General features: G+C 47.4%; 3 protein-coding genes across 4 annotated transcripts; 2 read left to right on the top strand and 1 right to left on the bottom strand.

The window, feature by feature from the left end:
- Positions 1 to 14980: 14980 nt before the first annotated feature.
- LOC142469325 (uncharacterized) lies at positions 14981 to 17159 on the bottom strand. The gene is made up of 2 exons (XM_075576253.1): positions 16323 to 17159; positions 14981 to 15076 (listed from the first exon to the last, which is right to left on the bottom strand). Exons 1-2 carry the CDS (start codon positions 17157 to 17159, stop codon positions 14981 to 14983), a joined length of 933 nt encoding a protein of 310 aa, XP_075432368.1.
- A 43758-nt stretch (positions 17160 to 60917) lies between these two features.
- Positions 60918 to 62439, top strand: LOC142469324 (uncharacterized). The gene is made up of 2 exons (XM_075576252.1): positions 60918 to 61721; positions 62377 to 62439. The coding sequence occupies exons 1-2, from the start codon at positions 60918 to 60920 to the stop codon at positions 62437 to 62439; spliced, it is 867 nt and encodes a 288-aa protein (XP_075432367.1).
- A 5640-nt stretch (positions 62440 to 68079) lies between these two features.
- ARNT2 (aryl hydrocarbon receptor nuclear translocator 2) lies at positions 68080 to 133943 on the top strand. 2 transcript variants are annotated; one of them, XM_075575146.1, is made up of 20 exons: positions 68080 to 68310; positions 71926 to 71982; positions 79757 to 79868; positions 84700 to 84747; positions 87642 to 87855; positions 88376 to 88589; positions 98332 to 98434; positions 99910 to 99975; positions 100505 to 100590; positions 115933 to 116009; positions 116758 to 116892; positions 119386 to 119460; positions 119708 to 119859; positions 123783 to 123855; positions 123952 to 124078; positions 125030 to 125126; positions 125246 to 125381; positions 125511 to 125676; positions 126198 to 126334; positions 132778 to 133942. In XM_075575146.1, the coding sequence occupies exons 2-20, from the start codon at positions 71952 to 71954 to the stop codon at positions 132874 to 132876; spliced, it is 2148 nt and encodes a 715-aa protein (XP_075431261.1). In that variant the 5' UTR covers positions 68080 to 68310; positions 71926 to 71951; the 3' UTR covers positions 132877 to 133942. The 2 variants fall into 2 exon arrangements, with proteins under 2 accessions (XP_075431261.1, XP_075431262.1); XM_075575147.1 differs by lacking the exons at positions 68080 to 68310; positions 71926 to 71982 and adding an exon at positions 77509 to 77637 and having other exon boundaries at positions 132778 to 133943.
- The last annotated feature ends 10236 nt before the right edge of the window (positions 133944 to 144179 follow it).

Raw genomic sequence — 144179 nt, 5'->3', positions numbered from 1 at the left:
AAAGATTCAAAATAATAGTACATTGTATCTCAGATATAAATAGATGTATTTATTTATAAAATGTTTTACCAGGAAGTAATACATTGAGAGTTACCTCTCGTTTTCAAGTATGTCCTGGGCATAGAGTTAAGACAAATAGTACATGGTTACAAATACAGTTACATAAATGAACAGGGTATACATTATATACAAGACATTGCATGCACAGTTAGAAAGATAATATATATTATGGGCGTATGTAACAGTTACAGACCAGATTAAAATGTGAGACAGCTTTAGTTTTGAAAGAACTTAGACTTGTGGCGGCTGTGAGAGTCTCCGGTAGGTTGTTCCAGTTTTGGGGTGCACAGTAAGAGAAGGAGGAGCGACCGGATACTTGACTGAACCTTGGGACCATGAGCAGTCTTTTGGAGTCTGATCTCAGGTGATAAGTGCTGCATGTGGCAGGGGTGAGGAGCTTGTTCAGGTAGCTGGGTAGCTTGCCCAGAAAGTATTTGAAGGCAAGACAGGAAAGGTGAACTTTGCTCCTAGACTCAAGTGATGACCCATCTAGTTCTTTGAGAATTTCGCAGTTATGTGTGTTATAGTTGCATTGGGGAACTAAGGGCTCTATGCAGTAAGCGCCGAAAAAGTCCTCTCACCAAGGGTTCCTTATCGGCATGATTGTGCCGATTTTCCCTTGCCGTATGCAATAAGTGCCGAATCCCTTCCGAATCAACCCGAAAACATTTGCTCCCACTCTGCCGATGATTTGCCGATCACTCACAGGTGTATCAGTGTGCATGGCGAGGTGGTGTTAGGTTCCCCAATGAAACTTCTTGCTGAATCTGCCGAAGCAAGCATGTTTTGGGTTGAGCGGCCCATTTAAAGGCAGCGTGTATTTTTATTCATTCTCTGTGTTGTTGGGAGAGAGAGAGAGAGACAGACACACAGGGCTGGCCAATTTACATATTTCATATTGACAGAGAGAGTTGTTGTGTATTGTGAGAGGTTTGTCCTGTGTTGTTTTGTTAACATCTTTGTCTTGTTTTCACTTTGTAAGTGTTCAGTGCGATTGTCTTTAAATTTCTTTTCTGTTCTTAGTGAGTGCTAGAGGTATGGCCGCAAGGCGTGGGAAGAGTGATGCTGGTGTGAGTGGTACTGGTAATTGTGTGAGTACGCGTCTGAGTGAACGTAGGATTCAGGGGAGTGCTGTTGCTGCGAGTGCGACTGGTGTTGCTGGGAGTGCGAGTGGTGTTGCTGTGAGTGTGAGTGCTGCTGGTGGCTCTGGTGCTGGTGCTGGTGGGGTGTCTGTTGCTGGTGCTGGTGGGGTGTCTGTTGCTGGTGCTGCTGGTGGCTCTGTTGCTGCTGCTGCTGGGGTGTCTGTTGCTGGTGCTGCTGGGGTGTCTGTTGCTGGTGCTGCTGGGGTGTCTGTTGCTGGTGCTGCTGGTGGCTCTGTTGCTGGTGCTGCTGGGGTGTCTGTTGCTGGTGCTGCTGGGGTGTCTGTTGCTGGTGCTGCTGGGGTGTCTGTTGCTGGTGCTGGTGGGGTGTCTGTTGCTGGTGCTGCTGGGGTGTCTGTTGCTGGTGCTGCTTGGGTGTCTGTTGCTGGTGCTGCTGGAGTGTCTGTTGCTGGTGCTGCTGGGGTGTCTGTTGCTGGTGCTGCTGGGGTGTCTGTTGCTGGTGCTGCTGGTGGCTCTGTTGCTGGTGCTGCTGGGGTGTCTGTTGCTGGTGCTGCTGGGGTGTCTGTTGCTGGTGCTGCTGGGGTGTCTGTTGCTGGTGCTGCTGGTGGCTCTGTTGCTGGTGCTGCTGGGGTGTCTGTTGCTGGTGCTGCTGGGGTGTCTGTTGCTGGTGCTGCTGGGGTGTCTGTTGCTGGTGCTGGTGGGGTGTCTGTTGCTGGTGCTGCTGGGGTGTCTGTTGCTGGTGCTGCTTGGGTGTCTGTTGCTGGTGCTGCTGGGGTGTCTGTTGCTGGTGCTGCTGGGGTGTCTGTTGCTGGTGCTGCTGGGGTGTCTGTTGCTGGTGCTGCTTGGGTGTCTGTTGCTGGTGCTGCTGGGGTGTCTGTTGCTGGTGCTGCTGGGGTGTCTGTTGCTGGTGTTGCTGGGGTGTCTGTTGCTGGTGCTGCTTGGGTGTCTGTTGCTGGTGCTGCTGAGGTGTGTGTTGCTGGTGCTGCTGGGGTGTCTGTTGCTGGTGCTGCTGGGGTGTCTGTTGCTGGTGCTGCTGGGGTGTCTGTTGCTGGTGCTGGTGGGGTGTCTATTGCTGGTGCTGGTGGGGTGTTTGGTGCTGGTGCTGGTGGGGTGTCTGTTGCTGGTGCTGCTGGGGTGTCTGTTGCTGGTGGTGCTGGGGTGTCTGGTGGTGGGGTGGTTGGTGGTGGGCCGCTTTTGGAGTCTCTTCCATTGGAAGAAGGAGAGTCCAGTCAGCAGCAGCCAAGCTCTGGGGCTGCACGTGGTCGGAAGAAACGTGTGGAGCGGCCACGTAATCCTCGTTTCAATGATGAGGAAAACAGAGTTCTTGTCACAGGGATTTTGGAGCACTATGACTCTCTGTATGGGCATTTACTAGGTAAGTCTATCTTTGCATTGATTGTTCAAAGACATTTTATCCTATCTCATGTGACATGTGTTAATATCAAACTATTAATCTCTAATATCTATCAATTAAAGTTAATTGTTACACACATAATCCTTCATGCTTTATAACGACCATAACAATCAGTCAAAAAAGTTTGCTAAAGTTCATACAATAATCATGCAAGCTTCCTTAGATTTGTATGTTTCCACGTAAATGCTCATGTGCTACACATATTCAACCTAAACCAGCATGTTTGGTATCTCTTGGAACAGTGGATGGAAAGAACCTCCTGTGGCGCTGAGCTAAGGATATGGATATGGATGTGGTCGTGGATAAAGTTCCTTTCTTAGACAGTTACCTCAAGATAAAAGACAAAACATACAAAAAAACACTGCAATAGTGCATTACCCTGGGACAAAATAGATAAATATAATGGAGCAAATTTAATAAAACAATAAACACATAAAACAATTAAGCAATTACACAAAACATGCTATAATAATATGACAAACATATATCAATGGATGCCAATGTAAAATTTCTGTGCATCTGCACTATGAGGAATGAACTTGCTCCGCCTTGATAAACCCTAACCCCGCCTTGATAAAATTGAAATCCTACTCACCAAAGGTGACTAGAACATGCACATTTGTTTTAAGGTCTTTCTCGCCAGGTAAACCGCTCGCCGTGGGGTGAAATAAGCCAGACGCTGATGGAAAATCGCCTTCAATACTCGGAGTCCACTGCTGCCAGAGTCTGGTCAATCGGCTCCTCCGCTGATGTCACCTCCTGTATCTCACTGCTACGGTGTCCCTGCGATGCCAAAAAACCTCCAACGCGTTTCGAAACTCCTAATCGTGGGGTTCTTCATCAGGGAGAGATGCTGCATCGGTTTGTTCTTCTATTTATACCCCAGATTGTCCAATTAAAACGATTGACAACATTTGATTACACTTAAATACCTCAGTGGACACCCAATATAGTTAGAATCCCCTGATAGAACATAAATATTAGCAATAGCAAATGGAAACTAATTAAAACTACAATTGCAATGAAGGCTGAATCAGAAATGCCCAAGACACGGTTCATTTAATCAGAGGGAATAAAATCCCTGTTAGTAAACCTTATTAAATGGAATATAAAGCAAAATATAAAGCAAAATGTAAAGCAAAATGTAAAGCAACCGTTCTTGAGCATCCAAGGCAGCATTATAAAGCAATTTGCTTCCACATATACAACAAAATCAATTAAATCAATTAGAAGCTGAACATACAGAGAGAACAACATTATATATTATAGTTTCAACCTTATTACAAACAAATTGTTACTAATTACCTTACAGACATTGGAGAGACATCATGTTAGGCATGGAACCTTAGGAGAGAGGTTACAATATAATACTGTGTACACAGGGGTTACATACATAACACTGATAGTGTACACAGGGGTTACATACATAACACTGATAGTGTACATAGGGGTTACATACATAACACTGATAGTGTACACAGGGGTTACATACATAACACTGATAGTGTACACAGGGGTTACATACATAACACTGATAGTGTACACAGGGGTTACATACATAACACTGATAGTGTACACAGGTGTTACATACATAACACTGATAGTGTACACAGGAGTTACATACATAACACTGATAGTGTACACAGGGGTTACATACATAACACTGATAGTGTACACAGGAGTTACATACATAACACTGATAGTGTACACAGGGGTTACATACATAACACTTACAGTGTAACAGGGGTTACATACATAACACTGATAGTGTACACAGGGGTTACATACATAACACTGATAGTGTACACAGGGGTTACATACATAACACTTACAGTGTACACAGGAGTTACATACATAACACTGATAGTGTACACAGGGGTTACATACATAACACTGATAGTGTACACGGGTTACATACATAACACTGATAGTGTACACAGGGGTTACATACATAACACTGATAGTGTACACGGGTTACATACATAACACTGATAGTGTACACAGGGGTTACATACATAACACTGATAGTGTACACAGGGGTTACATACATAACACTGATAGTGTACACAGGAGTTACATACATAACACTGATAGTGTACACAGGGGTTACATACATAACACTGATAGTGTACACAGGGGTTACATACATAACACTGATAGTGTACACAGGAGTTACATACATAACACTGATAGTGTACACAGGGGTTACATACATAACACTGATAGTGTACACAGGGGTACATACATAACACTGATAGTGTACACAGGGGTTACATACATAACACTGATAGTGTACACAGGGGTTACATACATAACACTGATAGTGTACACAGGGGTTACATACATAACACTGATAGTGTACACAGGGGTTACATACATAACACTGATAGTGTACACAGGGGTTACATACATAACACTGATAGTGTACACAGGGGTTACATACATAACACTGATAGTGTACACAGGGGTTACATACATAACACTGATAGTGTACACAGGAGTTACATACATAACACTGATAGTGCACACAGGGGTTACATACATAACACTGATAGTGTACACAGGGGTTACATACATAACACTTACAGTGTAACAGGGGTTACATACATAACACTGATAGTGTACACAGGGGTTACATACATAACACTGATAGTGTACACAGGGGTTACATACATAACACTGATAGTGTACACAGGGGTTACATACATAACACTGATAGTGTACACAGGAGTTACATACATAACACTGATAGTGTACACAGGAGTTACATACATAACACTGATAGTGTACACAGGGGTTACATACATAACACTGATAGTGTACACAGGGGTTACATACATAACACTGATAGTGTACACAGCGGTTACATACATAACACTGATAGTGCACACAGCGGTTACATACATAACACTGATAGTGCACACAGGGGTTACATACATAACACTGATAGTGTACACAGGGGTTACATACATAACACTTACAGTGTAACAGGGGTTACATACATAACACTGATAGTGTACACAGGGGTTACATACATAACACTGATAGTGTACACAGGGGTTACATACATAACACTGATAGTGTACACAGGGGTTACATACATAACACTGATAGTGTACACAGGAGTTACATACATAACACTGATAGTGTACACAGGAGTTACATACATAACACTGATAGTGTACACAGGGGTTACATACATAACACTGATAGTGTACACAGGGGTTACATACATAACACTGATAGTGTACACAGGGGTTACATACATAACACTGATAGTGTACACAGGGGTTACATACATAACACTGATAGTGTACACAGGGGTTACATACACAACACTGATAGTGTACACAGGAGTTACATACATAACACTGATAGTGTACACAGGGGTTACATACATAACACTGATAGTGTACACAGGGGTTACATACATAACACTGATAGTGTACACAGGGGTTACATACATAACACTGATAGTGTACACAGGGGTTACATACATAACACTGATAGTGTACACAGGGGTTACATACATAACACTGATAGTGTACACAGGGGTTACATACATAACACTGATAGTGTACACAGGGGTTACATACATAACACTGATAGTGTACACAGGGGTTACATACATAACACTGATAGTGTACACAGGGGTTACATACATAACACTGATAGTGCACACAGGGGTTACATACATAACACTGATAGTGTACACAGGGGTTACATACATAACACTGATAGTGTACACAGGGGTTACATACATAACACTGATAGTGTACACAGGGGTTACATACATAACACTGATAGTGTACACAGGGGTTACATACATAACACTGATAGTGTACACAGGGGTTACATACATAACACTGATAGTGTACACAGGGGTTACATACATAACACTGATAGTGTACACAGGGGTTACATACATAACACTGATAGTGTACACAGGGGTTACATACATAACACTGATAGTGCACACAGGGGTTACATACATAACACTGATAGTGCACACAGGGGTTACATACATAACACTGATAGTGTACACAGGAGTTACATACATAACACTGATAGTGTACACAGGAGTTACATACATAACACTGATAGTGTACACAGGGGTTACATACATAACACTGATAGTGTACACATGGGTTACATACATAACACTGATAGTGCACACAGGGGTTACATACATAACACTGATAGTGCACACAGGGGTTACATACATAACACTGATAGTGTACACAGGGGTTACATACATAACACTTACAGTGTACACAGGAGTTACATACATAACACTGATAGTGTACACAGGGGTTACATACATAACACTGATAGTGTACACAGGGGTTACATACATAACACTGATAGTGTACACAGGGGTTACATACATAACACTGATAGTGTACATAGGGGTTACATACATAACACTGATAGTGTACACAGGAGTTACATACATAACACTGATAGTGTACACAGGGGTTACATACATAACACTTACAGTGTAACAGGGGTTACATACATAACACTGATAGTGTACACAGGGGTTACATACATAACACTGATAGTGTACACAAGGGTTACATACATAACACTGATAGTGCACACAGGGGTTACATACATAACACTGATAGTGTACACAGGGGTTACATACATAACACTGATAGTGTACACAAGGGTTACATACATAACACTGATAGTGTACACAGGGGTTACATACATAACACTGATAGTGCACACAGGGGTTACATACATAACACTGATAGTGTACACAGGAGTTACATACATAACACTGATAGTGCACACAGGGGTTACATACATAACACTGATAGTGCACACAGGAGTTACATACATAACACTGATAGTGTACACAAGGGTTACATACATAACACTTACAGTGTAACAGGGGTTACATACATAACACTGATAGTGTACACAGGGGTTACATACATAACACTGATAGTGTACACAGGGGTTACATACATAACACTGATAGTGTACACAGGGGTTACATACATAACACTGATAGTGTACACAGGGGTTACATACATAATACTGATAGTGTACACAGGGGTTACATACATAACACTGATAGTGTACACAGGGGTTACATACATAACACTGACAGTGTACACAGGGGTTACATACATAACACTGATAGTGTACACAGGGGTTACATACATAACACTGATAGTGCACACAGGGGTTACATACATAACACTGATAGTGCACACAGGGGTTACATACATAACACTGATAGTGTACACAGGGTTTACATACATAACACTGACAGTGTACACAGGAGTTACATACATAACACTGATAGTGTACACAGGGGTTACATACATAACACTGATAGTGTACACAGGGGTTACATACATAACACTGATAGTGCACACAGGGGTTACATACATAACACTGATAGTGTACACAGGGTTTACATACATAACACTGACAGTGTACACAGGAGTTACATACATAACACTGATAGCGTACACAGAGGTTACATACATAACACTGATAGTGTACACAGGGGTTACATACATAACACTGATAGTGTACACAGGGTTACATACATAACACTGATAGTGTACACAGGGGTTACATACATAACACTGATAGTGTACACAGGGGTTACATACATAACACTGATAGTGCACACAGGGGTTACATACATAACACTGATAGTGCACACAGGGGTTACATACATAACACTGATAGTGTACACAGGGGTTACATACATAACACTGATAGTGTACACAGGGGTTACATACATAACACTGATAGTGCACACAGGGGTTACATACATAACACTGATAGTGTACACAGGGGTTACATACATAACACTGACAGTGTACACAGGAGTTACATACATAACACTGATAGTGTACACAGGGGTTACATACATAACACTGATAGTGTACACAGGGGTTACATACATAACACTGATAGTGTACACAGGGGTTACATACATAACACTGATAGTGCACACAGGGGTTACATACATAACACTGATAGTGTACACAGGGGTTACATACATAACACTGATAGTGTACACAGGGGTTACATACATAACACTGATAGTGCACACAGCGTTGCACATGGGGTTACATTATACGCGTAACAATACGCGGGGAAAATTTGTTTCGAAGTTGAACTCGGGCCGCCCAAAAAATGTCCAACTTCATATGTGGAAACCGCGAACCTGCCCATCCCTACTATACAGTATTCTCATCCCTAATATACAGTATCCTCGTCCCTACTATACAGTATTCTCATCCCTAATATACAGTATTCTCATCCCTAATTACAGTATCCCCATCCCTAATTACAGTATCCCCATCCCTAATATACAGTATTCCCATCCCTAATATACAGTATTCCCATCCCTAATATACAGTATTCTCATCCCTACTATACAGTATTCTCATCCCTAATATACAGTATCCCCATCCCTAATATACAGTATTCTCATCCCTAATATACAGTATTCTCATTACTAATATACAGTATTCTCATCCCTAATATACAGTATCCCCATCCCTAATATACAGTATCCTCGTCCCTAATTACAGTATTCTCGTCCCTAATATACAGTATTTCCATTCCTAATATACAGTATTCTCATCCCTAATATACAGTATTCCCATCCCTAATATACAGTATCCCCATCCCTAATATACAGTATTCTCATCCCTAATATACAGTATTCTCATCCCTAATATACAGTATTCTCATCCCTACTATACAGTATTCTCATCCCTAATATACAGTATCCCCATCCCTAATATACAGTATCCTCGTCCCTAATTACAGTATTCTCATCCCTAATATACAGTATTCCCATTCCTAATATACAGTATTCCCATCCCTAATATACAGTATCCTCATCCCTAATTACAGTATTCTCATCCCTAATAAATGGTATTCTCATCCCTAATATACAGTATTCCCATTCCTAATATACAGTATTCTCATCCCTAATATACAGTATCCTCGTCCCTAATTACAATATTATCATCCCTAATATACAGTATCCTCGTCCCTACTATACAGTATTCTCATCCCTAATATACAGTCTTCTCATCCCTACTATACAGTCTTCTCATCCCTACTATACAGTATTCTCATCCCTAATATACAGTATCCCCATCCCTACTATACAGTATTCTCATCCCTAATATACAGTATTCCCATCCCTAATATACAGTATTCCCATCCCTAATATACAGTATTGACATCCCTAATATACAGTATCCTCGTCCCTAATTACAGTATGCTCGTCCCTAATATACAGTATTCTCATCCCTAATATACAGTATTCTCATCCCTAATATACAGTATTCCCATTCCTAATATACAGTATTCCCATCCCTAATATACAGTATCCTCGTCCCTAATTACAGTATGCTCGTCCCTAATATACAGTATTCTCATCCCTAATATACAGTATTCCCATCCCTATACAGTATCCCCGTCCCTACTATACAGCATTCCCATCCCTAATATACAGTATTCCCATCCCTAATATACAGTATTCACATCCCTAATATACAGTATTCCCATCCCTAATATACAGTATTCTCATCCCTAATATACAGTATTCTCATCCCTAATATACAGTATTCCCATCCCTACTATACAGTATTCTCATCCCTAATATACAGTATCCTCGTCCCTAATTACAGTATCCTCGTCCCTACTATACAGTATCCTCATCCCTACTATACAGTATCCCCATTCCTAATATACAGTATTCCCATCCCTAATATACAGTATTCCCATCCCTAATATACAGTATTCTTATCCCTAATATACAGTATTCCCATTCCTAATATACAGTATCCCCATCCCTAATATACAGTATCCCCATCCCTAATATACAGTATCCCCATCCCTAATATACAGTATTCCCATCCCTAATATACAGTATCCCCATCCCTAATATACAGTATTCTCATCCCTAATATACAGTATCCCCATCCCTAATATACAGTATTCTCATCCCTAATATACAGTATTCCCATCCCTAATATACAGTATCCCCATCCCTAATATACAATATCCCCATCCCTAATATACAGTATTCCCATCCCTAATATACAGTATTCTCATCCCTAATATACAGTATTCCCATCCCTAATATACAGTATTCCCATCCCTAATATACAGTATTCCCATACCTAATACACAGTATCCCCATCCCTAATATACAGTATTCCCATCCCTAATTACAGTATCCCCATCCCTAATATACAGTATCCTCATCCCTAATATACAGTATTCCCATCCCTAATATACAGTATCCCCATCCCTAATATACAGTATTCTCATCCCTAATATACAGTATTCCCATCCCTAATTACAGTATCCCCATCCCTAATATACAGTATTCCCATCCCTAATATACAGTATCCCCATCCCTAATATACAATATCCCCATCCCTAATATACAGTATTCCCATCCCTAATATACAGTATTCTCATCCCTAATATACAGTATTCTCATCCCTAATATACAGTATTCCCATCCCTAATATACAATATCCCCATCCCTAATATACAGTATTCCCATCCCTAATATACAGTATCCCCATCCCTAATATACAATATCCCCATCCCTAATATACAGTATTCCCATCCCTAATATACAGTATTCTCATCCCTAATATACAGTATTCTCATCCCTAATATACAGTATTCCCATCCCTAATATACAGTATTCCCATCCCTAATATACAGTATTCCCATACCTAATACACAGTATTCCCATTGCTAATATACAGTATTCCCATACGTGTGCTCATTTGCATGTCATTTCCCAGAATCCCTATCTGCAGTGGAAGCGCTGTGTGCTAGGAGATAATGGGGAAGGGCGGGGCTGCAGTGGCAGCGCTGTATGCTAGGAGATAATGGGGAAGGGCGGGGCTGCAGTGGCAGCGCTGTATGCTAGGAGATAATGGGGAAGGGCGGGGCTGCAGTGGCAGCGCTGTATGCTAGGAGATAATGGGGAAGGGCGGGGCTGCAGTGGCAGCGCTGTATGCTAGGAGATAATGGGGAAGGGCGGGGCTGCAGTGGAAGCGCTGTATGCTCGGAGATAATGGGGAAGGGCGGGGCTGCAGTGGCAGCGCTGTATGCTAGGAGATAATGGGGAAGGGCGGGGCTGCAGTGGAAGCACTGTATGCTAGGAGATAATGGGGAAGGGCGGGGCTGCAGTGGAAGCGCTGTATGCTAGGAGATAATGGGGAAGGGCGGGGCTGCAGTGGATGCATTGTATGCTAGGAGATAATGGGGAAGGGCAGGGTTGCAGTGGAAGCACTGTATGCTAGGAGATAATGGGGAAGGGCGGGGCTGCAGTGGCAGCGCTGTATGCTAGGAGATAATGGGGAAGGGCAGGGTTGCAGTGGCAGCACTGTATGCTAGGAGATAATGGGGAAGGGCGGGGTTGCAGTGGAAGCGCTGTATGCTAGGAGATAATGGGGAAGGGCGGGGCTGCAGTGGATGCATTGTATGCTAGGAGATAATGGGGAAGGGCGGGGCTGCAGTGGCAGCGCTGTATGCTAGGAGATAATGGGGAAGGGCGGGGCTGCAGTGGCAGCGCTGTATGCTAGGAGATAATGGGGAAGGGCGGGGCTGCAGTGGCAGCGCTGTATGCTAGGAGATAATGGGGAAGGGCGGGGCTGCAGTGGCAGCGCTGTATGCTAGGAGATAATGGGGAAGGGCGGGGCTGCAGACCTGTCTGGGACATGTGACTGCGCTCACACGCGGTATTTTTATTCGCTGGTACGTTCCTGGATTTGTCTGTTCATCGTGGCCCAGACAGGATTCGCTGATGGGAAAGGGAGTAACAAAGGCGTTTGGTTTATTATTCACGCAAATCATTGATATTCTATTTCTTGCCACTTGCATCAATGGGCCTCACAAGGCGCACACTCAGAGTTGTCTCGTTTAGGGCTCTTTGTTTTGGTTTGTGTTTCATCACAAATTTTAACCCTGTTTTCTAACTTTTTATTCAAATCACATGTAACACAAACAGTACACTAATCATTAAAAATGAGGATTTATTGATAGAAAGAGTCCATAACAAATATCTCAATTAACCACAAAATGCAATAGAGAATTGACAGATATCATTCCTAGCCCCTGGAATTATAGAATAGTTTTAAATAAATAAATACATAGTTCAGCCAACTGCTGTGATCTTTCTGCCATTGGATAGCATTGCACCTTTGACTAAAACGATAGTACCCTGGCAGAACTGTTAATCTTTGATCCTACTGTAAGCCCAAATCCAAGGGGGTCAGAACTTTAAAATGAAGTATGTATTTTCCACTAACAATGTAAAAAGCGATAACACAAATCAGATGTGCTTTAAATGCTAATGTATAGGAATAAATATGTTTACTTTATTATGTACAATCTAAATGTAATGTATGTGTAGCCTGGAGCTCCCGCAGCTCCTTGAGACCCCCCTCCCCTTGGGCAGCTCGATCGCGGGTGCCGAAAGACCCGACGGCTGCTTCCAAGGGTGGGGGCTGGAGCAGGGAGCAGCGCGGCTTCCCCTGCCTGCGGCCGGTTGCCGGGGACGCGATCGGGCCGTTGCTAAGGCCGCGATCGCGTCTCTAAGGTCCCGGCGGCCGCAGAGCAGGGCGCCGCCATTAAGGACCGTCTCGCACATGCGCAGTGGACGCGTAGGCGCAGGGAAAGCCCCAGAGCTAGGGATAGCTCGCGCGAGCATAGGGACAGCTCAGGGAGAAGAGAGAAAGCCCGGGAAAGCTTGCGCAAGCGCAGTGCAGGGTAGGAAAAGCCCGCGAACCCCTAGCCTACCAGGGAAGGCTCTGAGCTGGGACTACATATCCCATGAGCCTCTGTATGCCCCATGTGACACCAGGGAGCCAATAGGGCTTAGGAAGGCCAGGCAGGCAAAGTGGATACATTGTTTGGGCTTGAGCACGTTTGTCAGTTGGAGCTGGGGAGCTGTGAAGGAAGGAAGGGTGCAGAGAGCATATGCAGCTCCTGCATCGAGTAAGGTCCCCACATCCCAAGTAAGGCCCCAACTCCCCACCAGGTTAGTGGGTAAGTGCTGAGGGACGGCCCAGATAGGGACGCTGCCCTTAGTGCGTGTGTGTGTGCTGTCTTGTCAGGATCACGGCTGGCAGTGCTGTGAGGCCTGACAAGAAGGCATAGTGCTAGTGTGCAGCAAGTTGCTGTACGCGTTCCAGAAGTTTGCAGTGCGTAGCTGTTAGTGTTAGTGTTAGGGTTCCAGGTTGCTCTGTGGAGTGTTGCATGTGACGCTGCCTGTACTGAGTGCAGTGTGTGTGCAGCGTGTGTTACTGTCTGCCGGCTGACTGAGAGCTGTGTGTCGGCTGCAGGCGCGTTAGGATAAGTGAGTTAGGAGCTAGTTGTTCAGTGTGTGTATATCACCAGTGCCAGTTGCACGTGGTGAGCTGCCAGAGTCTGGGATCCGACAGAAGTTACAGGGAGAGTTATTCTGCATGCAGGGACTAGGGTAGAGGTATACCCCAGGGCCCAGTTAGTCCCCTATGACACCAGAGGAAGCTATATGATATAGGGTTGGCCTTAGGACAGGGACTCCTTCACCATATTTAGAGCAGCAAGAGGGATGCTGTCTGACGGCCTCTGACTGTCTGACAGCGTGTTCAGAGACTGTGTTAAAGGAGCATCCCGGCTGGAGATTCCTTTCCTGTGGATGCAGCGTGTGCATCCATTCCTGCAGAGAGCAGTGCAGCACGCCGTGGGATCACTTTGCGGTGCTGCTGAGTTCCAAGGATTTTCCTGACCAGGACTGGTCAGGGAGGTAGTATATATTAAGTGCACCACCGGGCCCCAACACAGGGAAGCGCTATCCCTCACACTCACACTGGTCTTTATTGTTGGGGACACTCAAGAGACTGCGGGGAATGTGATGATGGACATGTGGGTGGGGGGAATGGTATGCAATCAGAGTGATGCACTGTTATTGATATATTGTTTTGATGTTATGCAAAGAGGTGTTATTGGAGTTACAGGTTATGCTCAGTAAATACTGTTTATTCACACGGTGTGTATTTACTGTATGGTTGTTCTGGTGAGGGCACACTCTCACCCCGTTGAGATCCCTCATCAGTGGAGGCGCTGCACCGAGTGTAAGTACATACCCCAGGTTCCCCGTGGCGGAAGCTCAGCTCTCCTGGTTGCCAAACAGGTATAGCACCACACTGATAAGTAGTCAGACACACCTACCCACCTCAATCTCACTTAAGGGGGGGGAAAGAGGGCTACATATGTATAAATGTTTCAGTTTTCAGTGGTTACATATTTTTATTTACACATGTACAGAATAAACAAAGATTAAATATAAGTGTATGTAGATACATATATAGATATAGATATATAGATATAGCTTTCGCTAACAGAATTCATGCGGCTGGACTAGCTCATGTTGCTGAAATGATGTCCAGAGCTGTTTCTCTTGCAGCTCATCCCACATGTCATCTATGAAATTCTGAAAGACAAAACGGTGTTCAGTACGTATTACAAACCATGTTTTACTGACCACACATCTCTATCTTTATGTTAAACCTGTCACTTGAAAGCCATTTAACCACTGAATGACCGTGTTAGTTTAAGCCCTGAGCAGGCAGAATGGTCAGCAATGCAAAGATAAAGACCCAAATATACTAAGTGGCGCTTGGATGTCTCTTGGTGCATAGTAGGGTATTAGCACAGCTTAATAAATATGACCCACAATATCCTTTATAACAACAAGTATGTCCCCATGCTTCTAGAGAAACCCACTGATTGGAATCCCATGTACTTGTATGTATGTATATCTTTATTTCTATAGTGCCCACAGTGTACTCAAAGCTTTACAGAGATAATACAGTATAGGGAATTATAATACAATAAGCGCAACAAAGTCAGACAATAGAAAATTAAATCTCTGCCCCGGAGAGCTTACAATCTGCTTGTCTTAATATTATAATTCAGTTACTTAGGTAACAGGGTCTTATGCTGTAACTGGTATCTGTGAAGACCCCATGTTATCCAACATATAATTATACTTATTGTTCTCTGCTTTTTACAAATCAAGCACAAAAACTTTATCTGCAACAAATGGGTTATTTGTCAAGGTTCCTACTGATAGCATTTACTATATTTTTAGTTTGCCACTATTATAAGATATATATTACTTTTTATACTTAATTGTTACTTTTAATACTTTTATACTAATTTTTTTTTGCTATATTACTGCCTTGCGTCACTTTATTAATGGTTAGAAAAGGTGCCTGGGCGCTATCTGTATATGGCGTGTATGGAATATAGAAAGAAATGTAATACAGCCTGGAAGAAATGTTCTCAAGTTGTCCTCCTGTGACTCAGAACCCCCGCAGGATCTATCCAGGACCCTTATTAATAAAGTGACACAAAAAGAGGATGGGGGAGCGCAGTTTTAGGAAAAAGGTAGTTAGTGGTATGTCCGATATGGACTGGTGATCAATGTAGTGGAAGACACCTCTGTTTGAGGCGGCAGTCTATATAGCGGACTCCATATATTGTACACCTCCAATATATGGAGTCCGCCATATAGACTGCCGCCTCAAACACATTGATCACCAGTCCATATCGGACATACCACTAACTACCTTTTTCCTAAAACTGTGCTCCCCCATCCTCTTTTTGTGTCACTTTATTAATGCATATAAGTGATCTGCTTATTTTTAGAGGAAATATAAGAGTCTTTAACATACCTGACAAAACCCAAGATCTGGAGACATAGGTGCAGTGAATTCCTCTTTTGTGCCTGGCATGGCAGCTTCATGAACTGGTGGAGTCTTCAGTGTACAAGGGGACAGTGTATTTACCTCTGCGCCCAAGAATGAAGAGTTGAATTCAGTAGTCTGTGGATTTGCCAAATGGAACTCTGGATCCATGATTCCATGGTTGTTCTGCTCTGGAAATAGTCTTGCAGCAGAGACATTGAATGGTGTCAGAGTCTCTGGAGTTTGAGTGCTAAGTTGGGAAGGAAGTCCATGCATTCTGTCCTGGCAGCAGCTCAGACCAGCTGGGCACATGTTACACTTTCGGGTCTCTGCTTCCCCTCTCTTGATCAGGGTCTCCTCATCGAGGCCCAGAACCTCAGACAGATGTGAAATGTAGCGAATGGTTAGTCGCAGTGTTTCGATTTTTGTCAAGTTTTTACCAACTGGTGCCACTCCGGGAGGAAGATATCTTCTCAGATTCTGGAGAGCTTTGGACAGACTTCTCATTCTCATCTTCTCCCTCTCACTGGCACTCTGTCTCTGGTTACAAACCCTCGTACTCATGTGGCTCTGCTTTGCTGATAATAGTTTGGGTCCACTTTTCAGCATTTCTGTCTGGGACCGAGCTCTGTGGAAACTGCTGTAGGTCTCCTCAGAAAGGGAACAGGGTTGGTATGGGGGTGAGAAGCCATAGGAATCAGTGGAGGAGGCAGGAGAAAGACTGCTGTAGCCTTCAGAATCAGGATAGCCCCACTGCTGCAGTGGCTTACACTCTTGTGGGGTCATATTCTTCTCTAAGTGTAGCTGTGTTGGAGAAGGATTCATGGATGCAGGCCTCTCTGCGTGTCTGGAAGTGTCTGGTGAAATGCTGGAAAGCACTCAGCAGACTTGGCTTTATCCATATTCTAGAGGTGTGAAGTGTCACCTTCACTGGCACCATCAACACATCAAAGCATCATAGAGCAGAGCAGGGGGTCCCTGGGAAGGCATTCCCAGAGCGGAGGTGTGCATTTTCACTCTCACGAAAATGAACTAAAAAAGAAGGAATGTGGAGGTCCCTTATTCTAGGAATCAGACCTATATGGTAAAGTGATTTGATTCTTTTATTGGAGAAAATCCAGCAAACCATCTAAATAAAGAATAACAGAAAAAGAGAACACAAAGAAACATAACTAACTGTAAGGATAATATGTCTTTAGAATTTAGTGATATCATTTCACCAGTTAGTACATACAATGATGTGCTATTGTTTGATAAACCTGACAAATATTCTGCTACTAAAATATCTACTATCTAAAGAAATTACATTTTGAATTTAATCAGATATTTAGACTGTTTATTCTTTGATTCACCTATACAACAATTAATACCGTTTGTAACTAAATTTAAACTCATTCTAAGATGAATTTCTTTGTTAGTTATATTATTATGTCACGTGTATTACTGCAGTGAAGCGCTATGTACATTAATGGCGACACACACACACACAAACACAAACATTGCCTGTTATTCCTTGTAGAGTGTAAGCTCTCAGGATCAGGGCCTCATTTCCTTCTGTATCTGCTTGCGCTTGTTTGGCCTTATTGGGTATGTCATTCTGCGCGTGTAATATACATAACTCTGTACCCCCATTGTTCTGCGCTGTGGAATATGTTGTCTCTTTCCAAATAGAGGATACTAATAAGCATGTTCCTAAGCAAAGGAGCTTGGAATCATGTGGAAAGTTGGGACCTTGAGTTTGTCACCAGTCACACACACACACACACACACACACACACACACACACACACACACACACACACACACACACCCAACAGTCACACACACACCCAACAGTCACACACACACACACACACACACACCCAACAGTCACACACACACACCCAAAAGTCACACACACACCCAACAGTCACACACACACCCAACAGTCACACACACCCCACAGTCACACACACCCAACAGTAACACACACACACCCAACAGTCACATACACACCCAAAAGTCACACACACACACACACACACACACACACACACACACACACACACACACACACACACACACACACACACACACACACACACACACACACACACACACACCCAACAGTCACACACACACCCAACAGTCACACACACACACACACACACCCAACAGTCACACACACACACCCAAAAGTCACACACACACCCAACAGTCACACACACACCCAACAGTCACACACACCCCACAGTCACACACACCCAACAGTAACACACACACACCCAACAGTCACATACACACCCAAAAGTCACACACACACCCAACAGTCACACACCCAACAGTCACACACACACCCAACAGTCACACACACACCAGTCACACACACACCAGTCACACACCAGTGATACACCAGTCACACACCAGTCACACACCAGTCACACACACCAGTCATACACCAGTCATACACCAGTCACACACACCAGTCACACACACACCAGACACACACCAGACACACACACACCAGACACACACACCAGTCACACACACCAGTCACACACACCAGTCAAACACCAGTCACACACAAGTGATACACCAGTGATACACCCGACACACACCAGTCACACACCAGTCACACACACACAAATAATACACACCAGTCATACACACACCAGTCTCACACACCAGTCACACACACCAGTCAAACACCAGACACACACACCAGTCACACACCAGTGATACACTAGTGATACACCAGACACACACCAGTCACACACACCAGTCACACACACCAGTCATACACACCAGTCATACACACCAGTCACACACACCAGTGATACACCAGTCACACACACCAGTCACACACAACAGTCCCACACACCAGTCACACACACCAGTTACACATACCAGTCATACACACCAGTGATACACCAGTCATACACACCAGTCATACACACCAGTCACACATTCCAGTGATACACTAGTCACACACACCAGTCACACACCAGTCACACACATCAGTGATACACCAGTCACACACACCAGTCATACACACCAGTCACACACCAGACACACACAAGTCCACATCGGCATCTTTATGTATATTAGTGCCGGCCCCTATTCAATATCCAGTGAAGCTGCTTCTCTGTGTGGAAAGGCTCTTAGCTCAATGTAAGTGAATAGCGTCACAGCATTGAACAGGGGCTTATGTCAGCGTGTAGTTGCTGTGTCTGGATGTAGCTATGTTGATAATACAGATACTATTATAGTGGCTGCATTTTTTCATAAAATCAAATTGCCTTTTAAAAATAAGAATATTTTTTCTTTCTTTATTCTGTCTATATATGTACCCCCCATATCGGTCATATTATCATTTATACAATTATTCGGGGGCACTACGTTCTAATTTCAAAAGCAGATGTCCTCATTTTATTTGAGTTATTTATTTATTTTTGGTTGCTACCGACATTTAGTGCAAGATAGTTCTTCACAGATGTAAGGGATACAGTCCAGAGCTTATTTAACCTTGCAGGTCGGATAAGGGGTCTCTGCACTGTGCTCAGGAGCATCTCATTATGCTTTCACTGGTATTTGGTTCACCATCTGACTCATGTGAGCCCCTGAACCTTGTCAGCTGTGGTGCATAATTATACAGTACGGCTGCAATGTGTTGTCTTTAAGGTTGAAACATTTTTAACAATTAGAATTGAAAGAAAGTATGCAAAAATTCAGTTTATGAATAATATATAATCTAAAGTTTCTTTACCAATGGTTTCCAAAACTCTAGCATTGTCCTGATACGGATCAGCAAATAATCATTATTTTTATTTCGTTGTAAAGCCTTATAACATATCAGATGAACAATTTTATATACATGATAACTATAAAAGACTGAAAACGTTGCAACACGATAAGCCCAAAATCTACAGGATATTCAAATAACTTTCTTTTATACTTTTATGAGTGCTACAGTATAACTATTTTAATACTTTAATACAGCAGTGTTCTTGAAAATGTTATCAGCTGTCCCTCCCCTGCTAAATGTATTTGCTCAGTCCCTGAGGCTCGTAGCATTTGCATACGAAGTGTGCCAAAAGGTGACAAATGTGACTTCCTGTGGAGAAGGTCCCTGTGGATGCACAGTCTCTGCTTAATGAGTCAAGACACTTTATTTACTTTTTATGGGTAAAATATTTAAAGCACCAGTTTCCCATGTTGCATTTTCGTTTCATAAAAGATAACACTGCATTTATTGCAATTCTCTGTGTCTTTTTGTGAAAACTGCACTATAACATCTGTTTGCACGTCTGAACTCTTGTGATGTTACTAATAGTGACCTGAAGGCTTTATTTTCCATTTCGATTTTAAATGCTTGGAGACTGAAAAGGCTCAGTAGTGAAATTGTTTTATTTTTCTCATTTGAAGAAGTAGATTCAATCACCGAAAATGTTAATATTATGTTGGCCTATGTATATGTATGTATATATATATATATATATATCTATATATATATACACAGAAAGATGACTGCGCTCTATATATATTTAAAATTTAAGTTACAGTTGGTGAAAAGCACTGTATGCTGGGTGATAATGGTGAAAGGCAGGGTTGCAGACCTGTCTTGGACAAGTTATATGATATATATATATATATATATATATATATATATATATATATATATATATATATATATATATATATATATATATATAAACCATAATACTGAGTTAAGTTATGGTGAGTAAAAAAAGTTACAAAAACCCTCCACAGGAAAGCAAATATGCAAATACAACTGTATGAGTATACAGTTGTATTTGCACATATATATATATATATACTTTTTCAATAGACCAGGTACACAGCCCAAAGGAAGTGTGTAAATAGCGCTAATGCTCTAATAACTAATTAGTGTGACTAATACACTATAGTGAATAGAAAGAAAAACTTATACATATAAGCCAGGCTACCTGGAAAAAACTGACTGATACACGCCAGACACAACAACATACAGTATAACAAATTAATTCCAGTGCCTGAAATCAGAACGGTTCTGCTCCGGAGACCCCCTGCACATGTACACTAATATTAAAATGTATATTTAACATTTTTGATTGCTGGCGAGATTTGCGCAGGGAGAGGCGGCTCTCTCTGCAGCTGAGAGAAATCGCCGGGGAAGCCCTTTTCAGAGAGGGGATCATCACGGCGCCGGTTACTCGCCCGTTTTGTTAATTTTGTTATCACAGGTAATCGTGGCTTTCTGATACCGTGATAGCAACGCTAAAAAACAGGCGATTTAAAAGGCCCAGTGATTTTTTTTATGACGACTTACAGCGTAGGCCCCATAGTGGGAGATTAAAGCGGAGATATGAGGGCAGAAGTAATATCACTGCGGATTATCACATAATGCGGTTATCTATGGGGGGCAGAAAACAGTGAAACGTTTATGGAGATATCAGGTAAGAATATCCGTGACACAAGGCTGTGCCATAAGAGGAGAAGTAAGCCCTGTCCTGAAGAACCTGCCTCTGAAGTAGAAGATCTCTCTCTGAGAACTAGAGGCTTGGTGTGTCAGTTTGGGAAATTGTTTCATCTCACATTGCTTCAGGCACTAAAATTACAGCATAAACTCATTTTGTCTGGAGTTTGCTGTGCGGTAATGTTCTAACGCAGCAGAACGGTATAACACTAAGTATTCGGAGGAACCCTTTCTGTTCTCAACAATACACTCCAGACTTATGTATCAATGAAACAAGTGTTAAACATCTAATAAACCTAATATATCTTACAATTTGACAACTAAGGAAGACATTGTAAGTCACTTTCATCTTTCTTACATTAGTGTTAGTTACATTTATACCCAGAATCTCAGATAGACAGAATCCCTTTAACTGAATCTATCTAAGTAGGACATTCACATGGGACAGAAATGGCCAAGAGGCTGCTGGACAAGAAAGACCCATCATTCACACGCACCAGCAAGTCCAGGCGGAGATGTTAGCATCTGACACATGGCAGGTCTGTAAATGAGTAGAACTCAAGCTATTTGCAACTCATTTCACAGATAATTGTGGCTAATTCGCCTCTATCACCCTCCATCTCTTCACTTTCTTTCCAGGACCTGCATTATATGTCACAATGCGTGGGAATATTCCAAAGTAAAAGACCCACCGACGCTTCTCCTACATACTGGGGGATGTCTTGGCCATGAAGTTATTGATCACAATACACAATTTCAAATGACACATTCCTTCTGGTGATTTTTTTTAACTCTATGTGAAAGCATTGCAATGGGAGGATCGATGCGCTATCCAAATAAACAGCCGGAATCCCAAAAGCATATATAGGAATATAGTAACAGGGTCCTAGTTGTAATATAGAAAGACTTTTTGTAGACTAATGTCATTGGACCTTCAAAAACATAACTACACATGTTGCTTTGCATCAACCTTTTTAAAAGACCTGATGAGGGGATCGCTAAGCTTATAAACAGCATGGATACATGTTTTCAAGCTGATTGAACACATACATATCCGATAAATACACATATCACATCTTGCAAACAAATCACGATTTTCTGCGATCGAAAAGGTTCTAACTGTTTATTACTATGATATGTTCATGTCTGATGATGAAGATACTTTGTGTATATTTATCTTACTAATGATGAAATTGCTATGCTTCATCAATGTGATTTAAAAAACACATGTTAATTTGAAGCTATTTCCCTGTATTTTCCTTGGACTACCAGTTCACTGACTCTCAAATAAAAAGTGTGATCCCTTCACACCTTGCTATCCCTGTGTTTATGCAAGTGGCAAAGTCCATCCATGACATATGCACCCACCCAACTCAGGAGTAAGGTGTCAACTTGGGAATCAGAGGTCAGCCACTCTACCCTAACCCCAGCATCTATACCAGGATTCCGTGATTATACGAGAAAACAATGCCAGGGTTCCACACAAGTAGTGGCTGCCTAACTGCAATTAAAGTATCACTGTCAAGTACAATGGAATTTAATGACATTATATACTTACAAAATATAACACTCATTTTAATTAGAACGCAATCCTTAAGTATTGTGTATTTGATATTATTTTCCTCCTTATTATAATTATTGGAGTCTATACAGAACTATACATAGGCTTTTGAAGGCACAAGTTCCTATCCCAAAGAGCTTACAATTTAATGTTATTGTCAGTCATAGGGAGATAAAGTGACTAAACTTCATACTACCCATCTGACTGCAAGAATACATGTAGGTGCATTCCAAGTTTCCTTTTGATATGTTCGTTTCAGTGCACTTTAAGCCTCTCCAGCACTTAGATGGTTAATGACTCACTTTCCTGGACAACTTAATTAGTGTAGGTAAAGGATGTGTTAAAATCTCACCTGGTTTTTTTCTCCTCTTGAAGAGTTGGAATCAACACCCACACTGGGATATAGAAGGCTATGAACACTTACTAATAATTGTTTGTTCTTGTATAGCGCTGCTAGTTTTACGTAGCATTTTGCAGGCACAGGTCCCTGCCCCGTGGAGCTTACAATCTATGTTTTTGGTGACTGGGGCACAGGGAGATAAAGTGACTTGCCCAAGGTCACAAGGAGCCAACACCGGGAATTGAACCAGGTTCCCCTGCTTCAAACTCAGTGTCGGTCAGTGTCTGTACTCACTGAGCCGCTCCTACTCCCTACTCTTTGCAAAATCTCATAACCCTTGGAAATAAGGTACGGGGAGGGGTGTGATGATATGTTAACCCATTCACACAGGCTTTTAACCTATTAGCTGCCAGAGAGCTCTGCATTATGTTGGAGGCCCTTCTGGCAGCAAAGGGGGTTATTCAAATAAGGGCACATTTGAATTCTGTGATTGTCCTGTGTCTGCTCTGTGTGTGACCCGTTATAGCATCGTATGAATACATTCCTCTGTGAATATGTTACAGTTCAGTCTTCTTAATACAAAACATGAGATCTGACTGCCTCCATACAGCCACATAGGCGTAACCAAACGCTTGCATTGTGGAAGAGTATTATGACCAGTATTGTGCCTTCCTTTTGGATATGCCAGCTGGCGAGACACGACTGACGTTATGGAATTAAAGACTACGCGCACGCGGACGCACTGGAATAGACCTGGAATCTCAGGAGGACCTTCACCAAAGGACCAATACAGACTAATCAGTATGGCGGTGTCTAAACCGGCTGCGCACGCAGACTGGCAGATCAAAGACTAACAGGATGAAATTGTGCGGTGCCGTACAGACCGTGGGGAAACATGTAAGAAGAAGGATCTCGCTACAGCGACGGGAAAAGCCGTTGGTTGTGCACAGTTCTGGAAAAACATCTAGTCTGTGACAAACATACCAGAACAACATGAAGAATATCTGCAGACGTGTTCCCAATAGAATGGGACAGTGCAAACACTATTACATGCAGCAAAGCAGCACGATGCTCAAGCTTAGAGATGGTGCTTGAAGCCTGGTTTAAATTGTAGGTGTTAACAGGTGCTGTACACAGCCAGCCTGCAGGCAGGCACATTCTGAGGCCTATTCACAAATGTATTTGGAAATAAATGGGTGGAAACTGAGTCAATTTGAACACGCACCTTTCTTGTCAGTTTATTAAAGTCTTTTGTACCTATATTACCCTGCGTTTTACGGCTCTCAATTTGGTGAGTGCCAATAGGCAGTGTTATGGAGGAGTTGAGCTTCAGATAAATAGGAGGTATCAGATATGACTTCTCTTGGACTATTTTCCCCTTTTCTTTACACCACACAACTCGACACATCTGTTTTTCGCGAAAAATATGACAAACTTAAGAAACACAATCAAGATGGCTGCTATTAATGGCAACGAAGTTCTATGAGTGTTTCTAAGATGCACATATCATGTACTTGATAAAGAATTCTTAAACTGGTATTCACTTTCCATCCACTTTCTTCACTCATTCCATGAGAACTTCCTGGAACAATACTTCCATTCTCTTGGAAGTCTCTTGGACTGTTCTCTTATGATGCCGGTGCAAAACCGGTTGAAATCCTTTTTTCGTTCTGTAAGAAACAAAAGTAATTCTGATTACAATCACAAATTATATTTTTGTGTATAGTTTTGCTCCCCTCTTTGGGAAGGATAGCAGGCTTCTTATTAGCTACCCTTGGAAGAACCTTCACATAGAGTAGCATAGATGGCACTGTTAATGTTTGTTCCCCAGTCAATCATTTATTTTTACCTCCAAGGGAATTTAATTTGCCCCCCAGCATTGGTGGTGAGTCAAAGTAGACAGCACCGTGTACAATAAAGAGCAGGGCAGCACCGTGTACAATAGAGAGATAAAGAGCAGGGCAGCTAAGTGTACAGTTGGGTAGATCTCCATATTCTTATGAATAATTAACAATTCCAATATCGTGCTTCGGCAATTGTGTTTCATCCGATGAACTGTTTATGTCTTGTTCAAAATTTCAACTGTTATCTGACTCCCTCTAGTGGGGAAAGTAGAAAATGACTGATGCATGCCGGGCTGAGCTGGGCCGCTTTCCTCTACTGCTCACGGTACAGAAGAGAGCACTGACATTCTGGGCTCACCTAAACACCAGCCATCCACAGTCTTACTGCTACAGAGCAATGCAAAGTCAGGACCTCCTCACTAAACCCTGTGCCATCAAACAACTTATCCTCTCACTCCAAGAACAAAACCCCACACAGATCAACAACCTGCCGAAAAAACAAATCAACTCAATCGCCAACGAAAGGAAGAAGCAGTATGTGACAAGATGGGAAAATGATATCCAGCACTCAAAGAAGCTGGAGACCTACCACAGTCTACAGAGAGACTACACTCTGGCACCCTACCTACTGAAGGTAAATAACCCAACGCAGAGACAGACCTCGGGCCAGTACAGAATGAGCACCCACAGCCTGGAAATAGAGACAGGGTAGATGCGAGAAGAGTAGAGCACCATCAAAAACTGGAGTTAGGAGGGGATCCAAATAATCAAAAAAAAATCTTTATTGGAGTAAAATAAGCGCAGGAAAACCCCTCCTACGCGTTTCGAACAGTAGTTCTTTGTCAAGGAGTGAATAACTACTGCAGATACACTCCTTTAAATACCCAGCTGATCCACCTCCGCTTCGCGCCAGATCGCGTCGTGACATCATCACGTAACCTCCCGGCGCATGTGCATCATAAAGAGGTATACCGAGAGTCTCTTAGAGTCCCTGGGTGAAGCAGCTACGGAGGATCGCTATAAGGGACACAGACCTAGCCGGTTACAGACAGAATACCAAAACACCCCATCTGCATAAATGCATTTCTGTCTGTAAGCGGCTAGGTCTGTGACTCACTTACTCTACTCTCATTCAACTGTGATCGTGCTGATCGGGGCACATTGATATCAATTGGAGTTTCAGTGCGATAGTGCCCCGATCGGCACTATTTTAATGAATAACCACTGTGGTCTCTGCTGCTCATTTTTAACCCAAGAACTACTTAACATGAAAATTATGCTAAATCCACCCAATCCACGCAAATGTATTGCGACTCTTTCTGTTGGTCTCCTCACATGCTATTAGATTGTAAGCTCTTCGGGCAGGGATCCTTCCAATGTTACATCTGTCTTGGTGCTCTTATTTCGTCCGTAGTATTATATTCCCTGTATAGTATTTGTATTGTAATATTTGTAACAATTGTAACGCTCTGATGCTATAATAATAAAATAATACACACACATTGCATTAAAAACAAATATAATGACGAGGTTTGCATAGCAAGCAAAGAGGGACGTTTTATTCATTAATAGTTCACCTTTTCTGTAGGGGTCACTGCCTCCATGAAGTGTGACAATTTCACACCTTGTTCTGACTTGTGTTTGCACAAGTGCCCGCGTCTCCCCCCCTCTGTGCTGCTCCTAGGATGAAGTGTCAGCTTGTGAATCTCTGCTCTGAGCCCCTCTCTGTGTATATAACCCTCCCGTGCCCTGCACAAGCGTTCTGACCCAGTATCCCGACAAACTCTCAGAGATTTGGGCCAGTACCGGACCCTTCAAATACCTCCAATACATAATATGATATGTATTAGATTATCTACTACATAAAGTATATAAGAAAAAAAAACAATATCAGCGCAAATAAATATACACTTAATTAATAAGTTTACTCACATGTATGAGCCTAGGTATATAACCACATGCAATACTGTATCAGTGCAAACGTGAAAACCGTGACGTCATTAAACATAAACTTACAATTTAGATGCTATAAATCATATGTAGCAAAAACTTAGTGTATAGACCTTAAATAGTCCCATTAAGTGAAATATATATATATGACAAGTATCACCAGGATTTTCACATGGAAAATGGATAATCACATGACTCAAAGCAACTTCTTAAGGGATCAACTAGATCCCAAAAAAATGTTTATAAAAAGAACAAAAAAGTACATGCTCCATAGATAATGCACATATTTAATGCAGCAAAAATATATATACCGCTTATTAATTTATAAACACACACTCATATACAGAGCTAGCAACAAAGTCACTTAAACCCAAGATACCAATCACTGAATTAAGAGATGGATTGTATCAATTTGAGTAGGAATCATTTTGGTTTTGATTCCAAGGAACAAACAGGGTCCACTGTGACTTCTCTCTACCAAGAGGCCAGAGAGGTCTTATCGCAGTTAGGGGTCGCAGTCTGTAAGCCGCTGGCGCAAGACCCCAATGTAACAAGTGAATAATCCGCTGGCGCAGGTCCCCAATGTAACAAGTGAATAATCCGCTGGCGCAGGTCTCCAATGTAACAAGTGAATAAGACGCTGGCGCAGGTCTCCAATGTAACAAGTGAATAAGACGCTGGCGCAGGTCTCCAATGTAACAAGTGAATAAGACGCTGGCGCAGGTCTCCAATGTAACAAGTGAATAATCCGCTGGCGCAGGTCTCCAATGTAACAAGTGAATAATCCGCTGGCGCAGGTCTCCAATGTAACAAGTGAATAATCCGCTGGCGCAGGTCTCCAATGTAACAAGTGAATAATCCGCTGGCGCAGGTCTCCAATGTAACAAGTGAATAATCCGCTGGCGCAGGTCTCCAATGTAACAAGTGAATAATCCGCTGGCGCAGGTCTCCAATGTAACAAGTGAATAAGACGCTGGCGCAGGTCTCCAATGTAACAAGTGAATAATCCGCTGGCGCAGGTCTCCAATGTAACAAGTGAATAAGCCGCTGGCGCAGGTCTCCAATGTAACAAGTGAATAAGCAGCTGGCGCAAGACCCCAATGTAACAAGTGAATAATCCGCTGGCGCAGGTCTCCAATGTAACAAGTGAATAATCCGCAGGCGCAGGTCTCCAATGTAACAAGTGAATAATCCGCTGGCGCAGGTCTCCAATGTAACAAGTGAATAAGACGCTGGCGCAGGTCTCCAATGTAACAAGTGAATAATCCGCTGGCGCAGGTCTCCAATGTAACAAGTGAATAATCCGCTGGCGCAGGTCTCCAATGTAACAAGTGAATAATCCGCTGGCGCAGGTCTCCAATGTAACAAGTGAATAATCCGCTGGCGCAGGTCTCCAATGTAACAAGTGAATAAGCCGCTGGCGCAGGTCTCCAATGTAACAAGTGAATAAGCCGCTGGCGCAGGTCTCCAATGTAACAAGTGAATAATCCGCTGGCGCAGGTCTCCAATGTAACAAGTGAATAAGCCGCTGGTGCAGGTCTCCAATGTAACAAGTGAATAATCCGCTGGCGCAGGTCTCCAATGTAACAAGTGAATAATCCGCTGGCGCAGGTCTCCAATGTAACAAGTGAATAATCCGCTGGCGCAGGTCTCCAATGTAACAAGTGAATAAGCCGCTGGCGCAGGTCTCCAATGTAACAAGTGAATAAGCCGCTGGCGCAGGTCTCCAATGTAACAAGTGAATAATCCGCTGGCGCAGGTCTCCAATGTAACAAGTGAATAAGCCGCTGGCGCAGGTCTCCAATGTAACAAGTGAATAATCCGCTGGCGCAGGTCTCCAATGTAACAAGTGAATAATCCGCTGGCGCAGGTCTCCAATGTAACAAGTGAATAATCCGCTGGCGCAAGACCCCAATGTAACAAGTGAATAATCCGCTGGCGCAGGTCTCCAATGTAACAAGTGAATAATCCGCTGGCGCAGGTCTCAAATGTAACAAGTGAATAATCCGCTGGCGCAGGTCTCCAATGTAACAAGTGAATAATCCGCTGGCGCAGGTCTCCAATGTAACATCGTGAATAATCCGCTGGCGCAGGTCTCCAATGTAACAAGCGAATAATCCGCTGGCGCAGGTCTCCAATGTAACAAGTGAATAATCCGCTGGCGCAGGTCTCCAATGTAACAAGTGAATAAGCCGCTGGCGCAGGTCTCCAATGTAACAAGTGAATAATCCGCTGGCGCAGGTCTCCAATGTAACAAGTGAATAAACCGCTGGCGCAGGTCTCCAATGTAACAAGTGAATAAACCGCTGGCGCAGGTCTCCAATGTAACAAGTGAATAAACCGCTGGCGCAGGTCTCCAATGTAACAAGTGAATAAGCCGCTGGCGCAGGTCTCAAATGTAACAAGTGAATAATCCGCTGGCGCAGGTCTCCAATGTAACAAGTGAATAATCCGCTGGCGCAGGTCTCAAATGTAACAAGTGAATAATCCGCTGGCGCAGGTCTCCAATGTAACAAGTGAATAATCCGCTGGCGCAGGTCTCCAATGTAACACGTGAATAATCCGCTGGCGCAGGTCTCCAATGTAACAAGTGAATAAGCCGCTGGCGCAGGTCTCAAATGTAACAAGTGAATAATCCGCTGGCGCAGGTCTCCAATGTAACAAGTGAATAATCCGCTGGCGCAGGTCTCCAATGTAACAAGTGAATAATCCGCTGGCGCAGGTCTCCAATGTAACAAGTGAATAAGCCGCTGGCGCAGGTCTCCAATGTAACAAGTGAATAATCCGCTGGCGCAGGTCTCCAATGTAACAAGTGAATAATCCGCTGGCGCAGGTCTCCAATGTAACAAGTGAATAATCCGCTGGCGCAGGTCTCCAATGTAACAAGTGAATAATCCGCTGGCGCAGGTCTCCAATGTAACAAGTGAATAAGACGCTGGCGCAGGTCTCCAATGTAACAAGTGAATAATCCGCTGGCGCAGGTCTCCAATGTAACAAGTGAATAATCCGCTGGCGCAGGTCTCCAATGTAACAAGTGAATAATCCGCTGGCGCAGGTCTCCAATGTAACAAGTGAATAATCCGCTGGCGCAGGTCTCCAATGTAACAAGTGAATAAGCCGCTGGCGCAGGTCTCCAATGTAACAAGTGAATAAGCCGCTGGCGCAGGTCTCCAATGTAACAAGTGAATAATCCGCTGGCGCAGGTCTCCAATGTAACAAGTGAATAAGCCGCTGGTGCAGGTCTCCAATGTAACAAGTGAATAATCCGCTGGCGCAGGTCTCCAATGTAACAAGTGAATAATCCGCTGGCGCAGGTCTCCAATGTAACAAGTGAATAATCCGCTGGCGCAGGTCTCCAATGTAACAAGTGAATAAGCCGCTGGCGCAGGTCTCCAATGTAACAAGTGAATAAGTCGCTGGCGCAGGTCTCCAATGTAACAAGTGAATAATCCGCTGGCGCAGGTCTCCAATGTAACAAGTGAATAAGCCGCTGGCGCAGGTCTCCAATGTAACAAGTGAATAATCCGCTGGCGCAGGTCTCCAATGTAACAAGTGAATAATCCGCTGGCGCAGGTCTCCAATGTAACAAGTGAATAAGCCGCTGGCGCAGGTCTCCAATGTAACAAGTGAATAAGCCGCTGGCGCAGGTCTCCAATGTAACAAGTGAATAAGCCGCTGGCGCAGGTCTCCAATGTAACAAGTGAATAATCCGCTGGCGCAGGTCTCCAATGTAACAAGTGAATAATCCGCTGGCGCAGGTCTCCAATGTAACAAGTGAATAATCCGCTGGCGCAGGTCCCCAATGTAACAAGTGAATAATCCGCTGGCGCAGGACTCCAATGTAACAAGTGAATAAGCCGCTGGCGCAGGTCTCCAATGTAACAAGTGAATAATCCGCTGGCGCAGGTCTCCAATGTAACAAGTGAATAATCCGCTGGCGCAGGTCTCCAATGTAACAAGTGAATAATCCGCTGGCGCAGGTCTCCAATGTAACAAGTGAATAAGCCGCTGGCGCAGGTCTCCAATGTAACAAGTGAATAATCCGCTGGCGCAGGTCTCCAATGTAACAAGTGAATAATCCGCTGGCGCAGGACTCCAATGTAACAAGTGAATAAGCCGCTGGCGCAGGTCTCCAATGTAACAAGTGAATAAGCCGCTGGCGCAGGTCTCCAATGTAACAAGTGAATAAGCCGCTGGCGCAGGTCTCCAATGTAACAAGTGAATAATCCGCTGGCGCAGGTCTCCAATGTAACAAGTGAATAATCCGCTGGCGCAGGTCTCCAATGTAACAAGTGAATAAGCCGCTGGCGCAGGTCCCCAATGTAACAAGTGAATAAGCCGCTGGCGCAGGTCCCCAATGTAACAAGTGAATAAGCCGCTGGCGCAGGACTCCAATGTAACAAGTGAATAATCCGCTGGCGCAGGTCTCCAATGTAACAAGTGAATAATCCGCTGGCGCAGGTCTCCAATGTAACAAGTGAATAAGCCGCTGGCGCAGGTCTCCAATGTAACAAGTGAATAATCCGCTGGCGCAGGTCTCCAATGTAACAAGTGAATAATCCGCTGGCGCAGGTCTCCAATGTAACAAGTGAATAATCCGCTGGCGCAGGTCTCCAATGTAACAAGTGAATAAACCGCTGGCGCAGGTCTCCAATGTAACAAGTGAATAATCCGCTGGCGCAGGTCTCCAATGTAACAAGTGAATAATCCGCTGGCGCAGGTCTCCAATGTAACAAGTGAATAATCCGCTGGCGCAGGTCTCCAATGTAACAAGTGAATAATCCGCTGGCGCAGGTCTCCAATGTAACAAGTGAATAATCCGCTGGCACAGGTCTCCAATGTAACAAGTGAATAAGCCGCTGGCGCAGGTCTCCAATGTAACAAGTGAATAATCCGCTGGCGCAGGTCTCCAATGTAACAAGTGAATAATCCGCTGGCGCAGGTCTCCAATGTAACAAGTGAATAAGCCGCTGGCGCAGGACTCCAATGTAACAAGTGAATAAGCCGCTGGCGCAGGTCTCCAATGTAACAAGTGAATAATCCGCTGGCGCAGGACTCCAATGTAACAAGTGAATAAGCCGCTGGCGCAGGTCTCCAATGTAACAAGTGAATAATCCGCTGGCGCAGGTCTCCAATGTAACACGTGAATAAGCCGCTGGCGCAGGTCTCCAATGTAACACGTGAATAATCCGCTGGCGCAGGTCTCCAATGTAACAAGTGAATAAGCCGCTGGCGCAGGTCTCCAATGTAACAAGTGAATAATCCGCTGGCGCAGGTCTCCAATGTAACAAGTGAATAATCCGCTGGCGCAGGTCTCCAATGTAACAAGTGAATAAGCCGCTGGCGCAGGACTCCAATGTAACAAGTGAATAATCCGCTGGCGCAGGTCTCCAATGTAACAAGTGAATAATCCGATGGCGCAGGACTCCAATGTAACAAGTGAATAATCCGCTGGCGCAGGTCTCCAATGTAACAAGTGAATAATCCGCTGGCGCAGGTCTCCAATGTAACAAGTGAATAATCCGCTGGCGCAGGACTCCAATGTAACAAGTGAATAATCCGCTGGCGCAGGTCTCCAATGTAACAAGTGAATAAGCCGCTGGCGCAGGACTCCAATGTAACAAGTGAATAATCCGCTGGCGCAGGACTCCAATGTAAAAAGTGAATAATCCGCTGGCGCAGGTCTCCAATGTAACAAGTGAATAATCCGCTGGCGCAGGACTCCAATGTAACAAGTGAATAATCCGCTGGCGCAGGTCTCCAATGTAACAAGTGAATAATCCGCTGGCGCAGGACCCCAATGTAACAAGTGAATAATCCGCTGGCGCAGGACTCCAATGTAACAAGTGAATAATCCGCTGGCGCAGGTCTCCAATGTAACAAGTGAATAATCCGCTGGCGCAGGACCCCAATGTAACAAGTGAATAATCCGCTGGCGCAGGACTCCAATGTAACAAGTGAATAATCCGCTGGCGCAAGACCCCAATGTAACAAGTGAATAATCCACTGGCGCAGGTCTCCAATGTAACAAGTGAATAATCCGCTGGCGCAGGACTCCAATGTAGCGTTTACTCGCAGAATCTATGCAATGTCTCTTTTCTAATTAAACTACTTTGTGTCCCAAATAAAGATTTCAACCCCAGTTGTTAGGTTGTAGCGAAAAGTTTGATATCGTGACGTGTAAGTGGGCTGCAAACCTACGTTTGGAATTTTATTTAAGTGACTTTGTTGCTAGCTCTGTATATGAGTGTGTTTCTTTAAATTAATAAGCTGTATATATATTTTTGCTGCATTACATATGTGCATTATCTATGAAGCATGCGCTTCTTGGTTCTTTATATATATGAAACAAAAATAAAGGACAGCTGTGGACGGACGTTCACAGAGGTACACAATTAGGAGGCTTTATAATGTGAAATTATAATAGGCTTTATTGTGCCTGTTCCTTTTTATCAGGAAAATTATCCAAACACAGGGGGGGGAACAAAGCTTCCATTCACTTTGGAGTAATTCTAGTGAAAACACTATGCAACCAATTCACATCTCCCTAGTCAAGCATTTCTCCCCAGCCCCAAGCATAGCATGAAAATAAGCAGATATAAGCAGTCTCTTAATAATGAAAGTCTTATCTGTTTATCAGCTGTAGAGTAAGCTTCTCTGCTCTCCTGGAACCGCACGGAGCGTGCACAGAAAATCAGCATCCAGGTTTAGAAGTCTTATTTGGGCCTTGTGTCTTGAAAGCAGCTCTGCTAACTTTGGCAGAGCTCAAAACAAGTGTGTCTCCAAGTTCAGCTCAGGTGTCAGCTAAAGAGTTCTCACTTCCTGTTTCAAAAGACAGGCTTTCTAAGCCATCTAATTCAGGCAGGTGGTGTTTAGTAATTAACTACAAGAGGTTAACCACCACACTGCTGGATTAAAGACACATTACTGAACAGGGATAAGTCCCCTGTTACATACCTCCCCTGTTTGTGGGAAGCTCGGGCTTACCACGGCCAAAGCCCATCCTTCCACTCTCATTCGAGATCTTTCTGTGACTTGAATGAGAGTGGATGGAGGAAGAGAACCTTCTGTGCCGCTGGGATTGGAGCCCTTTCTCCAGTTTATTTTTGTCTCCTCCCGAAGGTGCTTGAGATCAGCACTCCTCAGTCGCTCGAGGAGGACTTTTTCCACGTAAAGTCTTCTTATTGCGGTCTTGAGATTTCTGTTGCGTCGGGCACTCCTCTATTTGTAGATAAAGTGTATGGCAACAGTTGTAGAGCAGTTAGGACTAGCCCTTGGAGTTTTCTGCTCTTGAAGCGGTCTTTCTGCAGCTTCTCAACACCACGGAGTCACCAGTTCAGCTTCTTCAGCTAAGGATTCTGCACTCCTACCTCTGTTTGTTGCCTGTTGGGCAGCTGTAGGTTTGGCTAGTGCTTTCTTTGGTGGCTCAGTGCAACGTCTGCATCAGGCTGAGGAAGGTCGCTCAGTGCAATGTCTGCATCAGGCTGAGGAAGGTCGCTCAGTGCAACGTCTGCATCAGGCTGAGGAAGGTCGCTCAGCTGCAACGTCTGCATCAGGCTGAGGAAGGTCGCTCAGTGCAACGTCTGCATCAGGCTGAGGAAGGTCGCTCAGTGCAACGTCTGCATCAGGCTGAGGAAGGTCGCTCAGTGCAATGTCTGCATCAGGCTGAGGAAGATTGCTCAGCTGCAACGTCTGCATCAGGCTGAGGAAGGTCGCTCAGTGCAGCGTCTGCATCAGGCTGAGGAAGGTCGCTCAGTGCAGCGTCTGCATCAGGCTGAGGAAGGTCGCTCAGTGCAATGTCTGCATCAGGCTGAGGAAGGTCGCTCAGTGCAACGTCTGCATCAGGCTGAGGAAGGTCGCTCAGTGCAACGTCTGCATCAGGCTGAGGAAGGTCGCTCAGTGCAACGTCTGCATCAGGCTGAGGAAGGTCGCTCAGTGCAGCGTCTGCATCAGGCTGAGGAAGGTCGCTCAGTGCAGCGTCTGCATCAGGCTGAGGAAGGTCGCTCAGTGCAACGTCTGCATCAGGCTGAGGAAGGTCGCTCAGTGCAGCGTCTGCATCAGGCTGAGGAAGGTCGCTCAGTGCAACGTCTGCATCAGGCTGAGGAAGGTCGCTCAGTGCAATGTCTGCATCAGGCTGAGGAAGGTCGCTCAGTGCAACGTCTGCATCAGGCTGAGGAAGGTCGCTCAGTGCAACGTCTGCATCAGGCTGAGGAAGGTCGCTCAGCTGCAACGTCTGCATCAGGCTGAGGAAGGTCGCTCAGTGCAACGTCTGCATCAGGCTGAGGAAGGTCGCTCAGTGCAACGTCTGCATCAGGCTGAGGAAGGTCGCTCAGTGCAATGTCTGCATCAGGCTGAGGAAGATTGCTCAGCTGCAACGTCTGCATCAGGCTGAGGAAGGTCGCTCAGTGCAACGTCTGCATCAGGCTGAGGAAGGTCGCTCAGCTGCAACGTCTGCATCAGGCTGAGGAAGGTCGCTCAGTGCAATGTCTGCATCAGGCTGAGGAAGGTCGCTCAGTGCAACGTCTGCATCAGGCTGAGGAAGGTCGCTCAGTGCAGCGTCTGCATCAGGCTGAGGAAGGTCGCTCAGTGCAGCGTCTGCATCAGGCTGAGGAAGGTCGCTCAGTGCAACGTCTGCATCAGGCTGAGGAAGGTCGCTCAGTGCAGCGTCTGCATCAGGCTGAGGAAGGTCGCTCAGTGCAACGTCTGCATCAGGCTGAGGAAGGTCACTCAGTGCAACGTCTGCATCAGGCTGAGGAAGGTCGCTCAGTGCAGCGTCTGCATCAGGCTGAGGAAGGTCGCTCAGTGCAGCGTCTGCATCAGGCTGAGGAAGGTCGCTCAGTGCAATGTCTGCATCAGGCTGAGGAAGGTCGCTCAGTGCAACGTCTGCATCAGGCTGAGGAAGGTCGCTCAGTGCAACGTCTGCATCAGGCTGAGGAAGGTCGCTCAGTGCAACGTCTGCATCAGGCTGAGGAAGGTCGCTCAGTGCAGCGTCTGCATCAGGCTGAGGAAGGTCGCTCAGTGCAGCGTCTGCATCAGGCTGAGGAAGGTCGCTCAGTGCAACGTCTGCATCAGGCTGAGGAAGGTCGCTCAGTGCAACGTCTGCATCAGGCTGAGGAAGGTCGCTCAGTGCAATGTCTGCATCAGGCTGAGGAAGGTCGCTCAGTGCAACGTCTGCATCAGGCTGAGGAAGGTCGCTCAGTGCAATGTCTGCATCAGGCTGAGGAAGGTCGCTCAGTGCAACGTCTGCATCAGGCTGAGGAAGGTCGCTCAGTGCAACGTCTGCATCAGGCTGAGGAAGGTTGCTCAGTGCAGCGTCTGCATCAGGCTGAGGAAGGTCGCTCAGTGCAACGTCTGCATCAGGCTGAGGAAGGTTGCTCAGTGCAATGTCTGCATCAGGCTGAGGAAGATTGCTCAGTGCAATGTCTGCATCAGGCTGAGGAAGGTCGCTCAGTGCAGCGTCTGCATCAGGCTGAGGAAGGTCGCTCAGTACAACGTCTGCATCAGGCTGAGGAAGGTCGCTCAGTGCAATGTCTGCATCAGGCTGAGGAAGGTCGCTCAGTGCAACGTCTGCATCAGGCTGAGGAAGGTCGCTCAGCTGCAACGTCTGCATCAGGCTGAGGAAGGTCGCTCAGTGCAACGTCTGCATCAGGCTGAGGAAGGTCGCTCAGTGCAATGTCTGCATCAGGCTGAGGAAGGTCGCTCAGTGCAACGTCTGCATCAGGCTGAGGAAGGTCGCTCAGTGCAGCGTCTGCATCAGGCTGAGGAAGGTCGCTCAGTGCAACGTCTGCATCAGGCTGAGGAAGGTCGCTCAGTGCAACGTCTGCATCAGGCTGAGGAAGGTCGCTCAGTGCAACGTCTGCATCAGGCTGAGGAAGGTCGCTCAGTGCAACGTCTGCATCAGGCTGAGGAAGGTCGCTCAGTGCAACATCTGCATCAGGCTGAGGAAGGTCGCTCAGTGCAGCGTCTGCATCAGGCTGAGGAAGGTCGCTCAGTGCAACGTCTGCATCAGGCTGAGGAAGGTCGCTCAGTGCAATGTCTGCATCAGGCTGAGGAAGGTCGCTCAGCTGCAACGTCTGCATCAGGCTGAGGAAGGTCGCTCGGTGCAACGTCTGCATCAGGCTGAGGAAGGTCGCTCAGTGCAGCGTCTGCATCAGGCTGAGGAAGGTCGCTCAGTGCAACGTCTGCATCAGGCTGAGGAAGGTCGCTCAGTGCAACGTCTGCATCAGGCTGAGGAAGGTCGCTCAGCTGCAACGTCTGCATCAGGCTGAGGAAGGTCGCTCAGTGCAACGTCTGCATCAGGCTGAGGAAGGTCGCTCAGCTGCAACGTCTGCATCAGGCTGAGGAAGGTCGCTCAGTGCAACGTCTGCATCAGGCTGAGGAAGGTCGCTCAGTGCAACGTCTGCATCAGGCTGAGGAAGGTCGCTCAGCTGCAACGTCTGCATCAGGCTGAGGAAGGTCGCTCAGCTGCAACGTCTGCATCAGGCTGAGGAAGGTCGCTCAGTGCAATGTCTGCATCAGGCTGAGGAAGGTCGCTCAGTGCAATGTCTGCATCAGGCTGAGGAAGGTCGCTCAGTGCAGCGTCTGCATCAGGCTGAGGAAGGTCGCTCAGTGCAACGTCTGCATCAGGCTGAGGAAGGTCGCTCAGTGCAACGTCTGCATCAGGCTGAGGAAGGTCGCTCAGTGCAACGTCTGCATCAGGCTGAGGAAGGTCGCTCAGTGCAATGTCTGCATCAGGCTGAGGAAGGTCGCTCAGTGCAATGTCTGCATCAGGCTGAGGAAGGTCGCTCAGTGCAATGTCTGCATCAGGCTGAGGAAGGTCGCTCAGTGCAGCGTCTGCATCAGGCTGAGGAAGGTCGCTCAGTGCAATGTCTGCATCAGGCTGAGGAAGGTCGCTCAGTGCAATGTCTGCATCAGGCTGAGGAAGGTCGCTCAGTGCAACGTCTGCATCAGGCTGAGGAAGGTCGCTCAGTGCAACGTCTGCATCAGGCTGAGGAAGGTCGCTCAGTGCAACGTCTGCATCAGGCTGAGGAAGGTCGCTCAGTGCAACATCTGCATCAGGCTGAGGAAGGTCGCTCAGTGCAACGTCTGCATCAGGCTGAGGAAGGTTGCTCAGTGCAGCGTCTGCATCAGGCTGAGGAAGGTCGCTCAGCTGCAACGTCTGCATCAGGCTGAGGAAGGTCGCTCAGCTGCAACGTCTGCATCAGGCTGAGGAAGGTCGCTCAGTGCAACGTCTGCATCAGGCTGAGGAAGGTCGCTCAGTGCAACGTCTGCATCAGGCTGAGGAAGGTCGCTCAGTGCAACGTCTGCATCAGGCTGAGGAAGGTCGCTCAGTGCAACATCTGCATCAGGCTGAGGAAGGTCGCTCAGTGCAACGTCTGCATCAGGCTGAGGAAGGTTGCTCAGTGCAACGTCTGCATCAGGCTGAGGAAGGTCGCTCAGTGCAACGTCTGCATCAGGCTGAGGAAGGTCGCTCAGTGCAACGTCTGCATCAGGCTGAGGAAGGTCGCTCAGTGCAACGTCTGCATCAGGCTGAGGAAGGTCGCTCAGTGCAACGTCTGCATCAGGCTGAGGAAGGTCGCTCAGTGCAACGTCTGCATCAGGCTGAGGAAGGTCGCTTAGCTGCAACGTTGATTTCAGTTACTGGACTACAATACCTTTATCTTTAGTTCAGCCAGTGTGCTCTCTTCTTCTGTCCAGGTTTGGTGTCGGGTGATGTACTATATATACCTATATGATATATTGTGGTTGCACTAATTGCTTATTATTCTTATTAATAATATGTAGAATTTCCTATTTGATACATAATATTTTTTGCGTTAAGCCTTTGATTCTAGTGGTTGGAAAAGCAACAACTTTGCTTTAAGAAAATACATCATGATAGCTGCCATCTTTAATGTGATCCAACAACAAAACAATGCATATTTTACGCCTTATTTCAAGTTAGTTCAGAACTTTAGTTGTCCCTTCTCTGCCAAGTGGGTCTGCAATACTGCACGGCAATACCTCGCTTGTCTACTTCACTTCATGCATTGGAACTGCAGTATTTTCACCCTAACCCTGAGGGGGCTCATTGTGGGCAGCAAATCTCAGGGGTCCCGCTGGCCAATACCAAGGCCTAAAATCATCCGCTGCGACTTCCTATTGGACAGCCATGTAAATGCCTTGGATAAACACCGGTAACTACATTGGTGAGTAACCCTGGAACCATGTGCTCCTGGAAATAACCAGGTTCAGCACAGGAGTGCAGGAAATGTACCAAACTGTCCAACAGGCGTTTGAGATAATTTAAGCATTTCCCCCTCAAAATTAAATTCTGTGCAAAACGTTGCAGCAAGCCTGAGAGGTGAATAATGTCGCCAGATGGGAGCGAAACACGGCGTGTTATTTACGTGCCCTATTTATACTCTCAGCATTAAGCGAATGTTGCGATTTTAGAGCATTTAGCAAATGAGCAATTACATTTAAATCCACGTTGAGTTAATGCTCGGCGAATGGTCCGCGAACCCTGACTGAGCCGCAGCTTTTGTCGCGACTAAAAAATGGCCAATTTTGCATGGTTGGTGACCTCAGGCGAAAGGTTCGCACATCTCTACAGAACGATTCTCTGGTTCCAATCTGGTAACTAACAATTGGATTTTGGTGGGACCGCTGCTTTAATATTTTAAATCTGTATCAGAGAAACATGGCAATGATTGTGAAATACCTTTTAATTGGGAATTAACTTGTAAACGAACCATCAACAGATGAGGATATTTTGTGGTACAGCAGCTGGAATATTTATAGGGGCCCAGACTTTAAGTCTGGACTGGAAGATATAGAGCCCCTAATACACACACTGAGCCCGAATTATCCAGCAGGGAAGTTAGGATTTGCCTGCTAATGTCTCATGATTACACGCTAATTAAATCTTTAAAATGCAAAGGCAGAAGTTCAAAGCTGCTATCTACTCTCCAATGGAGCTGGGGGAAAAAGTGTTTGCTTTCTGCACTTAAGCGGGAGTGTTGCTTTGATACAGCTAGTTGTAGAAATATCCGAAAAAGTCTGTGTGGCTCCTTTTAAACCCCGAGGTGCCTCTTTAATCACAAGTGATGATTGAGTTAGATCTAAGATTTGTAATCTTGTGTAAGTGAGAGATTCTTATTATTTCTATTTTAAGAAAAAAACAAGTTTACTATGACACCCTTTATTAGAAAGATAAGATTATATTGTTATACTAGTGAGAATATGGACATAAAATTATAAGTACATATATATATGTATAAAGTCAAGAAAAAACCATCGGGTTATCTGTAAAAGATACGCAGCTTAATCCAATTGCTGTTGCTTTTTTTGACTGGGGCTTTAAACTAATTTTCACATTTAACAGATAAATTCTATATACTCTGAACATACAATTTACCCCTAAATCTTTTATTTTGAAATCTATACTTTACTCACAATACTTTGATGTTTTAAAGTGCTGTAATGTCATGTATCCCGCCATTTATTTAGGAGATACTGCTTAAGCAGATGTATCAAAATGAGTGAATGTTTTCTTGAATAAACCTCACTTACATAAGGCTGCGTCCATGGTTACTGATTGCGTGCTGAGGCGCGCGGAGGCTGAGGGAAAGCGGGTGCTTTCCCTGGCCTTAGACCGCTCGCCGTTCGGGGGCGTGTCGGGGGGGCGGGCCAGTGACGTAACAGAGCTGGTTCGCCCTCATTGGGCGAACCGCTCACGTGACCGGCCCTGCACTCCGGCAAGCGCGAAAATTAAAAATTTTGCTAAAACTTACGCTTCCGCGCACCTGCGGAAGCGTAAGCGAGCCCCTACTAAAGCCGCTCTCATTGCGGCTGCAGGGGCTAAGTGCCGAGCGTAAGCGCGCCTCAGCACGGGTCAGCGCATAAGCGCTGACCATGTCCGAGGCCTTAGACAGAGAAAGGTAACAACTCACTGCAGTATAAAGGGGGCAGTATAACAGGGGCAGTATAAAGGGGGGCAGTATAAAGGGGGCAGTATAACAGGGGGGCAGTATAACAGGGGCAGTATAACAGGGGCAGTATAAAGGGGGCAGTATAACAGGGACAGATACAATAGATGCAATATCTTTAAGAAAAAGTGACAAAACCTAAGCACAGCATTCATCCCCGTGAATCTGCAGTCAGGAAGCTTTTTTTCCTATTGTGAGACATATTTGGAAAGTGTTTCTCTGTGTTTTAGTTACCTCCCCTCTGGATCAATAGAACTATACATGAAGAGTGAGTATCTTTCCCAATTACAATGTAACAAAGGTTGAACTCAGTGTTTTTTCTGCCTAATTATTATTTTACTGTTACTAAGAAAATATACAGCAAAGACAAAGAAATTCTTGCTTCATGTAACTGCTCCCATATTTCTTGTTAAAAATAATTTAAAAATATATATATTTCTTGTTGATGCAAATAATATATTTGCAAACAGAATATAGAAAGTTTATACATGATTATTAATTATTGTTGCAGGAGTGATGTGCAAACTAACACAGAAGAAAAATGCACACAATGCGCACCAGGGATTCAAATGATGCAAAATATTTATTAATAAAACAAAAAATAACTGAAGGGATCCAACCCCACCTCAGTACACATAAGCTATAGATCTGGGTTTAAGTTACAATAAACAGAAACCACATCAATGGTGTATCTAATTAGCCTAAATCTATAAACAACATAACAAATGAAAAAAAATATAAAAAGACAATGTTCAAAGAAACGGGATGCTTGTACCCAGAATTAAAATAGTAAAATGGCAGCTGAACACGTGCCTGAGGCTGAAAGGGGGAGACGGAGACTTACACTGACGCCCCAAGCGGGTTCCGCGGTGAACGTATGAGGGTCCGGATCACGCCACCGAAGAGATGTTGCCACCGCCAGAGCTCCCTGCAAACGCCGTCTCAGCCTATCAGCATACGCGCAGAGTGACCTGTCGTGACCTCTACGCGTTTTCGCACAACGTTATCTTTTGTTTTATTAATAAATATTTGACATCATTTTAATCCCTGGTGCGCAGTGTGGGCATTTTTCTTCTTTTCATCTCAAGGTGTCCCCCATCTTGGGGGTCACCTTGCTCTAGGAGCTCATTGGGGAGACGCTCTACCCAATGTTGCAAGGGGATTAATGCTTCCAGCAAACTATATACCTGCAGCACGAGCGCGTACGTGTGGGCCTGTGTGTGTGTGTGTGTGTGTGTGTGTGTCTGTCTGTCTGTGTCTGTGTGTGTGTGTGTGTGTGTGTGTACGTGTGTCTGTCTGTCTGTCTGTGTGTGTGTGTGTGTGTACGTGTGTGTGTGTGTACGTGTGTGTGTGTGTACGTGTGTGTACGTGTGTGTGTGTGTACGTGTGTGTGTGTGTGAACGTGTGTGTGTGTGTGTACGTGTGTGTGTGTGTGTGTGTGTGTGTGTGTGTGTGTGTGTGTGTGTGTGTGTGTGTGTGTGTATGAGCTCCCTCATAAATTCAAAGCAAACCCACACACAAATGTTATAGCAAAAATATGGTTATTATGTTTAACATTTTAATTGTTACATTCTGTTGCTCTGCTAAATTGATGAAATTAAGTTTTAAAATAGGGAGATTGAGTATAAAAAAGAAGTAATTTTCTGTGGATATATGCAAAGATGGTGTTTAGTTGATAGGATATCTATGCATAAAATGAGGGAGTCAAAGGCATGAGTTTAAATTAAAACAAGACCTTCATCCAATTTTGTTCATATTTGTATCGATCTTTGCACTGCTCCAATAATCCAGTTGGTATCTTAATTTGCATTGATTATGACCCAGATATTTATTTCGTACAGAACATGCTTTTTATTCTTTAAAATAAACATAGTCATTAAAGCCAAAAACTCATGCATAAAAAGAAGCCTAACATTGTCACCAGGTTTGCTTTGATAAAACTTTACATATATTTTATAATATACAATAGTTGTTAAATATTTTTTTTTAAATACACTTAAATAATATATTACATTATCAATTACCAAAGAAACAAACATATGTACATAAATATTTGTTAGGAATATATTTTTTTACATTTTAACTATTGACACTAAAATGCAGAACTGTTTAGCAACCATTTTGCTTTATTCCACTCATAAAAGACCATTCACAAATGACTTAATATGTTACATATACATCATCATGTGCATGTAAGGTCCCTTTTGGTATATATATTGAAGATGTCTGGTTTAAGTCTAAAATAATATATGCAATGACTTATATACACATGCACACACACACAAGCACACACATTAACCGACTTAGCAACGGAACAAAAATCAACACAATGTGTTAAAGTATTTTGTGTTCAAAAGACAAAATTCCCCTAGTTAAAATGAACATGTTCTGCTGATACAGTGCTTACTTAAGATGCTGTTAAGTCTTCTTTCTTAGGAAGATTTAAGCTTTAATCATTTGAATTTGGGGCCTATATCTTTATTCATCATAGACCTTTAAAAACTCCTCTTACATTGTTAGACAACAATTTCCTGAGACAATATTTCAATACCTTGATATTTAGAAGAGGAGAGCTCAACATAAAATGAACTAATTACAATATTACCTTCTGACCCAGATCCTAACCCCCAAAACACTATTTAAACTTCTTCAAAATGTTCCAATATAATCCATGGACCGTTTTGCCTGGGCTGAGGAGCTGGTGGTTTTCCAGAAGTGACACCGCAGCATACTATAAAACACCCATTGATTAGTCAGGTCATTTTACCAATACTAAATGCACTGAATTAGTGCAGTGACCGTTGCGGTTCTTTCCAAGTTAATGAAGACATTTTTATGTAATTTTATACTTTTTATAAGAAAATGTAATAGTTAAAAACAAAGTGATGTGATAAAACATTATAGGATTAAGCAGACCGTAAATTATTCCCTTACAGCTTTAAGTTTGGTGTCTTGTTAACATTCTCAATATGTTATAAAATATATATATTATATCTGTCTACTTAGACAAAAAAGCTGAAAGGTTGCATTGGCTCAACGAGGCCTCTCAGACTGCACCCCGCTGATGCAGCTCTGCACCCCGCTGATGCAGCTCTGCAGAGGATCTGTGATGCGCAGGTTTGAGTCGCTCTCTTTAAGTGATGGAGAATGTAAATCAGAGGAGGCGTCTGCAACCTGCACAAAGAAAACAATGAGAAATAACAATGAAGTATATATGTGTGTGTGGATTCAGTCCATATTGTAATGTTTAGGTACCATTTATTGGGATAATTTACACGGGTTACGAGGTCACAAAGTTGAGCCATGACAACATCTAAGAATAATTTTTACATTGGCCCAATAATATCAGATCTTGCAAAGAGTATTTACCAGAACCTTTGTACTAAAGGATGTTGCTTACTAAATAAGGACATTTTAATCAAAGTCTCCTGGTAGAAAAACTTGAGCGATGTGCTGCAAAAAACAGTTTTTAAAAATAAATAAATCTTATTGTGTATTTTGCACCAGTTTTACAGCCAGGAGATATAGATAAACAGCCCCTCTCTTCAATTCCTATTATTATTAATTATAAATCAGGAAAATCTCTGGAAAAAGAGGCTCAGTTTGCATAGAGTGCCATGTTTTACAAAAATGAATTTTACTCTTTTGATGTTTGACTTATTGTTTTGACAATCCCACTATGAATATAGATGTAAATCTTGAAAAAAATAATACAGAATTACTGGAAAAAATTAACTTTACCGGTTTCACAATAAAAAAGATGTATCAACCATGGACTGTGTAGCCATTAAAATAGCTAAAGATGAAGTATTGGGATAAGTTACATAGTGCCTATATCTCTTGGCAATTATAACATAGTTTAATTCTTATAGCCGTTTGAGTCCTAGAAAAGTGTAAAGTTGTTGTAAGATGTGAAAGTTTAGAAACCAAAATAATAGTACATTGACTAAAATATAGTATTAAGATTGTTTGAAACCTTAAAGATCTCCTCTTCATGTGTTTACACATTACCAAGTGTTGAAGCTCTAACACTATTTAGTTATATGAATAAACCCCTGTCATACACTAGGCCTGAAACACATAATACATGCCCAATCTATTAATTTACTAAAATGGTTAATGACTACATGAATGTTCTATTAAAACTCAAATGATATACTACACAGATAGAAGGCACGGGATGAAAAAGCAAAATAATTACCTGGTACAAATGTGTAAGTCTTGAGCAGCAAGGAGCCGACAGGCTGAGCTCGGTGACGGTGCTATGTCTCCTATGATACACTGGGGTTGCAGCCGTCATGATTAGATTTTCCGGCTGTATGGGAGAGATTCTTGCTTCAGAGTACTGATGAGATGGTTTGTGTAAGGGATGACTATGGGACTGGTCTTGAATTTGTTGGTGGTGTCTGCATGTTCTCTCTTGGCATGTTCTCTCATTGTATATCATTGGATATAGGTCATGCATATCTGGCTTAGGCTCTCTTCTCTGACTCATGGTCCCCTCATGCTGTCCAAGTAACTGTGACAGATAAGAGATGTAGCGTATGGTCAGTCTCAAGGTCTCGATTTTGGTTAGGTTCCGGCTAGCCGGCACAACAGAGGGTGGCAGGTATCTTCTAAGGTTATGAAGAGCTTTGGAGAGGTTCCTCATTCGCATCTTCTCCCTCTCACTGGCGCTTTCTCTTTGGGTGCCAACCATTCTGCACCTTGTTCTCCTGGTGCCTTGCAGTGAGTCTTGTGTCTGGTGAGAAGTCATGTTGTACACCTGAGCTTGAAGATAATTGTTAATGGTCTCCCTAGGTGTGGTACAATGTGCATAGGCAGGAGACAGATTGTGGGACTCTGGTGTGGATACTGGAGATTCTGAGCCTGAAGAGGCACCGACCCACTTAGGAAGATGAAGACACTCATGTGGCATCCTATAGACTTGGTGAGATTTGCTGGATTTAGTTTTTTCTGTCTTCAGAGCCCTGTGCTTCCCTGACAGTGTCCTTACAGATAATGCAGAGAGCTGAACCTCTCCTGGTTTTTATCCTAAGTGCAGAGGTGTGAAGAGGCATCTTCCCAGGCCCAGAGAAGTGTCAAAATCTTCTGCCTACTGAATGGGTATGAAGCAGGGGGTCTCTGGGAAAGTGGGGCACATTTGCAAAAGTGTGAATTTTGCCTCCTCAGGCCTTTAATTGCTGCTGCAGTGCTCTCTTTAAGTGTGCTGGGAACAATTATTATATGTATGACAACTGCTAACTTTCTTACTTTATGTGTCTGCGACAGACTACTGTAAAGTGCCTGTACTTTCATTCTAATATATGTACGTTATTTTCTAGGTAATACTGTATGTTAGTCAGTATAATCCACTGTATTGTTATCAATATTTTATAATGTTTTAACAATGAATACAGTATAAATAGACAATGCAAAAATATAAGACATACAGAGTAAAATACAATATAATTCTAGAATCGGCCATAATAGCAGCATATTTAAAAATGTTCTAATATTTACAAAATCACCGGAGTTTTAAAATAAACGGGAATAATGGTTTCAAAAATAACATTTAAATCAGCGAATATTTGAAAATGAAAATTTTGGGAGAGAAAATTAGTGACTAATCAGAAATTTGGAGAAAAAAGATTTGAAAATTAGTACATATTCAACAAATGTAAAACTTTTTTTGTTGAAAATGAGCAAATATTTAAAAAAATGAAAAAAAATCAAACAATAAATAAATAAATTGGACTATTTTGCTCATATTTTTGTAAACTTCCTACAAAATATTAGGAAGCTAATTTTGACATATTTGCCATCTCCGGTCACAAAGCAACGTGGGCAAAATAATGCATTATACAGTTAAATATGTAGGAAGAAGGGTTTATAATTTAGGTATTAATTGAAAGAGTTTTGTACCCCAGAGAAGGGGTTGTATTTTGATTAAGATACTGGCCTCTGAAGTGGGAGATTAAGTGAGCTCATGTAGCCTTGCATATGTCACTCTATCATCCTGTTTCTCATGTACTAAAAAAAATAGTTGTAAATTTAGCAACTAATTAGCACTCTATTTATTCTAATTACAATGGTAGCACTTATGCTAGAAAACACAGGGCTAAGCAAAGTCTGCCAACTGCGTTCCTTTCCTTATATCAGATTCAGGGCCACGTTTACTAACTGGTGCTTCAAGTGAGCCAGAAAGTGTTGTATTGCATAGTACAGCCGGGTAAATACTGACCTCAGTGTGTGATATATATATATATATATATATATATATATATATATATATATATATATATATAGGAGCAGCGCTGTGGCTGTGGTTGGCTCTATTGAGAGGTAACTTTGGTGACTGTGAGAGATTTACCATTGACTTTTCACCACCTCTAACATTTGGTTTATTTGACCCTATGTCCCTGGCTACCTGTCTGTCAACCGGCGTCCACCTGCAGTTACAGATTGTCTCAAACGATTGTGTTTTTTACCCACCATGTGAGTACAGGTCCTGATGACCGCCATGTTTGAATAAAGTTTCCTAATTTTACAGTATTATGCTATGGAGCAGGCGCTTCTCTTCTTTTGTTTATATATATATATAGATACAAATAAAGGGCGTAAGAATGTAAGGGAACGGTAACACCGGGGCACGGGTAAGGATTGTATGTACTGGATGTACAGTATGTATATCATTATTTATATAGCGCCTCCAACGTACACAGTGCTGTACAGCAGAAATACACGGGACAAAATAATAGGAGACCAAGTGGGACGAAGCCCTACAGACAGAACCATTAGGAAAAGGAGTCCCTGTCCCGAAGAGCTTACAATCTAAGGGTGCTTAAGATTTAGCACATTGTTCATCCTATTTGGAATTTCGCAGCTTAGTGGACCTGGCCCTGTGAGGAAGGGGACTGCAGTATTTAGCAGCCATCGATCCGGAGTATGTTTCTCATCTCTCCCCGATCACATGTAGTGCACAGAGAGTGGGGTAAACCCCCGGGAAGTATGGTGCCTACGTATAACATGTTGCTAAGAACTATTTTATTTCAAAGTGGCGCACAGAAGAGTAACAAATTCCTGTCTTGCTGCCTCAATGAATAAAAGCAATGTAAATGTTTAAGTGTTGTGAGGCGGGTGCGTCAACTGTTCTTTCACTAAAGAGAGATAACGTTAAGGGCGGGGTGAGAGGCGGGGGACAGAGGCGGGGGACAGAGGTGGGGTGTAGAGGCGGGGTTTGGAGACAGGGTTTGGAGGTGGGGTCTAGAGGCGGGGGATGGAGGCGGGGGGTGGAGGCAGGGGACAGAGGCGGGGTTTGGAGGCGGGGTTTGGAGACAGGGTTTGGAGGTGCGGTTTGGAGACAGGGTTTGGAGGTGGGGTCTAGAGGCGGGGGGTGGAGGCGGGGGACAGAGGCGGGGTTTGGAGGCGGGGTTTGGAGGCAGGGGACAGAGGCGGGGTTTAGAGGCGGGGTTTGGAAGCAGGGGATGGAAGCGGGGTTTGCAGACAGGGTTTGGAGGTGGGGGATGGAGGCAGGGGATGGAGGCGGGGTTTGGAGGTGGGGTCTAGAGGTGGGGGATGGAGGCAGGGGATGGAGGCGGGGTTTGGAGGTGGGGTCTAGAGGTGGGGGATGGAGGCGGGGTTTGGAGGTGGGGGATGGAGGCGGGGTTTGGAGGTGGGGGATGGAGGCGGGGTTTGGAGGTGGGGGATGGAGGCGGGGTTTGGAGGTGGGGGATGGAGGCGGGGTTTGGAGGCGGGGTCTAGAGGCAGGGGATGGAGGCGGGGTTTGGAGGTGGGGTCTAGAGGTGGGGGATGGAGGCGGGGGATGGAGGTGGGGTCTAGAGGTGGGGGATGGAGGCGGGGTTTGGAGGTGGGGTCTAGAGGTGGGGGATGGAGGTGGGGGATGGAGGCGGGGTTTGGAGACAGGGTTTGGAGGTGGGGGATGGAGGCGGGGTTTGGAGGTGGGGGATGGAGGCGGGGTTTGGCGGTGGGGGATGGAGGCGGGGGATGGAGGCGGGGTTTGGAGGTGGGGGATGGAGGAGGGGTTTGGAGACAGGGTTTGGAGGTGGGGGATGGAGGCGGGGTTTGAAGGCGGGGTTTGGAGGTGGGGGATGGAGGCGGGGTTTGGAGGTGGGGGATGGAGGCGGGGTTTGGAGGTGGGGGATGGAGGCGGGGAAGCTGCCCAGAAAGCCCCCTATGGGTAGTGAGGCCAAAGGCAGGAGACATATTGTCTGTTTGCCGGGCAGCATTAAGCCTGCAATATTCATTGGTTATACTGCAGATCCACGCGCAGGATCATATGAAAAGTCTGCAAGTAATTACTACTGATTTAAAGAATGTTTTTACATATTAGGATAGTGAGGGTCAACACAAACTCCAACTCAAGAAGAACAAAGCCCCCGTAACACCAGACATAAGGGCGCCCTTTAATAACGTCAGTTTCTGTAATACCCCGTAATAACGTACATTACGTTCTCAGAACGTGTACCTGCGTATCTTCTATGTTTGCTGTATCAGGATTATGAATTGGTTATAATTATAAATAATTATGCCTAGACACTGGAAATTGTTAAATGGTAAGTGCTTTGGTTCCTTTGTGCCTAGAAATGATAGAATCTAGCACTATGTAATAAACTTTAGTTATGGGACACCTGCTCCTTTATGATCACAATGATGTTTCAATCTTCTGGTGACAGCATTTATAGAAGTTCCCTTGCATTATGTTAAATAAACATCAGCAATATTAGACAATATTAGGCAATATTAGGCAATAGTTCCTTTCTAAATGTCCTTGATTAAGAAAAACGATAACAGCTTTATTGAAGGTCAGTTATATGGGAAGCAATGGGCCGGGGTCATGTACCTGTCAGAACTTTTCCCATCCTGGAAGATTGGGCCGGGGTCATGTACCTGTCAGAACTTTTCCCATCCTGGAAGATTGGGTCGCGATCATGTAAATGTCAGAACTTTTCCAATACTGGAAGATTGGGCCGTGGTCATGTAGCTATCAGAACTTTTCCAATACTGGAAGATTGGGCCGCGGTCATGTAGCTGTCAGAACTTTTCCCATCCTGGAAGATTGGGCCGGGGTCATTTAGCTTTCAGAACTTTTCCCATCCTGGAAGATTGGGCCGCGGTCATGTAGCTGTCAGAACTTTTCCCATCCTGGAAGATTGGGTCGCGGTCATGTAGCTGTCAGAACTTTTCCCATCCTGGAAGATTGGGTCGGGTCATGTAGCTGTCAGAACTTTTCCAATCCTGGAAGATTGGGCCGGGGTCATGTAGCTGTCAGAACTTTTCCCATCCTGGAAGATTGGGCCGCGGTCATGTAGCTGTCAGAACTTTTCCCATCCTGGAAGATTGGGCCGCGGTCATGTAGCTGTCAGAACTTTTCCCATCCTGGAAGATTGGGCTGCGGTCATGTAGCTGTCAGAACTTTTCCCATCCTGGAAGATTGGGCCGCGGTCATGTAGCTGTCAGAACTTTTCCCATCCTGGAAGATTGGGCCGCGGTCATGTAGCTGTCAGAACTTTTCCCATCCTGGAAGATTGGGCCGGGGTCATGTACCTGTCAGAACTTTTCCCATCCTGGAAGATTGGGTCGCGATCATGTAAATGTCAGAACTTTTCCAATACTGGAAGATTGGGCCGTGGTCATGTAGCTATCAGAACTTTTCCAATACTGGAAGATTGGGCCGCGGTCATGTAGCTGTCAGAACTTTTCCCATCCTGGAAGATTGGGCCGGGGTCATTTAGCTTTCAGAACTTTTCCCATCCTGGAAGATTGGGCCGCGGTCATGTAGCTGTCAGAACTTTTCCCATCCTGGAAGATTGGGTCGCGGTCATGTAGCTGTCAGAACTTTTCCCATCCTGGAAGATTGGGTCGGGTCATGTAGCTGTCAGAACTTTTCCAATCCTGGAAGATTGGGCCGGGGTCATGTAGCTGTCAGAACTTTTCCCATCCTGGAAGATTGGGCCGCGGTCATGTAGCTGTCAGAACTTTTCCCATCCTGGAAGATTGGGCCGCGGTCATGTAGCTGTCAGAACTTTTCCCATCCTGGAAGATTGGGCTGCGGTCATGTAGCTGTCAGAACTTTTCCCATCCTGGAAGATTGGGCCGCGGTCATGTAGCTGTCAGAACTTTTCCCATCCTGGAAGATTGGGCCGCGGTCATGTAGCTGTCAGAACTTATCCCATCCAGGAAGATTGGGTCGTGGTCATGTAGCTGTCAGAACTTTTCCCATCCTGGAAGATTGGGTCGCGGTCATGTAGCTGTCAGAACTTTTATCCTGGAAGATTGGGTCGTGGTCTTGTACCTGTCACAACTTTTCCCATCCTGGAATATTGGGCCGGGGTCATGTAGCTGTCAGAACTTTTCCCATCCTAAGATTGGGCCGTGGTCATGTAGCTGTCAGAACTTTTCCAATCCTAAGATTGGGCCGTGGTCATGTAGCTGTCAGAACTTTTCCCATCCTGGAAGATTGGGCCGCGGTCATGTAGCTGTCAGAACTTTTCCCATCCTGGAAGATTGGGCCGCGGTCATGTAGCTGTCAGAACTTTTCCAATCCTAAGATTGGGCCGAGGTCATGTACCTGTCACAACTTTTCCCATCCTGGAAGATTGGGCCGGGGTCATGTAGCTGTCAGAACTTTTCCCATCCTGGAAGATTGGGCCGCGGTCATGTAGCTGTCAGAACCAAAGGTGTGAATTTGGGAGTGTTAGAGAACACACAGAACCAGCAGTTATATAAGTATTTGTATAGGTATCTCATTGTATTTGTCATTTTCCGGTTATTACGTTGGTCAGGACACAAAGGAATAGCCAATTAGATAACAGTGATTGTTCCTTTTACATCTTCTAAAATATATACAGAATATGTATTTTACTAAGGATATTTAATTAAAACAATTTCTTGACCATAATGAATATTGACACACATATTGTTAAATATTTAAAAAAAAAACCAGAACATTGAGGATTTACCCCAGTGTCCAAAAAAATGGATTTGCATTTACTAGTTTGAATTCATGGGATCCTGGGGTAATAGCCATGACTGTCTTAGTATTACCTCTCGCTCAGAGCTGGAGGGCTGCACTGTGTGAGCCTGATCACTTTACAGATTCCCAGGTTAACACTCAACCATGAAGCTAGACCAAAAAAAGACAGAGAGAATCATAAAGTGATAGATTTGCTACCACTTGTCCAAATACAAACAGGGCACAAGTGGGACATGTTCACACCTAGAGAGGGAAGCTGAGGAGGTTAGGGGTCAGTGAGGGACAATTCTAGATGGGAAAGAGCAGTTCTATTGAACGTTGCAGGCAGAGAGGTCAGGACAGAGACATACTGTACAACACTGTTATTACAGATGTACAAACCGTTCGCACGAGTTTGCAAACCACACAATATTTTTTTGCAATGTCGAAACAGTTTGCGACTTTGCCAGATTTTTGCCAGAACCATGCGAGCGCGATGACACGGAACCATGCGAACGCAATGACACGGAACCATGCGAACGCAATGACATAGAACCATGAGAACGCAATGACATGGAACCATGCGAACGCAATGACATGGAACCATGCGAGCGCAATGACATGGAACCATGCGAACGCAATGACACGGAACCATGCGAGCGCAATGACACGGAACCATGCGGACACGACACGGAACCATGCGAGCACAATGACACGGAACCATGCGAACACGACACGGAACCATGCGAGCACAATGACATGGAACCATACGAGCGCAATGACATGGAACCATGCGAACGCAATGACACAGAACCATGCGAACGCAATGACACGGAACCATGCGAACGCAATGACACGGAACCATGCGAACGCAATGACACGGAACCATGCGAACGCAATGACACAGAACCATGCGAGCGCATGACACATTAATGCAGATTTACCAGAGAGTTGCCAGATATTTGCCAATGACACAGAACCATGCGAGCAAAATGACACGGAACCATATGAGCGCAATGACACGGAACCATGCGAACGCAATGACACAGAACCATGCGAGTGCAGTGACACAGAACCATGCGAGCGCAATGGCACGGAACCATGTGAGCATGACACAGAACCATGCGAGCACAACGACACAGAACCTCGCGAGCGCAATGACAGAACCATGCGAGCACAATGATACAGAACCATGCGAGCGCAATGACACAGAACCATGCAAGCACAATGATACAGAACCATGCGAGCACAATGATACAGAACCATGCGAGCACAATGATACAGAACCATGCGAGCGCAATGACACAGAACCATGCGAGCGCAATGACACAGAACCATGCGAGCGCAATGACACAGAACTGGCGAACACAACGACAAAGAACCATGTGAGCACAACAACACGGAACAATGTGAGCGCAATGACACGGAACAGATTTCCAAGTCTACGTCAAATTTACTATGGGCTAATTATCAAAGTCTCTCTACTGCAAAACTAGGACTCAACACCATATTTCAAAAGGTGAAGTCGCATTTTTAATGGATTTCTTTCTTTTTGACGAGACAGGTGCTGGATTTTGTTAAACTAGTTTCCCCCAGTTTTGTCACCTGAAAACGTTGCCAAAATTGCTTTTGTGTTGGTTTACTCATTTATATTGTTGCTTTGTAAAATTGATTACACCCATTCATTCCCATTAATAGAGATGACATCCCATTAACCCCTTAGCTACTAGAAAAGCTAACAGTGCAATGTAAAGAGATGTGTTGCTGGCCTCTCTCCAGCAGCAAAAGGTTAAACGCCTTTAACATGATGTCCCAATCATGTGATGCGCTTAAATAATAACATATATAAAGTAGTGTGGGGGTGAGATGCTTTAATCCGCATGGCTCTTTCTGGGAGGCTCTTGCAGATGCTGTTACATGCTTGGCTGATTCACAGCAGTTTCCCCATTTCTATGTTAACACTCCGGCCGGCTGGATAATGAGGGGAGGGGGATGTATTTTGTCATTTACATTCCTGGACTGGTGCTGAAAACATCTCATAGGCTAGTCAAGCACTATTACCAAGACTGAGGTATAACACGAGCAGCATGAAAGTTTGGAAAATTGGAAATATGATTAGCTTTTTTTCAAATGGTTATTTACAGAATACATTGTCCATTCCAAGAATACCCAGCCACGGAGAAAGGGGTCTTAAACACCGATTAAAAAAACAAAGCTATTGCAATAGAAGAAAATTCTATAGGAAGAAGCATGTTCTCCACAGAGTATGGCTAGAATTAAGATCACTTTATAACGGTGTAAATATTAGGGGTTTTGTATATTACTGGCAGCACTCTGGTGAGATCAGGACGATAATGTGTGGGTTTGGGATTGTGTTGTAGCTTCCAACATTATAATAGTATAACCTGATGGGCATAGTGATTTGTGCTATTTGTACAGAATGGAATATACTTTCTGACAGCTTGAATAGTTTATTTACGGTGTGCTGTATTCTTAATAATATTATTGCTGTCATTGATAATATATATCTTTTATAAATATTCACGTTGTAGCAGCATGAAGAACAGTAGTTGTTGTCATACGTATGATGAGTTACTCTAAGATCACACATCGATACATTGGACAAAGAGAAGATACTAAACCTTGTATGTCCAATACTTTATCCAAACGTTCATTCCTACAAGAATCTGGAAAAAATGTTGACAAAACATGAACTGTCCTTTAGTGCAGAGATTCCCAAGTTAACACTTCAGTCTTGAGGGAGAACAGGTTCGTAAGGTTTTTAGCACTTGTGTCAACATGGGAGAGAGGTGTGAAATGGTCCTGCTTCATGAGGATCGCTGACATGCAAATAATTCAGAGAGGTAGAATAAGCTCTGGGAAAAGTGAGCGGGCCTAGAACTTCTTTACAAAGAAGTGAACTGACCTTTGACCTAACCTTGTTATGACACAACTATTAGTATCATTAATAGAGATGTGTGATATTTTCATGGAAGTTCACACATTTTGCACACATCGTCAATTTTCTCAAAGAAATCATTAAAAGTCATTGTGCAAGACACACAACCAACATTTAAGCCTTTCTATATATTGCCATTTTGACAAATTCTGGCCAAATTTTGAGTGCATTTTTGCAAACATTGTAGGAAAACGTGAAACTTAAGAGAAAATTGTGAAAAATGTTACGGGTCACACCTCAAATCCGTCCTATTATATTCTATTCTTTCCATGGTCACCCCTATACATTATAAAACAAAAAAGGACAGCGCAGCCTCCATAGCGTAAATCGGTACAATATTTTAATAAAAATGAGATTAAATTAGGCCACTCGCAAAAGTAGATAGAACATGCGCATAGGATCTGTACAAAGTACAAGGTTCATCTGGGTAGTCACTGATATTCCTCAGATGGAGAGCTGGAACCTCATGGAGAGCTGGAACCTGGTGGAGAGCCGGAACCTGGTGGAGAGCCGGAACCTGGTGGAGAGCCGGAACCTGGTGGAGAGCTGGAACTTGGTGGAGAGCCGGAACCTAGTGGAGAGCTTGAACCTGGTGGAGAGCTGGAACCTAGTGGAGAGTTGGAACCTGGTGGAGAGTTGGAACCTGGTGGAGAGCTGGAACCTGGTGGAGAGCTGGAACTTGGTGGAGAGCCGGAACCTAGTGGAGAGCCGGAACCTGGTGGAGAGCCGGAACCTAGTGGAGAGCAGGAACCTAGTGGAGAGCCGGGACCTGGTGGAGAGCCGGAACCTGGTGGAGAGCTGGAACCTGGTGGAGAGCTGGAACCTGGTGGAGAGCTGGAACCTGGTGGAGAGCTGGAACCTGGTGGACAGCTGGAACTTGGTGGAGAGCCGGAACCTAGTGGAGAGCCGGAACCTGGTGGAGAGCTGGAACTTGGTGGAGAGCCGTAACCTAGTGGAGAGCTGGAACTTGGTGGAGAGCCGGAACTTGGTGGAGAGCCGGAACCTAGTGGAGAGCTGGGACCTGGTGGAGAGCCGGAACCTGGTGGAGAGCTGGAACCTGGTGGAGAGCTGGAACTTGGTGGAGAGCCGGAACCTAGTGGAGAGCTGGGACCTGGTGGAGAGCCGGAACCTGGTGGAGAGTTAGAACCTGGTGGAGAGCTGGAACCTGGTGGAGAGCTGGAACCTGGTGGAGAGCTGGAACCTGGTGGAGAGCGGCGTGCGCTGTATATATCCACTTCTGGATATGGGTACACTTCAGAATTGTGCGTCCTATACATTATATTACACATATTATACACAGAGTCAGATAAGCAGTTTGTTTTCTGCAGATGATCAGCGGGAGCAGCGGTATAGGTTCTGGAGATTTAATGTGCTGATAGCGGTGCTTTTAAATAGACCAATTTGAGAGTACAGAAATGTAGTCTGTCCAGGCTGTATAAATAATTGTTAATCTTGTTCACTGCAACATATTGCTGCAAGGTGGACCAGGAAACCCATGTTTCATGTCATTCAATAAATCACCCAGCCATAAAGATGAAATGGAAAACATTATGCAGAAACGGAGTCCACTGGCATTGCACTAGAATGTGTGTATTGGGGGATAGCCTAATGGCCAGAGCGCCCCTTTCCAGCCTTGGCCTTAAAGCAAAGGTGTCAATGGGAATTTACACCAGGATGCTAATACACAATCAGATAGGAGCTGTGTGATAGAGTGGCTGAGGGGAGGATATTGAAATGAAGTAAGGGAGACTAATGAGCAGCAGTTATCTGTGAAATGAGCTGCTAATAACTTTAATTCCTGTCATCTGATAACTTTAAATGTTTGAAATGCAAGCATGTAACTGTGATCTCTTGTAATGTTGCACTTGATATTCCCACATCCCTCTCTGATGTGGCTGCCCGTGATACAGAGACAGAGATAAGTGGTGTTTGTCTGGCTGGGATCCTGTTATTGGGTTAGTGTGACCTGAATATACTGTGTCTTAGTCTCCACTTCTCCAAACCAAGAAGAAAAAGGAGTAGCCTAAAACATGTAGAGAACAACTCAAACACTGGTGAAAATCAACATTGTAAAGGCCTCGGGTTTTACCCCTCAATAATGGGTCTGCCACCAAAGGAGACAAGTTCTGACACCTTTTGGTCCATTCCGTGTGGGAATGTCCTAGTTCACCGAGAAACAGCAGCTGTAAAATAGTGGGATACCCAGGTTAGTCGATTCCCAGGCCTGGCATGATTGAGAAAAATGTAACTGGTTATAAACCATAGTATATATGTATTACTACTGTAAAGCGCTATGTACATTAATGGCGCTATATAAATAAAGACACATAAATGCAATGTCAATTTACATTCTACAAACAGATTTAAGGATATTCAGGTTTTCCAATTACATTTTGTATAAAGGAGACATATTTATAATAATGAGTGGATCGATTATAGCATTAAATCAAGTGAGGGGGTAAAGGGGCATTGTGTAGTAACGTGAAGATACAGCCTCCTGAAGTCCCACTACAGACTTTGTTGACAGTAACATAAAGTTTTGTTAATATTGGATCAACATGGACATTATTAATAGGTGTTGTTTTGAGCTTTAAAGAACACCAAAGTCTTCTACTGAATAAGCAAAATCTTTGCATGATTTTAATAGTTAAAAAGATGAATAAAAACATTCTAATGTTTTGTCAGATATATATGGCAACAATACATCAACAATTTACTATATTTTGAAAAGTATGTAAAGACATTTCCAGTTGGGATGTAATCGTGAGATCCAAACCTGTGAAAGAGAGAATCCAGGGGGGAAATTGTACTTTATATCATGGGAAAAACTGCTTGTTACCTAGTGATATTTACTGAGAGAGGAGATGGTAGAAGAAATCTTATCATTTTGACAAATACTTCCTTTAAGAATTATATATATAAAAAAAACATGATCTGTAGAAGAGTTTCCCTTTTCCAGGCCTATTGTTGTTTCTAGATTCAGCACGAGGACCATATTTGACTTTGAATACAATACTTTAGCAATGTACACTTGTGTCTATCTCAGTGGTTTTCAAAAAAAATTTGGTTAAGGAACCCCAGAATTCGATTGTGAAATTCTGGGGAACCCCAACCTTCGCCCCCCCCGACTCTTGCCTCCCCCCACCCCCACCTGTCTCTCATTTCGCTCCCCCTTCACCTCACACTCTCTCCCTTAGGCTCCCTCTCTTCTATACGCACACACTCTCTCCCCCTCACTTACACACACTTACTCTTCCCCTCATTTACACAAATTCCCCTCTCACGTACACACACACACTCCACCCCCCTCACTTACACACACACACTCCCCCCTCTCACTTATACACACACACTCCCCCCTCTCACTTATACACACACACTCCCCCCTCTCCCTTACACACCACACACACTTTAAGCTGCATGCTCTTACCCAATCCTTCTCTCCCTCCTGTCAGCCGGAAGTTGACGTGACGTCCGGCGCCGACAGCAGGGAGAGGAAGGATCGCAATGACTGGGCAGCTGCTGCTTCTAAGCTCAGGAGCCGCTGGGTCACTGCTATGTGGCTCTCCGCTGGGTCACTGCTACGTGGCTCTCCGCTGGGCCACTGCTACGTGACTCTCCGCTGGGTCACCGCTACGTGGCTCTCCGCTGGGCCACTGCTACGTGACTCTCCGCTGGGTCACTGCTACGTGGCTCTCCGCTGGGTCACTGCTACGTGGCTCACCGCTGGGTTACTGCTACGTGGCTCTCCGCTGGGTCACTGCTACGTGGCTCTCCGCTGGGCCTGGGACAGGATGGGAGAGTTGTCCCAGCTCTCCCCCTGGTGACCGCGGAACCCGAGGGGTGCTCGTGGAACCCCAGATGAATATGACTGGTCAATCTATCTTAATGTCTTCTATAGCGCATACTGCTCCTATGCATCTGTGTCCTGGGGCTGCCACATGTTGCATCATTTATATGGTATTATAAAATGCTTTAGTGGTTCTGATTTAATTGTTCATTAATGTGCCATTTTGCATCATCGAGATGCTCAACTTTATTGAAAATGATTGTAACAGTAACAAAGGAGAGAGAGGGAGGAGGGGTATGAAATGGTTGATATGTTAGGCTGAGGACCCACTGCACGCGCATGCACGTCCACCTTGCTGCGCGTGCAGAGCGCTATACCGCGATCTGCAGGCGGCGTGGCCAAAATGGACTGTGTGGGTGCAGCCATGATGAGGGGACGGGGCCACAACGCCGGCCAAACTATAAAAAAAAACAACACACACACAGAGCTCAGCAGACCTCTCCCCCCACCCCTCGCTCCTGCACCTCTCTGATTGGCTCCCTGCCACACCACGTGACGCGTCGCCGCTCGGGATCACAAACTGGTTGTAGCCCCTGTCGGCTGATGCGTCACAGTGCGCAGTGAGCCTGGGAGCGCGGAGGGACAGGGGACAGCCAGGGAGCAGGTAAGGAGCTGGTGAGAGGCGCACGCACAGCCGCACACGCCGCCGGCTGCACTGGGGACCTAGCAGAGTCAGGGTTACCCGATGAAGGACCCTGAGGGGTTTACAGGTGAGTAACATATCAACTACATGTTGGTCCAATAAAAGGATCATACGCCCTCTCCCTCCTGTGTTACTACATGGAAGAAATAACCACGCGGATACTCATCCTTCCTAGTGTCAGTAATATTGAACCACAGCAATAATAACACAATGTTGTGTTAAAATGTGTCTGTGACATTGGAGTGACATAATTTCTACTGGCCATGAAGCAAACCTAGTACTAGTAAAACAATAAACTCAATATAAAATTGCTACATCATTTAATACGGTAGAGCACTGAATATGTAGTTACTTCAATTCAAAAGATTTTTGCAGCAACTGAACATGTCAGCTAAAATATTACAGTAGAATTATTTACTATACATAAAAACTCATATTTCATATATATATATATATATAAATAAATGATATATGTATCATTTCAAATTCTGTTTACTATATAAACTATAAATGATTGATGTACGAATAATTTTGTTGAAGAATTCAGAAGGTTTCTTATTTACTCACATTAATATAATATTGTCTAGTCTGACACTAATTTGTGAGAATATAGTTTACTGGAGACATTTGTATTCCACATACTGTATTGCTGGTTCATCAATAAAAATGTCACCAAACGGGCAATTTCTAACAAGTGGGTATTGGAAGAGGATTGAATGCAAACAGAAAGGTGCATTTCCCACCATGTTCTTACATTTTTGTTGGGAGGGACATTTCTAACTTTTCTCAGAGAAAATCTTCAACCTTTGGAAACATATTTCAAGACACTCGGACAGACGGAATTACATTTCATTCCTATAGGGGTGAAATTGCTCACTTCTGTTCTTCTTTGAATCTTCTTCCCAGGGACCCCCTGCCTTCTTCTGCTCTACCCCATGAAGCTTTGATGTGTTGATGATGCTAGTGAAGGTGACACTTCACACCTCCAGAATATAGATAAAGTCAGGGGCTTCTCAGTCCTGTTCAGTTTCCCCCAAGCAGTCAGAGAAACAGAGACATGGATAACTATCCAGTACCATTTCATCCTCAGGACTGCATGCTACCCCATTGCTGTGTAACTTTATACCAATGTGGCTACCCAAGTTCTGAAGGCTACAGCAGCCTTTCCCCAGCATCTTCCACCGACTCGTGTGGCCTTTCTCCTCCATACATCCCCTACATCACATCTCAGCAGATTTATGGCAATATTCCAGCAACTCATGCACACACTGCTACCTTGAGAACTGAGCATACCGGCTCTGCAGAACCAAAGAACAAGAGAGGCAGGGGCAAGCTGGCATACAGTCAGCGGCAAAGTGCAAGCGAGAGGGAGAAACTGAGAATGAGGAACCTCTCCAACGCTCTTCAGAACCTAAGAAGGTACCTTCCTCCTTCTGTGGCTCCAGCTGGTAAGAACCTAACTAAAATAGAAACCCTTCAGCTGACTATTCGCTACATCTCAAATCTGTCAACACAACTGGGCTTCAGTGAGGAAGTCTTGGCACACAGAAGACAATCTGCCATACAAAGGGCAAACAGTTACCCACATGGTCCCAGCTGTATGGACTGCACACATACACTTTGTTCAGTGTCTCCTGGAGAAACCTTCAAGCAAACGGTAGCATCTACAAGGCCATTTACTGACACAAGACCAGTGGAACCCGGGTCCCAGAATATGGAAGGAGGCTCCCAGCTGCCATATGAATTGCCTTACTTAGCTGAATTAGAAAGTGCCCCAGCACTCCAGCATCAATACTCAGCAACCAGCACAGCATTTGCCCAATCGTCAGCTCAGTACCATGCCTCAGGCCTTCCGCATCAGGTATGTGTGTGTGTCTGTGATTTATGCTTCTGGCACTCAGCACACACTGCATTTACATTACACTTCATTAGAAAGATGAAATAATCATTACCTGCCTTCCTCAGGAAACTGGGGGTTTCAGTTTCTCACATTACTGGTTCATTTTTGTATTACTACTGTGAAGCGCTATGTACATTAATAGCGCTACATAAATAAAGACATACAATACAATACAACTACAGTTTAAGCTTTTTAGTGTAAGATGTACAAGATAGAAATGATACCTATTTCTGTAGCACATTTTCCTTGTGTAAGTACTTGCTGAACTTTTTGCAGGAATTGGACAATATTCTTAGCACAAATCCATTGTTCCATAAGCAGGACGTTGCACAATGCACTGATGTTAAGGCTAACTTGATAAAGGATATTTAAATATATATCTTTCTACAGGAAAATGACGGGAACATTACAATCTTAATTTGTTAAAACGGCAGCTAATCAGACAAGTTTAAATTAACCCTTTCTCTCCCAGGAGGATTGCAGTATACGTCTATTTTATACTTTGCAGCCCATGTGAAAATAATATTTCCTATTTAGTTGTAGGTTAAATTGTGTTACGGAATGTTTTAATTAAAGTCTTGTCATTTGAACTTGTACTTTTTCTTTTGTTTGGCAGGTTACCCGTGTAGATTACACAGATCTGGAGACGTGGAGGGAACCGCAGTATTATCCAGTCTGAACTTTACCTCTGGTCAAAAGTTTTAGAAAATAACAAATTCTATTTTATTAAATTATTGCAATGTTCTAAATATGTACATAGATAACACTATTAATTATAGGCATTTATATTTAGTAATATTTTCATTTACGTTCTCATGTTTTATATTGATATTTACCTCGGAAATATATATTGTATCAGTTATTTATTAAATATATATATATAATGTTATCTTCACGTGCTCCCTGTTACTTTATCAGCATCATATAAAACAGTATTTGCATCACTCATTTTATTAAACATTTCTAGTTTAGCTACATACCATTATATACATATCTGCATTATACAGGAACCCGTGCCCCTTCGGTATATCTAATGGTACCAAATATTCCAGTTTTCCCAGGAAGTTCTGGCTCACACAAGTCTGTAAAAAGAGCAAAAAAGCTAACAAATAACAGCACAAAAGACTTGTTAAAAAGAAGATATAATGTGGGTCATTTTGTTACAAGCACTGGTAGGTAAATAGGGGGTCCCCGGCAGCCCCCCCCCCCCGTTGGCGGGCCTGGACCCCAGAGTGGAATCCTCCTGTTGGCGGGCCTGGTCCCTGGCAGACCCTCCCTGTTGGCAGGCCTGGTCCCCGACAGACCCTCCTGTTGGCAGGCCTGGTCCCTGACAGACCCCCCCTGTTGGCGGGCCTGGTCCCCGACAGACCCTCCTGTTGGCAGGCCTGGTCCCCGACAGACCCTCCCTTTTGGCGGGCCTGGTCCCCGACAGACCCCCCTGTTGGCGGGCCTGGTCCCCGGCAGACCCTCCCTGTTAGCGGGCCTGGTCCCTGGCAGACCCTCCCTGTTGGCGGGCCTGGTCCCTGGCAGACCTTCCCTGTTGGCGGGCCTGGTCCCTGGTAGACCCTCCCTGTTGGCGGTCCTGGTCCCTGGCAGACCCTCCCTGTTGGCGGGCCTGGTCCCTGGCAGACCCTCCCTGTTGGCGGGCCGGGTCCCTGGCAGACCCTCCCTGTTGGCAGGCCTGGTCCCCGACAGACCCCCCTGTTGGCGGGCCTGGTCCCCGACAGACCCTCCTGTTGGTGGGCCTGGTTCCTGACAGACCCCCCTGTTGGCAGGCCTGGTCCCTGGCAGACCACCCTGGTCCCCGACAGACCTCCCTGTTGGCGGGCCTGGACCCCAGAGTGGAATCCTCCTGTTGGTGGGCCTGGTCCCTGGCAGACCACCCTGTTGGCGGGCCTGGACCCCAGAGTGGAATCTTCCTGTTGGCGGGCCTGGTCCCTGGCAGACCCTCCCTGTTGGCGGGCCTGGTCCCCGACAGACCCCCCTGTTGGCAGGCCTGGTCCCTGGCAGACCACCCTGGTCCCCGACAGACCTCCCTGTTGGCGGGCCTGGACCCCAGAGTGGAATCCTCCTGTTGGTGGGCCTGGTCCCTGGCAGACCACCCTGTTGGCGGGCCTGGACCCCAGAGTGGAATCCTCCTGTTGGCGGGCCTGGTCCCTGGCAGACCCTCCCTGTTGGCGGGCCTGGTCCCCGACAGACCCTCCATGTTGGCGGGCCTGGTCCCTGGCAGACCACCCTGTTGGCGGGCCTGGTCCCCGACAGACCCCCCTGTTGGCAGGCCTGGTCCCCGACAGACCCCCCTGTTGGCAGGCCTGGTCCCTGGCAGACCACCCTGTTGGCGGGCCTGGTCCCCGACAGACCCCCCTGTTGGCAGGCCTGGTCCCTGGCAGACCACCCTGTTGGCGGGCCTGGTCCCTGGCAGACCCTCCCTGTTGGCGGGCCTGGTCCCCGACAGACCCCCCTGTTGGCAGGCTTGGTCCCCAGAGTGGAACCCCCTGATACAGACTGGAAGAGTACCGCTGGTACTTCTCCCAATTCCCCGCAACACACCAGCCAATAGGAAGCCACGATGGATTACGTTGCAGCTTCTTATTGGCCCACGTAACGCAGTATGTTTTGGTTCCCAGCAGGGGGCGGTACTGGCAGCACTATCTCTGGAACCTGAGCGGCCCAAGAACCCCCTGCTTCTCTTCTGTTTATAAAGATGGGGAGGGGTTAAAAGGAATGGAGCAGGAGGCATTCTGGGTAATTAATGAAGTGCACATTTCATTGTAAGAGCAGTCTCCAATATATCACTAAATGCCTTGATTGAGCGCCTGAGAAATACTGGGCAGCCCCATGGAATAGAGGGGCACCAGAAGGAAAACAGTGATAAAGAAATGCCCCCCAGAAACACTTTTATGGTTAATTAATGTAAAGGGGAAAGAAACAGCTCTACAAACAGAATGGGTTTGTTGCAAGCTGCACTACTTTCTTTTTATTTTAAAACATTAATTGTTATTTTATTTTGTTCTCATATTTGGGGTGCTGACACTAAAAAGAAAACGGGGTGGGGAGCTCCAAAAAGAAAGGGGGGGGAGGGAGGGGGGGGGGAGGTACAAGTTACATTATTCACACATCTTACAGAATGTCGCATTAAGTCACTGACAGCACGTCGGTGCAACTGCTTTATCCATTTGCTATATATGTATGTTTATTTATATAGCGCCATTAATGTGCATAGCGCGTCACAGAAGTAATACACGTGCAATCATATAGATAACAAATAATACAAATAACACATAATGGGAAGAAGCGCTTCAGACATAAAAGTAACATTTAGGAAATGGAGCCCCTGCCCCGAAGAGCTCACAATCTATTTTTGTAGGTGGGGAGAACGTACAGAGACAGTAGGAGGGCATTCTGGTAACTGCGTCTGCAGGGGGCCAAGCTTTATGTATCGTGTATAGTATTAGCCACGGAGTTACTCATACGCTTCTTTAAGCCAGTGTGTCTTAAGGTGGATAGAGAGGGTGCTAGTCGGTATTTAGGGGAAGGGCATTCCAGAGTGTGGGGCAGTCAGTGAGAGGGTTAAGGCGGCGGCATCTCTCCCTGCATGGTCCCTACACCTGCATGGTCCCTACACCTGCATGGTCGCTACACCTGCATGGTCCCTACACCTGCATGGTCCCTACACCTGCATGGTCCCTACACCTGCATGGTCCCTACACTTGCATACTTTCCCTGCAGTCAGAGCGTGCTGGAACTATTAGTGGTGTGTAACTGTTTGGGGGGATATTGGGCCCTCCTTGTGTTCCTGTGCACCCCGCCTTTAGCATTTATTATCTCATTCCTGTTCTTGTACAATATTAGCTGCAGGTCCGCACTTACCCACAGGGTGGCCCCACCTGGCACTATCGCAGCTCTGTATTCCTAGTAGGAAATATGACGTCACATCCCCCGGTAATTCCTCCCCCCTCCTCCCCGCTAATCCCCCCCCTCCCCCCCGCTAATCCCCCCCTCCTTCCCCGCTAATCCCTCCCCTCCTCCCCCGCTAATCCCCCCCTCCTCCCCCGCTAATCCCCCCCTCCTCCCCCGCTAATCCCCCCTCCTCCCCCGCTAATCCCCCCTCCTTCCCCGCTAATCCCCCCCACCTCCCCCGCTAATCCCTCCCCTCCTCCCCCGCGAATCCCCCCTCCTCCCCCGCTAATCCCCCCTCCTCCCCCGCTAATCCCCCCCCCACCCCCGCTAATCCCCCCCCCACCTCCCCCGCTAATCCCCCCCCCACCTCCCCCGCTAATCCCTCCCCTCCTCCCCCGCTAATTCCCCCCCACTCCTTCCCCCGCTAATCCCCCCTCCTCCCAAGGTAATTCCCCCTCCCTCTCCCAATCCCTCTCCTCCTCCCCGGGTAATCCCCCCTCCCTCTCCCAATCCCTCTCCTCCTCCCCGGGTAATCCCCCCTCCTCCCCGGGTAATCCCCCTCCCTCTCCCCCCCGGGTAATCCCCCTCCCTCTCCCCCACTAATCCCCCCCTCCTCCCCCGCTAATTCCCCCTCCCCAGGTAATTCCCCTCCCTCTCCCCCTCCTCCCCGGGTAATCCCCCTCCCTCTTCCCCACTAATCCCCCCCTCCTCCCCCACTAATCCCCACCTCCTCCCCCGCTAATTCCCCCTCCCTCCCCAGGTAATTCCCCCTCCCTCCCCTCCCCAGGTAATTCCCCCTCCCTAGGTAATTCCCCCTCCCTAGGTAATTCCCACTCCCTAACCCCCCTCTCCCAATCCCTCCTCCTCGGGTAATCCCTTTCCCCCAATCCCCCTCCCCCGCTAATCCCCCCTCCTCCCCAGGTAATTCCCCCTCCCTCTCCACCCTCTCCAAATCCCTCTCCTCCTCCCCGGGTAATTCCCCCTCCCTCTCAACCCTCTCCAAATCCCTCTCCTCCTCCCCGGGTATTCCCCCCTCCTCCTCCCCGGGTAATTCCCCCTCCCTCTCCACCCTCTCCAAATCCCTCTCCTCCTCCCCGGGTATTCCCCCCTCCTCCTCCTCCCCGGGTATTCCCCCCTCCTCCTCCTCCCCGGGTAATCCCCCTCCCACTCCCCCAATCCCCCTCCCCCGGTAATTCCTCCCCCCTCCTCCCCCGCTAATCCCCCCCCTCCTCCCCCACTAATCGCCCCCCCTCCTCCCCCGCTAATCCCGCCTCCTCCCCCGCTAATCCCCCCCACCTCCCCCCTCCTCCCCGGGTAATCCCCCTCCCACTCCCCCAATCCCCCTCCCCCGGTAATTCCTCCCCCCTCCTCCCCCGGTAATTCCTCCCCCCTCCCACTCCCCCAATCCCCCTCCCCCGGTAATTCCTCCCCCCTCCTCCCCCGGTAATTCCTCCCCCCTCCTCCCCCGGTAATTCCTCCCCCCTCCTCCCCCGCTAATCCCCCCCCTCCTCCCCCACTAATCGCCCCCCCTCCTCCCCCGCTAATCCCGCCTCCTCCCCCGCTAATCCCCCCCACCTCCCCCGCTAATCCCTCTCCTCCTCCCCGGGTATTCCCCCCTCCTCCTCCCCGGGTATTCCCCCCTCCTCCTCCTCCTCCTCCCCGGGTAATCCCGCTCCCACTCCCCCAATCCCCCTCCCCCGGTAATTCCTCCCCCCCGCTAATCGCCCCCCTCCTCCCCCGCTAATCGCCCCCCCTCCTCCCCCGCTAATCGCCCCCCTCCTCCCCCGCTAATCGCCCCCCCTCCTCCCCCGCTAATCGCCCCCCCTCCTCCCCGCTAATCCCGCCTCCTCCCCCGCTAATCCCCCCCACCTCCCCCCCCTCCTCCCCAGGTAATTCCCCCTCCCTCTCCCCCCTCTCCTCTCCTCCTCGCTATTCCCCCCCCTCCTCCCCAGGTAATTCCCCCTCCCTCTCCCCCCTCTCCTCTCCTCCTCCCCGGGTAATCCCCCCTCCTCCCCGGGTAATCCCCCCACCTCCTCCTCCCCGGGTAATCCCCCCTCCTCCTCCCCCGCTAATCCCCCCTCCTCCTCCCCGGGTAATCCCCCCTCCTCCTCCCCGGGTAATCCCCCCTCCTCCTCCCCCGGTAATTCCTCCCCCGCTAATCCCCCCCTCCTCCCCCGCTAATCCCCCCCTCCTCCTCCCCGGGTAATCCCCCCTCCTCCTCCTCCCCGGGTAATCCCCCCTCCTCCTCGGGTAATCCCCCCCCTCCTCCTCGGGTAATCCCCCTCACTCTCCCCAGGTAATTCCTCCCCCGCTAATCCCCCCCTCCGCTAATCCCCCCCTCCTCCCCCGCTAATCCCCCCCTCCTCCCCCCCCTGTGGCCGGTTCCCCGGGTGATTTTGCCCCCACATGACGCGATATAACGGGCCTGCAGGAACTCACACACGCGGTATATACATTGTATCACGTCTGCCCTTCCTCCCACTTCCCGCGGTTGCCATGGTTACGGGCCAGCCTCCCCTGGCAGGCACCCACTTGTTGCTATGGTAACGCTGCAGTTCTGCCCCCCCACTCCCCCAAAGAGATTCGCGGGTCTCGCGGTATCTCCCCGGACACCGGCCGCACAAAGGGACCGGACAGGGGGAGACTTACAGTGAGTATAACCCCCCCTCACCCCTCTGTAACGCTGCACCCCCCCACTCCTCTAACACTGCTGCCCCCCCCCACCCCTCTGTAACACTGCTCCCCCCCTCACCCCTCTGTAACACTGCTCCCCCCCCACTCCTCTAACACTGCTGCCCCCCTCACCCCTCTGTAACACTGCTCCCCCCACCCCTCTGTAACACTGCTCCCCCCTCACCCCTCTGTAACGCTGCTCCCCCACCCCTCTGTAACGCTGCTGCCCCCCCTACCCCTCTGTAACACTGCTGCCCCCCCACCCCTCTGTAACACTGATGCCCCCCCTCACCCCTCTGTAACACTGCTCCCCCCACCCCTCTGTAACACTGCTCCCCCCACCCCTCTGTAACACTGCTCCCCCCCTCACCCCTCTGTAACGCTGCTCCCCCACCCCTCTGTAACGCTGCTGCCCCCCTACCCCTCTGTAACACTGATGCCCCCCCTCACCCCTCTGTAACACTGCTGCCCCCCTCACCCCTCTGTAACACTGCTGCCCCCCTCACCCCTCTGTAACACTGCTGCCCCCCTCACCCCTCTGTAACACTGCTGCCCCCCTCACCCCTCTGTAACACTGCTGCCCCCGTCCTCTCACCCCTCTGTAACACTACTGCCCTTAAATACCCCTCTGTAACACTGCTGCCCCCCAATAACCCTCCATTACTTTTACCAGACACATATATGCACGCACGCGCGCTCCCCCCCCAGACCACCTCCATCCATTGCCCCCCACATAGTGCAGATACTGCTCAGCCCCACCTCATACTGTCTATAATTGCCCTCTAATAGCACATCCCCTGAATCACGCCCCCCGCCTCTTTAACACTGCTGCCCCCTCCACTCCCTGTGTAACACTGCCATACCCTAATGTCTGCTCCCCCCTTTGTCACTTTTACCACTTGTCAGTTACCCCCCACATTACAATATATCTGCCCCATCCTTCCCCATGTCACACTGAAAGCCCCTCAATAAATAAATATTTGCTTCTTTCTGTCCTCAAGTCACTCAAATCCCTTCCTGACATAGACTCTCACCCCTTCAAACTGCCCCTTGTACATGTGACACCTGCCCTCAGCTACACGCCCACTGTCAGTGTGCTCCCCAATCACTGCCCCATGTACATGTGACACCTGCCCCAGCTACATACCCACTGTCAGTGTGCTCCTCAATCACTGCCCCATGTACATGTGACATCTGCCCCCAGATACATACCCACTGTCAGTGTGCTCCCCAATCACTGCCCCATGTACATGTGACATCTGCCCCCAGCTACATACCCACTGTCAGTGTGCTCCCCAATCACTGCCACATGTACATGTGACACCTGCCCCAGCTACATACCCACTGTCAGTGTGCTCCCCAATCACAGCCACATGTACATGTGACACCTGCCCCCAGCTACATACCCACTGTCAGTGTGCTCCCCAATCACTGCCCCATGTACATGTGACACCTGCCCCAGCTACATACCCACTGTCAGTGTGCTCCCCAATCACAGCCACATGTACATGTGACACCTGCCCCCAGCTACATACCCACTGTCAGTGTGCTCCCCAATCACTGCCACATGTACATGTGACACCTGCCCCCAGCTACATACCCACTGTCAGTGTGCTCCCCAATCACAGCCACATGTACATGTGACACCTGCCCCCAGCTACATACCCACTGTCAGTGTGCTCCCCAATCACTGCCACATGTACATGTGACACCTGCCCCCAGCTACATACCCACTGTCAGTGTGCTCCCCAATCACAGCCACATGTACATGTGACACCTGCCCCCAGCTACATACCCACTGTCAGTGTGCTCCCCAATCACTGCCACATGTACATGTGACACCTGCCCCCAGCTACATACCCACTGTCAGTGTGCTCCCCAATCACAGCCACATGTACATGTACATGTGACACCTGCCCCAGCTACATACCCACTGTCAGTGTGCTCCCCAATCACTGCCCCAGCTACATACCCACTGTCAGTGTGCTCCCCAATCACTGCCCCATGTACAGGCATACCCCACATTAACGTACGCAATGGGACCGGAGCATGTATGTAAAGCGAAAATGTACTTAAAGTGAAGCACTACCTTTCCCCACTTATCGATGCATGTACTGTGCTGCAATCATCATATACGTGCATAACTGATGTAAATAACGCATGTGTAACAGGCTCTATAGTCTCCCCGTTTGCGCACACCTTCGTTACAGGTAGGGAGCCGGTATTACTGTTCAGGACGTGCTGACTGGCGCATGCGTGAGCTGCCGTTTGCCTATTGAGCGAAATGTACTTACTCACGAGTGTACTTAAAGTGAGTGTACTTAAACCGGGGTATGCCTGTACATGTGACACCTGCCCCAGCTACACGCCCACTGTCAGTGTGCTCCTCAATCACTGCCCCATGTACATGTGACACCTGCCCCCAGCTACATACCCACTGTCAGTGTGCTCCCCAATCACTGCCCCATGTACATGTGACACCTGCCCCCAGCTACATACCCACTGTCAGTGTGCTCCCCAATCACTGCCCCATGTACATGTGACACCTGCCCCCAGCTACATACCCACTGTCAGTGTGCTCCTCAATCACTGCCCCATGTACATGTGACACCTGCCCCCAGCTACATACCCACTGTCAGTGTGCTCCCCAATCACTGCCCCATGTACATGTGACATCTGCCCCCAGCTACATACCCACTGTCACTGTGCTCCCCAATCACTGCCCCATGTACATGTGACACCTGCCGCAGCTATATACCCACTGTCAGTGTGCTCCCCAATCACTGCCCCATGTACATGTGACACCTGCCCCCAGCTACACGCCCACTGTCAGTGTGCCCCCCCAATCACTGCCCCATGTACATGTGACACCTGCCCCCAGCTACACGCCCACTGTCAGTGTGCCCCCCCAATCACTGCCCCATGTACATGTGACACCTGCCCCAGCTACATACCCACTGTCACTGTGCTCCCCAATCACTGCCCCATGTACATGTGACACCTGCCCCCAGCTACACACACACACTGTCAGTGTGCTCCCCAATCACTGCCCCATGTACATGTGACACCTGCCGCAGCTACATACCCACTGTCAGTGTGCTCCCCAATCACAGCCCCATGTACATGTGACACCTGCCCCAGCTACATACCCACTGTCAGTGTGCTCCCCAATCACTGCCCCATGTACATGTGACACCTGCCCCAGCTACATACCCACTGTCAGTGTGCTCCCCAATCACTGCCCCATGTACATGTGACACTTGCCCCCAGCTACATACCCACTGTCAGTGTGCTCCCCAATTACTGCCCCCTGTAACTAGTTGTCACTGTTGCAACCTGTCCCATTCACAATACAAGTCACTAAGGCAGTTTATCATGCGCAATCCTTGCACAATTATACATAATTGACCCCATATCCTGGCCTGTTCAATGCCCTTTTCCATTCTCAGGTCTTTGTCCAATAACTTTTTGCTTTTACAATTGCCCCAGTAGCACATATAATTGTCCGATTACTTATCAATCCGCGGGGAGCGTCACACGCCGTTACTTTTCAGTAACATCACTTGTTTTCATGCCTGTTAATTATTTCCAGGTGTAATCTCTACTCTTCACTAAAAAATGGCAACTCCTACAGCCGTGAACCCCAGCGGTGAGTATACAGCAACCCACCGCCATGTAATGAGTATACAGCAACCCACCGCCATGTAATGAGTATACAGCAACCCACCTCCATGTAATGAGTATACAGTAACCCCCCGCCATGTAATGAGTATACAGTAACCCCCCGCCATGTAATGAGTATACAGTAACCCACCTCCATGTAATGAGTATACAGCAACCCACCGCCATGTAATGAGTATACAGTAACCCACCGCCATGTAATGAGTATACAGCAACCCACCGCCATGTAATGAGTATACAGCAACCCACCTCCATGTAATGAGTATACAGCAACCCACCTCCATGTAATGAGTATACAGCAACCCACCTCCATGTAATGAGTATACAGTAACCCACCGCCATGTAATGAGTATACAGTCTCCCACCTCCATGTAATGAGTATACAGTAACCCACCTCCATGTAATGAGTATACAGTCTCCCACCTCCATGTAATGAGTATACAGTCTCCCACCTCCATGTAATGAGTATACGGTAACCCACCTCCATGTAATGAGTATACGGTAACCCACCTCCATGTAATGAGTATACGGTAACCCACCTCCATGTAATGAGTATACAGTCTCCCACCTCCATGTAATGAGTATACAGTAACCCACCTCCATGTAATGAGTATACAGTAACCCACCTCCATGTAATGAGTATACAGTCTCCCACCCCCATGTAATGAGTATACAGTAACCCACCCCCATGTAATGAGTATACAGCAACCCACCTCCATGTAATGAGTATACAGTAACCCACCTCCATGTAATGAGTATACAGTAACCCACCTCCATGTAATGAGTATACAGTAACCCACCGCCATGTAATGAGTATACAGTAACCCACCGCCATGTAATGAGTATACAGTAACCCACCTCCATGTAATGAGTATACAGTAACCCACCGCCATGTAATGAGTATACAGTAACCCACCTCCATGTAATGAGTATACAGTAACCCACCTCCATGTAATGAGTATACAGTAACCCACCTCCATGTAATGAGTATACAGTAACCCACCTCCATGTAATGAGTATACAGTAACCCAGCGCCATGTAATGAGTATACAGTAACCCAGCGCCATGTAATGAGTATACAGTCTCCCACCTCCATGTAATGAGTATACAGTAACCCACCTCCATGTAATGAGTATACAGTAACCCACCGCCATGTAATGAGTATACAGTAACCCACCGCCATGTAATGAGTATACAGTAACCCCCCGCCATGTAATGAGTATACAGTAACCCCCCGCCATGTAATGAGTATACAGTAACCCCCCGCCATGTAATGAGTATACAGTAACCCACCTCCATGTAATGAGTATACAGTCTCCCACCTCCATGTAATGAGTATACGGTAACTCACCTCCATGTAATGAGTATACAGCAACCCACCGCCATGTAATGAGTATACGGTAACCCACCTCCATGTAATGAGTATACAGCAACCCACCTCCATGTAATGAGTATACAGTCTCCCACCGCCATGTAATGAGTATACAGTAACCCACCTCCATGTAATGAGTATACAGTAACCCACCTCCATGTAATGAGTATACAGTAACCCACCTCCATGTAATGAGTATACAGTCTCCCACCTCCATGTAATGAGTATACAGTAACCCACCTCCATGTAATGAGTATACAGTAACCCACCTCCATGTAATGAGTATACAGTCTCCCACCTCCATGTAATGAGTATACAGTAACCCACCTCCATGTAATGAGTATACAGCAACCCACCTCCATGTAATGAGTATACAGCAACCCACCTCCATGTAATGAGTATACAGTAACCCACCTCCATGTAATGAGTATACAGTAACCCACCTCCATGTAATGAGTATACAGTCTCCCACCTCCATGTAATGAGTATACAGTAACCCACCTCCATGTAATGAGTATACAGTAACCCACCTCCATGTAATGAGTATACAGTAACCCACCTCCATGTAATGAGTATACAGTAACCCACCTCCATGTAATGAGTATATGTTCTGTTGGGATTATCGGAAGGTGCAGAATATTCCGAAAAATATTTACAACAACAAATACAGAATTATTATTACCTTAATAACGAATGCTATGGCTGCAGATTTCAGCTGCTGTATCACAGGCGTATGAAAAGTGAAATCTGAGGCAAAAACTGGTGCAAAAAATGTTATCCTGCGGTGCAAACACAATAGCCTTAGATCACCCGTGTCAGTGCCGTGTTACTTTATATGTTTACCTTGAGGTAATAGGAACGTTCTCGTATTTGGGGGGGTCTGCTTATGAGAATCGTCCAGTGGCAAAACAATGCAAGAAACCAGCAGATTTACCAAAGAAAACGAATGACAATGAGAGAACAAAGGAGGATTTGAATTTTTATAAATAAAGTGCAGTTTTTTTTTACATCAATTGTGCCCAATTTTATAGCTGGGAGACTTTGAGAAACAAAGCTTTGTGTACACAAAAAAACAAAAACCTTTTTGTGATTAAATGTCTCGTGATAGCTATTGCCTTGGATTTCTCCACTGATATTGGGGTATTTCATGCACATAAAGGTAATCTTTTGGCTTTTTTAACCGCGGTGCCGTTTATAAATAGTGTTTGTGTGTACACCATTGAGCAAATAACTAATAGTGTACTCTGTCTTTCTATACATGTAAGACACTTGATACGTTTCTTAAATTCGACACAGAGGGATACTCCCCCTCTGACTTGACATATTTTGCCGCTAAACAAATGAAGAAAAGTGAAGGTCCACAATGCAAATATTGATACATCTAATTAGAATATCTGCTTTGGCTAACTCACATCCTACTGATAACCAGAATATGTCCCGAGACTGTTACGCCGGAGTAGCCCGCAGACCAGACCTGTCCCTAGAACTGAGGTGGCAGGTATGAATACACACACCGACAGAGCGAGGGACGTGTCCGGGTTGTGGTATTAGGTGGTGCCAGGCCAGATGGGGAGTATTGCGAGAATACTTGCCGATACCGTTTTCCCAGAAGAATGGTCGTTGCCGAGATCAGGGGTAGGAGACGTATGGAGGGATCGAGATGAGAGCCGTGGTCGAAGGGAGCAAGAAGGTACGTAAACAGGAACAATACGAAGTCGAGAGCCAAAGGGGGTAGTCTGCCAAGCCGCGTCTAAACCGAGAGAATCAAAAAACAAGCACTGTGAAACACCCATACAAAAACTGTGACGAGCGAGGAAGCACAGAACAGAGAGGGTATATAAAGCTGGAACAGCCAACCAGGAGAGGGGGCGTGCCTGGAGGAGCCCAGGGAGCTTCAGCGCATTGGCTGCTGTTCTTAGAGCTCAGGTGACACTCAGCAAGAGCCAGATTGTAACCGTGCGGTGTTTGGGGGCGGAGCCTGAGTGGGGATAAGTACAGGGGCTTTTGTGTGTGCGCTGTAAGTCCAACGTGCGCATGAGAGGAAGCAACGTGGGGTGCGCGCGGGACGGCGATTCCGCGCCGACGGCTGCGGCGTAGAGCGTGGAGGAAGAACCTCGTGGAGCGTCCCACCATGCCGAGGGGTAAGTGATGAAGCTGAAGGGGGCTTGCGTGGTTGTAGTGGAAGGGTCTGAGCAGTGTAAGGAGAGAAGCGTGAGCTCCGCCTGAGGCGCTGTGCGCTCACATTCCTAACAGAGACACAGTGACACAGAGACACAGAGACACAGATGCTGCTTCTACTATTTGTCGACAAAATGTACATTTGTGTTCTTTGATAAATAGAACCCTAAGAGCCTTATTGCTATTCTATACATTGCTTTAACATTTAAATATGACAGCATGTAAAATAACTTGATACAGTATATACTTTAGTTGTAAATCATTCATCTTCCCCACAATTTCCATGTGATTGTGAGATCCGTGTATCGGCTGATTGCTATGGTTCTCCTCCATCACTGCTGTAAGACCTAGAAAGTGTATCATTTGCCAACAGCACAATTGCTGCTAATCCCCACATTCTGTGACATGTAAGGCAGCGCTGTGCAAACTCCCTGCTCTGCGCCCCGTACGCCCCGTACCTTCTCTCCTCCTCGGTCGCACCCCAAGGAAATGTGACCATTTTTAAAGGCAAATTCAATTGTGTGTAAAATGGTCACGAATTGTCTTAAGAATCTTACTGTAATGTGAAAATAATGATACAGAAACCTTTGAGCACATTCACGTCTCAGACCCCCAAGCCTGTCTCACCCCATGGTCACACAGCTATAGTGCTTCTAGTGCAGCCAGGGATTCTGGGTAATGATATGCAAATGAGCACTCGCAGTGCGTCACTCTTTGCTTCCCTGACCCCTGAAGCTTCTGCCTGCCTGTGACGGAGCGGCCTGTTAACTCCTTCACTCCCTCACACTGCCGTATGGCCTGGGTTACAGAAGTGCATGGCCAGCAAACCCACACACAGACAGCTTTTTCCACCAGTGGGTCGGATGGTACTAACCTTGCATTGCGAAGCTGGTCATTGTGTGAAACAGCAGCACATCAGATCACAGCTGAGCTCTTCTACCAGTTTCCCCCGGGGCCGGATGAAAATTGTAGGATACATCTGAAGACTTCGAAATGCTAGCAATATGTTCAAATATAATCATTTTAAACGAATATATCCATATATGTAAATTACCTTTAGCAAAGAAATTTTATTATTGTGAACAAAATGTCACTTAACTGCTTAATAGTTTCATGTGGGCAATCTCTAATTACCTAAAGAACTGCATAGCTGCCGGTCAATTAGTTCTCTGTCTATTGATCGGCAAAGTTTGGTGACATCTTTAAATATGGGGAATGTAAATCGTTGCTATAGGAACAAGCATGCTTGTTAAAATAGAATACAAGAAAATTGGTCTTTCAAAGTTGTTTTTTTTAAAACAGAAAATGCTAAAAGTATTTTTTCTTACTACAGAACTGAGTTATTAAAAAAACCCACACATGCCGGACATTGCATGAACTGCAGCTTTAAGCAACAACAAAGTATTCAGTGTAGTGTTAGCAGACAGTCCTGGGGCCGTGCAGCAGCCCTTTCCATCCCCATTTGGGATTGATGTTAAAGTGGATAAAAAGCAAAGAAGTGATGCACTATGAGTGCTTATTTGCATGTCATTACCCAGAATTCCTGGAGCAGTGGAAGCCCTGTATGTTGTGGGATGATGGGGTAAGGCAGGATTGGGGGACCCGTACTCTGTATGGGGGAGAGTTGCTGGCACATTGTTACTCACCGCAGCTTGTTCCATATCTGCAGAGTGAACGTTGGAATGAGCGGAACCTTTCTGGCCCTTTTGCTAGCGATAAGTCGGACGGGCTGGAAGTGAATGTATGGGCTGTTTATAAAGGGCGGATCTGTGGGTGAAGTTCAAGGACGCTGCTTTTAATGCAGGGCCCCTCTAAGCTGTATGATTCAATGCTTATCTGAAGGGGTTAATGTAGAAATGCTGGCATCGCTCAGTATGCAAGAGGCTGAAGCGAGAAGCAGAGGGGGATGCTTCCTTGTTCTGAGCTGAATACAAATGTTCCCCCCTCCTCCATCTCAGCCATTTCGGGCAGGTTTCTCGCATACTGACGATTCTTCTCCTTTCTCCGTAGAAGCTTCTCTCACAGAACCCTATTTAATTCCTGTTTAATCCCTATTTGATTTCGTTGCAAAAGGTACAATTCTTATTTTTTTGGAAGATTCAGCTTTTCAGTAACGCAATTATGTTTTAATTAGTGTGTGTTTAATGTGGCTGGGCTCCGCCTTTGTCTCGAGCATCCTTAAACGGCGCAAGGTGAGAATTTAAAACTCTGGCAGATTTGCTGGACTCCAGCGGAAGAATTGTGCTTTACTAAATAATAGGCATCTTTAAAAAATAAAAGGAGGACTTGTACAAAAAAAGACATTGATCTTTAAGCAGATCCTTCAGCACTGCTCAATCTCCTGTTTTTCACAATCTGGCAATTCCCAGTGAATTCTCCTACAAGCGTTCATGTATGTGTATGCCGGCAGCTGCTTAAAGAGTTAGTAAGTGACAGAGATACAGCCTGAAAAACGAATGCGAGGAGTGAGAATGGGGTTTTTCTAGCCTCCTTCCTGGTGTACAGCCCTTGTACTAACTGATGGAATTATAAATACCTTTATCTTGCTAAAAGAGAAGAAGTTGGTAATCATCTGAAGATTGCTGTCCCAGCTTTAGCACGATGGCGAAAAAACAAATGCAATAGCTTTAAAGAGAAATGATAAAATGAATGCAAAATGTGATATTCCTGTATACCCATAAGAACTGTTATTGATGGGCTTGGAGAACATGGACCATGTATAGAATGTATGGGCCATTTAAATGGTGTAATCACAGCAACCTGTTTATCTGCCTCTTTCGCCTGCTCACCTGGTCCTTCTCATTCCAATGACCGGTTCTGCTCACCTGGTCCTTCTCATTCCAATGACCGGTTCTGCACACCTGGTCCTTCTCATTCCAGTGACCGGTTCTGCTCACCTGGTCCTTCTCATTCCAGTGACTGGTTCTCCCCACCTGGTCCTTCTCATTCCAATGACAGGTTGTGCACACCTGGTCCTTCTCATTCCAGTGACTGGTTCTCCACACCTGGTCCTTCTCATTCCAGTCTGGTTCTCCACACCTGGTCCTTCTCATTCCAATGACCGGTTCTGTTCACCTGGTCCTTCTCATTCCAATGACCGGTTCTGCTCACCTGGTCCTTCTCATTCCAATGACCGGTTCTGCACACCTGGTGCTTCTCATTCCAATGACCGGTTCTACACACCTGGTCCTTCTCATTCCAATGACTGGTTCTCCACACCTGGTCCTTCTCATTCCAATGACCGGTTCTGCTCACCTGGCCCTTCTCATTCCAGTCTGGTTCTCCACACCTGGTCCTTCTCATTCCAGTGACTGGTTCTGCACACCTGGTCCTTCTCATTCCAATGACCGGTTCTGTTCACCTGGTCCTTCTCATTCCAATGACCGGTTCTGCACACCTGGTCCTTCTCATTCCAGTGACTGGTTCTCCACACCTGGTCCTTCTCATTCTAATGACCGGTTCTGCACACCTGGTCCTTCTCATTCCAGTGACTGGTTCTCCACACCTGGTCCTTCTCATTCCAATGACCGGTTCTGCTCACCTGGCCCTTCTCATTCCAGTCTGGTTCTCCACACCTGGTCCTTCTCATTCCAATGACCGGTTCTGTTCACCTGGTCCTTCTCATTCCAATGACCGGTTCTGCTCACCTGGTCCTTCTCATTCCAATGACCGGTTCTGCACACCTGGTGCTTCTCATTCCAATGACCGGTTCTACACACCTGGTCCTTCTCATTCCAATGACTGGTTCTCCACACCTGGTCCTTCTCATTCCAATGACCGGTTCTGCTCACCTGGCCCTTCTCATTCCAGTCTGGTTCTCCACACCTGGTCCTTCTCATTCCAGTGACTGGTTCTGCACACCTGGTCCTTCTCATTCCAATGACCGGTTCTACACACCTGGTCCTTCTCATTCCAATGACTGGTTCTGCACACCTGGTGCTTCTCATTCCAATGACCGGTTCTGCTCACCTGGTCCTTCTCATTCCAGTGACTGGTTCTGCACACCTGGTCCTTCTCATTCCAGTGACTGGTTCTGCACACCTGGTCCTTCTCATTCCAGTGACTGGTTCTCCACACCTGGTGCTTCTCATTCCAATGACCGGTTCTGCACACCTGGTCCTTCTCATTCCAGTGACTGGTTCTGTTCACCTGGTCCTTCTCATTCCAATCATGTTCTCTTCTTTTTATGCAGAAATGACGACGGATATCCCAGGACCAGTGACTTTGCCGGGCGCTTCTATGGCCGCTGGGCAAGTGAGGATGGCAGGACCTATGCCGGCACGTGGAGGAAAACGCCGGTCAGGGTAAGCAAATTCATATCACATCGGGAAGGAGAGGGTCATCCAGGGGGAGGATGGTGCTACAGAATGGGGGAAAATAAGGGGCTTCCAGGTGGAACAAAGTAACACAAGTGACCGTGACTAAAGCTGATGCCCCTCAGATAGGCGAAGATGTGCAGAAAACCCCTCTGTTACTGGTTGGCAGTGGATGTGTCTCGCTATACAAATCATTTACTTTGCTTGGAAATGAAATTGTGAATCTCCCTTTATATACATAACTACCTGTCAATCATCCATGTAAACCCACTAAGGAGAATTTATTCCAAATCATTTGAAGGGGACTGAACACTTCTTCAGCACAGGGAAATGGCCACACAACATTTTGAATAGGAGCCAAAGGGGGGTGTGTGTGTGTGTGTGTGTGTGTATATCTATCTATATCTCTATATCTATATCTGTATCCATTTGTACTGCCTAATGTGGAGAAGTTTTGATTAGAAATCACACAAAGCATTTGGTGCAGTGTATATGCAATCACTGCACTTACTGTATACATGGTATGTGTACTGTATGTGGTGTAAGGGAGAACGCTTAACGTACTTTAAACTTGTTAATGTAATGAATGATCCAGACCAGTAGAGGGCACCAATACACCACAAACTCTCTACCGATACTATCTGTGTTTATGTTCTGGTTGCTTGCAGCTGTCTTGGAGAAAAGCAGCTTTGTGTGATACCTTTTTAATGGCCAAACATTTATAGATGAAATGAAAGTGTTCAGAGCTTCCGAAAGCTACCTGTAGGTATCCTCTTCAATTATACACTATAATTTAATCTACCAAGAACTGTAATGTTGATCCACTAAAGGGTATCACAAGCTACATTCAATATGTGCATACGTACACGCTAACAGACCTAATTCCCTTGTGGCCCAAGGCTACTATTTTCATAGTTGTACCGGTAATCTAAAATTTAGCTGGACAAGTTGTCCATTGGCTGCTTAGCCGGGTCAGTGGGACATGGGCCGCTTATCCGGGTCAGTGGGCCATGGTCGCTAAGCCGGGTCAGTGGGACATGGGCTGCTTAGCCGGGTCAGTGGGACATGGGTCGCTAAGCCGGGTCAGTGGGACATGGGTCGCTAAGCCGGGTCAGTGGGACATGGGTCGCTTAGCCGGGTCAGTGGGACATGGCTGCTTAGCCGGGTCAGTGGGACATGGGTCGCTTAGCCGGGGCAGTGGGACATGGGTCGCTTAGCTGGGTCAGTGGGACATGGGTCGCTTAGCCGGGGCAGTGGGCCATGGGATGCTAAGCCGGGTCAGTGGGACATGGGTCGCTTAGCCGTGTCAGTGGAAGATGGGTCGCTTAGCCGGGTCAGTGGGACATGGGTCGCTTAGCTGGGTCAGTGGGACATGGGTCGCTTAGCCGGGTCAGTGGGAGATGGGACGCTTAGCCGGGTCAGTGGGCCATGGGTCGCTTAGCCGGGTCAGTGGGACATGGGTCGCTTAGCCGGGTCAGTGGGAAATAGGTCGCTTAACCGGGTCAGTGGGACATGGGTCGCTTAGCCGGGTCAGTGGGACATGGGTCGCTTAGCCGGGTCAGTGGGCCATGGGATGCTAAGCCGGGTTAGTGGGACATGGGTCGCTTAGCCGGGTCAGTGGAACATGGGTCGCTTAGCTGGGTCAGTGGGACATGGGTCGCTAAGCCGGGTCAGTGGGACATGGGTCGCTTAGCCGGGTCAGTGGGACATGGGTCACTTAGCCAGGTCAGTGGGACATGGGTCGCTTAGCCGGGTCAGTGGGACATGGGTCGCTTAGCCGGGTCAGTGGGACATGGGTCGCTTATCCGGTTCAGTGGGACATGGGTCGCTTAGCTGGGGCAGTGGGACATGGGTCGCTTAGCCGGGGCAGTGGGCCATGGGTCGCTTAGCCGGGCCAGTGGGACATGGGTCGCTTAGCCGGGTCAGTGGGCCATGGGTCGCTTAGCCGGGTCAGTGGGACATGGGTCGCTTAGCTGGGTCAGTGGGCCATGGGTCGCTTAGCCGGGGCAGTGGGCCATGGGTCGCTTAGCCGGGTCAGTGGGACATGGGTCGTTTAGCCGTGTCAGTGGGACATGGGTCGCTTAGCCGGGTCAGTGGGACATGGGTCACTTAACCGGGTCAGTGGGACATGGGTCGCTTAGCCGGGTCAGTGGGACATGGGTCGCTTAGCCGGGTCAGTGGGACATGGGTCGCTTAGCCGGGTTAGTGGGACATGGGTCGCTTAGCCGGTTCAGTGGGACATGGGTCGCTTAGCCGGGTCAGTGGGACATGGGTCGCTTAGCCGGGTCAGTGGGCCATGGGTCGCTTTGCTGGGTCAGTGGGCCATGGGTCGCTTAGCCGGGTCAGTGGGCCATGGGTCACTTAGCTGGGTCAGTGCGACATGGGTCGCTTAGCTGGGTCAGTGGGCCATGGGTCGCTTAGCCGGTTCAGTGGGACATGGGTCGCTTAGCTGGGTCAGTGGGCCATGGGTCGCTTAGCCGGGGCAGTGGGACATGGGTCGCTTAGCCGGGTCAGTGGGACATGGGTCGCTTAGCCGGGTCAGTGGGACATGGGTCGCTTAGCCGGGGCAGTGGGACATGGGTCGCTTAGCCGGGTCAGTGGGACATGGGTCGCTTAGCCGGGGCAGTGGGACATGGGTCGCTTAGCTGGGTCAGTTGGCCATGGGTCGCTTAGCCGGGTCAGTGGGACAAGTTTAGTTTAAGCAAAGCTACGAATTAAGAGAAAATTGCTTTTAAAAAACGTATGCAATTGGTTTCTTTACAAAAAGATTCAGTCACTGTGAAACTAATTTGCGTCCTTGCGAAAAATGAACACGTATTTATTTCCCACAGGATCGATAAGATTCATTTTGACCCCTTTACCTTTTTATTGTGTACATTTGTGTTTATTTAACATCTATTATGAGGAAGAAAAGAAGAATGAAAGAGGTGACTGTGGGTCTAGGAAGCACTGTGAGAAATAGCTGCTTCTCTCATATTAGACAGGAGCCGACATATCTTTGTATCTTATAAAGAGGGAGGGATACAGTAAAACCGTGCTGTGTTTCACAGATGAAGAACTGTTCATTTGCGGGTGGCAGCTGAGTAGGATGTGAAATGTCAAATACTTTTTACCTTTTGAAACCTTCTCTTGGAACTGAAGAGTTCTCCTCCCTTCCTTGTGAGTGAAGAATCCGCGCGTTATCAGAGGGAAGAGGGGCGTGTGTTTGTTTAAAGTGCGCCCATGTTCACATCTTGTCTTTGTTTCCTGTTTCCTGGATCAGGATGGTGGGAAAGTCCGAGTTCTGGCACATGAATCTTACTTGTGCCTCTACAGAACTGTAAATCCTGTGCTGAACCTTCCCAGTGAGCCTGCTGATATCTGGCCCATGTCTGTGCTCAGGGAGAAGAACACTGTAACACTGCAATCAATACACTTGTGTATATACTTACGCTCAGGCCGCCAACAGAAATCACGGAGCCCAGGACAAATGAAAGGAGAAGGCCCCCCCCCCCCCTCCCCCTGTAGCACACCTACCACGGGAAAATAGATTTTAGCGCGCAACTTTTACTTAACTGTTTTCTTGTTATTGTTAATACGGAAAAAAACATTACAATGCAATCTGTTTATTTTAATATTTTTAACAAAAGACAAAGATACCCAATGCTACGTGACAATTCTATGTGACAAAGGGCCTGGGGGGATTCAGTATGGGCCTGGGGTGTTCCCTACCTGTCTTCTGGGTTAGGGGGGATTCCGATATCTCCTGTGTGAAGCTTGAGAGTCAGATCTGGAAGAAAGCAGTTTAGGTTATTTCGGTGTAGGTATAGGGCAGTTAAGATAAGACAGAGAAAGTGTGAGTGAAAGAGAGTCTGTCAGAGAGAGAGAGAGTGGGTGACAGAGAAAGAGAGGGTGGGGTGGTGGGTGACTGACACTTGGGGGGGTGAGTGACTGAGACTTGGGTAGGTGGGTGGGTGACCCTTGGGTGATTGACTGGTAAGTGGGTGACTGACACTTGGGTGGTGGGTGACACTTGGGTGGGTGAGTATGATTGACTGTGGGTTGGTGTCTATTCATTCACACTCTCTCACACTCAGACACACACACACACACTCAGACACTCACACATACACACGGACACTCTCACATACACACGGACACTCTCACATACACACGGGGGATATTGGAACGCATGGGGGGAATCGGAGCAGGGGGCATGGAGGCAAGTGGGAAGCAAGGGATGCATGGAGCAGTACTTACCACTTGCTTCATACAGGAATAGGCGGGCCTCGCTTTGCCAGCTCGTATAGAGCTTGGTGCGCGCCAAAAAAAAAATCCTTGCAGCGTGCCAGCATGGGCAGCCAATCGAGAGGGAGTGCCAGCACAGGCAGCCAATCGGGGGGTAAGGGCGGAGTGCCAGCACGGGCAGCCAATCGGGGGGGGGGGGGGAGAGGGGAGTGCCAGCACGGGCAGCCAATCAGGAGAGGGGGGAGTTTTTTTTTTTCTTTGCAGAGAAGCTGCCTGACGGATCGCGAGCGCGCTAAATCCTGTCACCCCGTGGTGACTGGGCGACGGGATTTATTGAGGGGCACGGTCGTGCAGGGGGCCTGGGCGGCCGGGCCCCCTAACTCACGGGGCCCGGGACGCCATTGCCTGCTGTCCCCCCATCTTGGCGGCCCTGCTTACGCTAACATACTGTGATACATTACTGCAGTTTGTAGCAATGACAAAGATAATAGAAATGGCAAACATCGTTTCCCCTTTACCACCATAGTCATATTGCCTAAACATGTAGTAATGCTGCAGGCCACAGAACTCTCAAAATTCTTGTCTCTTATAGAATGGACTTTGATGATGAAGATGGAGAGGGACCTAGCAAATTTTCAAGGTGAGTGACTTTTGGACCTTTGCCCTCTACTTGAACCTCCTGACCTCTCCTTGTGATACTCCGGTGTGTCGCCGTTCCAGCCGTTTTCACATGTCCCTTTGTTGTGTGCTCTCTAGGTATGATGACAAGTTCCAGGTTTCTGAGGATAAGGTAGGAGAAGCAGGGGCCCACCCCTCATCCAGTCAGCAGGGTCATGGTCTCTGCTGAGAGAGCTGGTTGTTTTGTTTCCAGGTTGGAAGATGACCTAACCCAGTGGACAAAGACCGACTGACCAGGTAGGACATGTGGCTTCTCCTTTTTTTTTTTTACGAAGGCGGTCACCCTGTGGCACACTGACGGGTCTTGTGGGTCTGAACTATCTATTCACCACCAGATAGATAAGGTGCTCCGTGTGTGTTGTGACTTTTTATGACCATGTAATAACTTCTACATGTGTCAGGAAATGAACACGTGTCCGGATATGTGCATCACAATGTAATTACACTTGTGATTGGACATTAGTAAGGGCCAGATTTACTAAGCGCTGCTACGTCATAAGACCCCTTCCTTCCTGCGGCAAAATATCCCTTACATCCCATTCAGGGGAATAAGGTGTATTCCGACACAAGATGATGTCTTATGGTATAGCAGCGCTTACCAAATATTATTGGGTTGGCACTTTCACTGGTGTTTTGGTTCTAAAAAAACGTGTATTACTTTTGCCAAAACTCATCTGTGTTTTTTTTTCATTTGAAAAAATTATGGAAAAACAAATGTATTTGCAAAAAATTTTACATTTTTGTATTGAAAAGTTAAAAAAAAAGTAATTTTTTCGGCTTGTGTTTTTCTTGGTATGAAAAATTTGTTCCAAAGTTCGACTCGGAATTCAAATCAAACGTTGAATTCTTGAACTGCCCGACTCAGAGTTCAAATGGAACGGCGAGTCCGAAATGTTCAGATACCGAACCCACGAAAGTGCGTATCCATGGTTCATATGGCCGTGTGTGGGTGTGAGTGTGAGTGATCACTTTTAATAAACGTTTCACTACTTAAGTTCTTAATTTGTACATTACTCTTCAGCTGGACACCCAAGCACGAGTCTACCGTCATTGTGAGTGCTCTCTACATACATACACACACACACACATACATACATACATACATACATACATACATACACATTTAGTGAGATTGGATGCATATTAAATTTGATTTGAATGGGAGTGTCTTTATCTTTGTGTGTGTGCAGATATGCAGTGTAGGAGTTGAATTCCAAGGCAGGAAGGCAGTAATCGTTCATTGCTTTGCTGATCTCCTAACCAATTACATTGTTAATATAGTCGTGCTCTGCATTCCCCTGTCAGGAAAGGAGCTAATGGATTGACGTTATGCAGTTGCTTTACCAGTAAATGGAGGGATGCTCTGCAGAGCTATGGTAGGATAAAGGTTTGCAAGAAATGGCATTCTCCGCACACTGCTGCACACTGCTGCACGTTACCCTGAATCCCGCTTCACCCAGCAGTGCGAGCATCACGTTTGCACACACAGTGCATCTCTTTGCTGCCTTCGATCACTCGGCTGTTGGGTTTGGAGCATGGAACAGGGTGTACAAGATCAGTGTGTGAAAAGAACACAATTAGTTAGTAGCACTGATAGACATTCACCTGCTGTGTTACACAAATACCCTCTGATAAGGAACAACAATCCTAATTTCAATGTTGTGAGAAGGAGACTGTAGCATTGCCTCTCTCCTGAGACCAGTCAGTTTATCACTAGGATCCCCTGCATCAAAATCATCAGATCATCTCAAATGAATGAGGTGCTCAGCGTGTCGGCAAAGAAGAGCTTTACGGAGCAGTGCTATGCAGGTTCCATAGGAACCGCTAGCTATAGGAACCGCTAGCTATAGGAACCGCTAGCTATAGGAACCGCTAGCCGTGAATTATTCTTCCGCATTAAATGTGGGTAACTTTCCCCAGTTGTTTCCTGAGTTAATGACGATACTATTTGCAGCAAGAAACAGTTAGTGTGTTTGTGTGTCACACTGAGTTTGGCGGGGCACACAGGCACACGCTGCGATCTGCTGACATGTGCTGTACACAGATATGCCAAACCTATGCGGCAAAAGCAGTCACCAGTGTTTTTTCAGCTAGCTGAAATATAAATACCAAAACTTGGTAAATCATTTGCCTTCATGCTAAAATTGAATGGGAAATTAATAAAGATGTCCAAAAATGTCAATGTGATTTAAAGAATAAATAAATGGAAAAACGCAATCGTTTTTGCTTCTTTACAGCTCCGTGATCTGGGAAACCGTGCAGTTTTTTTAATTGAACCGCTGAGCTTTGTGCTTGTGCAAGGATCGGGGTTTTAGTGTTGGTTACATTTTAAGCCAAAATCTACTTTGCACTGTGACAGTGCTGTGACCTTTAACCCTTCTGGATTGACCTGCAACGCATAGGAAGCAAATCGCTCCAGCAGTGAAAAGATAAACTGCTTTCCCAATGTATTTGTCTATTCACTGCTGGAGTGTCCTGCAAACCCTGCGATTGCCACACAGCAGCAAGCGGTGTCCTAAATGGGCATTTCTGGTTCTGAAAACAAAAACTGAAAGGAAACCCTAATCAGAAAGTGGACTGTTTTATAACCTTTTCCATTCACTGAATACAAAGGAGAACACAATAATTAGCAGGAACTGGAAGGTGAAAAATAATGCTGAAGCTGAATAAACACTGACTGCCACAAAGGCACCTGTGTGTGTACATCCTCTCCTGCTACTGACAGTCACGCTCTTACGTGCTGTCACACACGTGTGTGTGCGTGGGGCTGCGGGGGGCCACGTCCCTGGGCTGCTCTGCTTGGTGCTGATTCTTATACTCTTCCGTTTTTTTCTCCTGCTCTGATTCTGCTTTCAGAGAGAATCACAGTGAAATTGAAAGACGTCGGAGGAATAAGATGACACAATACATCACAGAGCTGTCCGACATGGTTCCCACCTGCAGTGCCCTCGCACGCAAACCTGACAAGCTTACCATCCTGCGAATGGCTGTGTCCCACATGAAATCCATGAGGGGGACAGGGAATAAATCCACGGACGGAGCTTATAAACCCTCCTTCTTAACAGAACAGGTGCTGCTGCTCTGCAAGCTCTTATTACCACACACATCGCCCAGCCAGTCGTCCCCACCAAGGGCTCACTTACCGATCAGGCAGAGAGTAGAGAGACAAACAGATGGAGGTAGGAAGCGAAGGTGAAGGAAAAAGGAAGTCATTAGGAGAGAGGACAGAAAGATGGCAGAAAGGAGAGATGAGAAGCAGAGGGACAGATGGACATGTTGCTGAAGAGAGGAGGAGATATAGTTCTAGATCAAAGACAAAATAAATTGCACATTATTTCTTCCTTGGACTTGGGTTGCTTTGAGATAAGCCCACAATTCGACATGCCAGAGAGTGCCTTATTGTACCAGGCTGAATAAACCATAAGTCCCAGGATCACTCCAGTGTGCACTTTGTATAAGTGCCTTGTTTCTCTTACAGTCAGATAATGCCCTTGTCTTGCACTCTGTTTTGGGGTGACTCCATTTCAGTGTGAGTGTGTCTTTTATGAAGGGGTCTGTTGCCCTCACTTCTTCCATTCTCCTCTCTCCAGGAGTTGAAGCATCTGATATTGGAAGCTGCAGACGGATTTCTGTTTGTGGTGGCAGCAGAGACAGGTCGAGTAATCTACGTGTCAGACTCGGTCACCCCTGTGCTAAACCATCCACAGTCCGAGTGGTTTGGGAGCACCCTGTACGAGCAGACGCATCCTGACGACATAGAGAAGCTCAGAGAGCAGCTGTGCACTTCGGAGAACTCTATGACAGGTCAGTACCGTAGGTAGAAACCTTGGGGAAAAGGACTTCATAATATGCAGGAGATTGGATCTACATCATGACATTGCTGAACATTTAAGTCGTTTGGACCTCATTAAAGGCTTTAAAGATCTTGTAGAGGACACGAAGTACACCTTAATCATATTGCTACTTTCAGTGTAAGCTGCCTTCATCTACCATCCTTCTCCGACCCGTTTCCACCACGTAGGGTCTTATATAAAGCAGCAGTGCCATGTACACTTCCACTGTAATAAGATACTGGCCAACCCTTAGACGGTGGCCCACCTCCGTAACATACAAAAAGATACCTCAGTGGGCTGAAAGAAACATATCAGGACAGTATGGAGGTGCAGCGCTTCCAGCAGCGCGTCCAGCAGCGCGGCCACAATGTGCGGCGACTGTATAAAAAAACACCAAGATTTCTCCTGGCAAGGAAAAGCTCATCATTGCATTTCAGGTGCAAAAAGTGGATATTTAGTGGGAACAAAACTTCAGCCCCCACGGCCTTTCCTCACCTGACCCTGTGAGCGCTGCTCTCTTCCTAGAGAACAAAACTTCAGCCCCCACGGCCTTTCCTCACCTGACCCTGTGAGCGCTGCTCTCTTCCTAGAGAACAAAACTTCAGCCCCCACGGCCTTTCCTCACCTGACCCTGTGAGTGCTGCTCTCTTCCTAGAGAACAAAACTTCAGCCCCACGGCCTTTCCTCACCTGACCCTGTGAGCGCTGCTCTCTTCCTAGAGAACAAAACTTCAGCCCACACGGCCTTTCCTCACCTGACCCTGTGAGTGCTGCTCTCTTCCTAGAGAACAAAACTTCAGCCCACACGGCCTTTCCTCACCTGTCCCTGTGAGTGCTGCTCTCTTCCTAGAGAACAAAACTTCAGCCCACACGGCCTTTCCTCACCTGTCCCTGTGAGTGCTGCTCTCTTCCTAGAGAACAAAACTTCAGCCCCCACGGCCTTTCCTCACCTGACCCTGTGAGTGCTGCTCTCTTCCTAGAGAACAAAACTTCAGCCCACACGGCCTTTCCTCACCTGACCCTGTGAGTGCTGCTCTCTTCCTAGAGAACAAAACTTCAGCCCCACGGCCTTTCCTCACCTGCCCCTGTGAGCGCTGCTCTCTTCCTAGTACTTTGTACCTCTGGCATTTCCAACTTTTTATCAGCCCTCTAAAAATGTATTCTGACTTTGGGGAATCCCAGCCCGTGTGCGTGTGTGTGTGTGTGTATACGTACGTACGCATTGTATCTGTATTTATATAGTGCCATCCAGATACATAGCGCGTCACAGCAGTAACACACGGGACATAATAATATAACACATAATGGGAATACGTGCTTCAGACATTAAACGAGGAAAAGGGGTTCCTTCCCCAAAGAGCTTGCAATCTAAGTGGTAAGTGGGGAGAAGTTACAGACATTAAATGCGGTTGCTGTTGTCGCACTTTTTTTTTATACAAGACGCTTTATAAATGACATATACTTTATAACATCACAGTATAACATTTAATAACCATTTGCAATTATTACACTTAGACTGTAAGCTCTTCGGACCGGGTCTCCCTTATATTGTCATTTACAGATTGCGCTTATCCACATTGTTTGTACCTTGTATCGTCATTTTGTAAAGTGCTGCGCACAATGTTGGCGCTATATAATAAAATGATACTAATAGTAATATGCATACATAGCATAAAAAAATGCAAAAATAAAATATATGGGTCTTGAACGGTTATCACTAAAAATAAAATCAGGGGATGTTATGTAATCTAGCGCAGGTTTAAAAGTAGCGCCCCACGTGAGAATATCCTTGGGTGTTTCATCGTTCAGAGCATATCCACCTGGTACTGTGCGCTATACAGATGCTGTGAGTCAGTGCACCTGTAAGCATCACACACACAGACAGAAGCACAGCGTTAAGCGCACGGGCAAAGCTGAGTGTTAAAGCGTTGGGACACACCCTTCGCACATCTTGCTTCACACAGCCCTACTCTGCTCTGCAGGACCTTGGCTAGGAACAGTTCCTGACCATTCACAACAGGGCGGGTTTAAGGTTTCACAGTCTCTTCCTGCACTTTGTTATGGCAGATGTGTTCCTGGATCTAGTTCTGTTTCTCCTCCGTGTCAAATATTTATTCACCCTGCCTTGTTTTTCTTCACCATTTGAGGGTACTTGAAAATGTTTAACGTTCAGCAACTTTTCTGGCTTTTGTTTTATTTTAGTTGTAATATTTCTGAGTGCTTAGATCAATAAAATCATCCAAGTTTATTTTTCTTCCTTAACTTGTTACAGAAAAATTCCTCTCGTTTCCCCTTAAAGGGCAAAATTCCTTATCAGCTGAATGTTCTCTGCCAGTAGAATAGTGCTACTCTGTCTCACCCTCTCGTTACATCCGCGTTATATATCCGCGCCCCCTCTAGCGTTATATCCGCTACCCCTCTCGCGTTATATCCGTGCCCCCTCTCGCGTTATATCCGTGCCCCCTATCACATTATATATCCGCGCCCCCTCTCGTGTTATATCCGCGCCCCATCTCGCGTTATATCCGCGCCCCGTCTCGCGTTATATCCGTGCCCCCTCTCACGTTATATATCCGCGCCCCTCTCTCGCGTTATATATATCTGCGCCCCCTCTCGTGTTATATATCCGCGCCCCCTCTCACGTTATATATCTGCGCCCCTCTCTCGTGTTATATATCTGCGCCCCTCTCTCGTGTTATATATCCGCGCCCCTCGCGTTATATATATCTGCGCCTCTCTCTCGTGTTATATATCCGCGCCCCCTCTCGCCTTATATATACCTGGGCCCCGTCTCACGTTATATATCCCCGCCCCTCTCTCGCGTTATATATATCTACGCCCCCTCTCGCGTTATATATCCGCGCCCCCTCTCGCGTTATATATCCGCGCCCCTCTCGCGTTATATATATTTGCGCCCCCTCTCACGTTATATATCCGCGCCCCCTCTCGCGTTATATCCACTCCCACTTTCGCGTTATATATCCACGCCCCCTCTCGCGTTATATATCTGCGCCCCTCTCGCGTTATATATATCTGCGCCCCTCTCGCGTTATATATATCTGCGCCCCCTCTCGCGTTATATATCTGCGCCCCTCTCGCGTTATATATCTGCGCCCCTCTCGCGTTATATATCTGCGCCCCTCTCGCGTTATATATATCTGCGCCCCCTCTCGCATTATATATCTGCGCCCCTCTCGCGTTATATATATCTGCGCCCCTCTCTCGCGTTATATATCTGCGCCCCTCTCGCGTTATATATCTGCGCCCCTCTCGCGTTATATATCTGTGCCCCTCTCTCGTGTTATATATCTGCGCCCCTCTCTCGTGTTATATATCCGCGCCCCTCTCGCGTTATATATCCGCGCCCCTCTCTCGCGTTATATATATCTGCGCCCCTCTCTCGTGTTATATATCCGCGCCCCCTCTCGCGTTATATATCCGCGCCCCTCTCTCGCGTTATATATATCTGCGCCCCCTCTTGCGTTATATATCTGCGCCCCCTCTCGCATTATATATATCTGCGCCCCTCTCTCGCGTTATATATATATCTGTGCCCCTCTCTCGCGTTATATATCTGCGCCCCTCTCGCGTTATATATCCGCGCCCCCTCTCGCGTTATATATCTGCGCCCGTCTCACGTTATATACCTGCGCCCCCTCTCGCGTTATATATCCGCGCCCCTCGCGTTATATATATCTGCGCCCCCTCTTGCGTTATATATCTGCGCCCCCTCGCGTTATATATCTGCGCCCCTCTCTCGCATTATATATATCTGCGCCCCTCTCGCATTATATATATCTGCGCCCCCTCTCGCGTTATATATCTGTGCCCCCTCTCGCGTTATATATATCTGCGCCCCTCTCTCGCGTTATATATCCGCGCCCCTCTCGCGTTATATATCTGCGCCCCCTCTCGCGTTATATATCCGCGCCCCTCTCGCGTTATATATCTGCGCCCCCTCTCGCGTTATATATCCGCGCCCCTCTCGCGTTATATATCTGCGCCCCTCTCACGTTATATATCTGCGCCCCCTCTCGCGTTATATATATATCTGCGCCCCTCTCTCGCGTTATATATCTGCGCCCCTCTCGCGTTATATATCCGCGCCCCCTCTCGCGTTATATATCTGCGCCCCTCTCACGTTATATATCTGCGCCCCTCTCTCGCGTTATATATCCGCGCCCCTCTCGCGTTATATATCTGCGCCCCTCTCTCGCGTTATATATCCGCGCCCCTCTCGCGTTATATATCTGCGCCCCTCTCACGTTATATATCTGCGCCCCTCTCTCGCGTTATATCTGTGCCCCTCTCTCGCGTTATATATCCGCGCCCCCTCTCGCGTTATATATCTGCGCCCCTCTCTCGCGTTATATATCCGCGCCCCTCTCGCGTTATATATCTGCGCCCCCTCTCGCGTTATATATCCGCGCCCCCTCTCGCGTTATATATCCGCGCCCCCTCTCGCGTTATATATCTGCGCCCCTCTCTCGCGTTATATCTGTGCCCCTCTCTCGCGTTATATATCTGCGCCCCTCTCTCGCGTTATATATCTGCGCCCCTCTCTCGCGTTATATATCTGCGCCCCTCTCTCGCGTTATATATCTGCGCCCCTCTCTCGCGTTATATATCTGCGCCCCTCTCTCGCGTTATATCTGTGCCCCTCTCTCGCGTTATATATCTGTGCCCCTCTCTCGCGTTATATCTGTGCCCCTCTCTCGCGTTATATATATCTGCGCCCCTCTCTCGCGTTATATATCTGCGCCCCTCTCGCGTTATATATCCGCGCCCCCTCTCGCGTTATATATCTGCGCCCCTCTCACGTTATATATCTGCGCCCCTCTCTCGCGTTATATATCCGCGCCCCTCTCGTGTTATATATCTGCGCCCCCTCTCGCGTTATATATATCTGCGCCCCTCTCTCGCGTTATATATATCTGCGCCCCTCTCTCGCGTTATATATCTGCGCCCCTCTCTCGCGTTATATCTGTGCCCCTCTCTCGCGTTATATATATCTGCGCCCCTCTCTCGCGTTATATATCTGCGCCTCTCTCGCGTTATATATCCGCGCCCCCTCTCGCGTTATATATCTGCGCCCCTCTCACGTTATATATCTGCGCCCCTCTCTCGCGTTATATCTGTGCCCCTCTCTCGCGTTATATCTGTGCCCCTCTCTCGTGTTATATATCTGCGCCCCTCTCTCGCATTATATCTGTGCCCCTCTCTCGCGTTATATATCTGCGCCCCTCTCGCGTTATATATCCGCGCCCCCTCTCGCGTTATATATCTGCGCCCCTCTCACGTTATATATCTGCGCCCCTCTCTCGCGTTATATATCCGCGCCCCTCTCGTGTTATATATCTGCGCCCCCTCTCGCGTTATATATATCTGCGCCCCTCTCTCGCGTTATATATCTGCACCCCTCTCGCGTTATATATCCGCGCCCCCTCTCGCATTATATATCTGCGCCCCTCTCACGTTATATATCTGCGCCCCTCTCTCGCGTTATATCTGTGCCCCTCTCTCACGTTATATCTGTGCCCCTCTCTCGTGTTATATATCTGCGCCCCTCTCTCGCGTTATATCTGCGCCCCTCTCTCGCGTTATATATCTGCGCCCCTCTCGCGTTATATATCCGCGCCCCCTCTCGCGTTATATATCTGCGCCCCTCTCACGTTATATATCTGCGCCCCTCTCTCGCGTTATATCTGTGCCCCTCTCTCACGTTATATCTGTGCCCCTCTCTCGTGTTATATATCTGCGCCCCTCTCTCGCGTTATATCTGCGCCCCTCTCTCACGTTACGTCCGCGCCCCTCTCTCACGTTATATCTGCGCCCCTCTCTCACGTTACGTCCGCGCCCCTCTCTCACGTTACGTCCGCGCCCCTCTCTCACGTTATATCTGTGCCCCTCTCTCACGTTACGTCCGCGCCCCTCTCTCACGTTATATCTGTGCCCCTCTCTCACGTTACGTCCGCGCCCCTCTCTCACGTTATATCTGCGCCCCTCTCTCACGTTACGTCCGCGCCCCCTTTCGTGGTATATCCGCATACGCTCTCTCTATAACTCTTTGCATTTTTCTTTTGTTGCAGCCACGTACACATTCCCCTTATATATCTTGGGCTAAGGCCCCAGCGGGAGTGCCGCGCATGTGACGGGGTGCCTGGCGGCGCTCGTTCCCGGCAGCAGCGCAACCTGTGGACTCCTGGCGACGTCACCCTTGTGACGCCCTTTTAAAATATCTCCCCAGTCAGTGTCTTTTCTTTTTAGCTTTCTTCCTTTCTCTCTCATTGTGAGAATGTGTAGGGTCTTTCCGTGACCCTAAAGTGTATACCACTGGAGATGCCCCCACTTTTCCCTTGGTTACCGTGGCCTCTCTCTGTGGCGACGCTCTCCACGCCTGGCTGCTCTCTGCTGTTTCTCTCCAACCTTCCTCTCTGTTTAGTGTTACAGACGCCATTCTCCCCACCTGGTCTCCCCTCTCTCTGGCCCCCAGTTTCACTCCTCTCCATTGGTCTCCCTTCTCTTTCCTTTCCCCCCCCTCTCTCTCTCACATCCTGAAATAATGACAGCTGCCTTGGCAGAGCCAGGATACCTTTCCTTTGATATTCTGGCCATATTATGGAGCAGCACCAGCCCCTTGCGTTACCCTGACAGCTGGACGGGTGCCGGGCTGGCTGGTTTCCTTGTTGTTTTCCTGTGCCCTCGTCTAACTTTTCCTTTTTATTTTTAAAGTGTTTTCGTTTTTCTCAAGTATTGCTGCGCAGTTCCAGTAGCCGAAAGTGTCTTCAATTCTTGACATAAAGATACAATTAGAGACCCCCAGTAATTGCAGCTGCAGCTTCACCTCCCCACAGATGCATCTGTTTTCCTCCTAAGCACTAATGCAGGACGGACATTCGCACTGGCTATTTAGCGCAGCTGCATGGAAGACCAGAACAGTTACAGTATCTTCGTGGGTTAGGTTATCTTCTGTCTAAAAGAATGACTTTTGATGGGATGTAGGCTTCAGAGACAGCGCACTAGCCCAAGCAGCAGGGTGTCCACATGGCAAATCATGCTGTTTATTGTCACTTTACTCCACCAGACAGCGCACAGCTGCTTTGCAAGCGGGGCACACATGATCTGATCAGAAAGTGCCCTATCTTAAAGAGACTCCACGAGGCACTTTAAAATAAAATATATATTCTCTTTTTGTTTTAATATATACAGCCTTTGATTATTTTTATTGAAAATAAATTCGCTAAGGTGCCGATTTATTCATTTTCTCGAGATCGATCAGCAAAGATCCTGTTCCTAGGGTTCACAAAATGGCTGCCTTTCAGAATCAATCATTCAGTCACTGCATCTCACAGCAGCTACATTATCTATTGTTACAGTTTGCAGCTCAAACTGCTGGGAATTTCGGTAACAAATTATCACAAACAGGAAAGTGTTGCAAATATCTTACACTGCTGTTGGCGTGTGTTAAAGCCTGCTATAGTAATCAAAGGAGTAAGAGTGGAATAATAAAAGAATAAAATGTAGTATGTATTATCTAATACTGCAACTGATTTATTAAAAACACACACACACACACACTTAGGATATTGTTGGGATCGGTCATTTTTAAAGCAGCAGTACAGGTTTCCCCCTGTTTGTTTGTCACACGCTTTATATTTAGAAAGAAGAAACAATATATAATTCTACATTAGGTAATCATTTGGTGTTCCTATTATAAATCTGTCAAAATCCTGAATGTGTGCCTAGTATAATGGCTGCCTTTTGGTTTCAATCCATCCTTCTCCCAGTGTAACTCAGCAGCTACAATGTATCCTTATATTACTAAGGTAACATTATCTATTGTTACAGTTTGCAGCTCAAACTGCTGGTAACATTGGCAACAAATGATCACAAACAGGAAAGTGTTACAAAGATCTTGCACTGCTGGGGAGGTGTGTTAGAACCTGCTATAGTAATCAAAGGGTGCTCCGTATATTAAACCTCATTAAAAATGGTCACTATTATCTAATACTACAGAACTGATTTATAAAACACACACAATGTCCTGTTTTGCTGCTTTATTAGATATGGTTCTTTCAGGTATATAGTAATAAATTGCACCATTTAAAACCACAGCGAGTAGGGATAAAACAAAGAGATGAAGCAGAAATCCCACAGTACAGCACTGGGAGGAAATCGTTACAAATATACACCAAGCGACACGCTGCGCGATCATGTAGCAGCCGAGGGGCTGAGTGCGCCTGTCCCTTCAAATATAAATGATGAAGTGGCAGTCCCCTGAGATTCCATATTGAGACCCAGCTGGGTTGTGCCTTGCCAGACACATTCTTCTAAACAACACTGGACATAGCGGGAATACGCTGGCACATGCTCACGTTAGCCACATGTCAGAGGCTTTATTTTATTACCACTTGTTAATTAATGAACAAAACATGTAGCTAAAAGTCCACACGTCCTCAGCTACTGAAAGCACAAATAGAATCTGATGTGTCACTTCACTGAGAGCCAGAAAGAAAAGCTACAGGAATTCAGTGAAAGAAATGCCAGAGAAGATCAGAAAGGGGGGAACTTTTTCCATAGCACAAAGAATCCCAGGTCTCCACAATAAGACTGTAAAGGAAGAGGGGTTTACTGTAAGAGTTTGTAACCCCATGGTGCAGTGAGAGTAACGTCTCACCGCACCCATGCAGGAGGCAGTACAAGGATAACTATGCGATCTTTTCAAAGCGCTTTCTAATTGCCCTTTAGTTGGAAGTTGTTTGGGACAAGGATTACTTTCCCTTAATCTTTACTCCTCGTGTGATGTCGGTTCTGTAAAGTGCTTTTTATAAGAAAAAGTAGACATACTTATTTCAAAGGTATAAACTCATCTAGCATAGGAGTATAATCAGGGCCGTCTTAACAGCATTATAGGCCCCGGGCAAAGCAATGCGCTGGGCCCCGCCGACTCTCCGCTGCAAGTCGTCATTTTTCTCCTTCTACCGAGTTAGCGGGAGATTTGAATGTTGAGGCGGGTGATCGGAAAATTAGGGTTAAATTCTGGTCTGTGCATAGATTAGCGTGGGGTCCCTATGCTTGTGGGGTCCCCGGGCAACTGCCCAGCGTGCCCATGCGTTAAGACGGCACTGAGTATAATGTCAGTGATGTGTATCCGAGGCTGTTCTGCATGGGACCAGCCTCCGCGGAAAGGCTGGAACAGGACAGCCTTTTGCAGTTAGGTGGGCAAAAGGAAATAATGTGATTAATCCATGATGGCTTGTTTTAATGAGGCAGATGGGAATTGATCACGCAAACGTTTGCATTGAAGGCAAGCGTGATACCCCACTACTCCATGCCTTCTCCAGAGGAGGAATGAGGGAAGTGAAGAAAGCCAAATAAAGTCACATACATGCTACTGTCAGGACTATGCGCTTTCTGGCAGGCTGTCTTTTTCTGGGAATAATTGCAAACACATAAACCGTTACATACAGGTGAGGACAAACATGCACAAACAGTGGTAATGAGGGCCCGGATGATGTTAGGTAGGGTGGAGATTGGTCCAGCCACAGAGCTGGTCCTAATGGGGTTGGATGCATCCAATGTCATATATGTACAATATATACCGATGTAATGCTTGGGTCAGTGGCCTTGGGGAACGTTTTATATTCGGCTTGGGGAAGGATATCTGAATTTTGGTAATACATCTCATACTCCTTCTTTACACTCTGTGTTTAGGACGGATTTTGGACTTGAAGACGGGCACAGTAAAGAAAGAAGGACAGCAGTCCTCTATGCGCATGTGTATGGGCTCTAGGCGCTCTTTCATCTGCAGGATGAGGTAATGATGCTGATTTATATCGTTGGCACATATATAATATTACCTGATTAGAGGGATGGATATACATGCCATGGGTACATACTGCCTACAACTGTTATGTTTGCTTTCTAAAAGAGGGTCTGGAATGTTTTCATTTTAAATATCTGCCTAACTGGTAAAGCTAGCATAGAACAGCTTACCTAGTCAATGGCATTGACAAGAGGAACTGCCTAGCATGGTGACAATGGGTACAGCATATCTACTATAACTGTGCCCAGCATTACCTATCTGGGGTACAGCATGTCTACTATAACTGTGCCCAGCATTACCTATCTGGGGTACAGCATGTCTACTATAACTGCGCCCAGCATTACCTATCTGGGGTACAGCATGTCTACTATAACTGCGCCCAGCATTACCTATCTGGGGTACAGCATGTCTACTATAACTGCGCCCAGCATTACCTATCTGGGGTACAGCATGTCTACTATAACTGTGCCCAGCATTACCTATCTGGGGTACAGCATGTCTACTATAACTGCACCCAGCATTACCTATCTGGGGTACAGCATGTCTACTATAACTGCGCCCAGCATTACCTATCTGGGGTACAGCATGTCTACTATAACTGTGCCCAGCATTACCTATCTGGGGTACAGCATGTCTACTATAACTGTGCCCAGCATTACCTATCTGGGGTACAGCATGTCTACTATAACTGCGCCCAGCATTACCTATCTGGGGTACAGCATGTCTACTATAACTGCGCCCAGCATTACCTATCTGGGGTACAGCATGTCTACTATAACTGCGCCCAGCATTACCTATCTGCAAAACATGACTACATTGTGACTTCAGGTTGTATAATACTAGCGATGGTGCTCATGGTAGCAATAGCATATTAAAAAAAAATATATACCCCAAAGAAGAGCCATAAAAATGTTCCCAATAGGTATCCAAGACTCCATTGTCCATGTATTTATATAGCACCGCAATAGTTGATTATCTATCTAGACGTACAGTGCAGAAGCTACTTCCCAGCATGAAGGTGCATTTTTAGCTTCATGGTTCAATCAGACCATTCCAAGTGCAGGTGATTTGTTGGGTATGTTTCTGACAAGGAGTTAGTAAAGCGTACCGTGGGAGGGATGGGACCTTAGGCCCCCGCTTATAGGTCTCTGGCGGGGGAGGCTGAGAGGGCATGTCAGAGCAGCTCTGAGTTTTGCTTGTTTGCAATGTCAGCATTGTACAGGAAAATTAGTATTTATTGGCTTAATGTCAAGCTGGTCACGGTCGCTTTAGAGAAAGATATTAGCCTTAGAAATGTGCTGAGGAAGAAGCGAGACTAACAGCTTTTTCCTGAGCTTTTCATGGCACCAAAAATATTTGTGGGAGGTGGTAGGGGAGAGAGACGCGAAGCAGCCACGGATCACCAGTCCATACGTTGATCTGTCTCTACCTCTCGGATACATATCAATAAATGTCTCTTGCTGTAGGTGTGGTAATGCCCCGTTGGATCACTTACCACTTAACAGAATAAGTACAATGCGGAAGAGGTACAGGTAAGTATCCCAACTGTCACACACATCTCTCTCCTCTTCGTTTCATCTTTCTCTCTTCTGTTTTACAGCTTCCCTTCTAAGCTGGCTTCCCTTCTGCCTCCAAACTATATTTCTATCGCCTGTTGTTCTCTATTTTCGATCCATTGTGGTCTCTCTTACAGATGTGCAAACCTGCTGCAGTTTTGAGCGACCTTTGCAAAATACGCAAACTTTTGGCACCAGCAGTTCTAGCGAAATGGACAATATTGTTCCAAATTCGCTATTTGACTTGATTGAAGCGGCAAAATAACAGCGACTTGAGACTTGATTATTTATTTTTTTAAGTTTCACCTAATTTCAGAAGTGAAAGTGATAACAATGAATCCAACATGCAATGCCTATTGGCCTTTTATGGTTAAGTGAACTTGTTGCAAACTTTTGGATCTACATTTTTGGAGTGAAATTGGCAAAGTTGGCTTAGGCGTGCGGAAAGGTTTGCACATGTGGTGTCTCTCTGCCAGGGTAAAAAGCACTGTGCTCTCTGTTTCAGGAACGGCCTGGGACCAGTGAAGGAGGGAGAGGCACAATACTCTGTGGTTCACTGTACTGGGTACATTAAGGCCTGGCCCCCCGCAGGTAAGAGCCTGCGGTGATAGGGCAGAAAGAAAAAGGATGATTGTCAATGCAAATAGAAGCACAATCGTCATGTTACACACGTGTAAAGATGCAGCTGCACACAGGCCCACATTTAACAGTTTAAAACTAGTAGGTTGATGCCTTTAAATAAATCTGACGTATACGTTTTTTAAAAATAATTTTTGAGTTTGGAAAAATAATTTTAAAATACATATTTATTTTTTAAATGTGTCATTCACTTTTATTTAACATATCAAAATAGATTACTGTCATCATGAGTTCAATGTAATCCTACATGGAAATGCACTGTTAAATTGAACAGAGCAGAATTGGTAAGAGTTATAAAGCGTATCTGGAACTAGCGATAGACAAGGAACATATGTTTAGATGACTTTTATAGACGGTTACAGTTCAGTATTAAAACTGTAGGTGCAGTTGGCAGCTCAGAATAGTCCGAACCAAACCTAAATGTGACTTTTACGTGAAAAATGATCTGTCCGTTGGAATTGTACATGAGAGAGAAGGACATGGACAGTGGTTTCCATCGGCTGGAGATGTCAACCTTCTTCAGTTATGAAGAACCCACGAGGTTTGTAAATGCCAGCAGTCTGTCTGGTGATCTTGTCTCCGTGATGCTGCCTATATGTGCACAAAACATAGGAAACAATCAGCAAAAACTTGTAGTAAAGATAATACTGTGTGCTTGAGGTATTATGGGCTACATCTGCACCCCAAAGAATTAATGTGAAACTAGGAGACTCTGTACCGCAGTAACAAGAAAAGGGCCATCGAACCCATTTATACATTTAGTAGTCAAGTTACTGTATATGTGCTCAAAACATTGCACATTCTGTGCTTGTATTCCTGTATATAAACATACTCATGTCACAGGCAAATATGTACATTTTTAGGTATATACTACCACTGCGTGATGGGACACAAGTGAGACTTAAGTAGTAGGAATGTCGGACGCATGGCCTGTAGTTTGTAGAGTTTATTATTATTAATAATAATAATAATAAGTATCTGATTTAAATTGCAGAATTTTAAGGATCACTGAGACTTCTGGAGTCAGAGTTTTAACAATGAGAAAATCTGGCACTTTTCTTGAGCTTTCTATAGTGCAGTATAACATAGCCGGGTAGGAGAGCGCTAGTGGGACAGACGGATAGAAGGACACACGTCAATGTATATATAGATCCTTACATGCGAATACTATGCAGGCTGTATATATGCATGTTGACATGGGCATACACAGATACTCAGGTTTATATCTTTGTATGTGAGTACATTAATGTGTATATTTTTGCCCCTCAGTAACTTATTTACATTCCTGAGCTCTTGCGTGTGTTGCTCTCTCCTGTGGGAGCAGAGATTTTGCTCACAAATTCTATATATAGCATTGTTTAGCCTGAAGCCAGCAGTTCTTTCGCTAATATATGGCAGGTGAAAATTCAGTGTTCCAGCACACGCGAAGGATCACTTGTTTCTGATTGTTTGTGTGTTCAGATCGGAAAGAGACCACTTACGTGACGCGATTACGAAATAAGACTGTTTGACCAAGCAAAAAATGAAAAAATGAAAATATGAAAAATGTACAATACAAACAAATCAGCAAAATGTAAACTAATTCTTTCCTAAATGTTGAGGGGAGAAATGGTAGGTTAGAGACGCCTTTAATCCTTATTAAAACAAACAAGCATTTTAGAAATTAAGTCCTGTTAACTGTGAATAATTGGGTTTCTCAAATCAAAGGATGCTTAGGACACGGTGATCCTAATGGGATCTTAGAGAAAGGGATGGGATGTTTTGTTACTCTAGTTAGGATTCTTATGACTGACACAAATACGGTATGATAGCAAGAAAGATAAGAAGTTAGGGGGAAATAAATGTCAAATACAAATGCAATATACAGAAATCATACATAGATATAAAGAGAACTAAGGGAGATAGAGAATGTCTTAAGACTAAGGTGAGTTCCGGGTACAAGATGTCATAGGTTCTAGTTTGGTTGGTGACCATTATCAAGAGGTACATTAAATTTGTCACAGGATATTGTGACTATTAGGAGACGCAACTTAGAGGGTTACTGAATTACTTTCTTTTCAAAGTACATGCAGAATTATCAAGAGATTTGTAGTATGTCAAGACGTTCTCGATGTCCCAAAGTGAGATGCGCTCCCAGGTATAGCTGTTCTGGAGAGGAGGATATTTTAAGGAAAGAAAGAGAGGCTGGATGGCAATGTTGCCCTGGCGTTGTTTGAATCCCATTGTTCTGTTGTGACCTTGGGAAACTCATTTTGTCTCGGATACCAAAAAACAGCATCAGAGAGAGTAGCTAGGACCCGTGTATGTGTGCCACATCAGAGAGAGTAGCTAGGACCCGTGTATGTGTGCCACATCAGAGAGAGTAGCTAGGACCCGTGTATGTGTGCCGCATCAGAGAGAGTAGCTAGGACCCGTGTATGTGTGCCACATCAGAGAGAGTAGCTAGGACCCGTGTATGTGTGCCGCATCAGAGAGAGTAGCTAGGACCCGTGTATGTGTGCCGCATCAGAGAGAGTAGCCAGGACCCGTGTATGTGTGCCACATCAGAGAGAGTAGCTAGGACCCGTGTATGTGTGCCGCATCAGAGAGAGTAGCTAGGACCCGTGTATGTGTGCCGCATCAGAGAGAGTAGCTAGGACCCGTGTATGTGTGCCGCATCAGAGAGAGTAGCTAGGACCCGTGTATGTGTGCCGCATCAGAGAGAGTAGCTAGGACCCGTGTATGTGTGCCGCATCAGAGAGAGTAGCTAGGACCCGTGTATGTGTGCCGCATCAGAGAGAGTAGCCAGGACCCGTGTATGTGTGCCGCATCAGAGAGAGTAGCTAGGACCCGTGTATGTGTGCCGCATCAGAGAGAGTAGCTAGGACCCGTGTATGTGTGCCGCATCAGTGAGAGTAGCTAGGACCCGTGTATGTGTGCCGCATCAGTGAGAGTAGGTAGGACCCGTGTATGTGTGCCACATCAGAGAGAGTAGCTAGGACCCGTGTATGTGTGCCACATCAGAGAGAGTAGCTAGGACCCGTGTATGTGTGCCGCATCAGAGAGAGTAGCTAGGACCCGTGTATGTGTGCCACATCAGAGAGAGTAGCTAGGACCCGTGTATGTGTGCCACATCAGAGAGAGTAGCTAGGACCCGTGTATGTGTGCCACATCAGAGAGAGTAGCTAGGACCCGTGTATGTGTGCCGCATCAGAGAGAGTAGCTAGGACCCGTGTATGTGTGCCGCATCAGTGAGAGTAGCTAGGACCAGTGTATGTGTGCCGCATCAGAGAGAGTAGCTAGGACCCGTGTATGTGTGCCGCATCAGAGAGAGTAGCTAGGACCCGTGTATGTGTGCCACATCAGAGAGAGTAGCTAGGACCCGTGTATGTGTGCCGCATCAGAGAGAGTAGCTAGGACCCGTGTATGTGTGCCACATCAGAGAGAGTAGCTAGGACCCGTGTATGTGTGCCGCATCAGAGAGAGTAGCTAGGACCAGTGTATGTGTGCCACATCAGAGAGAGTAGCTAGGACCCGTGTATGTGTGCCACATCAGCGAGAGTAGCTAGGACCCGTGTATGTGTGCCGCATCAGAGAGAGTAGCTAGGACCCGTGTATGTGTGCCACATCAGAGAGAGTAGCTAGGACCCGTGTATGTGTGCCGCATCAGAGAGAGTAGCTAGGCGTGTATGTGTGCCGCATCAGAGAGAGTAGCTAGGACCCGTGTATGTGTGCCACATCAGAGAGAGTAGCTAGGACCCGGGTATGTGTGCCACATCAGAGAAAGTAGCTAGGACCCGTGTATGTGTGCCGCATCAGAGAGAGTAGCTAGGACCCGTGTATGTGTGCCGCATCAGAGAGAGTAGCTAGGACCCGTGTATGTGTGCCGCATCAGAGAGAGTAGCCAGGACCCGTGTATGTGTGCCGCATCAGAGAGAGTAGCTAGGACCCGTGTATGTGTGCCGCATCAGAGAGAGTAGCTAGGACCAGTGTATGTGTGCCACATCAGAGAGAGTAGCTAGGACCCGTGTATGTGTGCCACATCAGCGAGAGTAGCTAGGACCCGTGTATGTGTGCCGCATCAGAGATAGTAGCTAGGACCCGTGTATGTGTGCCACATCAGAGAGAGTAGCTAGGACCCGTGTATGTGTGCCGCATCAGAGAGAGTAGCTAGGCGTGTATGTGTGCCGCATCAGAGAGAGTAGCTAGGACCCGTGTATGTGTGCCACATCAGAGAGAGTAGCTAGGACCCGGGTATGTGTGCCACATCAGAGAGAGTAGCTAGGACCCGTGTATGTGTGCCGCATCAGAGAGAGTAGCTAGGCGTGTATGTGTGCCACATCAGAGAGAGTAGCTAGGACCCGTGTATGTGTGCCGCATCAGAGAGAGTAGCTAGGACCAGTGTATGTGTGCCGCATCAGAGAGAGTAGCTAGGACCCGTGTATGTGTGCCACATCAGAGAGAGTAGCTAGGACCCGTGTATGTGTGCCACATCAGAGAGAGTAGCTAGGACCCGTGTATGTGTGCCGCATCAGAGAGAGTAGCCAGGACCCGTGTATGTGTGCCGCATCAGAGAGAGTAGCTAGGACCCGTGTATGTGTGCCGCATCAGAGAGAGTAGCTAGGACCCGTGTATGTGTGCCGCATCAGAGAGAGTAGCTAGGACCCGTGTATGTGTGCCGCATCAGAGAGAGTAGCTAGGACCCGTGTATGTGTGCCGCATCAGTGAGAGTAGCTAGGACCCGTGTATGTGTGCCGCATCAGTGAGAGTAGGTAGGACCCGTGTATGTGTGCCACATCAGAGAGAGTAGCTAGGACCCGTGTATGTGTGCCACATCAGAGAGAGTAGCTAGGACCCGTGTATGTGTGCTGCATCAGAGAGAGTAGCTAGGCGTGTATGTGTGCCACATCAGAGAGAGTAGCTAGGACCCGTGTATGTGTTCCGCATCAGAGAGAGTAGCTAGGACCCGTGTATGTGTGCCGCATCAGAGAGAGTAGCTAGGACCCGTGTATGTGTGCCGCATCAGAGAGAGTAGCTAGGACCCGTGTATGTGTGCCGCATCAGAGAGAGTAGCTAGGACCCGTGTATGTGTGCCGCATCAGAGAGAGTAGCTAGGACCCGTGTATGTGTGCCGCATCAGAGAGAGTAGCTAGGACCCGTGTATGTGTGCCGCATCAGTGAGAGTAGCTAGGACCCGTGTATGTGTGCCGCATCAGAGAGAGTAGCTAGGACCCGTGTATGTGTGCCGCATCAGAGAGAGTAGCTAGGACCCGTGTATGTGTGCCGCATCAGAGAGAGTAGCTAGGACCCGTGTATGTGTGCCGCATCAGAGAGAGTAGCTAGGACCCGTGTATGTGTGCCGCATCAGAGAGAGAGCTAGGACCCGTGTATGTGTGCCGCATCAGAGAGAGAGCTAGGACCCGTGTATGTGTGCCGCATCAGAGAGAGAGCTAGGACCCGTGTATGTGTGCCGCATCAGAGAGAGAGCTAGGTCCCGTGTATGTGTGCCGCATCAGAGAGAGTAGCCAGGACCCGTGTATGTGTGCCGCATCAGAGAGAGTAGCTAGGACCCGTGTATGTGTGCCGCATCAGAGAGAGTAGCCAGGACCCGTGTATGTGTGCCGCATCAGAGAGAGTAGCTAGGACCCGTGTATGTGTGCCGCATCAGAGAGAGTAGCTAGGACCCGTGTATGTGTGCCGCATCAGAGAGAGTAGCTAGGACCCGTGTATGTGTGCCGCATCAGAGAGAGTAGCTAGGACCCGTGTATGTGTGCCGCATCAGTGAGAGTAGCTAGGACCCGTGTATGTGTGCCGCATCAGTGAGAGTAGGTAGGACCCGTGTATGTGTGCCACATCAGAGAGAGTAGCTAGGACCCGTGTATGTGTGCCACATCAGAGAGAGTAGCTAGGACCCGTGTATGTGTGCCGCATCAGAGAGAGTAGCTAGGACCCGTGTATGTGTGCCACATCAGAGAGAGTAGCTAGGACCCGTGTATGTGAGCCACATCAGAGAGAGTAGCTAGGACCCGTGTATGTGTGCCGCATCAGAGAGAGTAGCTAGGCGTGTATGTGTGCCGCATCAGAGAGAGTAGCTAGGACCCGTGTATGTGTGCCACATCAGAGAGAGTAGCTAGGACCCGTGTATGTGTGCCACATCAGAGAGAGTAGCTAGGACCCGTGTATGTGTGCCGCATCAGAGAGAGTAGCTAGGCGTGTATGTGTGCCGCATCAGAGAGAGTAGCTAGGACCCGTGTATGTGTGCCGCATCAGAGAGAGTAGCTAGGACCCGTGTATGTGTGCCGCATCAGAGAGAGTAGCTAGGACCCGTGTATGTGTGCCGCATCAGAGAGAGTAGCTAGGACCCGTGTATGTGTGCCGCATCAGAGAGAGTAGCTAAGACCCGTGTATGTGTGCCGCATCAGAGAGAGTAGCTAGGACCCGTGTATGTGTGCCGCATCAGAGAGAGTAGCTAGGACCCGTGTATGTGTGCCACATCAGAGAGAGTAGCTAGGACCCGTGTATGTGTGCCACATCAGAGAGAGTAGCTAGGACCCGTGTATGTGTGCCGCATCAGAGAGAGTACCTAGGACCAGTGTATGTGTGCCGCATCAGAGAGAGTAGCTAGGACCCGTGTATGTGTGCCACATCAGCGAGAGTAGCTAGGACCCGTGTATGTGTGCCGCATCAGAGAGAGTAGCTAGGACCTGTGTATGTGTGCCACATCAGAGAGAGTAGCTAGGACCCGTGTATGTGTGCCGCATCAGAGAGAGTAGCTAGGCGTGTATGTGTGCCGCATCAGAGAGAGTAGCTAGGAACCGTGTATGTGTGCCACATCAGAGAGAGTAGCTAGGACCCGGGTATGTGTGCCACATCAGAGAGAGTAGCTAGGACCCGTGTATGTGTGCCGCATCAGAGAGAGTAGCTAGGCGTGTATGTGTACCACATCAGAGAGAGTAGCTAGGACCCGTGTATGTGTGCCGCATCAGAGAGAGTAGCTAGGACCAGTGTATGTGTGCCACATCAGAGAGAGTAGCTAGGACCCGTGTATGTGTGCCACATCAGAGAGAGTAGCTAGGACCCGTGTATGTGTGCCACATCAGAGAGAGTAGCTAGGACCCGTGTATGTGTGCCGCATCAGAGAGAGTAGCTAGGCGTGTATGTGTGCCACATCAGAGAGAGTAGCTAGGACCCGTGTATGTGTTCCGCATCAGAGAGAGTAGCTAGGACCCGTGTATGTGTGCCGCATCAGAGAGAGTAGCTAGGACCCGTGTATGTGTGCCGCATCAGAGAGAGTAGCTAGGACCCGTGTATGTGTGCCGCATCAGAGAGAGTAGCTAGGACCCGTGTATGTGTGCCGCATCAGAGAGAGTAGCTAGGACCCGTGTATGTGTGCCGCATCAGAGAGAGTAGCTAGGACCCGTGTATGTGTGCCGCATCAGTGAGAGTAGCTAGGACCCGTGTATGTGTGCCGCATCAGAGAGAGTAGCTAGGACCCGTGTATGTGTGCCGCATCAGAGAGAGTAGCTAGGACCCGTGTATGTGTGCCGCATCAGAGAGAGAGCTAGGACCCGTGTATGTGTGCCGCATCAGAGAGAGTAGCTAGGACCCGTGTATGTGTGCCGCATCAGAGAGAGAGCTAGGACCCGTGTATGTGTGCCGCATCAGAGAGAGAGCTAGGACCCGTGTATGTGTGCCGCATCAGAGAGAGAGCTAGGACCCGTGTATGTGTGCCGCATCAGAGAGAGAGCTAGGTCCCGTGTATGTGTGCCGCATCAGAGAGAGAGCTAGGACCCGTGTATGTGTGCCGCATCAGAGAGAGTAGCTAGGACCCGTGTATGTGTGCCGCATCAGTGAGAGTAGCTAGGACCCGTGTATGTGTGCCGCATCAGAGAGAGAGCTAGGACCCGTGTATGTGTGCCGCATCAGAGAGAGTAGCTAGGACCCGTGTATGTGTGCCGCATCAGAGAGAGTAGCTAGGACCCGTGTATGTGTGCCGCATCAGAGAGAGTAGCTAGGACCCGTGTATGTGTGCCGCATCAGAGAGAGTAGCTAGGCGTGTATGTGTGCCGCATCAGAGAGAGTAGCTAGGCGTGTATGTGTGCCACATCAGAGAGAGTAGCTAGGCGTGTATGTGTGCCGCATCAGAGAGAGTAGCTAGGCGTGTATGTGTGCCGCATCAGAGAGAGTAGCTAGGACCCGTGTATGTGTGCCGCATCAGAGAGAGTAGCTAGGACCCGTGTATGTGTGCCGCATCAGAGAGACTAGCTAGGCGTGTATGTGTGCCGCATCAGAGAGAGTAGCTAGGCGTGTATGTGTGCCGCATCAGAGAGAGTAGCTAGGCGTGTATGTGTGCCACATCAGAGAGAGTAGCTAGGCGTGTATGTGTGCCGCATCAGAGAGAGTAGCTAGGACCCGTGTATGTGTGCCGCATCAGAGAGAGTAGCTAGGACCCGTGTATGTGTGCCGCATCAGAGAGAGTAGCTAGGACCCGTGTATGTGTGCCGCATAAGAGAGAGTAGCTAGGACCCGTGTATGTGTGCCGCATCAGAGAGAGTAGCTAGGACCCGTGTATGTGTGCCGCATCAGAGAGAGTAGCTAGGACCCGTGTATGTGTGCCGCATCAGAGAGAGTAGCTAGGACCCGTGTATGTGTGCCGCATCAGAGAGAGAGCTAGGACCCGTGTATGTGTGCCGCATCAGAGAGAGAGCTAGGACCCGTGTATGTGTGCCGCATCAGAGAGAGAGCTAGGACCCGTGTATGTGTGCCGCATCAGAGAGAGAGCTAGGACCCGTGTATGTGTGCCGCATCAGAGAGAGAGCTAGGACCCGTGTATGTGTGCCGCATCAGAGAGAGAGCTAGGACCCGTGTATGTGTGCCGCATCAGAGAGAGTAGCTAGGACCCGTGTATGTGTGCCGCATCAGAGAGAGTAGCTAGGACACGTGTATGTGTGCCACATCAGTGAGAGTAGCTAGGACCCGTGTATGTGTGCCGCATCAGAGAGAGTAGCTAGGACCCGTGTATGTGTGCCGCATCAGAGAGAGTAGCTAGGCGTGTATGTGTGCCGCATCAGAGAGAGTAGCTAGGCGTGTATGTGTGCCACATCAGAGAGAGTAGCTAGGCGTGTATGTGTGCCGCATCAGAGAGAGTAGCTAGGCGTGTATGTGTGCCGCATCAGAGAGAGTAGCTAGGACCCGTGTATGTGTGCCGCATCAGAGAGAGTAGCTAGGAGTGTATGTGTGCCGCATCAGAGAGAGTAGCTAGGCGTGTATGTGTGCCGCATCAGAGAGAGTAGCTAGGCGTGTATGTGTGCCACATCAGAGAGAGTAGCTAGGCGTGTATGTGTGCCGCATCAGAGAGAGTAGCTAGGCGTGTATGTGTGCCGCATCAGAGAGAGTAGCTAGGACCCGTGTATGTGTGCCGCATCAGAGAGAGTAGCTAGGACCCGTGTATGTGTGCCGCATCAGAGAGAGTAGCTAGGACCCGTGTATGTGTGCCGCATCAGAGAGAGTAGCTAGGACCCGTGTATGTGTGCCGCATCAGAGAGAGTAGCTAGGACCCGTGTATGTGTGCCGCATCAGTGAGAGTAGCTAGGACCCGTGTATGTGTGCTGCATCAGAGAGAGTAGCTAGGACTCGTGTATGTGTGCCGCATCAGAGAGAGTAGCTAGGACCCGTGTGTATGTGTGCCGCATCAGAGAGAGTAGCTAGGACCCGTGTATGTGTGCCACATCAGAGAGAGTAGCTAGGACCCGTGTATGTGTGCCACATCAGAGAGAGTAGCTAGGACCCGTGTATGTGTGCCACATCAGAGAGAGTAGCTAGGACCCGTGTATGTGTGCCGCATCAGAGAGAGTAGCTAGGACCCGTGTATGTGTGCCGCATCAGAGAGAGTAGCTAGGCGTGTATGTGTGCCGCATCAGAGAGAGCACTAGGACCCGTGTATGTGTGCCGCATCAGAGAGAGTAGCTAGGCGTGTATGTGTGCCGCATCAGAGAGAGCGCTAGGACCCGTGTATGTGTGCCGCATCAGAGAGAGTAGCTAGGCGTGTATGTGTGCCGGATCAGAGAGAGTAGCTAGGCGTGTATGTGTGCCGCATCAGAGAGAGTAGCTAGGCGTGTATGTGTGCCGCATCAGAGAGAGTAGCTAGGACCTGTGTATGTGTGCCGCATCAGAGAGAGAGCTAGGACCCGTGTATGTGTGCCACATCAGAGAGAGTAGCTAGGCGTGTATGTGTGCCGCATCAGAGAGAGTAGCTAGGACCCGTGTATGTGTGCCACATCAGAGAGAGAGCTAGGACCCGTGTATGTGTGCCGCATCAGAGAGAGTAGCTAGGACCCGTGTATGTGTGCCGCATCAGAGAGAGTAGCTAGGACCCGTGTATGTGTGCCACATCAGAGAGAGTAGCTAGGCGTGTATGTGTGCCGCATCAGAGAGAGTAGCTAGGACCCGTGTATGTGTGCCGCATCAGAGAGAGTAGCTAGGACCCGTGTATGTGTGCCACATCAGAGAGAGTAGCTAGGACCCGTGTATGTGTGCCGCATCAGAGAGAGTAGCTAGGACCCGTGTATGTGTGCCACATCAGAGAGAGTAGCTAGGACCCGTGTATGTGTGCCGCATCAAAGAGAGTAGCTAGGACCCGTGTATGTGTGCGGCATCAGAGAGAGTAGCTAGGACCCGTGTATGTGTGCCGCATCAGAGAGAGTAGCTAGGCGTGTATGTGTGCCGCATCAGAGAGAGCACTAGGACCCGTGTATGTGTGCCGCATCAGAGAGAGTAGCTAGGCGTGTATGTGTGCCGCATCAGAGAGAGCGCTAGGACCCGTGTATGTGTGCCGCATCAGAGAGAGTAGCTAGGCGTGTATGTGTGCCGGATCAGAGAGAGTAGCTAGGCGTGTATGTGTGCCGCATCAGAGAGAGTAGCTAGGCGTGTATGTGTGCCGCATCAGAGAGAGTAGCTAGGACCTGTGTATGTGTGCCGCATCAGAGAGAGAGCTAGGACCCGTGTATGTGTGCCACATCAGAGAGAGTAGCTAGGCGTGTATGTGTGCCGCATCAGAGAGAGTAGCTAGGACCCGTGTATGTGTGCCACATCAGAGAGAGAGCTAGGACCCGTGTATGTGTGCCGCATCAGAGAGAGTAGCTAGGACCCGTGTATGTGTGCCGCATCAGAGAGAGTAGCTAGGACCCGTGTATGTGTGCCACATCAGAGAGAGTAGCTAGGCGTGTATGTGTGCCGCATCAGAGAGAGTAGCTAGGACCCGTGTATGTGTGCCGCATCAGAGAGAGTAGCTAGGACCCGTGTATGTGTGCCACATCAGAGAGAGTAGCTAGGACCCGTGTATGTGTGCCGCATCAGAGAGAGTAGCTAGGACCCGTGTATGTGTGCCACATCAGAGAGAGTAGCTAGGACCCGTGTATGTGTGCCGCATCAAAGAGAGTAGCTAGGACCCGTGTATGTGTGCGGCATCAGAGAGAGTAGCTAGGACCCGTGTATGTGTGCCGCATCAGAGAGAGTAGCTAGGACCCGTGTATGTGTGCCGCATCAGAGAGAGTAGCTAGGACCCGTGTATGTGTGCCGCATCAGAGAGAGTAGCTAGGACCCGTGTATGTGTGCCGCATCAGAGAGAGTAGCTAGGACCCGTGTATGTGTGCCGCATCAGAGAGAGAGCTAGGACCCGTGTATGTGTGCCACATCAGAGAGAGTAGCTAGGACCCGTGTATGTGTGCCGCATCAGAGAGAGTAGCTAGGACCCGTGTATGTGTGCCGCATCAGAGAGAGTAGCTAGGCGGGTATGTGTGCCACATCAGAGAGAGAGCTAGGACCCGTGTATGTGTGCCACATCAGAGAGAGTAGCTAGGACCCGTGTATGTGTGCCGCATCAGAGAGAGTAGCTAGGACCCGTGTATGTGTGCCGCATCAGAGAGAGTAGCTAGGACCCGTGTATGTGTGCCGCATCAGAGAGAGAGCTAGGACCCGTGTATGTGTGCCGCATCAGAGAGAGTAGCTAGGACCCGTGTATGTGTGCCGCATCAGAGAGAGTAGCTAGGACCCGTGTATGTGTGCCACATCAGAGAGAGTAGCTAGGCGTGTATGTGTGCCGCATCAGAGAGAGTAGCTAGGACCCGTGTATGTGTGCCGCATCAGAGAGAGTAGCTAGGCGTGTATGTGTGCCACATCAGAGAGAGTAGCTAGGCGGGTATGTGTGCCGCATCAGAGAGAGAGCTAGGACCCGTGTATGTGTGCCGCATCAGAGAGAGTAGCTAGGCGGGTATGTGTGCCACATCAGAGAGAGTAGCTAGGCGGGTATGTGTGCCGCATCAGAGAGAGAGCTAGGACCCGTGTATGTGTGCCGCATCAGAGAGAGTAGCTAGGCGGGTATGTGTGCCTTGCAGCTTGTCTATGACCAATGAAAGAAATATGACACTATTTGCATGTGAATTATATTTCTTTGTATGGCTTAAATATGCCGTGAACACCTTATTCCTCCAAGAAACAGGAACCCCAAAAGTTTAGTTACCAGCATGTAATCCCACTAATAGGCCAGTTGTGTCGAGGTGGTTGGAATAGATTGATTGATTGATTGAGTTAGAGAAATTGATCATCTTAAATATTGCAGAGCAGATCCGTTTTGCATGGCGACCACTCGGAAATCTTTATATTTGTCTTTTCATATCCTATTTATCTTTGCAATACAATAACCATACATATCTGGCACCTCGTCAGGCGGGGAGATGTACATTTTCCATTGCCATGTGTTAAAAGCCAGATCCCGGGCTGCGCCTGCCAAGGCTTTCACTCCGTGGCTGCTTTATAAGTGTCATGGATTTGTTCGGCAGTAGCTTGAAGACCGTCCCATAAAAGGAAAGTGTAACTGAAATCACATCTGGCAGTCACAGCAGAGACCTGACTGCCACAGCCTCTTTCCATTAACCCATTTACCGGCAACCTCTTGCACTGCAGATATCACACCGCACTTTAGAAGTGTATTGGTATACCCGGCAGAGGCAGTCACTGGCAGTGCACTGAATACTCACCGCGGTGACCGGTGAGGGATAGCGATCCGGGGTGAAATGAGACCAGCTGGCAATCACATTTTAACCTCTTCGACTACGGGGAGCCAAGCTTATATATGGTGATGTTTCATGTAGCGGTAACATTGTGTTGGGGCGAGAGGGGCGAGAGGGGCATTATCAGATGCTAACCCAAATTCTGCTTCCAAGTATAGGGGGTTACCTCGTGCGTTCGGCCGTTTCTGACTGTGTGTGAGAGGGTTATACCGCTGTCTTTATTTCCTGTTTATTCCACTGCCATCAGACAGTTGGATTTGTAGCTCTCTGGGACGAGCTTCTTTAGTGTCTTCTACTTATAACATTTGTTTCAAATAAATAGAAATATGAAGCAATAATATGTGACACAGGGCCTGCCGGCTCTGGCAATCCTCCTTCTGGTGGTATTTCTTTGGCTGTCCTAAGCAGGCGCGTCTGTGCTGTCATCTCAGCCTTAAAGTGGGTTCATAGACACGAGAATATGGGTGGGACAGCGGACTGACAGAGGTCTGTACTGAGTTGATTGTGGGTTGAGGTATTTATAAACTTGTGTTGAGTTAAAGTACCAATGCCCCCTACATCGCCACTGTGGCTGAGCGAGTAATACTATATGTGGGTATCTGACTCATGACAATTCTATGTCTGTAACCTATTAGGCTAAGCAATATAATACATTACAAGGGACTCACACTTAGCTCAGAATAACATTTTTGTTGGGGGGGGGGGAGAGGAGAGACAAAGTGACTCGCTCATCACATGGTCCCAAAGTAGGACGAGAATCAACAATCTTATGGTTCCAAATTCCCTCTTGTAATGCGAAACCTAAGCAACCTTGGGTAAAATGTTGGTCACTGAAGTGGGTGGGACTGATTTATGACACAGGGCCAGCTTTGTGTAACTTGGGCATATCATTTTACCTACCGGTGTAGTTTAAAATATTGACAATTAGATTGTACACTCACAGATTCATTGTGCGTCTCTTTTAGCATAGCGTGATTGTTCTGCTTAAACTGTCACTGTTGTTGTGGGGGCCGTTAGGTGTTTTGGACTGATGGGTCCTGAGGAAGTTTCAGAAATAAGATGGGCTGTCGCTGACTCACCCATGTGCCGTCACCATATAACCATGCCTTGTGAAATGATCTCGGAAAATGCTGAAACCAGCGCCACACGGACTTCAGCCGTATTTTTCCAAACTCATAACAGGAAGTTCGGACGGATCCAAGCAATGCAGAGTGCATGTGATAAAAACACTGCTAATGAGACACAAATGTGCGCTGAAGTCTACCATTTGCTACCAGTAAACAACATTCCTGTACTGTGTCTCTGCAGATCAGGGGAATTAGGGACATCAGCTTCTCCTATACCCACAGCAGAGGCCACATTAACCCCTCCAGCACCAAAGCAAAGTACTTTCTATCACACGGCACAGTCTGAAATTAAAGTCCTGTAGGAAGAATGAGAAGCCGCATGAGATCTCTAAATAGGGCTCACTTGTTGTAACAGTGGGTAAATCACCTTATCTGTCACTGACCTACGGTCCAAACATATAAACTTTTGGGGTAAAAGTAATGGGAGAAGCAGTGGCTCAGTGAGTAAAGACACTGACTGCCACTGAGTTTGAAGCAGGGGATCCTGGTTCAGTTCCCAGTGTCGGCTCCTTGTGACCTTGGGCAAATCACTTTATCTCCCTGTGCCCCAGGCACCAAAAACATAGATTGTAAGCTCCACGGAGCAGGGACTGTGTCTGCAAAATGTCTCTGTAAAGCGCTACGTAAAACTAGGAGCGCTATACAAGAACATGCTATTATTATTATAAGTATGTTGAGTGAGAATCGGGAATTGGGGACATCAGGGAACATTAGGGAGTGTTCCTTGAAATCCTTGTGGCGGTTAACGATGAGTGAGTATTAATAAGATTGCATACACACATACCTGAGGTTTTATAAGAGTTGACTTTTGCAATGCAGTTATAACTATTAAAGGTTAAAATATCCGTATCCTCTGCTGCCCAAACACGTCATCAGATGAATGATAGGACAAAAATCCATTTTTTTTATAGAAGGAATTTTGTTGAAGAATTTTCAGTTCTTGTTTTTCTTAATACTTGGATTAGAACGTGAGGATGTGTATTCAATTAATGTTATCTATATTGTATGTGATTGTTTGGTATGAAGACGCAAAAGAGGATTATTATCCAATCATGCAGACTTTGTGTTCAGTACTGTATGTGCTATGTACAAGAACTCAGAGAAAGTCTCATCTGTTACAGGAATGATTATCCCTGAAGAAGACACAGAGGTGGGCCAAGGAAGCAAATACTGCCTAGTCGCTATTGGGAGGTTACAGGTCTGCGTGGAGTTAATTACTAAAATAGATCATATAATAAGATTCCTATTGGCCATATGAATGCAACTCATGATAATGTACTGATGTGCCGGTGTAATGCGAGCATCCTAAAATGTGTAGTCACTACCTGCAGCCAATGCTGTCACACAGTCCTTGTTATACTAATTATATTCACCAACATATATACATTACAGTGCCCTACTTAGCCCTCATTGCACAGACCCTGTCACACAATGCATTTCCATTGTACCATAGCGCTGTCATATAGTCACCCATCCCATAGCAAGATGTGGACACATATAGCTTTAGCCCTGTACCATAAGCATGCTCTTCTTCCATACACCCACTGTCACTTTGCCGTCTACCAAACATGTACATTGCTGTACAATCTTACTGCCGTACTGAGTTGCTCAGAGAAACATCACCACTGCACCTTGTTACTTGTACTCTTCTGCTGCACCTATCATTCCCCGTATTGAGTCACGCGTATACCAGATCTTTGGCTCTGCACAGTGTTTCTGCTCTGATGCCGTTCTATTCCATTGTCCACATACTTGTCTTTAGTACCTTTACCCTTTGCTCCCTTACAACCATTGACTGATTCCCACACACACTGCTCGCTTGTATTTTGACATCCTCTTCCTTTCCCGGGGTCTGTTATACACACAAAGCATCATCACAGGTCTCCGCTGTCCTCCAGCTCAATAGAAATCACAGTACGGATAAAGTATACTGGTTTCTCTTGCAGGTCACCAGTTCCCCGGGGAGCTTGGACATGAATGGAATGTCTCTTCCAACTGAATTCCTATCACGACACAGCACAGATGGGCTCATCACCTTTGTGGATCCTCGGTGCATCAGCGTGATTGGCTATCAACCGCAGGTCAGTGCCTGTGACTGGTCATCATCTGTGATATGTCTGACACCGGGAATTAGATGCTGTTTGGCGGAAGAGATTTGATTTAAGCGTTACAGCTAATCTTGTTTTTGGGTGCAGTGTTCTGCTTTTTTGGAAGTTTGCCTAGCTGCCGTTTCGTGATCGGTTTCTTTAAGCCTTTTGAAGTGAAACGTCTTTGCGGCACATACAGAGATCTGATAGGAAAAATCCCGCGTGCTGTAACAAAATTCCATAACGGAAGTGATGTCACTGCGGGCAGAAGAGGCATTAGTGGCGTCGGGGGAGGGAGAGGAAAGACACTGACACACACACACACACACACACACACACACTGACTGACACACACACACAAACACACACACACACACACATACACACACACACACTGACTGACACACACATACACACACACACTGACTGACACACACACACATATACACTGACTGACACATACACACTGACTGACACACTGACACACACACACACACACACACTGACTGAATAACACACACACTGACTGGCACGCACGCACGCACACTGACTGACACGCACGCACACTGACTGACACGCACGCACACTGACTGGCACGCACGCACACTGACTGGCACGCACGCACACTGACTGGCACGCACGCACACTGACTGGCACGCACGCACACTGACATGCATGCACACAGACACGTACGCACACTGACTGGCACGCACGCACGCACACCGACGCACACACTGACACACACACACTGACACACACACACACTGACAGTTGTTAGTTATATTTGCGCACCTTTCTTTTTTCCTCTATCTATATATAATTTATTTGTTTTAATTGGAGCGTTTCTGGGAAAGTGACCTAAATATACAGCAGTAACCCAAGAAGCCTCAGCGCACCCCCAATGGGACACATTATCTAGTAATTTCTATATGTTTCTTTGTTTTCTGCTCTGGGATTGAAGCAGCCTGAACCTCAGATCAGATTTCTTCTGAATGTATAAACTTGTGTAGGTCTTGAATAGTGCCAGGCCTGAGGAGGATGTAACACGTGTGTGTTTGTGCCAGGCCTGAGGAGGATGTAATACGTGTGTGTTTGTGTCAGGCCTGAGGAGGATGTAACACGTGTGTGTTTGTGTCAGGCCTGAGGAGGATGTAACACCTGTGTGTTTGTGCCAGGCCTGAGGAGGATGTAACACGTGTGTGTTTGTGCCAGGCCTGAGGAGGATGTAACACGTGTGTATGTGCCAGGCCTGAGGAGGATGTAACACGTGTGTGTTTGTGTCAGGCCTGAGGAGGATGTAACACGTGTGTGTTTGTGTCAGGCCTGAGGAGGATGTAACATGTGTGTGTTTGTGCCAGGCCTGAGGAGGATGTAACACGTGTGTGTTTGTGTCAGGCCTGAGGAGGATGTAACACGTGTGTGTTTGTGTCAGGCCTGAGGAGGATGTAACACCTGTGTGTTTGTGCCAGGCCTGAGGAGGATGTAACACGTGTGTGTTTGTGTCAGGCCTGAGGAGGATGTAACACGTGTGTGTTTGTGTCGGGCCTGAGGAGGATGTAACATGTGTGTGTTTGTGCCAGGCCTGAGGAGGATGTAACACGTGTGTGTTTGTGTCAGGCCTGAGGAGGATGTAACATGTGTGTGTTTGTGCCAGGCCTGAGGAGGATGTAACATGTGTGTGTTTGTGCCAGGCCTGAGGAGGATGTAACACGTGTGTGTTTGTGCCAGGCCTGAGGAGGATGTAACACGTGTGTGTTTGTGTCAGGCCTGAGGAGGATGTAACACGTGTGTTTGTGTCAGGCCTGAGGAGGATGTAACACGTGTGTTTGTGCCAGGCCTGAGGAGGATGTAACACGTGTGTTTGTGTCAGGCCTGAGGAGGATGTAACACGTGTGTTTGTGTCAGGCCTGAGGAGGATAGGATGTAACACGTGTGTGTTTGTGCCAGGCCTGAGGAGGATGTAACACGTGTGTTTGTGTCAGGCCTGAGGAGGATGTAACACGTGTGTTTGTGTCAGGCCTGAGGAGGATGTAACACGTGTGTGTTTGTGCCAGGCCTGAGGAGGATGTAACACGTGTGTTTGTGTCAGGCCTGAGGAGGATGTAACACGTGTGTGTTTGTGCCAGGCCTGAGGAGGATGTAACACGTGTGTGTTTGTGCCAGGCCTGAGGAGGATGTAACACGTGTGTGTTTGTGTCAGGCCTGAGGAGGATGTAACACGTGTGTTTGTGTCAGGCCTGAGGAGGATGTAACACGTGTGTTTGTGTCAGGCCTGAGGAGGATGTAACACGTGTGTGTTTGTGCCAGGCCTGAGGAGGATGTAACACGTGTGTGTTTGTGTCAGGCCTGAGGAGGATGTAACACGTGTGTTTGTGTCAGGCCTGAGGAGGATGTAACACGTGTGTTTGTGTCAGGCCTGAGGAGGATGTAACACGTGTGTGTTTGTGCCAGGCCTGAGGAGGATGTAACACGTGTGTGTTTTCCTAGGACCTGCTGGGAAAGGACATCATTGAATTCTGTCACCCTGAGGATCAGAGCCACCTTCGGGAAAGTTTCCAGCAGGTACCCGCTGTCCTGCTCTAAGCTTATAACCGCTCACCAGAAGACCTGTTCCTGCGCGTCTCCCTAATATCATCTCTAAATATATACTTACATTTGTGTATGTATGTGTGTATATATGTATACAGTATAAATATAAAAAACAGAAAGGGAATCCCTGCGCTCTGTGCCCCACTTAAGTTTCCCTACTTTTTGCCCCCACCCTTCCTTTCACTCTTGCCGCTCTCACCTTTGACCCTCTTCTCACCAGGTGATTAAGCTGAAAGGGCAGGTGTTGTCGGTGATGTATCGTTTTCACACCAAAACGCGGGACTGGATGCTGCTCCGTACCAGCAGCTTCACTTTCCAGAACCCATATTCCGATGAGATTGAGTACATCATCTGCACCAACACCAACGTGAAGTAAGCGCCAGACCCTTACCTGCCCCGCGCCTGCCCCTTACCTTCCCCTTACCAGCCCCTTACCTGCCCCTTACCTGCCCCTTACCTGCCCCTTACCAGCCCCTTACCTGCCCCTTACCTGCCCCTTACCAGCCCCTTACCTGCCCCTTACCTGCCCCTTACCTTCCCCTTACCTGCCCCTTACCTTCCCCTTACCTGCCCCTTACCTGCCCCTTACCTTCCCCTTACCTTCCCCTTACCAGCCCCTTACCTGCCCCTTACCTGCCCCTTACCTTCCCCTTACCAGCCCCTTACCTGCCCCTTACCAGCCCCTTACCTGCCCCTTACCTTCCCCTTACCTGCCCCTTACCTGCCCCTTACCAGCCCCTTACCTGCCCCTTACCAGCCCCTTACCTGCCCCTTACCAGCCCCTTACCTGCCCCTTACCAGCCCCTTACCTGCCCCTTACCTTCCCCTTACCTGCCCCTTACCAGCCCCTTACCTGCCCCTTACCTGCCCCTTACCTTCCCCTTACCTTCCCCTTACCTGCCCCTTACCTGCCCCTTACCAGCCCCTTACCTGCCCCTTACCAGCCCCTTACCTGCCCCTTACCAGCGCCTTACCTGCCCCTTACCAGCCCCTTACCTTCCCCTTACCAGCCCCTTGCCTGCCCCTTACCAGCCCCTTGCCTGCCCCTTACCTTCCCCTTACCTGCCCCCTATCAGCCCCCTATCAGCCCCTTACCTGCCCCTTACCTTCCCCTTACCTGCCCCTTACCTTCCCCTTACCTGCCCCTTACGTGCCCCTTACCAGTCCCTATGCCCTGCTCACTAAGGCACTTGGTAAAGAGGGCAACTTGATCATGCATTGTATGCAAGGGGAATATAAATCCATGATGCAGCACACACATTGCACACGTTACACAGTGAGTTGGTGTCATATGCACCCTCCCCTATTGGGAAAAAACATAGAGATGCTGTATAGGACCCATTATTATGCCGAACACATGTATTCCACATGGGAATGCTGTGTATGACCATGTATGACAAAGAGAGAATGTGTTGTGCATGTCCTCTCATTATAAGGCGATGATGAGGGCTGTGTATGATATATTTGTGTGTATGTATGTGTGGGTGTATATCTATATATATATATCTATATATATATATATATATATATACAGTGTTCGACAAACCTATACATTTGCACGCACCGGGCGAGTGGATTTAACATCGTGGCGAGCTCCTATTGGCCCAAGCAGCACACGTGTGGTACTAGGTGGCGAGTAGATTTTTTTGTGTGGCGAGTAGATTTTTTGGTGATTTGTCAACCACTGGATATATATATATTTATAATTTAAGTTATGGTGGGTGAAAAGGTGACTAAAAACCCTCTACCCTTCACCATTATCACCTAGCCAACCTCACACTGACGAGACGCTCAAGGTCGAAACAGTCTGTCTGTGAGTGGGTTTATTGACTTTGCATCTCATCCCAGGCTATGTTTAAAAGCTGTGTTTAAAGCAGCATGCATTGGCTTAAGGGTTTAACCATGTAATGTGGTCTTGAGACAAAAGATGGCACTGTGTACTCATTTGCATGTCATTTCCCAGAATCCCTTGCGGCAGTGGAAGTGCTGTAGGCTAGGTAATAATAATGAAGAACGGGGTTGCAGACCTGTCTAAGACATGTGAATGTGCTCACAAGTAATATATGATTGATATATATATTCTATATAATAGAAAATTTGTTAAAGGACAGACAACAGAGGGTTGTCATAAATGGAACTTTTTAAGGTTGGGCTAAAGTCGTGAGTGGAGTACCTCAGGGATCGGTACTGGGACCCCTGCTTTTTAACTTGTTTATTAATGACCTTGAGGTTGGGATCGAGAGCAAAGTTTCCATGATGATACTAAATTGTGTAAGGTAATAGAATCAGAGCAGGATGTAACGTATTAGGGTTAGTGGGCAGGTAAATGGCAGATGGGGTTTAATACAGATAAATGTAAGGTTATGTATTTGGGATGTAAGAATAAAAAGGCTACTTACAAATTAAATGGTGATATATTGGGGGAATCCTTGATGGAGAAGTATTTAAGAGTGCTTGTAGACAGCAGGTTTAGCAATAGTGCCCAATGTCATGCAGTAGCTGCAAAGGCAAACAAGATCTTATCTTGCATCAAACGGGCAATGGATGGAAGGGAAGTAAACATAATTATGCCCCTTTACAAAGCACTAGTAAGACAACACCTTGAATATGGAGTACAATTTTGGGCACCAATCCTAAGAAAATACATTATGGAACTAGAGAGAGTGCAGAGAAGAGCCACCAAATTAATTTATTTATTTATAAAATATTTTACCAGGAAGTAATACATTGAGAGTTACCTCTCGTTTTCAAGTATGTCCTGGGCACAGAGTAAAACAAATAGTACATGGTTACAAGTACAGTTACATAAATGAACAGGGTATACATTATATACAAGACATTGCGTGCACAGTTAAAGAAAATATATATTATGAGCGTATGAAACAGTTACAGACCAGGTTAAAATGTGAGACAGCCTTAGATTTGAAAGAACTTAAACTGGTGGTGGATGTGAGAGTCTCTGGTAGGTTGTTCCAGTTTTGAGGTGCACAGAAGGAGAAGGAGGAACGTCCGGATACTTTGTTGAGCCTTGGGACCATGAATAGTCTTTTGGAGTCTGATCTCAGGTGATAAGTGCTGCAGGTGGTAGGGGTGAGGAGCTTGTTCAGGTAGCTGGGTAGCTTGCCCATGAAGAATTTAAAGGCAAGACAGGAAAGGTGAACTTTGCGCCTAGACTCTAGTGTTGACCAATCTTGTTCTTTGAGCATTTCGCAGTGATGTGTGTTGTAGTTGCATTGGAGAACAAAACGACAAATTGAATTGTAGAGGGTGTCAAGTTTGCTAAGGTGGGTTTGAGGAGCCGAGCCATATACTATGTCTCCATAGTCAATAATTGGCATTAGCATCTGCTGTGCGATACGCTTTCTGACCAGGAGACTTAGGGAGGATTTGTTCCTGTAAAGTACCCCTAGTTTGGCATAGGTCTTGGTTGTCAGGGTATCAATGTGCATAAAGGGGAGGGACAATCTAACTTATGAGGAGAGGCTAGCTAAATTAGATGTATTTACATTAGAAAAGAGGCGTCTAAGAGGGGATATGATAACTATATACAAATATATTCGGGGACAATACAAGGAGCTTTCAAAAGAACTATTCATCCCACGGGCAGTACAAAGGACTCGGGCCATCCCTTAAGGTTGGAGGAAAGGAAATTTCACCAGCAACAAAGAAAAGGGTTCTTTACAGTAAGGGCGGTTAAAATGTGGAATTCATTACCCATGGAGACTGTGATGGCAGATACAATAGATTTGTTCAAAAAAAGGTTGGACATCTTTTTAGATGGGAAAGGTATACAGGGATATACCAAATAAGTATACATGGGAAGGATGTTGATCCAGGGATTAATCTGATTGCCAATTCTTGGAGTCAGGAAGGAATTAATTTTTCCCCTTAATGGGGTTTTTTGTTTGCCTTCCTCTGGATCAATAAGTAAGTATAGATATAGGATAAAGTATCTGTTGTCTAAATTTAGCATAGGTTGAACTTGATGGACCGAAGTCTTTTTTCAACCTCATCTACTATGTAACTATGTAAGTTTTGTCCAATCAGCCAATGACCTTCAAGCTGTTATAATTAGCTGAAGGTTCTAAACTTCAACCAGTGAGAGACAGTCGTTGCAGAGCTACTCTGCTTACACACACAGGCAGAAAAAGTCACAGTAGGTACACCTGTTTTTAATAGGTGTAGTACCTGCTAAATAGGTACAGTTGGAGGGTATGTGTTTATGCCTCTGCACCCCGCCACTTACACATTACATGGAGCCTACAAAACGCCTGCAGCTGTTTCTGTATTTTTAGGCAGGTCCAACAGCAGCAGAACGAGATGGAAGTTCATCCAAGGGACAGCTTGTCCTCCTATGACCTGTCACAGGTGGGTATCCCAGGGATATATTCCTCCCATCCCAGTATCTCGCTGTGTTCTCGTTATCCTGTCTTTATCTAAACAAGATGCTTTGTGTCATTACAGGTGCCTGTACCAAACCTCACAGGGAATGTGCACGAGGGGGGTAAACCCGTCGTTGATAAGCCAGATCCCATCTTTTCCCAGGACCGCGACCCACGCTTTGCTGAAATGTTTGCTGGAATTACAGCTTGTAAGACCTCCTCCCTTCACCATCATTACAATGTATCCGTTTGGTGCAGCTACGACCAGACAGAGCGTTCAAGGCATAAATTACTCCCAAAGAGGCAGGGAATGTTTGTGACATTTCTACCTGTCCTCTGAGTACTGTTCCTATTCACATATTGTAGATCTCGGTCTCTTTTACAGAGAAACTTCAGGGTTCATTTGGATCTTTATGCTAATGAGCATTGTCTCCCTTACTTCCCACAAAGGCAGCCTCATTGTCCCCACGGAGGGAGTACATACTTTCAGATACCTGCAGAGTTCAGATCAGGACAGGTAGCTGAGCTGAGCAGGACAGGTAGCTGAGCTGAGCTCAAGAGCCCTCTGGGAACCTGGTTATTTGTGTTTTTAATAAGTATTTAGGCATGTTTGGGGATGTGGAGGTCATACATTATACGGTCAAGTACTGCCTGCCTCCATCTATGCTGGGTTACTGGAGGCTGGGAGGTGGGTCTTTGGTAACCAGGGGAGTGAGCCTCTAGGTGTCCAAGAGGATTCTTTGTGAACTTGAATGTATTGATGTATGTGGAATTCATGTTCGGGGGAAACAAGTGAAGGCTGCTTACTAAAATATGTATGGGATAGTTTAAGGTGGCTGTAGAAGATACTTTATTTGGGATAGAAATGTGCTGTGTTTACAGAAGCCTATCTTTTAGTGTTTGTCTCTGGAAGGTTTATTATTTGGTTGTCTCCTGGGGCGTAAATATTAAGATGTCTGTGTGAGCCTGTTTTGTAGAGGTTGGATATTGGGGTGTCTCTTGGAGACTTGTTAGTAGAGATGTCTGTAATAGACATGATTGAAGCGATCTGACTGGGAGAGTTTGCCCTGTGTTTATGGGACTTTGGTTGCTGGGACTGTCTCTGTTTCTTGCTCTGTGTGACTGTTCTCCACCTGTCTTCATTCTCTGTCTTCCCTCAGCGGAGAAGAAGATGTTGTCAGCGTCGGGCAGTGGATCTCAGCAGCTATACTCTACAGGAAGCCCCTTCCAGCCTGGACACAGTGGCAAGTCATTCAGGTATTGAGCTAGATGTATTATCGGAGCAAAGGGCTGAATAGGAGGGCAGGAAGGATTATGAAGTGGTATTTCTCTTAGGGGCTTGGTTTGTCACTACTAAAGTTTCTGTATAATTGCAGCTCTTCAGTGGTCCATGTGACCGGAGTGAATGAGATCCAGTCTCCAACAGGCACTGGACAGAATTTGACTCCGATATCTCGCCAGATTAATGCTGGACAGGTCTGGACAGGAAGCCGACCTCCCTTTCAAGGACAGGTACAGTGACCACAATGTCTATGTGTTCGCAGTTAAGAAAAAGACTGTAGCATTGCACTGTGCATTGAAAGTACTTGAAGGACTGTATGGTGTATTTTCCTTTAAGGAAAGGTGCCTTTTTCTTCTCAGCAAATCACGCCACAGTCTGGTAAAGCTCAGTCTTCTCCCTTTGGGATCGGAACAAGTCACACGTACACATCGGATCCATCCACTTACAGCCCCCTCTCCAGCCCAGCCACAGCATCTCCCAGCGGGAACGCCTACTCCACTTTAGGAGGAAGAAACGCTGCATTCAGTAAGTCCCAACCTCTCTTGCCTATTATTTTCATCAGAGACAGAATGTTTTGATTCAGAATAAAACATGCTCGAAAGGTTTAACTATCGTAGCCATTACACCCCTAATTAGTTCATCAACCTGACTGACACTCACACTTCTCCAATCCGTTCTGCAAAACGTTTCCCCAAGCTTTTGGGCTCGGCATTCAGTGCAATAGTAAGGTCAATTCCTAAGCATCGTCTCTTCCTCTGCTGAAACGACAACTTTGTGTGTGTGTGTATGTGTGTGCAATTCTATGTATTTGTATATATACACACCTATACATATATACTGTACATACATATTGTTTATAGTACAAACAGACACAACTCAATGCACACTCCAATAAAATGAAATAAACAATGGTGAGCTGCCCTATACTGGTAAAGCACTTCTGTCCCCCGTGCATTCTAACTATGCTCCTTCTCCTAATGTCACTTCAATAAAGAGTGACAGAGGCTGTGACGTACAACGTTATTATCTCTCTCTGAAACTTGCAGCTGAAACAGGACAGGGCAGTGGTCAGTTCCAAGGTCGTGCTTCTGAAGTCTGGTCCCAGTGGCAGAGTCAGCATCATAATCAGCAGAGCAGTGAGCAGCATTCCCACCAGCAGCCAGGGCAGGCCGAGGTGTTCCAGGTACGTGAGCAATGCGTGGGGATCAGCACCTGGAGGCAAAAGGGGAGGCGTATAGTGTGTCTGTGTGTGTAAGTGATAGAAGCGGGCTCTTGTGTAAGTGATAGAAGCGGGCTCTTGTGTAAGTGATAGCAGCGGGCTCTTGTGTAAGTGATAGCAGCGGGCTCTTGTGTAAGTGATAGCAGCGGGCTCTTGTGTAAGTGATAGCAGCGGGCTCTTGTGTAAGTGACAGAAGCGGGCTCTTGTGTAAGTGATAGAAGCGGGCTCTTGTGTAAGGGATAGCAGCGGGCTCTTGTGTAAGTGATAGAAGCGGGCTCTTGTGTAAGTGATAGCAGCGGGCTCTTGTGTAAGTGATAGCAGCGGGCTCTTGTGTAAGTGATAGCAGCGGGCTCTTGTGTAAGTGATAGAAGCGGGCTCTTGTGTAAGTGATAGCAGCGGGCTCTTGTGTAAGTGATAGAAGCGGGCTCTTGTGTAAGTGATAGAAGCGGGCTCTTGGGTAAGTGATAGCAGCGGGCTCTTGTATAAGTGATAGAAGTGGGCTCTTGGGTAAGTGATAGAAGCGGACTCTTGGGTAAGTGACAGAAGCGGGCTCTTGTGTACGTGATAGAAGCGGGCTCTTGTGTAAGTGATAGCAGCGGGCTCTTGTGTAAGTGATAGAAGCGGGCTCTTGTGTAAGTGATAGCAGCGGGCTCTTGTGTAAGTGATAGCAGCAGGCTCTTGTGTAAGTGATAGCAGCGGGCTCTTGTGTAAGTGATAGCAGCGGGCTCTTGTGTAAGTGATAGCAGCGGGCTCTTGTGTAAGTGATAGAAGCGGGCTCTTGTGTAAGTGATAGCAGCGGGCTCTTGTGTAAGTGATAGCAGCGGGCTCTTGTGTAAGTGATAGAAGCGGGCTCTTGTGTAAGTGATAGCAGCGGGCTCTTGTGTAAGTGATAGAAGCGGGCTCTTGTGTAAGTGATAGCAGCGGGCTCTTGTGTAAGTGTTAGAAGCGGGCTCTTGTGTAAGTGATAGAAGCGGGCTCTTGTGTAAGTGATAGAAGCGGGCTCTTGTGTAAGTGATAGCAGCGGGCTCTTGTGTAAGTGATAGAAGCGGGCTCTTGTGTAAGTGATAGAAGCGGGCTCTTGGGTAAGTGATAGAAGCGGGCTCTTGTGTAAGTGATAGAAGCGGGCTCTTGTGTAAGTGATAGAAGCGGGCTCTTGTGTAAGTGATAGAAGCGGGCTCTTGTGTAAGTGAAAGCAGCGGGCTCTTGTGTAAGTGATAGAAGCGGGCTCTTGGGTATGTGATAGAAGCGGGCTCTTGTGTAAGTGATAGAAGCGGGCTCTTGTGTAAGTGATAGCAGCGGGCTCTTGTGTAAGTGATAGAAGCGGGCTCTTGTGTAAGTGATAGCAGCGGGCTCTTCTGTAAGTGATAGAAGCGAGCTCTTGTGTAAGTGATAGCAGCGGGCTCTTGTGTAAGTGATAGAAGCGGGCTCTTGTGTAAGTGATAGCAGCGGGCTCTTGTTTAAGTGATAGAAGCGAGCTCTTGTGTAAGTGATAGCAGCGGGCTCTTGTGTAAGGGATAGAAGCGGGCCCTTGTGTAAGTGATAGCAGCGGGCTCTTGTGTAAGTGATAGAAGCGGGCTCTTGTGTAAGTGATAGAAGCGGGCTCTTGGGTAAGTGATAGCAGCGGGCTCTTGTGTAAGTGATAGAAGCGGGCTCTTGTGTAAGTGATAGCAGCGGGCTCTTCTGTAAGTGATAGAAGCGAGCTCTTGTGTAAGTGATAGCAGCGGGCTCTTGTTTAAGTGATAGAAGCGGGCCCTTGTGTAAGTGATAGCAGCGGACTCTTGTGTAAGTGATAGAAGCGGGCTCTTGTGTAAGTGATAGCAGCGGGCTCTTGTGTAAGTGATAGAAGCGGGCCCTTGTGTAAGTGATAGAAGCGGGCTCTTGTGTAAGTAATAGCAGCGGGCTCTTGTGTAAGTGATAGAAGCGGGCTCTTGTGTAAGTGATAGCAGCAGGCTCTTGTGTAAGTGATAGAAGCGGGCTCTTGTGTAAGTGATAGCAGCAGGCTCTTGTGTAAGTGATAGAAGCGGGCTCTTGTGTAAGTGATAGAAGCGGGCTCTTGTGTAAGTGATAGAAGCGGGCTCTTGTGTAAGTGATAGAAGCGGGCTCTTGGGTAAGTGATAGCAGCGGGCTCTTGTGTAAGTGATAGCAGCGGGCTCTTGTGTAAGTGATAGAAGCGGGCTCTTGGGTAAGTGATAGCAGCGGGCTCTTGTGTAAGTGATAGAAGCGGGCCCTTGTGTAAGTGATAGAAGCGGGCTCTTGTGTAAGTGATAGCAGCGGGCTCTTGTGTAAGTGATAGAAGCGGGCTCTTGTGTAAGTGATAGAAGCGGGCTCTTGTGTAAGTGATAGCAGCGGGCTCTTGTGTAAGTGATAGAAGCGGGCTCTTGTGTAAGTGATAGAAGCGGGCTCTTGTGTAAGTGATAGAAGCGGGCTCTTGTGTAAGTGATAGAAGCGGGCTCTTGTGTAAGTGATAGAAGCGGGCTCTTGTGTAAGTGATAGCAGCGGGCTCTTGTGTAAGTGATAGCAGCGGGCTCTTGTGTAAGTGATAGCAGCGGGCTCTTGTGTAAGTGATAGCAGCGGGCTCTTGTGTAAGTGATAGCAGCGGGCTCTTGTGTAAGTGATAGCAGCGGGCTCTTGTGTAAGTGATAGAAGCGGGCTCACAGGGTGATTGTGTTAGGGAAAGAATTTATATCTTTGTATTTGGCAGAAATGTATATTGGGGAATATACATACAGCGCAGGAGTGCATGTAAATATGTAGGGATGTGTGAGACTGAGGGTCTGCATGGGGGGCACAGGGTGAGTGCAGTGGTACTGAGCTGTGTCATTAGATACACTGTGTTTGTGTATGAGGCAGGGAGAGTAGTAACCTGTGTGTGAGTGAGGGTCTGCATGGGGGGCACAGGGTGAGCGCAGGGTGAGTGCAGTGGTATTGAGCTGTGTCATTAGATACATTGTGTTTGTGTATGAGGCAGGGAGAGTAGTAACCTGTGTGTGAGTGAGGGTCTGCATGGGGGGCACAGGGTGAGTGCAGTGGTATTGAGCTGTGTCATTAGATACATTGTGTTTGTGTATGAGGCAGGGAGAGTAGTAACCTGTGTGTGAGTGAGGTTCTGCATGGGGGGCACAGGGTGAGCGCAGTGGTATTGAGCTGTGTCATTAGATACATTGTGTTTGTGTATGAGGCAGGGAGAGTAGTAACCTGTGTGTGAGTGAGGGTCTGCATGGGGGGCACAGGGTGAGTGCAGTGGTATTGAGCTGTGTCATTAGATACATTGTGTTTGTGTATGAGGCAGGGAGAGTAGTAACCTGTGTGTGAGTGAGGGTCTGCATGGGGGGCACAGGGTGAGTGCAGTGGTACTGAGCTGTGTCATTAGATACACTGTGTTTGTGTATGAGGCAGGGAGAATAGTAACCTGTGTGTGTGAGTGAGGGTCCGCCTGCATGGGGGGCACAGGGTGAGTGCAGTGGTATTGAGCTGTGTCATTAGATACACTGTGTTTGTGTGTGAGGCAGGGAGAATAGTAACCTGTGTGTGTGAGTGAGGGTCCGCCTGCATGGGGGGCACAGGGTGAGTGCAGTGGTATTGAGCTGTGTCATTAGATACACTGTGTTTGTGTGTGAGGCAGGGAGAGTAGTAACCTGTGTGTGTGAAGCCTAAACCAACCTTTACATTATTGGAATCAGGGAGTCCCTTGAAACTAAAGCGCTCTATTTCCAGCGTCAGGGACCCTGTTCTGAGATATTACAGCTTTTGCTGCTGCTCTTCCTGATTTAAAAAAATACAAATTTAAGTTGGCGACTGCGGTCATTCAATATGAAGCCACACGGTCATCTTTCTGCCGCTTGTTCTTGGCCCGCGCTGTGGTGGCCATTTGGTTTTTCAGGGTGGAAGGGAGGAAACCAGCACCTAAAACTCTTAAGTATTTCGGGAACCAAGGTGTCCCCAAAGCTGAAAATAAAGATGTTTACCTCCTGGGGCAACCCCCAGGTTCAAATCATTAAAGAAAAACAAAAGCAAGCAGTCGGAATTCCTGTGTTGTGTGTGTGCTTTAAGTATTGGTATATGAGGCGGGAGGGATATGTAGCTGTGTTGTGTGTGTGCTTTAAGTATTGGTATATGAGGCGGGAGGGATATGTAGCTGTGTGTGTGTGTGCTTTAAGTATTGGTATATGAGGCGGGAGGGATATGTAGCTGTGTTGTGTGTGTGCTTTAAGTATTGGTATATGAGGCGGGAGGGATATGTAGCTGTGTTGTGTGTGTGCTTTAAGTATTGGTATATGAGGCGGGAGGGATATGTAGCTGTGTTGTGTGTGTGCTTTAAGTATTGGTATATGAGGCGGGAGGGATATGTAGCTGTGTTGTGTGTGTGCTTTATGTATTGGTATATGAGGCGGGAGGGATATGTAGCTGTGTTGTTGTGTGTGTGTGCTTTAAGTATTGGTATATGAGGCGGGAGGGATATGTAGCTGTGTTGTGTGTGTGCTTTAAGTATTGGTATATGAGGCGGGAGGGATATGTAGCTGTGTTGTGTGTGTGCTTTAAGTATTGGTATATGAGGCGGGAGGGATATGTAGCTGTGTTGTGTGTGTGCTTTAAGTATTGGTATATGAGGCGGGAGGGATATGTAGCTGTGTTGTGTGTGTGCTTTATGTATTGGTATATGAGGCGGGAGGGATATGTAGCTGTGTTGTGTGTGCTTTAAGTATTGGTATATGAGGCGGGAGGGATATGTAGCTGTGTTGTGTGTGTGCTTTAAGTATTGGTATATGAGGCGGGAGGGATATGTAGCTGTGTTGTGTGTGTGCTTTATGTATTGGTATATGAGGCGGGAGGGATATGTAGCTGTGTTGTTGTGTGTGTGTGCTTTAAGTATTGGTATATGAGGCGGGAGGGATATGTAGCTGTGTTGTTGTGTGTGTGTGCTTTAAGTATTGGTATATGAGGCGGGAGGGATATGTAGCTGTGTTGTGTGTGTGCTTTAAGTATTGGTATATGAGGCGGGAGGGATATGTAGCTGTGTTGTGTGTGCTTTAAGTATTGGTATATGAGGCGGGAGGGATATGTAGCTGTGTTGTGTGTGTGCTTTAAGTATTGGTATATGAGGCGGGAGGGATATGTAGCTGTGTTGTGTGTGTGCTTTATGTATTGGTATATGAGGCGGGAGGGATATGTAGCTGTGTTGTTGTGTGTGTGTGCTTTAAGTATTGGTATATGAGGCGGGAGGGATATGTAGCTGTGTTGTGTGTGTGCTTTAAGTATTGGTATATGAGGCGGGAGGGATATGTAGCTGTGTTGTGTGTGTGCTTTAAGTATTGGTATATGAGGCGGGAGGGATATGTAGCTGTGTTGTGTGTGTGCTTTATGTATTGGTATATGAGGCGGGAGGGATATGTAGCTGTGTTGTGTGTGCTTTAAGTATTGGTATATGAGGCGGGAGGGATATGTAGCTGTGTTGTGTGTGTGCTTTAAGTATTGGTATATGAGGCGGGAGGGATATGTAGCTGTGTTGTGTGTGTGCTTTATGTATTGGTATATGAGGCGGGAGGGATATGTAGCTGTGTTGTTGTGTGTGTGTGCTTTAAGTATTGGTATATGAGGCGGGAGGGATATGTAGCTGTGTTGTTGTGTGTGTGTGCTTTAAGTATTGGTATATGAGGCGGGAGGGATATGTAGCTGTGTTGTGTGTGTGCTTTAAGTATTGGTATATGAGGCGGGAGGGATATGTAGCTGTGTTGTGTGTGCTTTAAGTATTGGTATATGAGGCGGGAGGGATATGTAGCTGTGTTGTGTGTGTGCTTTAAGTATTGGTATATGAGGCGGGAGGGATATGTAGCTGTGTTGTGTGTGTGCTTTATGTATTGGTATATGAGGCGGGAGGGATATGTAGCTGTGTTGTTGTGTGTGTGTGCTTTAAGTATTGGTATATGAGGCGGGAGGGATATGTAGCTGTGTTGTTGTGTGTGTGTGCTTTAAGTATTGGTATATGAGGCGGGAGGGATATGTAGCTGTGTTGTTGTGTGTGTGTGCTTTAAGTATTGGTATATGAGGCGGGAGGGATATGTAGCTGTGTGTGTGTGTGCTTTAAGTATTGGTATATGAGGCGGGAGGGATATGTAGCTGTGTTGTGTGTGTGCTTTAAGTATTGGTATATGAGGCGGGAGGAATATGTAGCTGTGTATTGTTGAGAGTGCAAGAAGCTGTAGGTTGGAGAAGGGCAGAGTTGGGCTGAGTTGGACATACTTGCGTGGATGGTTGAAGGTGTTTCAGTATGAAACAGGGGGAAAGTATACAGGTGAGATAGAAAGAGAAGGCATGTGCCAGGGCGATTGAAGCAGCAGGCGGGTGTATACTTGGGTTTTGTCTGACCGCCTGTGTAACAGTCCTATTTGTCTTCCTGTCCCTCTGCACAGGACATGCTGCCAATGTCTGGAGACCCTACCCAGGGCACCGGCAATTATAACATTGAAGACTTTGCTGACCTGGGAATGTTCCCCCCATTTTCTGAGTAACACTTTTAGGGCATCATTCTTCCTCTGCCGCCTCCCTTATCGCAGCAGCATTGTAATTGTATAGTGGTTGGGAAAGACCCAGCGTGATGTGCTGTATCCTATCCTCTGTCCTTTTGTCCTGCAGGGGATGTTTTTATCTGCATCCTTCAAATGAGAATCATCTGCAGTATTTATTCTTCAATTGTATTTCCATGTCCGAGAGAAGCTAAGGGATTGGGGAAATACAGGGAAGGTTTTCCCACCACAGGAAGAAGAGTTCATAGTCTAAGAGCAGGAGGGAGCCTTAGACTCACATAGTCTTCACTTCAAGTCAATATAAATATGAAGTTTCTATTTATTAAATGCTGGAGACTCCTGCTATATCTCTCTCTTCATCAAGGAACAATGTCAAATGTAAGGTAATGGGTTAAACCAATAATGAGTTAGACCTCTGCATAGATTTAAGATTGTTACACAAATTAAGAGTGTATGTGACTGATGTGATGATATAGTATCTCACATTGCAACTGGAAAAATGTTTGGACATACTTGGGTAGAGATAAGGGGACTGTCCAGGAGAGATTATAGATCTTTCTTGGAGAAGACCTGCGAAACCTCACTAATTTCCAGCAGTGGACTCATAGACTTCAATGGGATTGCACTCAATCAAGTGTAATCATGTCAATAGAAAGGTAATCATTGGGTTTTGAGGCCCCATATCTTATTCGTATCAGGGGAGAGAGAGGGTCTGTCTATGATCTCCCTAAAATTATTTCTCAAAGTTGAGGATGTGCCTATGTCCTCTCTCTTTCTTTATCTCTTGGAGAGATGAGGACCCTTTCCCTGACCTGGAGTGGAAAGGAAAGTCTGGCTTTATAGGGACTGTTTCTTACAGTCTCAGTTACTAATCTGTTGAGCTGTTAAGTTGTTGTGAACAATACCGTATAAATTGTGTATTTTGTACTATTGAATGTTCTGTACTAGTAAACATCGCAGTGTGCATAGTCTAACTATGCTACTGTCTCCTAATGTCATTTCAATAAAGAGTGACAGCAGCTGCTATGTATAACTGTTATTTGGAACTTGAACTTGCTGGGATAAATGACTGGTCAGTGCCACTGGGATAGGGGTACATATGTAACTAGCCACTGCTATCACTGGTTTGAGTAGCAATGAGTAACGGTCAGTTCTTTTAAGGACTATGTTGGTCCTTAAGGTACCAGCTATTAAGTAACTGAAGTCTAATATAATATAGATAATAGGGATATGTTTCTTGGTTTATTCCTTTACTGACACAAAATAGTGCACTGCATAGATTGCAGCTCACTAGTGTTATATCTGAATAGAGAAGCCACATCATTCTCACTTTGCTTGTTTATATTCAGCCTGACAAAGCGGTCTTCTGAAATATACAGACTGTCCTCTCCTAAAAACATACGCATGCCTTGTACTATTGTACCTAAATGGGATAAAAGATGCGCAGCAAACCCACAAGAGTTACTACTAATTACACATCTACAGTAACTACAAAGTCCAAAATACAGAGGCATTGTGTGCTTGTAATGGGCAGGTTACCTGCATGGCGTGGATTCTGCTGGTGCAAGAGGAGGGATCTTACCGGTAGCTGCAATATTTCATAGCAGCTGTGTAAACATGTGCAGAGAGTTAATCATTGCATGAATACACACGTAGGAGCTTCCTGTGAGCGGAGAGCCCATGTCCTTCCTCACAGCCAGCATGAGGAACCCTCCTAAAGAGAAGTTGGAACATAAACTGGTACAATAACATATTGTATTTTCCCCCAACTTTGTTATGATTAGTTTAACTCTCTCTGTGCTGAAGGGCCTGACAGTCCATTTCATGTCATTTATCCAACGGTGCAAAGTAACAAAAGTCAGTAACACAATGTGCTATTTTTGGCCCCAAAACTGTACTATATAAATCAGACAGTGGATATTGGGCACAAATTTAGTGTATTCTGCCTGCGTCCGTCCCTGGCCTCTCGTAAATCAATTCCATTTGTTTTGCTGTGTATTACTAGACGACAGATTCCTAATGCTCACTAACACCAGCCCCACCCCCCATATAATCTATCTTAAAAGTGACTTCCATATGATGCGCTTTAATGCAGAATGTGTTTACCAGGGAAGAATCCATTTCAATAGTAGTGCTGCAGGAGGAAGCCACAACCTCCATATTAATGAACAATTGGTTAACTGAGGAAGAAGTTTATAAGCAGCTTGAAAAAATTAAAGTAAATAAGGCACCTGGCCCCGATGGCATACATCCAAGAGTTCTCGAGGAGTTAAGTTCAGTAATAGCCAAACCATTATATTTAATATTCAAAGACTCCATTTCCACAGGCTGAGTACCACAAGATTGGCGTAAAGCAGATGTGGTGCCTATATTTCAAAAAGGACCTAGATCACAACCGGAGAATTACAGACCTGTAAGCCTGACTTCAATAGTGGGGAAGCTACTTGAAGGTTTAATATGGGATAATATTCAGGAATACCTAATGGAAAACAAAATTATTAGTAATAGTCAGCATGGATTTATGAAGGATAGATCTTGCCAAACTAACCTTATTTGTTTCTTTGAGGAGGTAAGTAGGAATTTAGACCAGGGTAATGCAGTTGATGTGGTCTACTTAGATTTTGCAAAGGCTTTTGATACGGTTCCACATAAGAGGTTGGTATACAAAATAAAGCAAATTGGACTCAGTAAAAATATATGCACCTGGATTGAAAACTGTTTGAAGGATAGACAACAGAGGGTTGTCATAAATGGAACTTTTTTCAGGTTGGGCTAAGGTTGTGAGTGGAGTACCTCAGGGATCGGTACTGGGACCCCTGCTTTTTAACGTGTTTATTAATGACCTTGAGGTTGGCATCGAGAGCAAAGTCTCCATCTTTGCTGATGATACTAAATTGTGTAAGGTAGTAGAATCAGAGCAGGATGTAATTTCTCTCCAGAAGGGCTTGGAGAGATTGGAAACGTGGGCAGGTAAATGGCAGATGAGGTTTAATACAGATAAATGTAAGGTTATGCATTTGGGAAGCAAGAATAAACAGGCGACTTACAAATTAAATGGAGATATATTGGGGGAATCCTTGATGGAGAAGGATTTAGGAGTGCTTGTAGACAGCAGGTTTAGCAATAGTGCCCAAAGTCATGCAGTAGCTGCAAAGGCAAACAAGATCTTATCTTGCATTAAACGGGCAATGGATGGAAGGGAAGTAAACATAATTATGCCCCTTTACAAAGCATTAGTAAGACCACACCTTGAATATGGAGTTGAATTTTGGGCATCACTCCTTAGAAAATAAATTATGGAACTAGAGAGAGTGCAGAGAAGAGCCACCAAATTAATAAAGGGGAGGGACAATCTAACTTATGAGGAGGGGCTAGCTAAATTAGATTTATTTACATTAGAAATTAGGCGTCTAAGAGGGGTTATGATAACTAGATACAAATATACTCGGAGAGTACAGGGAGCTTTCAAAAGAACTATTCATCCCACGGGCAGTACTAAGGACTCAGGGCCATCCCTTAAGGTTGGAGGAAAGGAGATTTCTTCAGCAGGAAAGGGTTCTTTACAGTAAGGGCAGTTAAAATGTGGAATTCATTACCCATGGAGACTGTGATGGCAGATACAAAAGATTTGTTCAAAAAAAGGTTGGACATCTTTTTAGAAAGGAAAGGTATACAGGGATATACCAAATAAGTAAACATGGGAAGGATGTTGATCCAAGGATTAATCCAATTGCCAATACTTGGAGTCAGGAAGGAATTTATTTTTCCCCTTATGAGATATCATTGGATGATATGACACTGGGTTTTTTGTTTGCCTTCCTCTGGATCAGTAAGTATAGATATAGGATAAAGTATCTGTTGTCTAAATTTAGCATAGGTTGAACTTGATGAACGTACGTCTTTTTTCAACCTCATCTACTATGTAACCACCAATGTTTCGGTCCTCCGTACCTTCCTCATGGAATACACACACACACACACACTCACACACACACACACACACACACACACACACACACACACACACACACACACACACACACACACACACACACACACACACACTATACACTGGTAGAGTAGATTTTTCTCTAAAGGTAGGGGAGGATAAATCTTATTTATTATTTTTTATTTATATGAATATGTTTATGAACACGTTTTTCTTTTTTGTCGTTTTTCTTTATATATAATATGTTTATAGGAGAACACACATTTTTTCATTGCAGCCTTTAATTATATTGGTTTAAACTTTATATATTGTTATTTAACACTTGGTATACTAACATATAAATTCATTTAAGTGGTATGAATTCATTATTAATTATTTTCTTATATATTGTTTTCCACACATTTCACATTTATATGTTATTGAGTATGTTTAAATTTAGGCACATTTGATTTTAATATAATGCGCCTCCACGGCGGGAAACGCGTCAGAGTTTTAACCCTGTGTGTCTGTCTTTTTTGGCCAAATATGCCCAATAAATAATCTTTATTAATTTATTTTTTTGCCCCAGTCTTTTTTTCAACTTTCTGGCAGTGCTCCGCTTTTTTTTCCTTTTCTGATTTTAATATAAGTAAACCTTCAATTAAAGAAGGTTCACATTTAATCACTTATTGTTTGACATGGAGGAGTGTTTGTGTTCTCCTTAGTTTTTCTGTTACTGATTTCATATGAGGGTTTTTATATCAATCACAAGATGTTAATATCAGCAACAGCTTTAATTAGTTGCCTGATTGTATATGCTGGATCAGTATAAATATGCGTGCCCTGGCGCTAGTGACGTCATCCCCTGATGAAGCATGTTCGTGCGAAACGCGTTGAGATCGTCATTACGGTTTGAATCATCACGCAAGCGTCTGCGCGGAGACGTTGAATCTTCCGATCAGCTGCGGAGCTGCTCAGCTGTGTATCGCGAGCACCACCGGCTGAGCAGCCACACGCTGCTGCTGCGTGAGACCTTTTACCAGCGGATCAGCTGTCGAGCTGCTTTCTGTGCCCTCCACGGCCCACTTTTAATTTCTTAAGTTTGTGATATATGTTTGTGTATTCTTTTTTTATACACCATTTACCATTCCCTTCTGGTTCGGTGTGTCTTTTTGCTGTGGACTAAGCCTGCCCAGGTCCCCCCATGTGCTGCTGAAAACGGGCGGCTAACAGACAGGAGGAGGAGGGCTTATCTGTGTGCAGGGAAGGCCCTGCCCCCTCTGCAGGCCCCGCCCCCTCTGCAGGCAGACACAGCAGAGAACTGGAAGCAGCCTCAGCCCGTGCATAGCTCTGCCCGCCCCCAGGTTTCCCCGCCCCGTGCACAGCTCTGGCCGCCCCCAGGTTTCCCCGCCCCCGCACAGCTCTGCCCGCCCCCAGGTTTCCCCGCCCGTGCACAGCTCTGCCCGCCCCCAGGTTTCCCCGCCCCCGCACAGCTCTGCCCGCCCCCAGGTTTCCCCGCCCGCGCACAGCTCTGCCGCCCCCAGGTTTCTCCACCCCCGCACAGCTCTGCCCGCCCCCAGGTTTCCCCGCGCACAGCTCTGCCGCCCCCAGGTTTCCCCGCGCACAGCTCTGCCGCCCCCAGGTTTCCCCACCCCATGCACAGCTCTGCCCGCTCCCAGGTTTCCCTGCCCCCGCTCAGCTCTGCCCGCCCCCAGGTTTCCCCGCCCGTGCACAGCTCTGCCCGCCCCCAGGTTTCCCTGCCCGTGCACAGCTCTGCCGCCCCCAGGTTTCCCCGCGCACAGCTCTGCCCGCCCCCAGGTTTCCCCGCCCGTGCACAGCTCTGCCCGCCCCCAGGTTTCCCCGCCCCCGCACAGCTCTGCCCGCCCCCAGGTTTCCCCGCCCGCGCACAGCTCTGCCGCCCCCAGGTTTCCCCGCCCGCGCACAGCTCTGCCGCCCCCAGGTTTCCCCGCCCCATGCACAGCTCTGCCCGCCCCCAGGTTTCCCCGCCCCCGCACAGCTCTGCCCGCCCCCAGGTTTCCCCGCCCTGCACAGCTCTGCCCGCCCCCAGGTTTCCCCGCCCCCGCACAGCTCTGCCCGCCCCCAGGTTTCCCCGCCCCCGCACAGCTCTGCTCACCCCCAGGTTTCCCCGCCCGCGCACAGCTCTGCCGCCCCCAGGTTTCCCCGCCCTGCACAGCTCTGCCCGCCCCCAGGTTTCCCCGCCCGCACACAGCTCTGCCGCCCCCAGGTTTCCCCGCCCTGCACAGCTCTGCCCGCCCCCAGGTTTCCCCGCCCGTGCACAGCTCTGCCGCCCCCAGGTTTCCCCGCCCCGCGCACAGCTCTGCCGCCCCCAGGTTTCCCCGCCCGCGCACAGCTCTGCCGCCCCCAGGTTTCCCCGCCCTGCACAGCTCTGCCTGCCCCCAGGTTTCCCCGCCCGCGCACAGCTCTGCCCGCCCCCAGGTTTCCCCGCCCGCGCACAGCTCTGCCGCCCCCAGGTTTCCCCGCACAGCTCTGCCGCCCCCAGGTTTCCCCGCACAGCTCTGCCCGCCCCCAGGTTTCCCCGCACAGCTCTGCCCGCCCCCAGGTTTCCCCGCCCCCGCACAGCTCTGCCCGCCCCCAGGTTTCCCCGCCCCCGCACAGCTCTGCCCGCCCCCAGGTGCCCCCGCCCTGCACAGCTCTGCTCACCCCCAGGTTTCCCCGTGCACAGCTCTGCCCGCCCCCAGGTTTCCCCGCACAGCTCTGCCCGCCCCCAGGTGCCCCCGCCCCCGCACAGCTCTGCCCGCCCCCAGGTTTCCCCGCCCCCGCACAGCTCTGCCCGCCCCCAGGTTTCCCCGCCCTGCACAGCTCTGCCCGCCCCCAGGTTTCCCCGCCCCCGCACAGCTCTGCCCGCCCCCAGGTTTCCCCGCCCCGCGCACAGCTCTGCCGCCCCCAGGTTTCCCCGCCCGCGCACAGCCCTGCCGCCCCCAGGTTTCCCCACCCGCGCACAGCTCTGCCGCCCCCAGGTTTCCCCGCACAGCTCTGCCGGCCCCAGGTTTCCCCGGCCCCGCACAGCTCTGCCCGCCCCCAGGTTTCCCCGCCCCCGCACAGCTCTGCCCGCCCCCAGGTTTCCCCGCCCCCGCACAGCTCTGCCCGCCCCCAGGTTTCCCCGCCCGTGCACAGCTCTGCCCGCCCCCAGGTTTCCCCGCCCGCGCACAGCTCTGCCGCCCCCAGGTTTCCCCGCCCCCGCACAGCTCTGCCGCCCCCAGGTTTCCCCGCCCCCGCACAGCTCTGCCGCCCCCAGGTTTCCCCGCCCGCGCACAGCTCTGCCGCCCCCAGGTTTCCCCGCCCCCGCACAGCTCTGCCCGCCCCCAGGTTTCCCCGCGCACAGCTCTGCCCGCCCCCAGGTTTCCCCGCCCGTGCACAGCTCTGCCCGCCCCCAGGTTTCCCCACCCCGTGCACAGCTCTGCCGCCCCCAGGTTTCCCCGCCCCCGCACAGCTCTGCCCGCCCCCAGGTTTCCCCGCGCACAGCTCTGCCCGCCCCCAGGTTTCCCCGCCCGCGCACAGCTCTGCCGCCCCCAGGTTTCCCCGCCCCCGCACAGCTCTGCCCGCCCCCAGGTTTCCCCGCCCCCGCACAGCTCTGCCCGCCCCCAGGTTTCCCCGCCCCCGCACAGCTCTGCCCGCCCCCAGGATTCCCCGCGCACAGCTCTGCCCGCCCCCAGGTTTCCCCGCGCACAGCTCTGCCCGCCCCCAGGTTTCCCCGCCCGCGCACAGCTCTGCCGCCCCCAGGTTTCCCTGCCCCCGCACAGCTCTGCCCGCCCCCAGGTTTCCCCGCCCCCGCACAGCTCTGCCCGCCCCAGGTTTCCCCGCCCCATGCACAGCTCTGCCCGCCCCCAGGTTTCCCCGCCCCATGCACAGCTCTGCCCGCCCCCAGGTTTCCCCGCCCCCGCACAGCTCTGCCCGCCCCCAGGTTTCCCCGCCCCCGCACAGCTCTGCCCGCCCCCAGGTTTCCCCGCCCCCGCACAGCTCTGCCCGCCCCCCAGGTTTCCCCGCCCCCGCACAGCTCTGCCCGCCCCCAGGTGCCCCCGCCCTGCACAGCTCTGCTCACCCCCAGGTTTCCCCGCGCACAGCTCTGCCCGCCCCCAGGTTTCCCCGCACAGCTCTGCCCGCCCCCAGGTTTCCCCGCCCCCGCACAGCTCTGCCCGCCCCCAGGTTTCCTCGCCCCCGCACAGCTCTGCCCGCCCCCAGGTTTCCCCGCCCCCGCACAGCTCTGCCCGCCCCCAGGTTTCCCCGCGCACAGCTCTGCCCGCCCCCAGGTTTCCCCGCGCACAGCTCTGCCCGCCCCCAGGTTTCCCCGCCCGCGCACAGCTCTGCCGCCCCCAGGTTTCCCTGCCCCCGCACAGCTCTGCCCGCTCCCAGGTTTCCCCGCGCACAGCTCTGCCCGCCCCCAGGTTTCCCCGCCCCCGCACAGCTCTGCCCGCCCCCAGGTTTCCCCGCCCCATGCACAGCTCTGCCCGCCCCCAGGTTTCCCCGCCCCATGCACAGCTCTGCCCGCCCCCAGGTTTCCCCGCCCCCGCACAGCTCTGCCCGCCCCCAGGTTTCCCCGCACAGCTCTGCCCGCCCCCAGGTTTCCCCGCCCCATGCACAGCTCTGCCCGCCCCCAGGTTTCCCCGCCCCATGCACAGCTCTGCCCGCCCCCAGGTTTCCCCGCCCCCGCACAGCTCTGCCCGCCCCCAGGTTTCCCCGCACAGCTCTGCCCGCCCCCAGGTTTCCCCGCCCCCGCACAGCTCTGCCCGCCCCCAGGTTTCCCCGCCCGCGCACAGCTCTGCCCGCCCCCAGGTTTCCCCGCCCCATGCACAGCTCTGCCCGCCCCCAGGTTTCCCCGTGCACAGCTCTGCCGCCCCCAGGTTTCCCCGCCCCATGCACAGCTCTGCCCGCCCCCAGGTTTCCCCGCCCCCGCACAGCTCTGCCCGCTCCCAGGTTTCCCCGCCCCCGCACAGCTCTGCCCGCCCCCAGGTTTCCCCGCCCCCGCACAGCTCTGCCCGCCCCCAGGTTTCCCCGCCCCCGCACAGCTCTGCCCGCCCCCAGGTTTCCCCGCCCCCGCACAGCTCTGCCCGCTCCCAGGTTTCCCCGCCCCCGCACAGCTCTGCCCGCCCCCAGGTTTCCCCGCACGCAGCCTGCGCCCCCCCTACATAATCTTGCACCCCCCTTTTTGCGCACCGCTGGCCTAAGGCGTCACTAGACCAGCGTCCCGAGTATGCGTTCGTCAGAGCGTATTGTGGGGAATAAATGCAGTATAGCAGGCAGCTGGAACACACACGGGTACAGCTAAGAGTCCTTAAACACGCTACCGTGTATTGTTTAATCCCACGCGTTTCGAATTGCACCAATTCTTCCTCAGGGATAATTAAACTAAACACATATAGATACATATATAAAAATATATATATACCCTATGTGGGTTCGTGACTGGTCAGAACTGGGGGGTGGTTCAGCCAATCACTAAACTCCTCGCAGGTGTATAGAACGTCACAATCCGCATTTAACAACAATAATTAAACACAATTAAATAAAGTATAATTTAATAATAATAAAAAAATACATGTAATAAAAGCTCGGGATAGATGCAATCCTAATGAGCACAAACACTGAAACGAGAAAACAGTATTAGTATTGATACATAAAATATGATACTGTTTTGACTAAAAAATATATGGAATAATCAAAAACACATCATGAAGGTAAAAAGCATAGTAAGTAAAAAAGTGTATATCACTTAGTTAATAAATAAACATAGTATTTAAGGAACTTATATGTTAACAATGATTCATAAAAAGTAGACAGATGAATTACCAACACAGGTACGAATGTTGTTAAATATGTTAGTTGTTCTTCCCACCGGGAACGGATTGACAGGTAGATAAAACTGGTAGAGACGAGACTAGTCAGATTATAGTAAAGAAAATGAACTGATTGATCGATGGCAGACGGTGGGTGGCTAGCCTCTGCCTAATTATACCACACTATACAAGTATAACAGCATTTATGGATATATAATAATTAAAAATAATTAGAATAATAACTTCATGTATCTCTGACCATCGGTGTTTCTCTTTGCCCCTTATTTTGCCCCCACCCTCCCTTCCCATGGAGATACCGGAATGATATGGCTGGCAGTAGGGGAAGAGAGGGGCAGATTCATAGGAATGAGGAAATCCGGTGAGATCCGAGCACGGAATAAAAACAAGGTTTTGCCTCGTGTTCAGTTTGAGCCGAGCATATACATCTTAGCCAGGGCTAAATCACTGGCGTTCGTCTGGGTTCGGATTTCGACGATTCGGACTCATCTTCAATGGAAGCATCTGCAATATGCACTCAACCAAGAGAAAAGCCATTAATACAGAGATACTATAAAGCATGTATACCGTTTAACATATTGTATCATTATATCATATGCAGAGACATTTGTTCCAATGATTCTAATCCTCCCATCACATTCAATTATTTATGCTGCAGAACAGTGTGCCGAGATGTACTAAGTAAGAAGCCAAATATAGATCAGACCAATGTGAACTCACAGAAATTGTTTGCAGGATGCAATTGCCCGTTGGACCTTAGTGTTGGTACATATTGTACTAAACACGCCATTATCCCAGCGAGAAGGTATTCCTACCCACAGGGCATCGTCTTTCCGCCATTATCCCAGCGAGGAGGTATTCCTGCTCACAGGGCATCGTCTTTCCGCCATTATCCCAGCGAGGAGGTATTCCTACCCACAGGGCATCGTCTTTCCGCCATTATCCCAGCGAGAAGGTATTCCTACCCACAGGGCATCGTCTTTCCGCCATTATCCCAGCGAGGAGGTATTCCTACCCACAGGGCATCGTCTTTCCGCCATTATCCCAGCGAGGAGGTATTCCTGCCCACAGGGCATCGTCTTTCCGCCATTATCCCAGCGAGGAGGTATTCCTACCCACAGGGCATCGTCTTTCCGCCATTATCCCAGCGAGGAGGTATTCCTACCCAAAGGGCATCGTCTTTCCGCCATTATCCCAGCGAGGAGGTATTCCTACCCACAGGGCATCGTCTTTCCGCCATTATCCCAGCGAGGAGGTATTCCTACCCACAGGGCATCGTCTTTCCGCCATTATCCCAGCGAGGAGGTATTCCTACCCACAGGGCATCGTCTTTCCGCCATTATCCCAGCGAGGAGGTATTCCTACCCACAGGGCATCGTCTTTCCGCCATTATCCCAGCGAGGAGGTATTCCTACCCACAGGGCATCGTCTTTCCGCCATTATCCCAGCGAGGAGGTATTCCTACCCAAAGGGCATCGTCTTTCCGCCATTATCCCAGCGAGGAGGTATTCCTACCCACAGGGCATCGT

Source organism: Ascaphus truei, chromosome 18 (genome assembly GCF_040206685.1).
Source record: "Ascaphus truei isolate aAscTru1 chromosome 18, aAscTru1.hap1, whole genome shotgun sequence".
Lineage (NCBI taxonomy): Eukaryota > Metazoa > Chordata > Amphibia > Anura > Ascaphidae > Ascaphus > Ascaphus truei.
This window is presented reverse-complemented; position numbering and strand designations above follow the sequence as displayed.

What these genes read in the sequence shown, in the direction of transcription:
- ARNT2 (XM_075575146.1), top strand. Translation starts at nt 71,952, where the DNA reads ATGGCAACTCCTACAGCCGTGAACCCCAGCG. An exon ending in GGAGGAAAACGCCGGTCAGG is followed by an intron (nt 79,869 to 84,699) that starts GTAAGCAAATTC and finishes TGTCTCTTATAG; the next exon opens with AATGGACTTTGATGATGAAG. An exon ending in CCTCCTATGACCTGTCACAG is followed by an intron (nt 123,856 to 123,951) that starts GTGGGTATCCCA and finishes GTGTCATTACAG; the next exon opens with GTGCCTGTACCAAACCTCAC.
- LOC142469324 (XM_075576252.1), top strand. Translation starts at nt 60,918, where the DNA reads ATGGATAACTATCCAGTACCATTTCATCCTCAGGACTGCATGCTACCC. An exon ending in CCTCAGGCCTTCCGCATCAG is followed by an intron (nt 61,722 to 62,376) that starts GTATGTGTGTGT and finishes TTTGTTTGGCAG; the next exon opens with GTTACCCGTGTAGATTACAC.
- LOC142469325 (XM_075576253.1), bottom strand. Translation starts at nt 17,159, where the DNA reads ATGAATCCTTCTCCAACACAGCTACACTTAGAGAAGAATATGACCCCA. An exon ending in CAGATCTTGGGTTTTGTCAG is followed by an intron (nt 15,077 to 16,322) that starts GTATGTTAAAGA and finishes TTTGTCTTTCAG; the next exon opens with AATTTCATAGATGACATGTG.